General features: G+C 36.2%; 5 protein-coding genes, 1 long non-coding RNA gene and 4 pseudogenes across 10 annotated transcripts; 3 read left to right on the forward strand and 7 right to left on the reverse strand.

The window, feature by feature from the left end:
- The first annotated feature begins 10,035 nt into the window (after positions 1 to 10,035).
- Positions 10,036 to 11,689, forward strand: LOC148689972 (uncharacterized). The gene is made up of 3 exons (XR_015957428.1): positions 10,036 to 10,309; positions 10,424 to 10,514; positions 11,030 to 11,689. It is a non-coding gene; the product is annotated as an uncharacterized LOC148689972 (long non-coding RNA).
- Positions 11,690 to 14,789: 3,100 nt separating this feature from the next.
- On the forward strand, positions 14,790 to 16,108 carry LOC148689973 (uncharacterized). Its single transcript, XM_088687151.1, has 2 exons — positions 14,790 to 14,808; positions 15,474 to 16,108. The coding sequence occupies exons 1-2, from the start codon at positions 14,790 to 14,792 to the stop codon at positions 16,106 to 16,108; spliced, it is 654 nt and encodes a 217-aa protein (XP_088543277.1).
- A 25,452-nt stretch (positions 16,109 to 41,560) lies between these two features.
- Positions 41,561 to 43,468, reverse strand: LOC137730605 (transcription factor MUTE-like). Its single transcript, XM_088688076.1, has 3 exons — positions 43,146 to 43,468; positions 42,589 to 43,032; positions 41,561 to 42,007 (listed from the first exon to the last, which is right to left on the reverse strand). Exons 1-3 carry the CDS (start codon positions 43,239 to 43,241, stop codon positions 41,930 to 41,932), a joined length of 618 nt encoding a protein of 205 aa, XP_088544202.1. The 5' UTR covers positions 43,242 to 43,468; the 3' UTR covers positions 41,561 to 41,929.
- A 2,645-nt stretch (positions 43,469 to 46,113) lies between these two features.
- LOC137732170 (dual specificity protein phosphatase 1) lies at positions 46,114 to 51,144 on the reverse strand. Of its 4 annotated transcripts, none has more exons than XM_088688346.1 (6): positions 51,005 to 51,144; positions 50,208 to 50,359; positions 49,976 to 50,111; positions 49,431 to 49,551; positions 46,798 to 46,932; positions 46,114 to 46,351 (listed from the first exon to the last, which is right to left on the reverse strand). In XM_088688346.1, the coding sequence occupies exons 2-6, from the start codon at positions 50,313 to 50,315 to the stop codon at positions 46,348 to 46,350; spliced, it is 504 nt and encodes a 167-aa protein (XP_088544472.1). In that variant the 5' UTR covers positions 50,316 to 50,359; positions 51,005 to 51,144; the 3' UTR covers positions 46,114 to 46,347. The 4 variants fall into 4 exon arrangements, with proteins under 4 accessions (XP_088544472.1, XP_068327570.1, XP_088544471.1 ...); XM_068471469.2 differs by having other exon boundaries at positions 46,787 to 46,932; XM_088688345.1 differs by having other exon boundaries at positions 50,763 to 51,023.
- A 1,623-nt stretch (positions 51,145 to 52,767) lies between these two features.
- Positions 52,768 to 54,104, reverse strand: LOC137732687 (putative aspartic proteinase GIP2 pseudogene; annotated as a pseudogene).
- Positions 54,105 to 76,487: 22,383 nt separating this feature from the next.
- On the reverse strand, positions 76,488 to 77,904 carry LOC148689974 (Eukaryotic aspartyl protease family protein). The gene has a single exon (XM_088687291.1). The coding sequence runs from the start codon at positions 77,777 to 77,779 to the stop codon at positions 76,556 to 76,558; it is 1,224 nt and encodes a 407-aa protein (XP_088543417.1). The 5' UTR covers positions 77,780 to 77,904; the 3' UTR covers positions 76,488 to 76,555.
- A 7,376-nt stretch (positions 77,905 to 85,280) lies between these two features.
- Positions 85,281 to 92,415, reverse strand: LOC148689975 (uncharacterized; annotated as a pseudogene).
- Positions 92,416 to 92,444: 29 nt separating this feature from the next.
- On the reverse strand, positions 92,445 to 93,693 carry LOC137717069 (uncharacterized; annotated as a pseudogene).
- A 4,133-nt stretch (positions 93,694 to 97,826) lies between these two features.
- On the reverse strand, positions 97,827 to 98,858 carry LOC148689976 (putative aspartic proteinase GIP2 pseudogene; annotated as a pseudogene).
- A 6,080-nt stretch (positions 98,859 to 104,938) lies between these two features.
- Positions 104,939 to 107,100, forward strand: NIP7;1 (NOD26-like intrinsic protein 7;1). Of its 2 annotated transcripts, XM_088687330.1 has the most exons (6): positions 105,056 to 105,318; positions 105,467 to 105,545; positions 105,615 to 105,691; positions 105,849 to 106,043; positions 106,404 to 106,465; positions 106,573 to 107,100. In XM_088687330.1, the coding sequence occupies exons 1-6, from the start codon at positions 105,130 to 105,132 to the stop codon at positions 106,802 to 106,804; spliced, it is 834 nt and encodes a 277-aa protein (XP_088543456.1). In that variant the 5' UTR covers positions 105,056 to 105,129; the 3' UTR covers positions 106,805 to 107,100. The 2 variants fall into 2 exon arrangements, with proteins under 2 accessions (XP_068328084.2, XP_088543456.1); XM_068471983.2 differs by having other exon boundaries at positions 104,939 to 105,318; positions 105,467 to 105,691.
- The last annotated feature ends 11,575 nt before the right edge of the window (positions 107,101 to 118,675 follow it).

The raw sequence follows: 118,675 nt of genomic DNA on the forward strand, positions 1-118,675 counted from the left end.
ATTTTAGAAAATCTAAAGGCGTTGACACATTGGACAGAAATTCAGGTCTGATGAGTGAGTGAGTGACACACTGAAAGAAAGAAGGAAAGAAAGAGCATTAAAAAAATTTACAGCGGAGAAGTAGATGAAGGAGAGTGGACCCCACAACACAAACTTGATTTGGATTCGCCGCATGATGATGATAATGGAGGAGCTGCTGCTGCTGCTGCAGCATTGCTGGTATACTGTTCCGTCGAGTTCCATCGGTCCACTGTCTAATCAGACAGCGATTGATAGGAAGCTCCGTTGAACCTTCCCAAAAGTACTTCTCTGTTCCCCTCTGCTTACCATCCCACTCTGTATAATTTAATAAAACTTTGATTAACGAGAAGCACAAGTTTAATTACTAACTAATTGGGTCAAGCTTTGGGTTACTAATTTACTAATTTAGCAGCATAATCAGTAGGCTAAAGTGTCTAGTACTCGGATTTTTTTAAAATTTAATTGGCTGCAAGCAATGACTTTTGTTTGATAATTTGTTTTAATGGCTTATGAAGGTAAGGGATTTTAATTGAGATTCTACCAAATATGGACTTAAAAAATAAACATGTAAGACTATTATTTTATATGTCAGGAATTGTTTATGTATTTAACTTTGGAATCAAATTATTAACCTAATTGGTAAGTGGTAGATTCCTTTAGTAGATAAAGCATTCATTTTAACTAACTCGTTTCAAGTTTAAACTTTTTATTTAGTGTAGATTAGAAGTATAATATTGCTTGTTCCAACCGTAGTTTGTCTTTTGAGTTACATGAGAATGTATGATAGATTGATAGTAGACTGTCAATCAAAATTGTACATTACCAAATTACATCAATAATATATATATATATATATAATTAACTAATACTGTTTACACGTATTAGACTATTCATGACACATCCCTATTCAAAAATTGAAGCGTGCTAGCCGTTACGTGTCACATCCCAGCCTAGGCCCTCATCATATCCCGGACCAGGATGTGACAATTCATATCGTTGATACTCTCTAATAGAAGTATAAATTACAAATTGCATGAGAAACTCATAATTGTATGTTTAAATAGCATTACTCTATTAAAAAACAATATGATGCGATATATTATTAAACTGCCAATCGAGACTGTACATTCACGTATAATTGCTCAATCAAGAGATAACCCTTTTTGTTTGACACTAGATGATTTATTTCTTTGGGTGGTAAATATTTTATGGGCATGCTAAGAACATCCTCACGCAGATTTTCTTATTTATTTTTTTCAATCTTCTTTTTTATTCTGCAGTGTGTCTTAATGACCTACCTAATCTAATTTTTAGTTCACACTTTAAGATTAACTCTGTAAAAAAAAAAAGATTCAACCAAAATAGAAATTATTTAACTGTTCTATTAATGTAGTCAAAATTTCAATGTTAAATGAGAAACACAGTTCTTCTCTTTATTGAATAACTGTTAGATGGCTAAACAATTCCAAACTTAGTTAATTTTTTGTCGAGATAATTATTAAAGGGTGTCCTAAAAAAAAGTTCGTATCTTCATATGAAATTGCAAAATAAAATATAGAGAATGCTTGTCTACTCCATAACCTTTAGGCTTATTAATTGATTTGCTCCCTAAAACTATCATTTAGTCTTATATTTTACTTCTTGAAATTGGTTTTGTCTCACTTTGCCCCTTGAAAACTACCATTTTCGTCTCCTTAGTTTCGGTTCACCTATTTTTGTCTATTTGTCAAATAGAAATTAAGTTAAAGGGTAGTAAGGATATTTTACTTTTGACATGGCAGTTCGTCGTAAACTTAGAATAAATTTCTACATATGTCAATTATAGGGTTTGAATTAGAATTGTAAAAAATGGAACTAGATTGCTTTAGCAGACAGCTTGGAGGCAAAGAATTGTGTTAAAAATATAATGTTCATACTTTTCTTCAATTTAACATTTACTTGATTGGACAAAAACAAAGTGACCAATGAGACAAAAATGATAATTTCAAAAAACAAAGTGAGACAAAATCGGTTTTGAAAAGTGTAAGTGAAACTGAATGATAATTTCAAAAGGCAAACCAATTAGCTATTTGGAACTTTGACATCTCCAAAGTCGTAAGTGTTTGCTTGCAAGATCAGCCAACCATTTGTGTATCAGGCTCTTCGGTTGCACGGGTAACGAGAGACCTAAGCCAAAAATTGAATGCTCGTAGCTCCAGATCCAATATTTCTCAGTCTGATTGGTTAACAAGACTCATATATCCTCCTCTTGGTTTGGACCAATCCAATCCTCAACATGAATGGTCGGGACCCTCTCTCGAAACATCAGAACTAGGGTTCCCAATTGTCAATCATGCAAACTGACACGTGGCAGGAGAATGAGGACGTCTTTGACCGGTAGCTGGGTAATCATGCATATACACTCAAATTTCACATGGGATGTTGTATGGCTGCATGCCTGTATGGCAGTATGGGGATGAGGGTTTGGTTTCAGTTTTAGTCGGTTTTCTTTGGATTTATTTGCAAAATTATGCAATATGCATGTAATGCCATGCCAAACGGCACACTCACTCACACAAACCTAACAGCTCACTGCAACAATTTCACTTCTCTGTTTTTGCTTCATCAAAATCGTGTTTCTTGTTTCGGCTTATTATATTTTCTACTTTTGCAGACTACTATCGTTTCTTTCTTAGATATTTCACATTATACATCTGTATATATTATGTTATCAAACTGTTCGGATGTAATCACAAGAAAGAAAGCATCTTTGTATACATCACGTTACACATGCATAAAAAGCATATATGTTTTGTTTGTGTGAGTAACAAGAGTTAAACCCTTAGCGATATACTATTTGAAGGAAAGGGATCCTTCCCTTCCTCTTAATTCACCAAGTTCGGGGATCCGAGTCATTGAAATTTGATCAAACTGCTAAAATTATTATAACTTTTAAAGTGGGCCCCTGTTTGTAGACGTTAGCTCAAATTTCAATGGTCTGGGTCCCCGAACTTGGTGGATTAGGAGGAACGGATTCAGAGAGAATCCCTTTCCCTATTTGAAAAGCTATAATGAAACGATAAAAAATCTGTAACGCAATTGATTGAAGATAAAGACATCTAATAGAACAATCCACGACTTACAAACTCTTAATAATGCTAATTAAAATTAAGATTGAGAGGATGGATTGACAAACCAAGGTTAACAGTAGGGTTGAGAAGGAGAGGCTAACCATGAAGATGATCCACAAAGAAAAGAAAGCGGTAATCGTGATTGAAGAAGACAGAAGCTGGATCCTTTTTCTATTATTTTGTTCACTTTTCTTCTTTTTTTGGGGCCCTTAATTTTGACTGAGGAATTGAATTGATAATGATACATGAACTTTCACATGGGTCCTGAATCCTCATCTTATTTTATATATTAATTGGAACTATATATTCTTCTTCAAATCCTAAAACCATGTAACATTCGATGTCCATTAAATAAGGTAGGATACAAGACTCTGAAAACCGTGACAAACTTGCCCATTAGGGAAGCAAAAAAAATTGGTTCTTTCTGTCAGCATATTGCTCATATTCTTTACTTCTGTCTTCTGCTAATTATTCATGGATGAACACTAACTTTCAAGGATGGATTTAATCAGTCTCATGATCCCGCAAACTTTCAATCCAAATCAACCAAAGTTTATTATTTATTTTTTCAATGGAAATTTTTATAATTTATACGGTCAGATGTCTAGATAATGATTTATCTAAATTATTATACAATTATTTGGAATTTTCTCATTATTACCCTAAATAACAAGTATTTTTTTGGTACTAAATGAGAACTATTAAACAATGTCACCTAACAGTGAAAATGTTCATGAAAATTGCATCTATGATAAGATAAGTGAAAAAAAAAAAAACAAATGAATGGACATAACAACACTCGTAATCAAACAAGACCAAACCAGCCCGAAGAGACGACAAGAGAGAAGCAACATAGTGTTTGATAGACTGACTACATAATGTAATTAGAACTCCCTTCCAAATTTACTGCTATGTAACCAAACAGGGATTAGTCAATGTACATATATAACTTGTATTTTTGTCTACTTCAAAACGTTTACATTTTCTAGGGACTAGGTAGATAAGAAAATAAAGGAGCACCATTCCATGTCTATCCCCCAATGAATAAAAATCAACCATTTACTCGAGAGCATCGTTTGATGAAATAGTGAAATTTCGACGAGATATAGAGTTAAAAGGTCAAAGAGTGTTAGAAAACCCTAAACCTAGAAGCGCATCGACAACAAATGTGTCTTTGCTGGAAACCATTACCGCCGGTCAGGGTGGTGAGGATTTTTTTTTTTTTCCTTCTATTTTGAAAGTATTGCAACACAAAGAAATGAACAAAACATTTAATTAAAAATAGTAAAGTAAAATGATATTTAATTAAGAGACTCTTTATCAACTCTCGATTAGTTATTTAAACGCCTAAAAACAATAAATAGTTGCTTCAAGAGACGGCTTCGACATGGAGCTGGGGGATTCCTCTAGCTAAATTTATTAAAAACTAGAGAAAATATGGTTAGAATGTTAAACATTTAATAACATTACATGTCACTCACTTTTTTCACTCTGTTGTGTTGAAAACAAGATATTTAGAATAAGTTAAGGTAATTAGTATTGTTGGAAATGATATGTCAAACTGACTAATGAAAATAATTTTTAAGGCAATCACTAGCTACTAAATTAACAAAATCTGACTGATGATGTTGTAATTGAGTTTGAACAGAAATCATCATGAATAATCTTAAAAACATCAGGGTGTTTAAGTAATTAACAAATTAAGGATCTGCCCAATGCATCCAAATAGTGATGGATGGATGTCAGGGATGGGGTTAGGCCACTTTGTTTCTTTGTTTCTTTGTTTCGTCAAATCGCCCTAAAGTGCATCACAGACCGGGCCCCGTAAATTGTCTCCAAAATCAACAAATACCTCTCCTTTTAAATTACGAAAGCACAACTTAAGGGAGACAACAAACGCCGTTACATACTTCAATTATTGCGTGCTTGACTCATGCAAACAATTCGTACGCACCCGTGCATAAAAAAACCACGTACTTCAATTTTTATTAGACTACGTCCATGAGGTTTGTTATTCAAGTAATTCAAGATATTTGTTAACAGTGACAATTTGACATTAAACTGAGTGAAAATTATTTTTCTTTATGTCATATTGCATCGACATACGCTTTCAGTATGGTTGTCGTGGAGCAAAGCCTTCCATAATATGCCTCTAGATTCTAGAGAGAATCTCTTACGTATTCAATGTACAAGTTCAAAATTATATTTTTATATTAAAAAATTAATTTTGATACTATTTATTTTATTCTTTATTTTATTTTTATCATTAAAACTTAAAATTTCCAAACATTTTTCATTAGTTTCTTAGTTTCTTTGCTTGTAAACGGTAGAAACTAAGAGAAGATAGAGAAAAAGGATCAAGAAGATTATAACACTCCATTGTGATTGGCTGGTGGCACTGTCATCTGGTGTCATGTTTTTGAGAGATTCTTTCCTCTGGGAGGACCACGGCAGGATCATGCATGCTTTAAAATGTTGTGCAAGATTGGGAGCTAACTTGAACTAGCTATCAGAAATTAGAAGTTTTGGTAATTTATTATTTGAAACATCTATTTACAAAATTATGATAAAACATAGAATTATACGATATTAAATCATCAGAGTAAAACAATATAGGCTGCAAAGTTAACTCTCAAACCCAATGGCGAATGGTCATACACTTTTTAGGAGCCCGATGAATGTCCCTGCATTTCAAATTTTATTGAAACATAAAAAAAAATATAAAAGTTACACCTAATTAAGAGAAAACAAAAACTTCATTCTAACATTTAATTTAACAAAATCTATCGTTTGACCAAACAAAAAAAAAAAAAAAAAAAAAGAGAGAGAACAAAAACTTGATTCTATTCATAAACGATCTTTTATATCTAAGCAAATAAAACAATTCCGAATAATTTCAATGTCTAAATTTATTTTCTTGGCATATATGGGATCATTTAAAAGGCAAATTGAAGCAAGTTTTATGGAAAATTAAATATTTATTTAGGGTCAAATGCTATTGATCGAGGCGGCGTTGAAATTCAATATGCCTAACCTGTAAAAGTGTGCTAGTCTTCATTGTTGTAAGTAGGCCTGGTGGGGGGTTGTGGTGGTGCCACCATATCCTTCCACTTCCTATGGTGTGAGAAGGTTCATTTGGAGTGGTCCACTTTATATCCCTGTCCAATTTCCTCTCTCATCCCACGGGTACAACACCATCAACTACCACCAAGCACGCTCATACGTATCAAACATTAAATCGAAGATTCAGTTGTCATATCTTGGTTCGAGCCCTTACCACATCCTGAGTTCGACTCCATCATAGCATGATATTGTCCGTTTTGGGCCCCGACCACGCCCTCACGATTTTGTTTCTGATAACTCACAAGCAACTTCTTAGTGGGTCACCCATCCTAGGATTGCTCCAACCCAATCTCATTTAACTTCGGAGTTTCAATGAAATTCGAAGCCAGTAAGCTCCCAAAAGGCCTCGTGCTAGGTAGAGATGGGAATATACATATAAGGCTTACAAGACGTGTGAAATGGGGTCGTTCCCGCTCACTGCACACTCTCATGTTTAGGCACTTTTGGTTTAAATTTATTCACATATTCCACACCACCATATTTTATGGCTTCGTCACCTTCTAGGTGTCGGCCAACACATCTCATTTCGGAGTCCTAGTGGACAATCCAGGTCGGGATGTGGAATATGTGAATAAATTTAAACCTAAAAGTGCCTAAACACGAGAGTGCGTTGTGAACGGGAATGACCCCATTTCACACGTGACGTCAAAGCATAAGTAAAGTATAGTAGAGTGGATTGAAAATCATACCGTCGAAGGTAATCTTCAATACGAAAACTTGCCACGAATCCTCGTCGATACAAAAACTCTGTTACTAGAACCTGGAGGGATAAAAACAAGAGTGAGTGCACCTAAATATAAAGCTTTAATAAATACCTTTTAAACAATATAACCCCTCGCTGTAATACTTGTATAGGTTCCAGGAAATTATACTACATATAAGTATGAAATCAAATGTAAATCAATAGTAAATCCAAGAACATTCCCAATCACTACATATCGGCAACAACAATATAAATCAAGTGCTCATTAATCTATGGTAATTGGAGTTGCCTAATGTAACATGTACGACTCATAAATCAATCAATGATAACACCTGAGTCGGAGTTACCTAATGCAACTTATACGACTCATAAATCAATCCATGATAACACCTAAGTCGTAGTTGCCTAATGCAACCTGTACAACTCATAAGCAACCTGTAAGACGGTGTCGGCCAGCACATCTCAATTCGGAGTCCTAGTGGACAATCTGGGTCATGTAACCCAGATGGAATAAATTAATGTAAAATGATATGTCAACCGGAGTCACCTAATGTGACCTGTACGGTTGACCCTCATCCATCAATAGTATTGTGTTAGCCGGAGTCACCTAACGTGACCTGTACAACTGACCCTCATCCATCAATTGTACCATGTTAGCCGGAGTCACTTAACGTGACCTGTACGGTTGACCCTCATCACAACTATACTCACTGCAATTTCTATCATCAATAAGTACTCACCTGAAGCTTACCTAGGTGTCTGCAGTATCATGCAACATTATGCATATCTATACTAATGCATATACTAAAATGTAATGTAATTGACTTGGCATATACTTGGATTTCCACCGCTTTGAACATGATTCTTATATACATAGATACTACTATTTTTTGGGAAATTATACGGGTTTTACGGTGAGGGGTTATTATATTTGGAAAGTGAAATGTGTTTTCAAAACTTTGTTTTTGCCCACTCACGTTTTCTGTTTTGCGCCTCTCCAGGTTGTAATGGCTGAACGATCGTATCGACGAGGATTCTTGGCAAATCTCAATATAAGTGACTACCTCTGAGGGTATGATCCTTACCCACACTACTATACTTTACTTATGCTTTGACGACGCGTGTGAAGTGGGTGCATACTCGCTCACCAGCGTGCTCTGATATTTAGGCACTCTTAAGTTTAAATGTATTCACATTTTCCACATCATTACACTTTTAAAACTGTCACATCCCCGCCCCCACCCCTACCACATCCTTGGCTCGAGTTCGCCATAGCACGATATTGTCCGCTTTGGGCCTCGACCACGCCCTCACGGTTTTGTTTATGGGAACTCACTAGCAACTTCCCAATGGGTCACCCATCTTGGGATTGCTCCAGCCCAATCTTGCTTAACTTCGGAGTTCCAATAGAACCCGAAGCCAATGAGCACCCAAAAAGCCTCGTGCTAGGTAGAGATGGGAATATACATATAAGGCTTACAAGATCCACTCCCCTGGGCAATGTGGGATGTTACAATTCAGCACATTCCCGGCCAGGGATTGGCTCTGATACCAAATTGTTACATCCCGACCTGGGCCCCCGCCACATCCCAAGCTCGACTCCACCATAGCACAATATTGTCTGTTTTGGGCCTCGACCACGTCCTCACGGTTTTATTTCTGGGAACTCACGAGCAACTTCCCAGTGGGTCACCCATTCTGGAATTGCTCCAGCCCAATCTCGCTTAACTTCGGAGTTCCAATGGAACCCGAAACTAGTGAGCTTCCAAAAAGCGTTTGCTAGGTAGAGATGGGAATATATATATATATATATATATATATACACACACACACACACACACACACACACATATAAGGCTTACAAGATTCACTCCTCTAGACGATGTGAGATGTTACACAGTAGTATCCAAAATTGGTCATATAAACTCACAAGCATTTGTCTGGCAGTTCATCACATCAATATTATTTGATGTACTATGCATACAATAAGTTTTAATATTATTGTTCTCTAAGCAACTGCTCAATTTATTGTCTTCAAAGTTCCAAGTCAGAGTGTGTGCATGACATGATATGCCAAGAATTCATAGATTCTTCGTAAAAATACAGACACTACACTTCCTACTAGAACATCAACAATACACAGATTCTTAAAAGGAAATGCGTATAAAATATGTATAAAATACGTATTTATACATCAGTATATACTTTTACCAACATAGCTAACAATTCGGCGAAATATTTATTATGCCCATTTTATATCATACGCGCATTTACAATTCGTGCATAAATTTGAGCGTGGCCAGTTTGTTCATTTTTTTTACAAGAGGTATTGTGTAAAGGTGAAATTGAACACTTTAGATGTTGGAATAAATACTCTATTAACTATTTTATGACACATTTACATGATAGTAATCAAAATCAAAATACGGATGTGAATTCCAATTACAAGATACTAAATAATTATCAAATATGAGAGAATAAAAAAGATGATGGGACTCACATGAATTTTGGAATCGAACTACAAAATTTGAAGGTATTTGATTCCTTAGATGTAGGTGGGAATTGAATTCCAGATTGTTCGGGAATCGGAATGAATTTTTTCTCCCCATTCTATCCTAACTTATTTCTAAAATTTCAAGATTGCCTTCGCATTAACTGAACTCCACCCACCACTGCCCAGTTTAATATGAAATTTACCATAATATTAGCAATAATTAAAATAAAATAAAATAATTAAATTTCAGTGTGTTTACTATTTGGTGAATAGAGACATTTTAATATTTTTATTCTATTAATTAGTATATAAAATTTAACAAAAAATAGTATATAAAGTAATTTTTTTTCAACTAATCACATTTTAATAAGAGAAATTAAATTCTCATCCTTGATTTTACTACTCCATTGACTAAAACCTTATTCCTTTTTAATTTTGTATCAAGGTCCTTAGGTATTAATAATATCATTAATTATTTCAATAATAAAATATTTTTTTATTTCTAAATATATTCATTAAAAATGTTACAATTAGTATATTTATATTTATTGTGACATCCCGTCCCGGAATTATCAAAAACGTACGTATGAAATTACGATTTTGCCCCTAGTATGTTTTTCGTCACGTTGTGGGGTTATTTTGTGTGTGGTGGCAAGTGGAGGGCCACACACACACACTGACTCACTCTCCCTCTCCCTCTATCCCTGTCCCGTGTCTCTCTCTCTCCCTTCTTTCTTCTTCTTCCTTCTGTGAGTGTACGGACACACACCAAGGACCTTCAAACCATCACAGATCGAAGGAACCAACTACACCATTCGACTCGTGAGGTCGAGGCGAGCTCAGCCATACCATTTTCAGGTGAGGAATCCTTGGTTTTCACGTCGATTCATCAATGGCCGATTTGGGTACTGTTCATGCAAAGTTTGTACATTAAGTTTTTGGGTTTTCTGAGCTCGTGGTTGTGTTTGTGAGGTTCCCAGGAGCGTCGGAGTAGCTCGTTGGACGATTTTGGACGTCGGGAAGGCCTGGTTCGAGGTTGGCCGAGCTTGGAGTTTTTGGACAGGTATAATCTCTTAGTTTTAGCCCTTAAAACTTGTGTAACGTGATTCTACTAGTTTAGGGCTTTCTTTTGGTCCAAGAATCATAGAAAATGGTTAAGAAACGAAGGAGAATAGTGAGTTTAAAGTTTTCCCCAGTTTCCGGCGACCGGAGTCCGGCGAGGGTAGGCCGGAGAAGAAAGGGGAATATTCCGTTAGGTTTAACGGAATATTCCTAACGGCAGTGACGGCATCCGGTTAGATTTGACGGAATATTCCGTCAGTTTAACGGAATATTCCTGACGGCGTCTGTTGACACCGTCAGTGTGCCTGGCACGTGGCCGCGCGTGGGGGGCGCGTAGGTCCGTGCCTGTGCTGGCGCGTGGGGGCGCGTGCGGGGTCCAAAAATTATTTTAAAAATATGGTTGTGATCCTGAGGTTGTGTAGAGCACGTTGGTATATTCATTTGTCCATTTTGAGCAATGTATGAGAAGTTATTACGAGAAACGGGTTATGTGCTTTAAAGTTAACGTTTTTATAGTTGTTTCGCATCTAGGTGACACGTACCCAGAGGACGAGCGTGCACACGCGAGACAGGGGGGCTACGACCCTTCTACATACCAGTGAGTGGGCTTTTGTTTTCCGTATATACCTATATACATTTATATTCCCAGAAATTGATTAAAAAGGGTTATTTACATTATGCCATGCACTTTATTATTATCGTTTATGCATCATTGCATGCATTATTAGTGGCATACATATACATATGCATATGTCATATATATTTATATGTGGGTGCTGTGGAGGCATAGGTAAGTGCCAGGTAAGCGTTAATTAACGATTGCATTAAATAGTGGTTAGAGATGCTTAGAGAGCTCATAACCTGCACCCCCGGTGTTAGTGCTTCCGCCCAGAGTAGGGCACAGTCCTTCACGTGTTGTTCACCTCCCGCACCATACGCTCAGCTTGGATCCAAGCTAGGTGCATAGGCCTGTCGTACAGACCACAGTAGGTGGTTCCGACTCGTAGGTGACCCGCGATTATTCGCACAGCCTTCACGTGATCGTAGCACTAGAGCGTATATACTTGTTACACCCAGGCCTGTCGTACAGACCCCTTTAGGTGGTTCCGACTCGTGGGCAGGTTTAGATATTGAGTTGAGATTTGAGCTCTATATGCAGCCGTACAGGTCACGTTAGGTGACTCCGGCTGCCAGAGGATTATGTGATTGATATGACTCATACCTGAGCACTTGCATATCATTATGAGATTTCGACATGGCATATCTTGAGCATGATTGACATATCTTGAGCATGATTGGCATATCCTTGAGCATGTTGTGCATGTTTATACATACGTACATATGTTTATTTTCTGGGAAGTATACAGGTTTTACGGCGAGGGGTTAGATTGTATTTTGCTAAATGGTTTTCAAAGAGCTTTGTTTTTACCCACTCACGCTTTTGTTTTGCGCCCCTCCAGGTTCTAGTTGCTTAGCTGTTGCGGTGGTTTCCCTTGAGAGCTTTTCGGCGTTCTGACAGACACTCCACATTGTAGGGTCGCCTTCGGGCGTACTACTGTTGTCGTTTTATTTGGACTGCTATAGACCTGCTCTGAATTTGTATCGCACTAACTAGCACTTATTCTAGTACTTGTATGCTAGTTTTTAATTATTCGTACTTTTATATTACTACTTACTAGCTTCCGCACGTGCACATGGCTACGTCACCTTTGTGTGACGGCCAGCACGCTCCGATCTCGGTCGGGGTGTGTCATTTATGGCTAAATTTTTTTATCATATATTTTTATTTTTAGTTTGTACCCCATTTTTAATTTGCAACCCTTTTTTAATTTGTACAAAATTTTTTTTCAGTTTTAATTTGTACCCATATATTAATTTCTTTGTGTGCCCATATTTTTTTATTTATTTGTACCCATTTTTAATTTTACTAAATGTACCCATGCTAATTATAATTATTTATTTTATGTTTTAAAATATATCAGTAGTTATTTTTTAAAATATGTTAATAATTATATGGATACATTATTTTCTTGCTATAATTTTTTGAAGAACAATATTACTCTAATATTTATTTTTAAGTATTTATTATATTTTAAATTTTTTATTTGAATTTGTTTAAATTTCTTAATTTGTGGGACATTAAATGCATGAGTTAAATCTTTTAAATGATGTTAAGGACCTTGATCAAAATATTTAAACAAACAAGAGTCTAACAATTAGGTTGATTAAAGACCGGAACCAAAATGAATTATATTGATTTCCTTTCCAATTCAGGTAAATTAGTAAACAGTTTATATGGAATCTATACCAATTTATTTTGATTCTAGAATATTTTATAAATAATTTCAACAAAAATCCAATTCTAACTCTTCTTCATTCCAACTTCTTATCAATTCAATTCCTCATATTTTTTTTACAAATTAATACACGAGACATAGAGTTACAAACCTGCAATCTTAATACAGTTTAATCATCACCATCTAACAGACTATACATTTAATAGTTACCATCTAACAAATTACCCGGTTAATAGTCACCATCTCTAAGTTGGGTGGGGTGACATCACTCGAGTGAAGTGAGAGTTCTATGATTAATAATTAAGTTGAATTGGTTTCCACTGTTGTTTGGAGGAGGATTTTCCTTTTTTTCTTTTTTTTTTCCTCTTATTTTCTTTTTTCTTATTTGAACTATCATGTTAAATCATTTTAACATATTATATTATTATTTTTTTAGAAAGAGAAAAATAAAATAAAAAATGTGAAATAAAAAAATAGAAAATGAAAAAAAAAGGAGAGAGAATCATAATTATGTTGTTTTCGTATGGTAAACAAAAATTGAAATGAATCATCATACACCACATCCTCTACAGATGGACCACCATGTGATGTTCCATCACTTTTTTAGATTTTACTGTAGGATTGATTTGATAGCTTCACTGCGATGTGATAATATTGTGGCCAAGGATTAGTATATGCAGTCCACACAGTTGTTTTTATACGCACATCGCACCACATTGAATAGTCCCGCAGATGGCGGAACCTCATGTATTTCGGATTACTGTTAATCTGATGTGATCTATTTTGGCCAAGACAAAAAAATTACATCACTTTAACGTCTGCGTGAATGTTTTTTAAGGTTGTTTAAACAAATATTCTCTTGCATTCAATGTAAAGATGCAAGCACAGAAATTGTGTTTAGATTCTTAACACATTTTGTGTGGTGTTTGAAGACTTTTATGTTGTCCGCCAATCATTTGATAATTAAGATGTGAGAGTTCATCTTAAAAATTGTTTATGATTAGATCATAGCATAATTTATGTGTCTAGTTTCATAGTTCATATCGTTTCACAAATGAAAAGATGTGAACTTTCACATAACTTGTAATAAAAAGTCATTCACATATGCATGATCGAGTAGATCATCGCATAGGTCTTGTGTTTAGTTTCATGGCAACACATGTATCCTAGTGGGAGGAAAACTGAAATTGAAATATGTTCAAGTGATTCCATTTTTAAAGTAAAAGGAACTTTAATAAGGGTGTAATATTCACACATCTCATTTTATTTCTCACACATATTTTTAATTTTCAGCCGTCGAATCAGATGAATTGAAGAAGATCAACCGACATAAATTATCAAAGGATGTGTAAGAAGTAAAATAAGTTGTGTGGATAATACACTCCTTTAATAAATAGAAAGGACAAGGATTGTCTGCCCTCCCGTGCTCTCCTGTTTGTATGGTCACGGTTAAGTCACGTCAACATTTTATATAAAAAAAACAATATAAAATATTGACGTGGCTTAACCGTGACCACATAAAACAGGAGAGCACGGGAGGACACCAAAAGTAGAAGAACAGACAATCCTTGTCCAAATAGAAAAGCCTCGAAAACACTTAAGACCTCTAGAGTCATACAACATATCATTTCTAGGTATAATTATGATGCACATAACATGTCATGGGTTTATTGTTTTAAAATTATCAAAAAATGACAGAATTACTAGTATATGTGTGCAAGTGGAGTTGGAGAAACCACGAGACCACTTTCTAAATTATGCTGCATAAAGTCATCAGGATCAATGATAGATATTTAGGTATATTTTAACTCAAGACTTTGGCATGTACCGGATGTCTTCTTTTTATTCCCTTTTAATTTTTATTTTTGTAATGCCTTGATCGGAGTGGGTGTTGTCCCTAGTTTACTACATGTTCGAAAATTGAAGGATTTAGTGCAGCAAGCGCAACTGCAGCGTTTTAGTCAAGCACTCGTTATTCCATGGTACTGTTAGCTATTGGTGAATATGCATAATGCATAGCCCACTTTGGACATAGGGCATGGAATATACAGTTCCTAGGGAAAAAGGATTTTCTTGTTTCAATTTATATTTTAAACCTATATATCTTGTTGGGAAATGTGGCTTAGATTGTTGGATTTTGGATCGGTTTTTGTAAGGAGTTATGTGGAATTCTTCCTACAACCCTTTTGACAATTTGGGTGACTATAACTTGCATTTAGGGAGTAAAATCTTTTTTACACAATTATAGAATCACTCTTCGACTATAGTTGGTTCTAACTTAGTGCAAGTTTTTGAAAAACTAAAATTTGGTGCTAATTTTAAGAAGTTCATCTCATTCAGTGAAAATGAGCACAACTAATAAAAAATAGATTTGGATTCTCTATCTTCCTATTTCTCTCCCTTCTCATTATCTCCCTTTAATCTAGACCATTTAGGGTTGGTTTGGTATTGTTGTGCCTTGAAAAAAAAGTTGCTTCTACTGTGCTGTGAGAATAAGCAGCTGTAAAATAAAGTAGTAGAGTGTTTGGTAAACTTTTTTGTAAAAATGCTTTTGGAAAAAAAAAAAAAAAGTAGTATGATAGTGTTTGGCAAACTTTTATGTAAAACAGATATGATTGTGTGAAATGATCAAAAAGGTATAATACTAGATGTGCTATGACAAGCCACGACGTCGTTCGCTGGTAACCTCTTCACCTACGTCCTCCTCTCCCTCCTCATCTTCTCCTTCCGCACGGTCGTCGAAAATGGGACCCACCTCCTCACCTCCTTCATCGACCGCAACCCTTCTCTCAAATCCCTCATCTTCTGCCTTGACCTTGCTGGCGCTGGCAATACCAACCACTGCTCTCCCAGATCTGCAGCCAAGTCCCTTTCTCTGATCTCTCTTCGCCGTCGACACTGCCCATTTCTTCCCCTCACCCGTGTCGGAACCTTAGATGACGATTTCTTCTCCGGCGATGACGACGGCGCTCGCTCCCTTTTCGGCCCCAATCAGATCGCCCCAATCCTCATTTTCTCCTCCTCCTCTCACTCCACCTCCAAATTAAGGTTTAATGGAACTTACGGGACTAGGGTTTCTAAAATTGTGCTCTCCAGCCTCACATTCAAGGCTAAGAAATTTACCATTTCTGATGACAGAGCTAGAGGCAGAGATGGCAACGGAGAAAGCAATGAAGGGGAGGAGAAAGGTGGCGATGAAGAAATGGACGATCGAGCTGTCGATTTGCAATTCTTGATCAACGGATTGGAGCTGGATCGCCGGGACGTGGCGACGTTGTTCTTCCTCTTGAAAGTGTGAGGAATCAGGAGAAACTTTGAAAATAAGCCACTTTTTTAAGTTGCTTTTTGCAGCTTCCACTTTTTAGCTTTTTTTCATCTGAAACTTTGAAAAAAAGTTGGTTTGGGGTGTTTACCAAACACCAAAAACTCTCCCAGCTTTTTTTCATACCAGCTTTTTTTGAAATCACCTCAACCCCAAACCATACCTTAAAGTTGTGCCACATATTTAATGAGCTTCATTTTTTTATTGCTTTTGTTCAACATTATTTCATCTTCTATCCTCATGTCCACACCACCATTTACCCTCCTCCTTCTACATGTCAGCCATGATTGGCTTCTCAAGTTGATCGTGGCGCTGCAGTAGGAGTATTTTATATCGAAAAAAAAATTCCAACTATTTGTTTTGAAACCATTTCTGTCTATAAACCTTTACAATTTAAAATATTGTATAATCATTATTATTATAGAACTTGATAGCTATCTCAAAGGTCTCAATGCTGTTGAGAAAGTTGGAGGAATGCTTGGATTGTATTGTCATTCTCATCAATTTGTTCAACAACCCTCACATGCGTTACACAACAAGGAGGAGGGGATGAGAGAGAGTATAGAAATAGGAAGGGATAGAATCCTCCATATATATATAAAAGTGGTTAGCTCAATCCAACTATAGCTCCAAAGACAACGATAATTAATCACATAAACATAACAATCGAAAGATAAAGCATGGTTCAGTTCGTAAAAATATTTTTAATTTTTTCCGTCATTTCAGTTACATGCAAGTTCTTGTATACGCATCATAGTGATTTTGAACCATAAATGTAATGTTAGAATTGCATGTTATTCTTACTTAATCTAGAAGTGATTGTTCTAGCTAGAGAGATGAGTTGGCTTAAGAAACCATGGGTTTCATGACACAAATCCTTGTAATGTCGTATACATGGATTGGAGTTGTGCTACAGAAAGAGAATGATTACCATGAGTTGTCATGAAATATTGATTAAGATTAAGGGCTGGTTTGGTATTACTGTGCTTTGAAAAAAAACTGTTTTTGCTGTGCTGTGAGAATAAACAACTGTGAAATAAAGCAGCAAAGTATTTAGTAAACTTTTTTGTAAAAGAGCTTTTGAAAAGAAAAAAAAAAGCAGTATTATAGTGTTTGGTAAACTTTTATGTAAAATAGATGTGAAAAAAGTCGGTTTTTCAAAGCTGGCTTTTGCAGCTTCTTGTTTTTGGTTTTTTTCATCCAAAACTATGAAAAAAAGCTGAAGCTAAATGTTTACTAAATACAAAAACAGCTCCTAACTTTTTTTTATACCAATTTTTTTCAGAATCATCTTAGTACCAAATCAAGTCTAAAACTGATGATTATAAGCTGTTCATTTGGTGACTTTTTTCAGTCCCGTAGACTGTTTTATTCACGTGCCTTTGGATTTCGGGAGATACCATGTTACAAAAGATAAAGATCGACTCCGCCTAACTTTCATCAACAAATTTGGAATCGTATCATATTACAGCCAAGTACGACTATTTTATACTTGGACTCCTATTTCTTTCCCATATTTTTATTTTTTGAATTTCCTTCTGTGAAAAAAGAACAATGTCGCAATATTTGACAAAAGCTAAAAGCTGGGAAAGGATGGGTAGGGGGTCATAATTATTTTCCCGATTATCTCCTGTGCTTTTGTGCCGGCAGGTCAAATTCTTCCACTCTACCCCATCTACTGTCTCATAAAGTTAAGTTTTTGCTTTTCATAATAATTGCACTTTGAAATGTAGAGGGTTGGTGACCAAAAAGAAAAAGAAACTGCAAGAGCTCTTGACCCAAGTCAAGAAAGTCGGGCTGATTTTGCTGCATGCTCTTGAATTTATTTATTTATTATAAAAATAAATCTAAACTCCATATTAATAAAATATTTTTTATCAACTAAAAGAAAATAAAATACTATTTAATCTTTTATTACAATAAAATAATTAAGGGCAGTAACTTAATTTTACAAAATAAAATTTTGCTGTTTTTGTTTAAGCATCACTTATATGTAATCTTAACATCTTTAATTTTAAAAAATTGAAAAATAATAATAATTAAACATCTCTCACTCTCTCCCAACTCCTATGTTCTCTCACTCTCTTCCTCTCTCATTCAATTTAAAAATAAAAAATAAAAAGTTTCACACAATTTGTTAAGAGTGATGCTAGAAAAATTTCGTTTTACAAATCACATCTAAATCATCTATCTAATAAGAAAAAGGTTCATAATACAAGCAGGTATCAGTTTTTTTTTTGGAAAGATAATTACAATGTGATCAAAATGTAGTTTTTCTAATATTTTCTTATCTTATAGTTGAGTAATATTTCGGAATACTTAAAACATGGTCATGTGCTAATTAAAATATATTTATTTTATTAATATATCTTATATATGAGACATATCAAACTTATCGATTACTTTTATTATAACATAAGAAAATAAGTTTAGAAAAAACAAATTTGGCCACTTAGTATTCATTTCAATAGAGAGCTTTTGGCTTTTTTTCCTTTTTTTTTTTTTTTTTGTTTTGTTTTGTTTTGTGTGAACAAACTATATTATCTACACTAAGTGGGAAGGGAGTGGGCTAAGCCTTACAATTGGCTAAACAAAAATGTGATTCAAATTCGTTTTGACGAGAATCAAACCTAAGATATCTCATTTACATATAAGGAGAAATACTACTAGACCGAATGCAGTACTAAGTGGCTTTGTTTACTTCTTATTAGTTTTTTTTTTTTTTTTTTTTTTTTTTTTTTAAGAATGAGGATCCTGTTATCCTCAAATCGTGTCCGTTCATCATATATCGTGCGGTCAGTTTTCGTCAAATACTATTTATATTTAATTTTAAATAATAGTATTTAAAATGATTTCTGACCGCACGATGTACGATAAACGTGTGACATCCCACATCGCCCAAGGGAGTGATCCTTAAATGTATATTCTCATCTCTACCTAGCACGAGGCCTTTTGGGAGCTCACTGGCTACGGGTTCCGTAGGAACTCCGAAGTTAAGCGAGAAGGGGGCTTGAGCAATCCCATGATGGGTGACCTACTGGGAAGTTGCTCGTGAGTTCCCAAAAACAAAACCGTGAGGGAATGGTAAGCCCAAAGCGGACAATATCGTGCTACGGTGGTGGAGCGGGTCGGGGAAGTGATCTGCCCTGGGCAGGGATGTGACAAAACATATACGATTTGAGAATTCCGGAAATCCTCGCAAAGAGGATCCGGAGAGAATCGTCATTCCTTTTTTAATTCTGATGGACTGGCGCGCTAAAGCTCCCACTTTTTAATTCTAAGGGTCTATGGGGACTTGCACTCAATATTGATTATATATATAAGGGTAAATTACATTTTACTCCCTCAGGTTTAGAGTCGATTGCAACCTCATACAACATCGTTAAAACATTTCTATTTCATACATTTACTTATCATAATATTTCAATTTCATACATCCGTTAGAAAATCCGTTAAGTGATGATGTGGCTAATATGAGATCCACATTTGTTCTGACGTGGCTGCCAAATTTGTGCCATGTGGCAAAAAATAAATTTTCTATGCATTTAAAAAATAATAATTTAATCAGAATATTAAATACTAAAATAATTAATTAAAGAAAAGTTTAAAAAAAAACAAAAAAAAAAAAACCCTAAAATCCATGTCTTCCCCATCCCCAGCCGCATTCACCGAAATTCCGCTTTGCCACACGTTATACGATAAATGGATGTGATTGGAGAATTTTCAGGATCCTCACAAAAAGGATATGGCGAGGATCTTCTCTCCTCCCAGAGTAATTGCCTCCCCCCTTTTTGAGATGAGGGTCCATGGGTGCTTGCACACAACATTGATTATATATATATATTTATTTATTTATTTAGTTATTTATTTATTTATTTATTATTTAGGAGCTAATCTAGCCTAATCGTTTTATTTAAAGAAACTAAGGCTTTTCTGGTATTGTATTTAAAAAACTTCATAATTTTTTTTAAAACATTTCTTAAGAATATATTTTAAGAACAATTTTTTAAAGACGCTAAAACTTGTTTGGTATGACATTTAAAATTATTTTTTAATTTTAATAATTAAAAAACAAAACACCCTACAACAACTCCCTGTTGAGAATTACTACTAAATTCAATTGGACAAACAGAGAGACCCAAAGTGAGGGTCGGAGGAGAGGGAGATGAGAGAAAAAGAGTAGAGAGGGAGGAGAGAGAGATTTGGAGGGGAGGAAAGAAAAATAGAATTTCGATAAAGAGCTAGCAAAAAAAACCAGGACTAAAAGAATAGGAGAGAGAAAGTAATGTATTTCAATTCAAGTTTAAAAACTCATTTTTTGTATTATTTAAAAGTAGACTAAATTTTAATCATATATTCTAACGAACCAGTGCCAAAACAAATTGATATTGTAAGAGATTTACTCCAAAAAGAAGGAAATGGATCTTCTCCAGATCTCTTCCATCAAATCCACCAAATCAATTAATTCGGGCCCTTGAAATTTGATCTAACGACTACAAACAGGAGACCCATTTAAAAGTTATAATAACTTTAGCCGTTTGATCAAATTTCAAAGGTCCATATTAAGTGATTTGGTGGATTTGATTGAAGAGATCCGAAAATGATCATTTTCCCAAAAAGAATACGTTTATTTTCTAAATAATTCATAGCATCAGTGGCTGGCGGGAATGAGGGAAGTACTTACAATGCTTGATAATGATAGTCATTTCTTGGAACAACAAAGTGGCTTGAGTGCCTTAGAGCAACTCCAGCGTGTAAAACCTCCCCCAGGTAATACACTATGTTATCCACCTAGTGAACAGTAACTATCCTTAATGAACAGTAATCGCCTTTTGCATCTCCACCGTTGCACTTTAATAGTCTTGGCAATAGGCAATAAAATATTAGTATTTTATTTATTTATAAAATAATACAAAATAATTTTAATTGTAATTTCGGATAAGATTTTTAATCGTTCTCGTTGCGCCACGTGTCATTATCCGAAGTATTATTAAATAATACAAAATAATTTTATTTGTAATTTCGGATAAGATTTTTAATCGTTCTCGTTGCGTCACTTGTTGTGACATCCCGTCCCGAGAGTATTAACGTACGTGTGAAATTACGACTTTGCCCCTAGTTCGTTTTTGTCACGTTATTGGTTGTTTCGTGTGGTGTTGGTGAGCGTAGGGTCACACACACACACACACTGTCTCTCTCTCCCGTGTTTCCCTCTCCCTTTGTTTCTTCCCTGTCTCTCTCTCTCTCTCTCTCCCGTGCTCCCATTTCTTCTTCTTCCTTCTGTAAACGTACGGACAACACACCACTCACCCAAACCTTAGTGGATCGAGGAAACCAAGGGCATTTTTGAACTCGTGAAGCTCGTGCGAGTACAACCATACCATTTTCAGGTGAGAAATCCTTTGTTTTCACGTCGATTCGAGGTGGTCCGATTTGAGTACTATTCATGCAAACTTAATCTAGCATGTTTTTGGACTTTTGAAGCTCATAGGTGTCTTAGTGAGGTCCCAAGGAGCCTCGGAGTGCTTCGTTGGACAAATTTGGACGTCGGGATAGCTTGGTTCAAAGTTGGCCGGTTTTTGAAGTTGTGGACAGGTATGATCTAGTAGTTTTTAGGCTTTAAAAGTGGTCTATCGTGATTCTACTAGTCCTAAGCTTCATTTTGGTTCAAAAATCATGAAAATTGGTTGAGAAACGAGTGAGAAAACTAAGTTTGAAGTTTTTCCAGTTTTCCGGCGCCGGAGTCTCGCCGGAGAAGGAGACGGAATATTCCGTCAAATATGACGGAATATTCCTGACGCCGTTGACGGAATCTGTCAAAACTGACGGAATATTCCTAACGGCGTCAGTTGACGCCGTCCGTGTGCACCGCACGTGCCTGCGCGTGGCTGGCGCTTGTGGCCGTGCCTTGGCCGGCGCGTGGGGGCGCGTGCGGCGGAGGAAATTTTTTCTAAAAATATGGTTGTGATCTTGAGGTTGTGTAGAGCACGTGGGTATATTCATTTGTCCATTTTGAGCAATGTATGAGAAGTTATTACGAGAAGTTGGTTATGTGCTTTTAAATTAACGTTTTCGTAGTTATTTCGCATATAGGTGATTCGTATCCCGAGGACGAGCGTGCACACTCGAGGCAGGGGGGCTACGACCCTTCCACTTACCAGTGAGTAGGCTTTTGGTTTTCCGTATATACCTATATACATTTATATTCCCAGAAATTGATTTAAAAAGGGTTAATTATGTTATGCCATGCACCATTTATTTTCATTATGCATAATCACATGCATTAGTAGTGGCATACATATACATATGCATAATTGGTGCTATGGACGTACATGTAAGTGCCAGGTAAGTGTTATTCACGTTTATATTCAGTAGTAGCTTGAGATGCTTAGAGAGCTCATAACCTGCACCCCCGGTGTTAGTGCTCCCGTCCAGAGTAGGGCACAGTCCTTCACGTGATGTTCACTTCCCGCACCACACGCTCAACTTGGATCCAAGTTAGGTGCACGGTCCTGTCGTACAGACCACATTAGGTGGTTCCGACTCGTAGGTGACCCGCGATTATTCGCACAGCCTTCACGTGATCGTAGCACTAGAGCGTACATATACGTTACACCCAGGCTTGTCGTACAGACCACTTTAGGTGGTTCCAACTCGTGGGCAGGTTCAGTTGTTCAGTTATTGAGTTTGAGATTTGAGCTCTATATGCAGCCGTACAGGTCACGTTAGGTGACTCCGGCTGCCAGATGTTATGCTATTGATGTGATTTATACCTGAGCACTTGCATATCATTATGAGGCTTTGACATGGCACATTCTTGAGCATGATTGGTATACCCTTGAGCATGTTTGGCATATTTATACATACGTATATATGTTTATTTTCTGGGAAGTATACAGGTTTTACGGCGAGGGGTTAGAATGTATTTTGCTAAATGGTTTTCAAAGAGCTTTGTTTTTGCCCACTCACGCTTTTGTTTTGCGCCCCTCCAGGTTCTAGTGGTCTAGCAGGTTCGGTGGTTTTCCCAGAGGGCGTCCCGGCATTTCTGACAGATACTCACCATTGTAGGGTCACATTCGGGTATATTATTGTCGTATCATTTTCTTTGGACTGCTGTAGACTTTATGCTCTGAACTTAGCGTTTCACTTACGCTAGCACTTGTCTTAGTACTTTGTATGCTAGTTTTTAAATTATTCGTACTTTTACATTACTTTCTTTAGCTTCCGCACGTGCACATGGCTACGTCACCTCCGCGTGACGGCCAGCACGCCCTGATCTCGGTCGGGGTGTGTCACTTGTTTTAAAATCCGAAAAGACAATTATTAGGGATGAATTTATAGAAAAGTAAAAACAATTTTTTTAAAAAAAAATTCAGATTTTTTTTCGAATTTTTTACAATTTTTTTGAAATTTTTATTCAACTAATTAATCTCTGTCGTTGGATATAAAAAATTTTTGAATTCCAACACTCCAGATTGTGCCACGTGTCACAACGGTAACTTTTCTGAATTTTAAAACTATTTTTTCTTTTATTTTTTTATTTATAAAGCAGATTAATATCAATCGTTGATCTCAGATCGAATGGTTGATATTAAATCAGAATTTTTTTAATTATCGTTGCATATCGGACGGTCCATTTTAAAGAGCTGTTGAGATCGAACGCACCGTGGGAAGCCACGTGGCTTCCCAAAGGTAACTGAGGCCGACTGCTCCGCGGGCCCCTGGGGTCTGAAACTTGTCTGCTGACATGCCCCCACGCGCGGGTGAGGCACACGCGCCTGACAGAAAAAAATTTAAAATTGTGACTGATGCCAGGCTGACGTCAGCCCTGGGTCAGGTCCACCTCGGACTCGCGGGCTAGCGATTCCTCACCGGCCTCTTGCTCGGGCCAGTCCCTCGGGCTCCCAACGCTAGAGTGCTTTTGCCAGGCTATGGAGCCCTGTTTGGTCCACCTTCCCCCGAGTACCAGCTGCTCTTAAGAGCAACTCCAGCGTTAGAGCCCTTCCCCCAGGTTATGCACTATTCAATCCACCTAATGAACAGTAATAGTCATGGCAATAACATTTGCATCTCCACCGTTACACTTTAATAGCCCTGGCAATAGGTAATAAAATATTAGTATTTTTTTATTTATAAAATAATACAAAATAATTTTAATTGTAATACCGGATAAGATTTTTAATCGTTCTCGTTGCGCCACGTGTCATTATCCGAAGTATTATTAAATAATACAAAATAATTTTATTTGTAATTTCGGATAAGATTTTTAATCGTTGTCGTTGCGCCACTTGTCATAAAATCTGAAAAATAATAAATTATGTAGGTAACAAACAAATAATTATAATGTAAATTTGGGTATCAAATAAATAATATATTGTTACCTGATCCGAGTAATTTTCCCCACTTCGAATATTACTACTAGTTTGTGCCAAGACGTCTCTCCACGTACTAAACGATTGGCTAAGTAATTTCCAACGACTGGACATCGATTCTTTGGTTCTTTTCCCACCAATTTTCTCAAGATAATTGGTATGAATAAGACTCCACATTTCTCGCAACTGCATCTCATTACCTGTAAGCGAACTATGAGTAACTTCAACCCAGTTAGTACACAACGCAACATCTTCAAGAAGCGACCAATTCGTACCTGCACCAGTGGTCATTTTGTTGAAAAAAAAAGGATTGAAACTTTGAGACAAAGAAAGGAATGTGATTGAAAGTAGTTGAGAAAATATGAAATTGTTGTGTAAGGTAGATGATAATGAGAAGGTATTTATAGAAAAGTAAAAACAATTTTTTTTTAAAAATTTTCAGATTTTTTTTGAATTTTTTACAATTTTTTTAAATTTTTATTCAATTAATTAATCTCTGCCATTGGATATAAAAAAATTTGAATTCCAACACTCCAGATTGTGCCACGTGTCACAATGGTAACTTTTCTTAATTGTAAAACTATTTTTTCTTTTATTTTTTTTATTTATAAAGCATATTAATATCCACCGTTGATCTCAGATCGAACGGTGGCTATTAAATAAGAATTTTTTTTTTTTACCGTTGAGATCGAACGGACCGTGGGAAGCCACGTGGCTTCCCAACAGTAATTGAAAAAGTAAATTTTTTTTCTGATTTTGTGTCGGCGACGTGCCCCCACGCGCGAGTGGGGATGCACACGCCTGACACAAAAGAAAAAAATTAAATAATGCCTGACGCCAGGCTGACGTCAGCGTTGGCGTCACAAGGCCTCAGGCTCTTGGGTTGGCAATTCTCCACGAGCTCGGAGCTCGGGCCTCCACCTTCACTCGGACTTGCCCATGCTGGAGCCGGTCCACGGGGCCTCGAGCCCTTGTTCTCTCCCCCGTCCCCCGAGCAACTGCCCACGCTGGGTTTGCTCTAAGCACTAGTTGTTGGTGGGCAGCTCCAAATTCTTTTATATAAGAATTTATATAATCTCACTGTCAATTATATGTCTTTATATTATTTAATTCTGTTATAATTAAAAACGTTGAAACATATATAGAATGGATGTATGGTAAGACTGTCAGCTTCTCTCTCTACAACGTGAAAAATTAGATAATATAAAGTAGAGGGACACAAACCTACTTACAGCAGTGTATTCTCGGAAGTACTTTTCTGCTTCTAAATATAGAAGTGAAAGGGTAAATGAAGATGATATATACTTTTATATCCCACGTAACATTGAAATTCAACAATTCAAATCGTTATTTTTCAACTTGTATCTACTAGATCATTCTTGTAAAATAGACATTTAATTGAGTTCACATAAATTGACAAAAAGTATATTATAAGAAACATTGAAATTTCGTGGTGACAATTAAATAAGAAAATAGTTTCAAATTGAATTGAAATTTTTACAATGATGATCTATGAATCATAACTTATAAAATAGACGGTTTGAAATGTTGAAATTTGATCTAGAATGAATCTCATAACTAATCCTCATTAAAAAAAATGAAAATCTCTTTCCTTAAAAGCAAGCAGGTCAGTTAATAATTCAATCCAGTAGTGGTGCGGGAAAGATGGGTTGTTAGGGTTTTCAAGTGCTCAATTATTCAATCCAACTGGCTATGGAAGCAATTCAGTGCGCCTGCTGTTTCTGGATGTAGATTGCTAACTTTGGACGGGTTGCATGAGTTCAATTATTAATTATTTTGCATAGAATGTGAGGGTCTTGTCTCCTGTACCTTTGTTTTTCTTTTTTTCTAGAAAGAAAAAACAATAAATTACATTTTATTCTTTTAAGTTTGTTTCAGATTTAGGATCGATTTTAATTTCTTACATCTTTAAAACATTTCACTTTCATATCTTAAGTACTATTTTTATTTCGATATAATATATTCGTTACATTTTTAATTCATTAATCTGTTAAGAGTTGATGTGGTTATCAAATTTATACCACGTGATAAATTTTTTTTATGCATTTAAAATATTATAATATTTATCCTATTTATAAAAAATAAAAATAAAAAATCCAGAAACCATTCCTACCCCTACCCCGACCCACTCCCTATCCTCCGCCCCACCCTCATCTCCCCCGCAACCCCCCATCCCACCTTCTCCCTCTCCTCCACTCTGTTCTTCAGCGAGGATGCCAGGTTTAGTCTCCGTTCACCGTGCACCATCCAGGCTCGCCTCACTTCGTCGTCCAAGCTCATGGCTAGGTCCAGGCTCGGCTCGCCGTCCATCGCGCACCGCTCGAACGACTTGGACACCCGAACTGCCTACTCCAACGCCTTGTTCGAACCCTCGACGAAGGCGATTGTGTCCCGGGCCAGCTTGAGTAGAAACGGGCCGAGATCCAGGTTGTCTAGGGAGGCATCGACGAGAATAGGATCCGAGGAAGCGGGTTGGGGCTTTTTGGATCGGGAGGGCGTGGGTTTGGATCGGGACAGGGACCAGGACGACGGTTTTTTGGTTGGGGGGGGGGGGGGGAAGGGGTTCTGGAAACCGGGGCGGGTTCGGATTGCTAGGGCTGGGGATTCGGGATCGCGATTCTGGGCAGGGCGGAGTCAGGCGGAGGTGGGGGTTGCGGGGAAGGATTTATGGGGTTTTTTTTAATTATTTTTTTATAGGGTAAATAGGATAAATATTATAATAATTTAAATGTATAAAAAATTATTTCTTTGCCACGTGGCACAAATGTGGTAGTCACATCAGCTCTTAATTGATCAATGGGTTGATCAATGGATGGAAAATGTAACAAATGTATTATATTGAAATAAAATAGTACTTGATATATAAAAGTGAAATGTTTTAAAGATGTTGTAAGAGGTTGTAATAGATCTCAAATCTGAAGTAGTAAAATGCAATTTACCCAAGAAAAAAGGATATCACATAGCTTTTTTGACCTTTTCTTTTGGTTAGTTACACGACCTAATTAAGTCTTGAATGAAAGAAACAAACCCATTTAGCATCACACTACACTAATGTATCTGCTAAGAGCTAACCGTACCAAGACCTTAAATCGATTACCCTTTTTATCAAATTAAACTTTATTAAGAATAATTAAGAACGTACCATATGACAATTAATAAAACACTAAAGGAGTTGCTTTAATTACATCCACAAAGGCTCTTTTCAGACAAAGCAAGAGAGTTGTCATAATCACGAAAACTCCTTTTTGTGATGGTGAAAAAGTGATCAAAATCCGAAAATGAAGATGGTTAACAAATTAGGGAGAAACTTGAAGAAAAATAAAGAGAATTGACCGTAAGCTGTATTACTGTTGAACTTAAAGCTAAAGACAAAAGAGTGCTTCAAATATATTTTTCTTTGTTTTTCTCTCTAAGAGGTTAGGTTTTTAAGTTCTACCCCAAGACCCGAAGTCTTGAACAATCATGATCTATTTAAAAGGTTTTAAATTCTTGAGAAAGATTGACGTAAAACTTGCTGTCAGCTATCCAATGCAAACAAGCATTTTAAACTTTTTGGGCTGCGATTCAATCTCATTAAAAACCAAAGGAAAATTTCAACTTGGATCATGTTTTTTCTTGGAATGACTACCATTTTTGTCATCAAAACATTGTTTACATCTCTTCCCAATTTTCCTCTTTTTTTTTTTCTCTCTTCTTTTGCTATTACGTAGCACATAATATATGAAAAATATTCTTTTATTTAGATTGTAAATTAAACTATTAGTTAAAATCTATTTAAATATAGTTCAGATTCTTAATATTGGACCACAAAATCACTGCCAGAGAGATTACCTACATATTATACCTAACACAATATAAAGTAAGATTTATTATATTTTACCCAGAAAGCCAGAAGCCTCTTCCTAAATACTGTGTAAACGTGGCAGAATGTAAGAATGAAGTCACCTGCGTGGCTAACTGGGATCTTGAACTTGGCGCAAATTTTGTGCAGAGGAGTTAGCTGCAGCGGAAAGGAATCATCTCTACGTCCATTTCTTCTAATCTACAAAATCAGAGGATTTGTACTATTAAAATTTGATCAAACAACTATAAATATAGGTTAACTTTAAAAGTTATAATAACTTCAACCGTTGAATTAAATTTCAATGACATGAATTTCCTAATTTAATGTATTAGAAGAAAGAAATCCGAAGAGCATCTATTTCCCGCTGCAGCAGCCAAATTTTCCGACTCATGCAGGCTTAGGCGCTTGGCTAGTTCATACGATTATTATATCTAATCAGAAAGCTTAAAACGTTTTCCCACAAACAAAGAATCAAACTTAATTAGCTATAATAACAATATAGAATGGCACAAGTCAAAGCAAGGAATTCAAGGTTCAAAGAACAAGGAATTAGAGCAGTAAAATCACATGGCACTGGCCAGGCAGCTCGCACCACTCTTTTTGGGTTTCGGAAGCCGGTTTGGCGTGGACGTGGAGGCCTTATGCTCCATATTCCTATGTATTATTTTAGGGTTTAGGACCATGCTTTCTCTATTTTGCTTGCGTGATTTCCCAAGAAGTAGTAAACTAGGCTCTCTTCTACATTTGTGCCACTGTCTCTTTCTAATTTCTGTAGGCTAAGAATTTTAGGCCAATGAGGAAGAATTTCATGTGGGAAAACAATTCATACTTCATGGGCTTGCTTGCCCTTGTCTCCATGTTATGACTCATGATAGTGTCTTTTTCACATGTTGAGATGCTCAATTACAATTAAATTATATCTTAAAAAATATATTGTTATCAGCACTCAATGTTAAAATTCAAAACAACTCACTATTAATCACACTGATCATATTAATATTATCATCTACTCAAGGGGTTTCAGTATAGTGAGAAGTATAAACATTTAATACAAGTTGCAATTTATTTTGAAAGATACCGATATGCGACTTTGCACATTATTCAACATTTAAGACATTTTCACTTACAACGAATGTAGTGCAAGAAATAAGTATAATATCTATTCATTTGTTTACTAACAACCAAAGTAACATAAAATTAAGTGAGTCCGATAGAATTTTGAAAGTAACTAAACGAGATAGTTTATCATGTACACATTCATTTTCATCTTTATACTTTTAAAAACTGGTCATCATGCGCTCATCTTTTTTATGTATGATTTGAATAACTATTTCAAAATGTAATATCAACTTGATGTCACAGTATATACTTTGAATTAAGCTCGCTTGACAAAGTTTGTACCCTTTCTTTTGGTTTACGTTGTGGGGCTTTTGCTACTCAAAGAAGGACAAAATTGGGCGAGAAGTCCACCACACTCACATGCCAAATATAGATTGCACACATTGCATATTCCATTTTAGCAGTGACATTTATGCAAGGTATGTACCATCACTTTCTTTTGAGATGAGCCTCATATATAGAACAAAGGTTAGGACTGCTTGTCCACTAGTATTAAATTTATCCCGCACCATTGTTTGTTTTGATGATTGCTTTTTTTTAATTCATTCGATCGGACAGTAAAAAATTATGAGGAATATACAAGAAGTAAAAATAAATATGTGTACAACAATACCCTAATTTTATAAAGTCACAATGGAACCACCAGTACTAACTACTAACTTATATAATTAGCAACTAGCTGATGAGCACACACTCTGTGTGTGAACAATTTCATTTTATTTTTTGTTTATTTTTAATTAAAGAGTGTGATTAGTTTTTAAAATTTTAAAAAGAGTATGAAATAATGATGGTGGGATAATTTCTTTGAATAAGTACATATTTTATCTTAATATTATATAATTATTGTTTTGTCATTATTACGTAAATATTGTACATCAAAAGTGAGAGTAAAATAGAAAAAAAATAGGGGATATGATTGTCATTTTCTCAAAAGATACAAAATTACCGTTTTTCCCTCCTCATGTAAGTATTGTGTATCAAAAGTGAAGGCAAACTAGAAAAAAATGGGGCAAAAAATTGATAAAGAGAGTTCTCTTAAGAATAGTATTAGCATATGGGCACACATAAAGTGTGTGAGAAATTTTTTTATTTTTGTTTTTGTAATAGAAGGAGAGAGGAAGAGAGTGATAGAGAATGTGAGAGTAAGAAATTTTTTTTTATAAATTTTAATTAGAAATATGTTAGGATTACATGTAGGTGAGACTTTTAATTAGAGATATGTTAGGATTACATGTTGTGTGAAATTACATTTTTGCTCTATATTTCTTATTTTAATTAAATAGTTAAACTTGTAACTTCATAGAATTTTGGTTGATAATAAATGTTTTATTAATTAGTAAAAATAATAGTATAATAGGATTGATTAGCACACAACTGTCGTATCTTATCGGTTCCAACTCCAAACCCTACTGAAAGAGCTTTTGACTAAGAACACTCCCTAAATCCCTAGGTTTGTAGTGTTATTTTATTCAACAGAGTTTACCGAATCAATAATTATGGAACTATAGTCCTAAATTTTGTAGTCTATTCATTAGCAAACCGTTCCATCACTGAATACTAAACCTAAAGTGGACGGAACCATATATGTTGATAATTTAAACAGACTTGTGTTATGAGATTTAGCCCTAGTTTGGTATTGAGAAGATTTTGAAAAAAGTGACTATAGCTTTTTTATGTTTGGTAAATATTCAGCTTCAACTTTTTTTCACAGTTTTGGGTGAAAAAAAATAAAAAACACAAAGCTACAAAACCCATATTTGAAAAACCAGCTTTTTTTTTGCACATCTGTTTACATAAAAGTTTATCAAACACTATAATATTGACTTTTTTTTTTTTCAAAAGCACTTTTACAAAAAAATTTACTAAATATTCTGCTATTTTATTTCATAACTGTTTATTTTCACAACACAACAGAAGTAGTTTTTTTTTTCAAGGTACAACAATACCAAACCAACCATTGATCACGTTTAGTGTTACTTTTAATCCTTTAATTTCTTAAGGAAATTTATTATTCTTATATATCTGATTATTGTCCTTGGTGTGGAAGGAGTCTGGACTGGATTCAATTGCACCTACTTGCCCTGAGTCTTGCTTTTGGTCTCGACGCCATGAGATGACTGGAGAGAAAGAGAGAAAGGCGTGCCATTGTTAGAGGCTTCTAAAAAACAGTTCTGGTGTTCGATTGAGTGTGAAAGTTGCTCATAAATCTGACTTTTTAACTAAATGATTGTGCGTCGGATGTGAAACTGCTTCAATTAAGTTCTTTTATGCCTCGAGCGAATGAGGAATTAAAATTTAATGTAATTTCATGTATGCTTGCATAAAAAGTGAATGAAAGCGAAACAGAAATTAAAGCGAGAAACAGAATATAATCTTTTTATGATTGAATTAGGATTACAAACGTTTGTAGAAAGTAAAATCTAAGCCGATGGGTTGAGCTACATGATTTGAAATGTAAAATGACTGAAAATGTAAGAAAGCAATAAAATTGTGGCAAAATTGGCCTGAAAGTAGTAAAACCGAATTAGAGCTTAGGATAAAACTGTAGCAAGAAAGCAGTAAAACAGTAGCAAAATTAGCAGTTCCTATATTATTTTTTCGGGGAAAATAATATCCTAAACTCATTAGATACTGCCAATTTCATCCGTACAGTTAGATTTCAAGTTTTTCTATCTAATTCTCTGTTAACTTAAATATGTAACTTCCATACGACAAAAATAAAGAGTGTAAAAATAAATGTAAGGACTCAAGTTTTGCCCGAGTAATACTGAGGGACTTAATCTGTAGTTCATCCATTCAAATAATAACACACTGACAAACATGTCTCATGAAGTTTACAATAGAATTCATAAATTTAAGATTACCAACTATAACGTTATTCTAAACGAATAACATTAGTTTTCCCAATGCGTTAACGTTTTGCAGAAACCAAGCTGAAAACCTGGATAACTTCTCTGCCCGTCAAGTTGAAATCCAAAGAAAAGGACTGAAGAAGCAGCTGGACAAATCTAACATCTAGATTCTAAATCTCATTAAAACAAGAGAATCTAAGCATCTTTGCTTAAACTTGTTTGCTGCTGTACTGCCTCTATCGCTGCACTGCACTCATCAAGGACTGATGCCCTACATCCAGCTAGCCCTAACCCTAGCTCTTCATCAACACCAACGCCATTGTAATTCTAAATCCAGTACATTTCACAGCTAGGGTTCTTAACCCTGCACCCAGCAATGAGCATGGCATTTCCAAGTGGGCCCAACAGATTTTTGAAACTTGCAACCCAATACAAATATTTCGTAAGCTTGTACTGGACTGGCTCGCGATGTCTGGTCTGTTCTGGTCACATAGCTATTAGCAACTGCTTATTCACGGGAATGGCCCTGGAAAGGACAAGGAAGATGGGTGCAGAGTAGGGGTGAACGGGTCGTTTTGCAACTTTGGCATTGCAATTTACAGAGATTTGTTCAGGTAAAATATCTTAGGAAAGATATTCCCGCGTAACACGATGTGTACTGACCCACGTTCTGAATCTGCGACACACCGCGCACTAACGTCGGCACTCTCTCACACAAAATACAATCTTCTTGTCTTTTGATCCACTGCCTCGTGATGGGACAAGAGAGAATAGTATAAGAGTACACCTATAGATTACAAATTAAAAATATAATATAAATAAACGAACTTTAATAAAAAGTTTATGATAATGTTCATTCTAATGAAAAATCACATTTTTACATTAAAAAGTCAATTATGATACTATTCACTTTACATTTTATTTTGTCCTTATTATTAAAACTCAAAGTTTTCAAACTCTTTCTATTAGTTTGCTTTATAAATAAATAAATGTAGTAAGTAAGAAGCAATTAATTGATTTTCAACTATTTTGAGTGGTTTTTACTTACCAAATAAATAGAAATTAGGTTTTATCTCTCTTTTTTTTATTTTATTGATTAAATTTTTATTGTTTTGGTAATTTTCTTATCAAGGTTCTTAAGTTTTAATGACCATCATTATGTCAATTATAATATTTACAATTACATCTTATTTTAAAAATATTTAATTGATGTTAGAAACGTTACATTTAATATTTATATTTATGAGAAAACTTTATATTATATATTTCTACTTTTAGTTTGTACCCAGTTTTGATTTGCATCCCTTTTTTTTATTCGTACTAGATTTTTATTTTTAGTTTAATTTGTACTTATATATTAATTTCTTATTGTGCTCATATTTTCTAAAATATTTGTACTTATAATTGTTTTAATATTTTATTTGTACCATTTTGTTATATGCAAAGTGTACTAATTTTTTAACACTATAGATAGATTCTTTTGCCATTTGTTGTTTCATATTGTTACATTGTTTCTATCCATTTATTCAATCAAAATGTTTGAATTTTCTTTATTGTGGCCGTTTCTAGGGATTTTATATTTGAGATTTATATAACATCTATATATATTAACACAATTGAGGATTATAAATCTCATAAAATGTCAAATATATAGATATATAGATATTAGTAGTAATGTAATGAGGTGTACAAAGTCAAGAGACTTTGATCAAAATTTGAATATGATTAAGGTTTTAGTAATAAAGTATTAGTGACTAGGGACCGAATTCAAAGTTTCCCATAAATAAATAACTAGATTTCTTGAACATTTTGTACCACTATCTAGTTACCGGCAACATTCTTCTTTGATGGCAAAAGGAATGTGGGTAAATTTTACGTAAGTGTAAAATCACTTGAGTATTCTTGCAACCAAAGGAGGAGTAGGATATGTTAGGCGTTGTAACATTGGTGCGGTGTGTTCAAAGGGCTCTCTGATGCCTAAATTAAAGTTGGAGAATGAATGAGGACTCAAAAGCTTGAGTTTCTTGGTAAATGACTAGTTACTTTCATGATTGAAGGTCATATGCATGTCCTCGTATATCGGTATGGTTAAGCTTGAAGACTATTCATTAAGGTACCGTTTGGTACGCAGACGGGACAAAATGGGACGAAACGAAACGGAACAGAGATTCCATGCTACGTTTGGTGTACGCTCAGTCCGGAATGAAACAAAAGATTAAATGACAATCGTACCCTTCACAGATTACCCATTACCGGTTTCCACCTCTTCCTCTTCTTCCTCCACCCCCTCTCATAACTCTCATCCTTTCACCAGCTTTCCCCAGTGCCCTTATGTTCTTCCTATTTGTTTCCACAGAAAATTTCCTCTCCTTGGCTTTCTCAAGAACCCTTTATTCGATCTGGGTTTTCTTTGTTTTGCCGTTTTTCTTCTTTGAATATATAAAAAAAGGCAAAGAAAATTGCTTTTTGTTGGGTTTTTGTCACTCAGTTTCCCGGAAAATTTGAAGTGTGATCAGAGAAGCTTGATATCCCGGAAAAACAAGAGAGCTCAGTTTTTGAGTTTATATGTTGAGTTAAATTTCGATTTTTAATGAATATTTTATGCTAATTGTGCATAAATTGAGAGATCTTTCGAATTTTGATTAATTTTCGAAGTGAAATTAATGAAAAAAAGTAGGGGTATTGTTGTCCAAAAAGTTATAATTTTGTGTTCCATGGGTTGGAATGTAATACCCTGAAAAATTTAAAATATATGATTATGTGGAAATTTGTATCAGAAAGTGAAATGACAAAAATGTCCCTCTTTGACTAAACGTAATTTTATGAGGACGTATTTTGTCCTTATATGCTTTGTCGTATTTCTTGGCATATTTGGATAGAGCTCGATCTCACGAACGTGTAGGCGCAAACTATTTGTGAAACGGAGTTATAACAAATGAGATATGAACGAGCGAAGTTAGGGGTGAAATGGTCATTTGACCATAATCTAGATTTCTCCAGATAATTGTGAGGTGCCACGTGTGTGGCATTGGCTGGGAAAGAGAAAGCACTGCCCAATCAGGAAACAAGGAATGAGGGAAAGGAGAGAAAAGGGGAAAATGAGGAAAATGAGGGAAGGGAGAAGGAGAGAACGGGTCAACCAGGTTTCTCCACCCGACCCGCCATCGTGATCCGCTCATATCTCCTCCATACGAACTCCGTTTTGGGTGATCTTGGTGTCCATGGAAAGCCCTTGACGAGCCCTACATCTTTGTAATGTTAGATTTCCCAATTTCTTTCCTATTTCTCCAGTTAGAAGCCACAAAGCCCATGACTTTTTCAGTGGCTTTAATCTTTTTCCGGTGGCTCCGGCGAGCTTCATCGTCGATGACCACCACCAAAAGACTCCTCTCAACCCTAGGAGCAAGACCCAAGCCTTTGATGCGGTGGCGAAGTTCGTTTTGGTGACGAATCGACAACTACCCAAATCAAGGGTTTCCGGCAGGTTCAAGTCAATTTGGAGCTTTTTCCGGCCAAATTGGACTTGGCCATAGGTATAAAGTTTGCTCTACTCTTTGAGATCTTCATTTCTATAAAATTTGAGAATTTTTGGAAATAGTTGAAATTTTCCGGCGAGTCAGGGCGGCGGGTGACCAGAGGGCTGTCAATGCTATTTTTAGGCTAAATTAGATGCCTTGATTTCATTTTTGATATTCGTATGACGTAGGTTGATCGTTTGAACCTAAATTCACTACGATACCTTACTTGATCAAATTGTGAATCGACGATCCGATCGTTGGATCGTTACCAAACTTTGAGACCTTATCGTACGTAATATTTGAGGACTTTAGGAACTTACATATCGGGGATCCGACCTACAGATCTTCCTGAATTAGATTTGCAAGTTTGTAAAATAAAACGTTGACCGCCATTTGATTTCGTGATTGGTGGAGATCCGACCGTTGGATCAGAATGAAATTTTAATATGGTGTTCTAAAAGCACAAGGTGAACTACGAATAGCTTGATCCCTTCATTTAGGGTATGTCTATAGTCTAACCAGGATGTTAGCTGCAGCCATAAATTAAACAAAATGATTTTTTTTTTTGTTTTAGTGTGGTTAGTTAGAATTATAATTAACCATTATTTTATTGTGGCCTACCTATGTATTTGGCTTCCGAATTAGAAATTTCGGGTCGTTACATGGAACAAGACGTTCCAAGGGGGAGGGTGGCATAAAAAATTGACTAAAACATGTTCCACGGATAGCGCGTCCCAGGAAAATTGGCGCACTAAACGTGAGACGAGTGTGTCCCGTCCCACTGTGTTCCGTCCAATCCCATGTACCAAATGACACCTGAGATACATGCGGCGTATTGTGATTGGTTGTTTGAAATTCATTATCTATCTCATCAAGTCAACTAGTCATTTGAGTCTTTTAACTGTGGACTGGAGACATAATTGTAAATATATGTATCCTATCACGGAACCTTCAAGTTCATCTTGTATCTAGAATTGGATTTGCTCCGGACCTTAGTGTTTGGAGCTTAGGGTTCAAATCATCTAGTCCGCTAATTGGTGTGTAAAAGAAATCAGAGCCATTGATTTTGTGTGGTGAGCCAGAAAAATGATTTAATGGGGACCGTTGGATTGTATTTGTGAGACCCAGATGAATTGATCCTAAGGCGTTGAAGACTAAGGTCCGGAGCGAATCCCATTCCCTCGTATCCAATTCCCTTTCCGTGCTAGGTCTGAAGTGTAATTTGAGCTTTGTAAGCCCTTATGATAATATGTGGATAATGGCTAGAAAAATAAGACAAAAGAGTGGGAATCCTAATTTTAAGTGATTTTTTGTAAACTTTTTAACTTTTTTTCACCACTTTTATTGTATTTGTTCATTGATTTTCAAATCTCAAGTAAGGAGAAAAATGAATATAGTGAAAAAAACTGGTGTGTAAAAATTATTATTTTTTATTAAGAAATGATTTTTTTGAGGTCATTACTAAGAAATTAATGTTAAATAAGAATTAAGAAAAAGAAAAGGGGGTAAAAGGTAAAATAAGAAAAACAAAATGAGACAAAAGTGAAAAGGGAAGAAAAGAAGCGGACCCTCGTTTGGAAGTATTTTTAAATAATTAAAATCACATTTAGAGAAAATATTTTTGAAACAAATCTTTAATTAAAATACAAGTTAATTTTGGAAAGGGTGCCTTTAAATAACTTAACGTTTTTTACATAACAAATGTTTCTTCAAGAATGCATTTCAAATGTGTTTAGTGCTAAAAAATATTTTATCTAAAAATGTTTTCATTCATTTAAAAACACTTGTCGAAATAATTAGTATACTAGCAGGCTTGGCGAGAGTTGGAAGCCGAGCCAATAAGTGGAGCCGATCGAACAGGAGGAGAAGAAAACTAGAAAATAAATTAAAGAAAGAAAGGAGGCAACTTAAAGAGAGGAAGATGACGGAAGCCAATTAACGGCAAAAATTGTCTGTTAGCCTGCAAAACGCGAAGGCAGGTTTGTTTCTGTGGCCCGTCGTGCCCTCACTTCACTAGAGAAAGAGAGAGTGGGGAGTTCTTGAGCCCCCTCCATCCGGAATCTCTATACAGTCCGGTTAAAGCAACCCCTCACTCGCGCGGGTCCCACCCCCAGAAACACCACACAGTACACACCACGCCCTCATCATTATTACACACACACACACGCACACTCTTTCCCCTCTCGTGTCACAGACTCGGTAGTAGCAGTTGTTTCTTTCTTCCTTTCTCTCTCCTCGCCGCGTCCGACTCACTCTAACATTAACATCTGCAGCTGCATACGGATAGATGGTGGCTGGTTGGTTGTTATTATGACCGATGACGGCAGAGAAGATTATTGATTTTGTTTCTGGCCGTACACGTGGCTCTGTGTACTTGAACTGTGGTACCGTTTTCTGTCAGAGTAAATTTACAGGGATTAGGGTTTTAGGGTTGGTTGTTGGTTGCGGATTAGGATGTTCTCCTAACCAAATGGTGAGGATCCTCCTGATCAGGTCTATTAGATTGTTCAAATTTTATCTAACGATTATAATTATTATAACTTTTAGAGGGATCTCTTATTTGTAGTCGTTGGATAAAATTTGAATGGTCTAATCGACCTGGTCAATAGGATCCTCACCATTTGTTTAGGAGAGGATCCTCACTATTTGCTTAGGAGAGGATCCTGATCCGTTGGTTGCATCATTTGCATGAATTCATTAAGTCAGAGGTTCCTCCTTATCAAACCCCTTTGACTTTACTAAACTCCCTTTCAAAGCTTTGATTAGAGGTTAACTAATCCAAATTTATCCTTGAGGTTTGATTTATTTATTTTTGTTTTTATTGTCGAAACAAAGATGTCGAGTGTATGAGTAAATATTATCAGAAAATATTCTAAAATATATTTCAGTTACAAGTTTCTTGTTATTTAAGTTGAATCGGACAAATATATGTCTTCACATTCTATGAGTTCTTAAACCCAAAACCCTAAATCCTACAACTTAATATTAAGAACATCAGTTGGATTTTAGGGTTTATAGCTTCATTGGGTGAGGAATATAATATAACCCTGAAGTGTAAAGTTACATGGAGTAAGCTTAAATTAATTAGGTTAGAACAGTAAATTTGACCAGATTGAGACAATGGAGTACCAAATACAACTGGTGTATGCATATGGGTTCAACAAATTTTGGCTGCTATCGCAATAATTTGAGTGCAAATTTCAGAGCAGTTGGACCACTCTGTCCTGGGTCCGTTCACGGTTCATATGCTTGTTTTTTTCCATTAAAATGTTAGGCCTAGAATTAGGGGTTATTTAGCAACTAGAGATTTTTGGCCTTTTACCAGTCATTATCTTTTGGCTCGCAGGTGAAACTGTGAAAACTGAAATAAAAAGTAAATTCAATCAAAATGCAGTTGAGTTTTAAAAGCACTTGATATCTGATATGACAGAAAAAATGCTGCCTCCTGCAAGCAATTGCATCAAATCATTAAAATTACAGTTGAAGCTTTTCCATGTGGGAATCATCAACAATCCTTAATTAATGGGAATGTTTCTGGACAATTTATAATTAATAATGAACACTGTTGGCAGTTTTCCTTAATTGCTTGAAAAACAATATTGTCTTTAGAAAGATATTTACAAAACTGGTTACCCCACTCGTGACAAAATTACATCATTACAATCCGGTTGATTCGAACTAGATATCGAGCTTATGTCAATATGCATGTCATTGCCTTCATTTGAACCAAATATAAAGCCATTTTTCAACCTGAAAAGAATTTGAGCCGAATATAAAGCCATTTTTCAACCTGAAAGGAAAAGACAACTTTATCCAACTAGTGAAAACAACTACGACTAAATCCAAGATTAGTTGGTCTCTAAGTCTATATATATTTATCCAATGAGAATTTGAATGGACAAAGCAGATCATAAACCTAGATTTGCTTTATTTTGAAACTCTGCTTGAAATTAATTTGTTCTTTCACATGGAATCATACTCGATTACTGAGAGAGAGTGGGTTCTTGAGAGCTAATTGTTTGTTCCAATGATTGTGCAACAAAATAAACAGGCAATACACAACACAAGGCAGCAGTTCACAGGTCACACAGTAAACTAAACAGCAGTTACTTGTGAATTAGCAATCATGAAGTTGAATGATGAAGATCTTGATGCAATGCATTTCCACTTTCTTTCAAAATCAATGGACCCAATTAAGCAGAAGCCAGAGTCTTAAGATATCAAATTAATAATTGGGATTTGTGGGATGAGGGTCCAGGACTCCTGGTGATTGGAAGAAATTAAGAAAGACATAGGCAGGTAGTTAATCACGGATTTGTGGCTTTCGTGTTGCTTTCTGCTGCTAGTCGAAGACTTTCTCTGCAGTTTAAGCTTAATTGATTTTAATTTAATCATTCACACAAGTAACAGTGCAAGTTGTAACATCAATAGCAATCATAGTATGCGCCAAAAGGCTACAGGTTACTTTCACTTATCGTTCATCAAAAGTATTTGGATGAACATTGACAGATTGACTAATAAATTTGTCAAATGGTCAAAAGAGTTAAGCACATGAGGAGTGAAGTCATGTTTGATTTGGTTTGGGTCTGATTCTTGTTGAGGATTGGGCTGACCCACTGGAGCATGTCTAATATTTAACCCATTCTTATCAGTTTTTTTTGAGAATTTCCATCTAAATAGTGTTCATAAGGAAGGCAATCACATTAGGAAAGATATCATATTTAGAAAGGAAAACTTGGTCAATACTCGTTCAAATTGGTGTAAAGATGTCACGCGTAAACGAGTTAAAACACTTCATTCGAGATCACCTTAGTAAGTATATTATGCTCAATGACTTAAAATATAACCATGTCTTGACTCTTTGTAAGTTCTCAAAGAGGCTTATGGTAATACGCTGATTCTGGGATAGAATAGGTTCCCCTCCTAAACTTTTTGAAACCTAAAATATCAATGTAAACTCATGGCTTTCTTTGATTTAAAACTAATATCTTTCACTAAACTTTTCAACCAAAGTAACCCTCACACTGTCACACACCATGGGACTTAACTCAATACGGAGCTTCAACAATAGATTTCGCAACTACCTTCTCTTTTAACTAGCGATCATATATCTGTTTAACAACAATTATTGGCATATAAAAAAAATCACGATTTGCCTAACAAATTACGTTTTGCAATGGTTTTGACGAAAAAACAAATATGTTTTTCATTTTAAGAACCATACACTTTTTTTTCTTTCTTTTTTTTTTTTTCACAATTTTATAAATACCCAACTATTCGTTCATCAGTTTCCCACCCAAATTTTAAATTTTGCAGAGAAATATTTAAGATTTTTATGTGCCAAAATGAGTTTGTGTTAGAAGAAAGATGAAGAAGGTAGTATATTGAGGAAATTGTACCCCAAAAGCTGAGTATATACAAGGGAGTATGATTCTCTTCCTTCCATTCTCCCATATGCTTACTCATTCATGTGTATTAAAATCATTCCAACTTCTTGACATTTACTAATACATATGAAACAAAACAAAATGCGACTCTCATAGTAAACACGTCATGTACTTCTCTCACATATTTTGTTTGATTCATGATTTCTTCTATTTTAATTAAGTAAACATGTGATTAACTCCGCGTCCTAATCATGAGTTAGGTCCTTACTAGTTAATTCATGGGTTAAGAATGATGATCCAACCAAACCCTGTCCAAGTTACAAAATTAAGAGCACTGGTCAATCATAATAACAATTATACATCTAGAAACATGCTAGTATGCTACGCCTAAAACTTTGTTTAATAGAATTAGTTTACTCTATTATTGAGTGTAACTCTCCCATGAATGACATACCTATGTGGCGTATCATGTAATAGAGTAAAATAATATATCAAACTACTAAGTTTTAGGTATCAAGCACTACTTATTATATATATGATTTGACATCTCCGGTATACATTTCAAGTGAAACAAACGTTTATATCCTTTCTCATATGCCTAATATATATGACAAAAACACGAACTTAACTTGAGCACTTGATCGACACTCAAGAACATTATTGAATTTGTACGTCGATGCCTGCTTAATTTGCATCTGAACGCAAACTTTGTTGAACTTCAAGTACTAGTTCTTCTACGCTCAACTGACATTCCTGTCCTATCTGTGTAACAAAGAAATTCATCATCAAATAATCGATAGGAGCAATAATTTAGTCAGCACTCTTTTTCTCATTTTATACATCTCTCTTTATTTGAATAAATTAAATAGAAACAAAGAACGTAATTAAACATAATCGTACTGGAAGAGAAAAGAGTGTAGTTAACATTTTCCTTACCAATTTTGCAAAACAATATCCATTCATGAGAGTATGCCTTCAATTTACAAAATTAACTAATGACGTGCCACTCCTGGAAGCTAGTCCATATTTTATACGCATGTGATCACATATATTTCTTCAGTTCTTTCTTCTGGTTCTAGATAAACAAGTTTTAAACATCAGTAATGTTAATTTATAGCTAGCTACTATTAGATAAATTTAGTGATTTGATTATAATTAGAAACTTATTTGCCCTAAGCAGCTCTCGTTGTCATGATCTGTAGTGAGCGCTTGAGGGTAACTAAAACCCTAACTTCCCAACAAAGTTTTGGTCGTAAGTTTCAACTGAGCACAATTAGGGGTGTTCGAAGATTGGGTTTCAATAACTACATAATTAAAGAGGTTTCATGATACAACGTACGTACCTTGATTACAAAAGAGTATAAAACAGTGTCTTCCATGCTGCTGATGTTGAGGTGAAGAACATCAAATGAAAGCCTCTCGAACATACCAATGATCTTGGCAATTTGGCCAGGTATTCGCCAAGATATTATCTTCACCACCACGTTGGATCCCGAGATCTTTGCTTCGACGTCAGCCACCGGAGAGTTGCAACTTGCTCCAATAGCTAGTTCCTTATTGATCATATGGTGACGGTTTTCAGTCCCCAAATTAAAATTAAAGTCAGGGTTTTGATGAGGTTGTGTAGCGGTTGGATATTTCTGAGGCAGTGCGACTACTGGTCTTGGGCTTGGATTAGGGCTAGGGCTTATGCTTTTTCTTCTTTTGTTAGATTCCAGACTCTGTAAAACTCGATGCAATTCCTTGATGAATTCAATCACACCTCCGATGATTGATGCTTGGTCTCCCTAGTACATGTTAAACAACTAGTTAATGAGAAAATAATTAACACCGACTTAAGCTAATCATATATAGTATACAAACATGAGAGAGATGTGCATCGAGTAATATATACAGGTACCCTTTTGATGTAGAAACAAGGGGTCAAAGAGCGTAAGACTTTGAGATGCTCATTCATCTGTTTCCTCCTGTTTCTCTCCACAGCTATGTGAGACATGGTTTTGATCTTGAAGCTTATCTTCTGTGCACTGTTTCCTTTCTTTCAACCGCTTTCTTTTTCTTCCACATTTATTCAACTCAAAAGCTATGATATTTATATGATATACATTGAAAGAAACCCAGCATATCCAAAACACCTGTTGGGTTGATATTAAATGCTATAGGTCGCATTCTCGTGAAGTTGTAATTTCTACTCTCTCTCTCTCTCTCCCCGTGCGAGTTAAAGAAGGAAGAGTTAGAGTTAAGCTTTATTTTCCCATGCACACATGTATCTACTATACTCTTTAACTCCCTTCATGCGCATGACATGCTTACCCCGTTCAGAAGCTTTCTTAGGACTTAAAGATTCACCTTTGTAGTTCTTTGTTGGAAATTGCATACTTTAATTATTCGAAGAAGTATCCCAACTCCCAACTGAGTATTGTTGGTTTGTTTGTCACATAAGCTTTTATTTGAGTATATCATGTTGCAAATTCCTCTTATATGCATTTGAAATAATTCTTGGGTGCACTTCTGATCCTCTTTATCTAACATCTTGTAGTTTATTCGTTAATAACTTGGTCTTAATCCCTTGAGACTTGAACATTGCTATTCTTGCAAGGGTTTCAATTATACGTCGATTCACAATTAATTAAGGAACATATTTGAGTATAACAATAACTAAAAATAATTGACTTTAAAACAAAGTTAAGATTAAGTTGCGCATATTACCGCTATTTTCTCTTTTTTTCTGTTGCATTTTTCGTTTTCTTTTGCTCTCTCCCTAGTACGTATGCCCCGATACAAGTGCTTAATATTAAGATGTGATTAGTGGCAGAGGGCGCAAAAAGCTTATTAGTATCTACTCATTTCGCCATATAATGAAGAAAACAGCGGGAAATCCTTTTATGGTTAAGCTAATGTTTCTTAAGTACCTACATGCACTAAGTATAGACACATATTTGACCATTATATTTGATTTAATTGTTATCGATCACTCAATTTTAAGCATTGAATTAAACTTACAAGTCAATATATCAGAATAATGAGGGCTAAATGAGCATATATAAAGATTCAATAGGTATTATGTATTTATCAAATTCTTCCTGCTGGTCATCTGCTGAACTCCATTCTTTGTTTTGGTGGGGAAATACGTAGCTAGGCTAGCTATATCTTCTATATGTGTGTGTGTGTATAATAATAATAATAATAATAATGACGCCCAGGATGATACTGACTCTTGCGTTGGAGACTTTACAAGACAGAGAATGAATGTCCCATCATCGTCGCTGAACTACTACGTACATTCTCATCCCATTATATCAATTACTACTACGTGAATGGGCTCATACCTAAAACCATTCAAAATTTAAGAGAGAGAGAGAGAGAGTCTAGAGCTATGTTATCTCTGTCTCTTTAGCTTTTTGAGAGTCTCAGAAAGTTGCAAGGAGACTGGATTTGTAGCGTAATTGATGTGTTGTAGCTAAGGAAGAAAAACAGGCGTTTTTATATCTTGATTGGAAAAGCCCTATGACAAATTATATATTTGCATTTCGATCCCGCCAAGGCTTCAAGCACTACACACCTACAGCAAAATCTACGACCTGTAATCGATAGAGGCCATACAATATTTCAGTCTCAGTTATTAATTCAAAACAGACTGTTCTTGCAAGCGGTGAAAAATAACTGGCACCAAAGAAAAGAAGAAAGAACTTTTATGGCAACTATATATAAAAACACGTAAGAGAATCCATGACGAATTAATTGGCATTGGCATGAACTTTGCTACTAGCTAGCTTTTCATCTCCCGCCAATATCATTGATACCAGTTCAGTGGTTAAATTTGGACACAAAACTTTTCCGGTGTTTGATAGTATTTATTGGATAGTAACGACTAGTGGGTTATGGCTAAGAAAGATGAAAGATTATTTCAAGATATGTACGTAGGTTACTACGCTATTAGGCTTAACAAATTGGTCTTCCAAACTTGTGTGTAATCTTGTGGATATAATGCATCACTGACCTTGTGCCTTTTGTTTGTCAAGTTTTGTACTCCTAAGATAAACTTGAAACACACTAAAGATAACAATAACACTCAAGTTCTAAGCCAAAACCATAAACTGCATAATTTTGTTCTTAGTGCTTTGGGTTTCAATTAAAAAAAGGCAGAGAGGGATATATAAAATTTTCTTATAGCACTTGTCTGTGACTCGTCAATAGAGGTTTAATACATACAACGGTTCAACAATCATTCATAAACCATATGACACTTAGGTTGCACCATTTCAATAAGGGGGCACAATATCATGTGAAATGTCTCTTCATTTGAAAACCTCTAGCTTGTGGAACATGTTTTTGATACTATATACGGAGTATCAAAGTTCAGAGTTTAAAACTGACTAAACACGTCCTTACATTCGAAGAGACACGAAAAATTTGAATTTCACGACAACATTGACCGGTCCTTCAACAGGCTCCGACTGATCACCTTACGAGGTTTTATTAGTCCGACTGGTCGTTGGACATCAGTACATCTAGTCACTCCTGTTGCTTCTTTCAAATTTCATAATCCTGCTTCAATCCGACTGATCACTGTAATAATTCCGACCCGTCACCTTTTCATATCTTTTGTTTTGAAAATTTCCAACGCTATTAGGTATTGGTCACAAAAGAAGTCGTGTTCTTATATTCTCCTTCCCTTCAATTCCCCTCCAGTCACTCTCATCCTTCCCTTTGATTTATACATACATTTTGCCAACACAGCATTGTTTAGGGTTTAGATTTGTTAATGGGTATTTATATACAAATTAGCATCCCTTCTAACATCACAACGAGACTACCAATCTGCTGATCTATATATACCGCGACGAGTTATACACACTTTGGGCAAGTTTATGGGAACCTCTAGATGTATTAAAAGCTTTATGCAATAAAAGCTATATTGCACTTCTTACAACCTAATCGTTCATAGTCAACTTTAAATCCAGAGCACATCATTTTCTTTTGTAACAACTGAAAGTTCTATCTGTACCACCAAATTTCATCTAACTTGGGTAACGTATATATTAAAGCGAGGTTCTTCAACGCAGGAGTCTGCCCACCTACATTATGTTGTCTTGTTCTCTTCATCTGCTTGAGCATATAAAGGAAAATCCAAAGCAAATCACAAACAAACCAACATCAGTACAAAATATATAAACATGGAACATAGATTATGTACATACGAATACTTCCTTAAAGCGAAAAACCTACATCTTGATATCACATAGCTCAGCTGACAACTACGGATTTTGAAGGGCAAAACTTTTGCACAATAGTTTTATACCAAGAATACGTGAAGATAGTGAGAACTAGCCCCCTAAAATCACCAACAAGGTTAATATTAATGCCAACACCTATATGCTTAAAATTCATGAGTTCGGGTCAGCAGGAAAATGTTATGTTATGCTTTGGCTAAGGAGGAGCTCTGTCAGTAAAATCAAGACTATGCTACACAGGTTCGGCTACTTCAGGCGGTAATTCATAAACTTTAGTTGGATTAAAAGTGTAACGATAATGACCCACCACTAAGAGACCTTTCAAAGCTCTGCAGTTGTGAAATGAAACCAGCATTAGGAGATGCCTGAGGTCGTCTGCTCTTCACATGTTCAAGTGCTTGAGATACGCTCATGCCATGCTTTTTCATCAGATATGCAACAATAATAGTCACACTGCAAGGAAAACAATTAAAAACTCCCAATTCAAATAATATTAGGAAGCAAAGTGTTTCCGTCAAGGGTATATTTTCTTCTATGCTGTACAAGTGTCCTGACTTCGTTTGAATATGGCTTACTAGAATTGATGAACATTCGACAGAGCCTGAATCTGATCTAGATTCAAACAAACTAGGCAAAACTACATAACTCTTGATTTTTATCTAGTTAAAAGTTAAGGTTCTAAAAGACGCTAGGCACTAGTCGGGCGGCAGGCCGGGGCCTAGTGCCTTGGCGCTAGATGAATTAGACGGATTTAATTAAATTTATTATATAACATATAAATAAGTGCCTAATACACTCTAAAAATTAAAAAGGGTAAATTACATAAAACTACTTCAACTATTAGGTTAGTTACAGTTTCATACCCCATCTTTAAAAAATGTCAATATCATACCTCATCTTACGAATTTGTTACAATTTCTTACCTTTCGTCAGTTTGTCTGTCAATTATTCCATTAAATAATGACATGGCTTACAAAATTAATAAAATATTTAAAAAATGATTAAAAACTAAAAAAATAAAAATCATTTATTTATTTATTTGTTTTTTTTGCATGGGGACCCACCCCTCATCCCCCTCACCCTTTCTTCCCCCTCCCGCCTTCCCCAAACCCAAAGCCAGATCCACACCTTTCTCCATCATCACCACTGCCGTCACCTCAACCACCACGAATTGCCGCCGTGTTGTCATCAAGTGATCCACAAGCTCCGAAATCGACATGGTGCAAAACAAGCAGGGCATATACATGCCGAAGCAGAAGAAAGTCGTGATCTTGTGGGACTTGGACAATAAACCCCCTCGCAGGCCGCCGTACCAGGCGACGATGACGCTGAAACAGCTAGCCTAACGCTTCGGCGAGGTTTTGAGTTTTGGGTTTGGGGAAGACGAGAGGGGGAAGAAAGGGTGAGGGTGGATCTGGTTTTAGGGAATGGCGTCGGTTTTGAATAAAAAGGTAAATCAATGGCGGTGGAAGCAGAAGACGAAGAAGGCTGAGAATGAGGGCTTCGTGGCGAAGAAGAGGAGGGAGACCTAGTTCGAAGTAAGAGAGTACGCATTGGGGAGAAGATCGTGCGATACGAATCCCGATTCGGGTCAGATGTCACTGGACGAGCCTCCGGCTTCTTGGGACGGGTATTTGGGTCCGAGAGCCCCTTACCCGAGGCTGACCCCGATGGTTTTGGTTATGGAAGAGAGCTGGGAGAGGAGTCCAGGCGGCTCAGCTCAGACCAAAGACTATACAATTCGCAACGGCAGCGAAGCTTCGAACAACCAAGTTTCGATCGATCCGCAATGGTGGAGGTTAATGAGCTGAAGTTGGGATCAAATGCTAGATTCTCCCCTGCCACTTCAGAGTTGTTCTATGGGGCCTAGCTGCTGATTACAGAGAATGAATTGATGAGTTCGATGGGTTCGAATTCGAAGTTGAAGTCTGTTGAAGATGATGAGCGTGCGGAGGAGGGCAGCGGCGTTGAGATTGGCTCTGAACCTATTTGCAAAAATGCGGCTTTGGAATCAACCAATGGGGTTGATGTTGATCATCAAAAGTCGAATAAGAGGCATACGAAGTAGAGCTTTTGGGGTTTGATGCAGGGGGTGGATCTGGTTTTTGGGAAGACGGGAGGGGGAAGAAAGGGTGAGGGGGATAAGGGGTGGGTCCCCATGCAAAAAAAAAAAAAGATTTTATTTTTTTAATTTTTTTAATATTTAATTAATTTTTTTAAGCCACGTCACTATTTAACGGAATAATTGACAAACAAACTGATGGAAGGTATGAAATTGTAACAAATTCGTAAGATGAGATATGACATTGACATTGACATTTTTTAAAGATGAGGTATGAAACTGTGACTGACCCAATAGTTAAGGCATTTTTTTGTAATTTACCCAAATAAAAAATATACTTGTAGTGAGAATTTGGTAAAGTTAAAACTTAAAACTTAAGTCATCATAGCATTGTCATCATCACAGACTAATGCAATAAAAATAAGAAAAACCCAAAATCCAAAAGCAAATTTGAAAATTCACTAATTCATAAACTAGGTTCTATTTTAGTAGCTTACCCAGAAAACCCTTTCAAGTTAATTAAAAAAACATTTAAAAACAATAGAACCGCCTAGCCCGCCTAGCCCCTACCCGATGTTTCTGCGGGTTTTCGCTTAAATTGCATCGGTCCTCCACCGCCTAGCGCCTAGGTGGCTGCCTTGGCCAATTTTTAAAACCAGCAATTGAAAACCAAAATTTTTTCTATTCTAATATTTAATAACAGAGAAGCAAATTCTAAAGTACATTTATCCTAAAACATTAGTTCGTTATCCATGATGTATCAAAGAGATCAACATAACCATATTTCAAGGATTCACTTCACATGGGAATGATTAACAGTATGACTTAAAATAGGATAGCGAAGAAGACAACCTGAAAGCAATAACCTATACTGGGAGAGAAAAATCACCTTCTGGATCTTCCCACAAAGCAATGAACCAACACACCACCACCCGATCTTTTAGCTTCATCAATATAATCGATGCACTCATCGAAGTGCTGTTTTAAATCTGTGCAGACTCTGTCCGCAACTATCTCAATTTTAAAAGAGCACCAAAAGATAAATACGAATTCAGTTCTACAATCTCACACCTTGCCTTGAAACAACAAATATGATCACGATTATGTTAAACACTTGTAGACCAAGGCATTAGAATCATGATTGCATACTGCAGTGGAATGTTATCTAGAAGAATGGAGACCACCAACGATGCACAGATTTACTTATGCATTTCATATATATGCTAAATCGTTTGAAAACCACTTATGATCGACTAAACAATCATCTCAACTACACAAAACAAAGGGTTAAATGCAAGTTGAAGACTGTAAGAAACAATCAACTCTGAGACAATAAATTAAAGTACAATTATCCCTAAAAAGTAGAGGGTAGTTTTAAAACCAAAATGACATGAGAAAACGAATTGCACCGGATCAGAGGAACAACATTCATACCATTTATAACCTTATACACAAAATCATTTGGATATGCAGGTGCCAAAGAATTAGCCACGGTCAAAATGTGTGTGATGTTCAAGTTTTTCAGTTCCTCCTTGTTATTTGCAGCTCCAATAGAACCCAAGAACAGACCCTGGAAAATGAAAATAATAAACTGCAGAAAGCAGGGCGGTAGAAACAATGAACAGTGAATGGCAAAAAACAGATCGTGATATAAAAATCTAGTGACCTCTTCAATTTGGCACGGAACATTGTCCTCTTTAGAGCATCTTGTCACATGTATAACTCTCAACAATGCTGCAATTTGTTTCTTAAGGGATTCATCAATCTGATCCATTGCTAATAACAGGAACTTTTTTTCACTCTTGTAGACTAAATCCCCTGCAAGGAACACATCCGAATGATAAGCCGAGCAAATTCATCAATCGGGTCCATTGCATCATATACTCAAGCGAAAAGAAAACCCCGGGAGCAACAACTAACTGACAGAAGAATCGATATAAAATAGTACGTACAGCAAATACGAGATTCAGACCAGAGCCCACAAAATGCATAACACAGAATCTAGATCTCAAAACATGAACTTTGACTAATTTCTGAAATACCATCTTAACAAAAAGCAAATCAAGTGGCAAAATTCAGATCAAGTTTTCTTGAGAAAATAGACATAGACACATCAATCGAGTTTTTCAACATTGGATTGTAAACCCGGATGTGACCCTTTGGAGATTAGAGAATAACCAATTAAACAAGCCCGTGGGAGCAAATCAAACTAGTAAATTACCATAAACAATTTTACCCATATGAATTCAGCTCCTTCTAAGAAAATAAATAAAAGTATGAATTTAGCTTTCCCCGATCATTGGTTTGTTCAACAACCCCAGAAGTGCTAAATTCAGATCAAATTGGACGAACAAACATCTAGAGATCAGGTGCGCGTGAGAATAAAAATAAAATTAATTGACAAAGATTGAAGAATTGGAAAGAAAGGAGAGAGTGAAAAGGGGAATAGAAGAAAAGACTCACTGAAGAAGCTGCGAGTATCAGGAGTGCGTCTGTTTGTCGCGCGTATTTGATCGTTCGGTTTCTCTTCGCTCTCCGATATATAAAAAAGTTGGGTTAATTACACTAACACTTAACCCTCAAGTTCCACTTTTCACATAATTTCTTCGCGTTTGAGATGTTACATTATCATCCCTTATATTTTAATTCACTTTCACATGTTCCTTCAAGTCAAGATCCTACTAATAAGTTAACAACTTTACCATTATAACTAATTAATTAAATAACAAAGAAATATATTAGGAAAAAGAAAATATAAAAAATAAATTAATTAAAAACTTAAAAATAATTAAATCAATGCAAACCTTTATCAAGGTACTGTAAGTAAAATTGTCAGATTGGCATTGCGGGAGGGTCTTTAGTTAAAAACCAAAAATGCCTCGTCAAGCAGATTGTTTCGACAATAAGCCGCGAGCAAGGCTGTGTAAGTTTCAAGAGTTGTTTCACAGCACTTTTCAACCATTGTAAATTTCAAGAGTTGGTTCACTGTCTGCGAGCAAAGCAATGGAGTTTTTTTAGGAGAGAAAGAGGATGCGGGAGGAGAGAGAGGAAGAGAAGGAGATTAAAGAAGCCATGGATAGCATTGGCCTGCAAAATTGTTAAAGCAGTGACGGGGTAATGAGTAGTAAGGATGGGGCGGGGGAAGGTGGCAATGGTGCAATTGGGGAAAGGCTTAGAGTTTTCTCTCTTTTTTCCTTTTTCCTTTTTTAAGTTTTTAATTTATTTTTTAATGTTTAATTTATTTATTTATAATATTTTTTTCCTAATATATTTCTTTATCATTTAATTAATTAGTTAGACGGATAAAGTTGTCAATTTATTAGTAGAATGTTGACTAAATGTGTTATGTGAAAGTGAATTAAAGTGTGAGGAGGTGTTAGTGTAATGTCTTAAATGTGAGGGAGTTTTATGAAAACTCAATAAACCTTAGGGAGTGTTGATGTAATTAACCCTATAAAAGTTTTCATCCTTTCATTTTTTTCTTTTTCGGAGAATTTGTCTTCCAAGTTTTTTATTTTTGGAAAGTCATTCCCACCTCTACAATCTTGCTCTTTTAAGTTTCTGTTTCTGAAATGATTAATTTTTTAATATGTCGTCTATATGATTGTTGTTTTGTCGCATGACTTATTTTTTTGGGTGCCTTGACTACGTTACATACATTTACGAAATATATTCACCATTTAATAGTCATATATGATATTCACCATATTTTTTTTTGTCAAATAAGATATTCACCATATCATCGTTAGTATTATCTTTTAAGTCTCTTAAATTTGATTCGTTTAGCAATTAAAATTTGATTTCTGAACATTTGGGTTCAACTATTGACACTCCAAACTCCTCATAAGACTATTTTTCCTTCTAAAATAAAAAGTTAGGAGTATAAGATGAAATTTTAAGAGTGTTAATAATAATTTTTTTAAGAATGCTAATAACAATCAATTTTACTAAATTTTTTTCTTCTTTACTTTGGTTGGTTGGGGTGACTAATTGTACGGATCGGGTAGGCCTCAAAATGATAGTGCCACAGTTTGGCAAAGTAAGTTGGTATAAATAGTTGGTAAGTGAATTGTTTGGCCATGAGATATAATTTTAACAATTCTTCAAGATAATTGCAATTACATAAGCATGGAAATATCCAAAAATAAAATGCTAACAAGATTATGTTTTAGAAGAAATTTTATTATCAATCACCATATCATGTGATCTACAAAATATTAATTACGTAGACCATCTATCTAACATCACCCTTCCAAAAAATCATATACAAAATTTGAAGTTTTCATATATCTCTTCATTCTGAAAAACTCTTTGAAGTTTATTGATAGACTATCATAATACCAGGAAGACTACCTCCAATCACAATAGAAGTCCTTGGCCTCTCACCTCCATCCGCAAACCCTAAACACAAGACATCATTGCTCACATACACCATTGAATTTGCTCCGAACATTGTCCAATATACACTCTCGCTCTGCAACACGAGATCAATTGAAGGCACAGAATGCCCAACCCTTGTAACACCGATGTTCTTCGAACTGAAGCATGTTCTGAAAGGCGCTACTGCTTTCACTCTTGGGATTTTATAGGCAACTTCTTTCACAAATGCATTCACAACTGCGTTGTAGATTGAGGTCTCCAAAACCGTGTACGGATTCACCGTACTAATGTTCGTGCCGCCATACCCTTCATTGTCAATGGCCAGCAATGAAGTATTCAAAGCAACAACCTTTCCATTGACCTTAATCGACTTCACATTGATGAAGTACCCCACCGAAGGCTCGCCTTGAAAATAAGCACCGGCTGTGCTGACAGGGTTGATGATCAATGGAGTGAAAGTAAGTGACTTGGACACCTCAATATTGGGAAAGAGAGTATAAGGCCTGTCCCCGAAGATCACAACGCCACTAGACTTCGATGAAGAGCTCAAACAAATTGCAAACTTTCGGGGGAGGCTAAAGGCGGAAGCAAATTGAGAGGGAAGCCCGATTTTATCCCTGCCGAGGCCAGCCATTCCCTTGACACCACTCGCTAGGCCTTCCAACAGAAATGTGGGACCGCAAGTGAAGAGTAGGTTGGGGACAGAGACCAGCCTACCTGGATTAGACCCATCTGTGGATTGTAGGGACACAGTGTCTTGACCAAGGTCGCCGCTTGTGGAGGTGCGGGTGATGGTGTTACCGGGGGAGAGAGCACATGTGTTGTTGCAGCCTGGCTTAGGGGAAGAGTAGCACTCTGTAGTACAAGACTTGGGAGTTTGAGAGTGAGCATTGGGCGGAGTTGCAGCGAGCCGGCTTGTAGGTGGAGGAAATGTAGTCCTTTTCACAGTCCACCCCAAAGGTACCGACCACCAAGATCAACTGTGAGTTTTATGGCTACAAAAGGGGTTCTTTGGCTGAAGGTGGTGAGGTATTGGAAGGTAGAGGAGTCTTTTGCCACCGGAAGAACAAGGGCTTTTGGTCTGAAAGAGGCAGTTTTGGCAAGTGAAGGGACAACGAAGAAGTGGAAGAGTGATGAGCAAAAGAGAAGGCAATGAAATGAGGAGGAAGCCATTGTTAGCAGTTGATGGATTTGAATGGTTGAAGTGGGATGGCATTGCCGCCAATTTATAGGACTTGGAGGTCAATGAATATCATTGACCAAAAATCAGGAGTGAATTATATTGACCCAAAATTAGAACCCTGGTCTGTCAAGGATGGCGACTCTGGACAATTCCTTGCCAGCTAAACCCGCGTTCATCTATGTTATTTAAGTGTCTTTCTAAACCTTTGTTAGTTATTTTTCTTCACTACAAATGAATGTTTTAATAATTTTGGATTTATCTTATTTCTTTGTAAATGTGATTTATAACTGATGAATTGAAATATAGACGGTTCAGATCCTTGAAAACAATTACAAAATAGAAACCACAATAAATTATTTCAAAATAAGCTATTTGAGGGATCTCTCACCTAAAGATAGCTATGTACATATACACACATTTTAAATCTATAACTATGCAATTTTTCCTTTTTTTTTTTTTTTTTTTTTGTTTTGGCAAAAAGCTTGTAGCTCAAGTTAGTTTAACACATTTATCTTTACGCACATCTTAAGTTCGATCCCCCTCCATAACGTCCCTTTCATATAAGAGAAGAAAACTATTAGTCTTCTTTTGGGTGCAATGAAGCTCTATATGCTAAACATGCATTTCTTCCTATCATTTCTCAGACACGATAAATTCTTGTGTGTGTGTGTGTGTATTCAGAAATATGACCTTGCTGTTCTCCATGTGGAGGCAAATGAGATGTGTAAATGTACAAAAATGTACTACTTTTTGGCACTTCCCGGCCAAGCAACCGTTGGAACTCCAAGATTGACACTTTCTGGCAGAGGAAATGTGTTCGTTTTAGAGTTTCCGGATCCAAAACTCGTGTCGCTGACTTGTTTTTGCCCCGGTTTAGGTTATTTAGCTCTTCTAACACTGATATTATCATATCATTCAACTGTACGAATTACATTGGCTTTTACGTTGGCTTTTGCAATCTGGATTTTTGGCAATGTCGCAATGTCGCAGTTTATTTTTCTTTGCTTTTGAATCACATGGGATTAGTAAATGGTACGTTGCTACTCAATTTTTGAGATTACAGAGTAAAATTTGCGCAAACTTTAAAAGATTTAATTCAGTATGACTAGCAATTTATCTCTCTTGTCTCCGGTGTGAGAGTTTAAAGTTGCTTCCTCGGTTTTTTCACTATAGCAACCTGATCCCATCTTAACGACTGATAGTAAAGTTCTTGTTCTCCTTTTATTTCTGATCGTAATCTAAATTTATCACGTTGCTTGTTCTTCTTTTGTCTTATCGCCTTAAGCTCTGTCCAGTTTCTTTTTGTATTGTCCCATCAAATTTTGAGCATCCATTCCCCTTCTCCTCCTCGAGGATAATACTGGACCTGCTGGTGGGATGTAATGAGTCAAAATGACTTACAACCACCGTGGTTTCTCGGGGGATTTAATAACCCCAATAACTCGCTGGACAAAAGTAGATGGTCCTTTAACTCAGTCACCGTGCATTTGCACCAAACACAACCAAAAATCAAACTGATGGAAGTGAACAAAAACCGTCATCAGGAATCCTCCACTATAGCCAAGTCTACTACTCTGCGATTTTAGATGAACCAGACTCCTGGTCAAAAGTTTATATCAGTCATATGGCGCAAGAGGTGGAAGATCTGGTACGTGGTTCATTTGGAGGAATCTATGGAGCTGGCTTCTTTGGAACATGGAATCAGGCTTATTAGAGTTGCCTTTGTGGATAAAACATTGGATAAGTGGCTGTATTTTTTTAAAAGTGTGTAGGTGCAGCCAATTGTTGAAAATCCTTCAAAAGCAGTCTGTTGGTGCAGTATAGGTGCAGCGAGTTGGTAGGTTCAGACGCACCCCGAGAATTGCTGCAGATTAAAACCCTGATGGGTACCAAATTCCTGCACTGGGAATTCAACCTCAACAAGCACAATAATGGATGGAGATGGAGGAAGAAGAAGCACTGAGAGCGTGTTTGTATTTTTTTTTTTTTTCAATATATTTTTTTTTATCAAAATACCGTTACAAAGGAAAAGAGACTATTGCTCCATTTAAAGGTGTTGAACCCCAAGGATAGCCACTCAACAATCCACTAACAGAAAGGACAAAATAAGCAAAATTAGCTAAATAACTAAACCTTTAGTGATTAAGAAAAACCACTTATTTTAAGTTCCTAACATTACCCTCCCCTTACAAAAACCTTGTCCTCAAGGTTCAAATTGAAATTCGGGATACTCAGACTTGAATTCATCATAATCTTCCTAGGTTGCATCCTTAGATTCTTGGCCAGCCCAATGGATGAGTAATTGAACTCCAACCGTTTGCCCTTTCTTGTACATCCTCCTAGCTATCACAGGTTGTGGAACTTTGGGTAGTATTTCCCCATTTTAAACATCTGGTAACTCAGTAATTGGTTGCACCAATTCCCCAATTTGTTTCTTCAAACAACTGACATGGAAGACTAGGTGGGTGGATCTTTGTGCCTTTAGGAAGCTTAAGCTTGTATGCCACTGGTCCAATTCTTTCCAATATTTCATAAGGCCTATAGAACTTAGGAAGTAGCTTGTGGTGCAAGTGAGCATTCAGTGCCTGCAGTGGGTATGGTACCAACCTGAGATAGACCATTTCACCCATTGAGAATTTCCTTTCAGTCATTTTCTTGTTAGCCTGCATTCTCATTCTGTGCTGAGCCATATCTAGGTTAGTCTTGAGTATGGCAAGTACTTTATCTCTGTCTCTCAAGTTATTTTCCACAACCACCAGCTTGGCAGTACTAATTTCATGAGAAATCACCAATGGATGAGGATGGCCGTAAACCATTTCAAAGGGTGTGAATTTGGTGGATGAGTGATAAGCTGTATTATAATTTCACTCTGCCCAAGCTAACCAGTCTACCCATTTTTTTGGCTGAGTACCTACAAAACACCTTAAGTAAGTCTTAAGGCATTTGTTGACTACCTCAGTTTGTCCATCACTTTGAGGGTGGTATCCCGAACTCATGCAGAGTTTAAAGCTGTTGAGCTTGAAAAATTCTTTCCAAAATGCATTGAAAAAGATTGCATCTCAGTCGCTCACAATGGGTGCTGGCATTCCATGCAGTTTAAACACGTTGTCCACAAAGACGTGTGCTGCAGTTGCAGCCGTGAATGGGTGTGCTAATGCCATGAAATGAGCATACTTACTGAGTCTGTCTACTACCACAAATATGACAATCTTCCCCTTGCATGAAGGCAGTCCAAGAATGAAATCCATACTGATATCTTGCCAAATTTTCTTAGGAATAGAGAGAGGTTGAAGCAGCTTTGAAGGAAATTAGGTTTCATACTTAAACTGCTGGCAAGGTTGGCACCCAACAACATATTTCTTGATATATTTCCTTAAACCAGACCAATAGAAAACCTTTTTGATTCTTTGATAAGTTTTGAGAACCCTCATGTGGCCTGAGGTAGGAGTATTATGATGCTCATACATGATCTTGCTTCTCCAAGGTGAAAGAAGACTAAGAACAATCCGAGACTTATACTTCAAAAATCCATTTTCAAACTTATACTTGGATTGATTAGCATTGTCACTAGAATTATTACTTTTTGCTCCCAACTCTTTGATTTTAGCTTGAATCTATTCATCACTTTCATTATGAACTCTCAGGTCATCTAGCCATCCAAAATAGGGATATGAGATGGCCAAACAACTAGGGGAATTGATGGTAACTTCTAACAATTTTGGATCTGATGGGGTTGAATTTGGTAGTCTTGAGTGCATTAGCTACAATGTTCTCAGTACCATTCCTATACTGTATCTCATAGTCAAAGCCTAATAATTTTGAGACCCACTTCTGTTGGAAAAGAGTATTAGCTCTTTAATTCAGAAAATACTTCAAGCTGCTGTGATCTGTCAATGCTAGCCTTGTAGGTAGTTTTGCCATTTCTTGATGGCATACACAGTGGCAATGAGCCCTCTTTCATAGGTAGAGAGTGCTTGGTTTTTTGGACCAAGAGCTTGACTGGCAAAAGCAATGGGTTTGCCTTGCTGTTGCAGAATTACTCCAATGCCTTTATTTGAAGCATCACACTCAATGGTGAATGACAAGAAAAAAAATCTGGTAGTGTTAGTACCTGTGGAGAAAGCATTGTATCCTTAAGTGTTTGAAATGCTAGAGCGGCCTCAGTGTTCCAACTGAAGCTGTCCTTTTTGGTTAACTGGTATAGAGGTTGACAAATTTTCCCATAGCCAAGGACAAATTTCCTATAGTAACCAGTGAGGCCTAAGAAACCTCGGAGTTGTTTCACATTTGAAGGAGTAGGCCAAGATAGGATATATTTTATTTTGGAAGGATCAGCTTCTACCCTTTCTCTGGAGACAATATGCACCAAGTACTTAATCCTATTTTGGCCAAAAACACATTTTTGCTTTTTTACAAAGAGTTGGTGCTACTGTAAAAGTAAACTGCAAATGACTCAAATGATCAGCCCATGATTTGCTATAAACCAAAATATATTTAAAGAGTACTAAAATGAATTTCCTCAGGTGGGGTTTGAAGATGTCATTCATGAGGCTTTGGAAAGTGGCTGGGGCATTAGTAAGTTTAAAAGGCATTACTAGGAATTCATAATGCCCTTCATGGGTCCTAAAGGCTGCCTTTTCAATATTTGAAGGATGTATGAGGATTTGGTGATTGCTCTAATCGAAGATCAAGTTTAGAGAAATACATAGCACCACAGAGTTCATCAAGAAGGTCATAAATGAGAGGTATAGGGTATTTGTCTTTTATGGTTATAGAGTTGAGTTCTTTATAGTCTATACAAATTTGTTATGTGCCCACTTTTTTCTTGACAAGGAACACAGGACAAGAGAAAGGGTTGTGACTGGCTCGGATAAACCCTGCATCCATTAGTTCATTCACTGCATTTTCGATTTCAGTCTTTTGAAGTGGCCCATAATGGTAAGGCCTAATGTTAGGGGGTTTTGCTCTTGGTACTAAAGGAATGTGATGATCATGTACTTTAGGTGGAGGAAGATGAGTAGGCAGGGCAAAGATTGTCTCAAAGTTTCCTAAGAGAGTTTGCAGTTCATTGAGCTGCTCATAATGTAAATCACAAGCCTCAATTTTTTGAATCTCCAATGAGTATAGGAAAAGCCCAAGATTAGAGCTAGAAATTTCCTTATCCAATTGTTGGAAAGACTTCTTGGATAGAAGGCAAAGTAGTCTAACAATGAGTGAGTTTGTAATAAGAGTTGCCTTTTGAGAATTCCAATGTCATGAGTTGGAAATCCCATAAGACATGACTTATTGAAGAAAGCCATTATATCCCCAAAACGATATCACAACCCCCTAAGGGAAGTGCAAAGAGATTCACTGCACAATTATAATTTCCTATAGTTAAGGGAGCATTAGCATAACAACCATAACTTCTAATTGTACCCCCACTTGCAATCATCACTTCAAAAGGTTTGGTAGCTTGAAATTGCCATCCAAAACGCTTGAGAAGTCTTGAATCCACAAAATTATGGGTGTTACCAGAATCCAACAAGACAATGACATGCTGACCATTCAAAATCCCATGAACTTTCATTGTGCGCACAATTTGCCTAGCAGTGGGTGCCACAAAAGGCACACTCACTGAGCTCCATGTTTTGAAGAGTAGGCTGAGACTCTTCCTCAAGTTCCAAGGTAACTTCCTCCTTAGGTATAGCCATATTAAGCATAAGTAACTGTTTGTTTGCACACTTGTGACCATGAGACCATTTTTCATCACAAAAACAACAATCGTCGCGCTCGCGCTTTCGGTGGATCTCCTCAGGTGTCAACCTCTTAACATGGAAATTAGAGGTCCGAACAGGCTGAATGGTAGCATGGAAAGTATTTATAGGAGATCTAAATGTAGGGGTAGGTTTTGTATAACCAATTTTTAGATCAGTAAACTTAGCATCCAACTGAGCAGCAAGAGAAATTGCTTCATGAACAGTATTAGGACACAACAATTTAACATCATACTTAAATTCTCGTTTAAGACCCCCTAGGAAACAACTCTTAAGAAGTATTGGACTCAAATCAGTAGTATGATTAGCCAACCTTCGAAATTCAAGCACATAATCCTTAAGTGTACCTGTTTGGCGTAACTTGAAGAGAGATTCAGCACTATCCTTAAATTCACTAGGACCAAATTCTCTGCAAAAGGCATGAGTGAAATCCTCCAATCGAGGCGTCGTTTGTAAACAATCCATCCACCAGAACCATTAAAGAGCTTCGCCATCGAGGTGAAATGAGATTGTGACGACTTTCTGGTGTTCAGGAGTTGAGTAGTAGTTAAAGAACTGCTCAGATTTGTAAATCCAAGTAAGAGGATCCTCGCCAATCATTAATCGAGGGAAATTGATGTGATGATACCACTGAACAATCTGGTTACCTCCCCCATTGATTTAATCACGCCGAGGAATGTGATTGAGTTCGTGCTCTTAAGGATCAGGAGGATCGACAATGATCGGAGGTGGATTTGGATCAGTGGACGATGAAGAGCCATTTCCCCCAGCTTGACAAGCTTGTTCGCATTGGAGTTGCTCGAAATAGGCGGCGAACCGTTCATCCATGGAATTTATGAAGACAGCGAAGGAAGCTTCCAAAGTAAAAACATGGGCGTCCATAGCGGTGAGGCGTGTGTTATGGTTGCTGCGGGTCATGCAAGGAGGGAAAAATCTAGGATCGGAAGAATGATACCAATGATGGGTACCAAATTCCTACACTGGAAATTCAACCTCAACAAGCACAATAATGGATGAAGATGGAGGAAGAAAAAGCACTGAGAGCGTGCTTGTATTTTTTTTTTCAATATATTTTTTTATCAAAATACCATTACAAAGGAAAAGAGACTATTGCTCAATTTAAAGGTGCTGGACCCCAAGGGTAGCAACTCAGCAATCCACTAACAAAAATGACAAAATAAACAAAATTAGCTAAATAACTAAACCTTCAGTGATTAAGAAAAACTATTTATTTTAGGTTCCTAACAAACCCCAATTGCGAGTTGTTGCAATTCGCAAGCAACAACCAATCTTCAACACCGAACAGTAACCAACGCAGTGAAGTAGCAAACCAAGACCAATGAACGGCGACGTGGAAGACCCAATAACGAAGTTGGGACAACGCCACCTGTGACAACGCTGACAAAAATACCATCAAACCCTAGGAATGCGAGCCCGTGCGGCCAGTTCTTTTTTCTTGTCTTAAGCGCGTTTTTTTTTTTTTTAAGTATGTTCTATTCTCAGGGTTTTGACACTTGGATCATTTCTTCTTTGGGGATCTGACCTATCCCTCACAAGGCACCTACTATCCTTCTTGTCTTTTGGTCTCCTCCTTGGTTTCCTTGGGTTAAGCTTAATACAGATGGTTTGTCCAAAGGAAATCCTGGTCCTGCTGCTTGTGGATGAGTTTTCAGGAATTGCCATGGTCGTTTTCTTGGAGGTTTCTATTAATGTATTGGTCATCGTAACTCTTTTTTTGCAGAGTTATTATCAATTATTATTGGTATTAAGTTTGCATATCAGCGGGGTTGGCATTGTCTTTGGTTGGAAAGTGATAGTTCTAGTGTTATTTCTTTTCTTCAATCGTCTGATTTTTATCCTCCTTGGCCTCTTCATACACAATGGTGTATTTGTTTGGATCACATTCGGAAAATGACTTTCTACGCATCTTACTTATATCGCGAAAGAAATCTTGTTGTGGACAATTTTGCTAACATAAGCTTGTCTTCTCCATCTTTAACATGGCATGATTCTCATCCGATAACAGTTCGTGCTGATTTGTTTTCAAACTATGTTGGCTTACTTGGCTACTGCTTCTTAAATTAATATGCATGTCAACATCTAGGTTTGTCTCACTTTTTTTTTTCTCCTAACTTTTTGGTGTTGTTTGACTTGTTTTGCAGGTTTAGACCTTTAGCTTTGGTTTTAGAGGGGTTAGGTTTCATGTCCCCCCCTTTTTTCTTTGTATCATTCTTAGTTTTGTTTCTAGAAGGGTGAGGTTTATGTCCTCCCTTCTTTTTTGTGTATTCTTTTGTGTTGTCTTTGTTTTTTTAGGGGTAAGGTTTATGTCTCCCTTTGAGGTGTAACTTGTTTTTTCATTATCAATAAAATTACTCTCGTACCGTCGAGGTTTCCCAAAAACAAAAAAAAAAGGATAAGTGGGTGTAGAATTAAATTCTTTGATTTCATTGATTCACAAGATTAAAAATATATACTAGTTAAGTAACTTGGAATACAAACTTAGGTCTATAGAGATTTACAAAACTAGCTTAGTAGAATCCTATACAGAAACTTCTACACTAATAGCCCTCCGCAAACTTGGAGGTCTCGAAGTGACAAATTTGGACCATGAAAATTCAAAGCGAGGTTTGGAAAGGCTTTTGGTGAGAACGTCCACTTGTTGATCAACTGAAGGAATAAACTGGACTTTATGGGTTCCCAACTTCACCCATTCATGAACAAAATGATAATCAAGCTCAATATGCTTTATCCGAGTATGGAAAACCGGGTTGGCAGCCATGTATGTAGTACTCAAATTATCACAATATAAAAAAGGGGGGGGGGGGTGAAGTAACCCAAAACTGGAGGTCACGAAGAATATAAGAAAGCCAAATAGATTTTGCAAAGCATGAGCTAAAGCTCAGTATTCAGATTCCTAACTAGACCAAGAAAAAGTCGGTTTTTTGGTGGAGCTTCAGGAAATTAAATTAGGCCCATGAAAAATGAGAAACCCCGAAGCAGAGCGACGAGTACTTGGACATCCAACCTAATTTGCATCTGAATAACCACAAAGTAATGGATAACCAAATCCTATGAGCAATAGTGCCTTTGACATACCTGAGAATGCGTTTAGTAGCACTAAAGTGAGTCTAAATAAGGCAAGACATGAGCTCAAATAATAAACTGCGAAAACCAAGGCGGTAGAAACAATGCATAGTGAATGTGGGATAATTCATTCGGATCGACGTGAGAGTCCAACTACATTGCATTGCCAGAATCCATGTTGTATATTTGAAAGAGGTTGACCCCCTTGCTTCTCTCATGTTACAATCCTCTTCCCGCTGAGCCCCCCTTTCTCCTCAGTCCACAGAGACAAAATGTAGGACTGGTGCCAACCTAAAAACTATTTAGCCTAAGTGGTGTGCAGGTCGAATAGCTAATGAGCTAACTATATCCTTCGGTTGAATGCGAGGGGTCCAACTCTTCGACCGAGCTCGGTCAGTGAGTAAATGAACGTGGTGACGGTGTTGAACTTGCTGCTGACTTCTGTATCTGGATAATTGTGGCCGAGGAAGGAACTCGTCTCGGCTTATGGGTTATAAAGCCTGAAGACAAGGTTGCTAGTTACTTCGAAGTTCAAATGAGGTTCGGCTTTCAATGTGCCGAACACCAACTGGAACACCCCACTTCGCCAAGAATGCTAAACCCTAGACTTAGATAGGTTGTCAACCAAGCTCGAAGTAGTGTTGTTTCTACAAACTGGAAGGTACTCCTCGATTGCTTGATTCTATGACTCTAGTGTTGTTTATACAAACTGTAAGATGTTGGCAGTTGTTAATCACAACGTTGCTTATATAAATTGGAAGATGTGCCCGACAAAGTTAGGAAGGCTAGTGTTTTTCTCAAAGATGAGAGGATTTCGTGCAAAGCGAGAAATCGCACATGGCAGATTTATGTGTTGTGTTGAAGGTCCTCTAAATATTGCATAACCTCTTCTATTTATAGGAGTGGTTTTTGTGCTAATCACTTTATGCCGAAGTAGAGTCTTATCTGGATTGTACCCCTTGGGCATCCCTTGATCTAATATCAACTCATCTTGATTTCTGGACCGAGCTCGGTCACTCCTACCAAACTTTGAACTCTGAATCTAGTCTACTTCTTATTATCCCTTTCATTCTTGGTCTTGATTAGTTATGAACATTGATTCTTGGAATATTACGAATCATATCAACGTTCATTCTAATCCTTAAACAATTTCAACCATGTTAGGACTCAAACGAATCCAACCTGAATCCCAAGAGTCCTGCACTGATTAGGGTTTGGCTATCCCACCTTGGGCTGGACTTAGTCCCAGAAACCAATCTAGGCCGAAAAAAAGTCACACTTGGCCCAAGTCCAATATTTTGGGTCCAAACACAATGAAAAAAAACTGATTGTAAAATAAAAATCTAATGACCTCATCAATTTGGCATGAACATTGTACTCTTTAGAGCATCTTGTCTCATGTATAACTCCCAACAACGCTGCAATTTATTTCTTAAGGTATTCATCAATCGGATTGCAAGTCACAGGAAATGTTCACTCTTGTACACTAAATCCCCTGCAAGGTATTAACCAAATAAAGTGAGTTAGTTAAAAACTGAATCAGGTAGAATCAAGTGAGAGTTATCTTCAATACAGTTAGAGTTTGTTGGAATTAGTTGAAAGGGTAAAAATGTAAAATTGTACATCTTAGTCTCTATATGAGAAAGGTCTTAGAGACTCAGACAATCATGATGTAATATTTCCTCTTAAGAAATACAACACAAAAGTTTCTCTTTCTTATTTTCTTCTTCATGTTCTTTAGCTTCTTCTTCCTTAAGATTTTTGTAAATCAATAGTGTTAATATGGTATCATCGCCGGCATTGGCTCACTGCCGTTGTCGATCCTAGGTCTTCCGCTGCTATACACGATTGAGGAGTTCGAGAGAAGGTCATCGCGTTGGTTCTGGTGATTGCGATTTTGTTCTTGGAGTGTTCATTCCGGCTTTGGATCAGGTGATATTGTCAATTTTTCTGTTCGGTTAATTGGGTTTCAGTCCTGATTAGAAGGTTAATTGGGTTTCAGTCCTGATTAGAGAGTTCATTGGGTTTCAGTCCTGCTTAGAAGGTTTGGGTTTTCAGATTTCGGTGTGTGATGTGTGTTTGATTTTGTTTGTATTTCAAGATTTTCTTTTCAAGAAACGTTTCAGTCGTTCTTGATTACAACGGGAGTTTCAGTCTCTCTGGATTTTGTTTCTGGATAGCAAAGATTGGATATTTGTTTGGTTTTTGATAGTGCGTGTATTTTTTTGTCAAGAAAGCATGGCTACTTCTCCTGTTAAGGTTGAAAATTTGTTGGGAATGATAACGATTAAGTTGAAGGATGATAATTTTGCGAAATGGGCATTTCAGTTTAAGTCTGTGTTGAAGGGTAATAAATTGTTTGGGCATTTTGATGGCACTATTGCTTGTCCGTCAAAGTTTGTCGTTCGTTCTGAAGGAGGAGTTACTTCTGATCTTAGTGATGCATACCTTGAATGGGAATCCACAGATATGGCGTTGATGAGTCTCTTATTAGCTACTCTGTCAGATGAGGCTATTGAATATGTTCTTGGATGTGTAACTGCGTACGAGGCTTGGTCTAATCTTGTAGATCGGTTTGCTTCTGTATCTAAGTCTAGAGTAAATCACTTAAAGACAGAGTTGCATACAATTCAGAAAGGAGGAGATTCGATTGATAGGTATCTGTTACGATTGAAGAATATAAGGGAACAATTAACTGCTGCTGGAGAGTTCATTTCTGATAATGATGTCATTATTGCGGGTTTAGCTGGTTTACCAAAAGAATATGCTATAATTCGAATAGTGATATTAGCCAGAGAATCTTCTATTTCTGTTAAAGAATTTCGAGCTTTGTTGCTTGGGGCTGAAAAAGAAATTGAAGGTGAATCAAGCGGTCTTTCTGCATTATGTGTTCAAGCTTCTCAAATGACTTCGGGAGTGTCTTCTGCTTCAGGGTCGAATCCTGCAGGTCATAGTCATATACCTGGAACCACTGGGGGTGTTCTAACTTCTCAGACATATCCTTATTCTGTTGAGTCTTATTCTCAGCCATACACACAACCATATCCTTCATCATTTACTTCACCACAGCCTTCTATGCCTCAACAGCCATATTCCCAACCTTTTATGCCTCCACAACCATATTCTCATCCTAATATGTCTCCACAACCATATTCTCATCCTCTTATGCCTACACAATTTCTTGGTCCTGCTTATCCTCAAAATCCTTATGGTGTTGGCTTTATGGGTAGCCTTGCAAATTCTGGTTCGAGATCTCAGTTTATACCAATGCCAAATTATAAGGGACACAACAGTTTCAAGCAAAATGCTGGGTTTAAAGGCAAGGGGTACAATACAGGCTCTTCTGGTGGTTTTTCATCTACTAATACAAGGCAGTTTGGTACAAATATGTGGAATGAGAATACAGAAAATCGGTCTCCAACTGTGATTGAGTGTCAAATCTGCAATAAGAGAGGACATACTGCTGCTAATTGTTTTCACAGGAACACCAATCCACCAAGTAATGGTTTTCACATGTTGTGTCAGATTTGTGGGAGGCATGGTCATTCAGCTCTTGACTGCTATCACAGAGGAAACTATGTGTTTCAGGGTCAACAACCACCTGCACAGTTCACAGCTATGACAGCCGAGCAAACAGACCCACAAATTCCTCAGGATGCTTGGATTGTTGATACTGGTGCATCTCACCATATCATTGCTGATATCAATGCATTGAATTCGGTTACACCATTCCAAGGTTCTGAAACAATTTTAGTTGGAAATGGGACATGTTTATCTATTGCAAATACTGGCGCTACTACTATTAAAAATAATTCTCATAGTTTGGTCCTTAAGAATGTTTTACATGTTCCAAAAATTGCTCGAAGTCTGCTATCTGTACAACAATTGTGTGCTGATAATCGTAGTTGGTTTGTGTGTGATGAGAATGAGTTTTTTGTGCAGGACAAGAAGACAAGGGACATACTGTACAGAGGAAAGAGTAAAGCAAGACAGTTGTTTCAAATCCCTGTTATCAAGCAATCAAGAGGAGTTCAGAGTGTGATTCAGCAGCCTTATGGATTTCTTAGTCAGGTGGTGAAGTCAACTTTGTGGCATCAACGGTTTGGTCATCCATCTAATGAGATCATGTCAATCATGTTGAAACAGTCCAATATACCATTAGAATTAGATATGAATCATAGTATGTGTACTTACTGTCTTCAAGGAAAGATGTGTAGGCTTCCTTTTTCTTCTAGTAGTGATAGATACTTCTCACCATTTGAAAAGGTGCATTCTGATGTATGGGGCCCTTCTCCAGTTAAAACAATAGAGGGGTATCGATACTATGTTACCTTTGTTGATCAATATACAAAGTATGTTTGGATTTTTCCACTTTATAATAAATCAGATGTGTATGCAACTTTTGTGAGGTTTTACAACTGGGTTTTTACACAGTTTGGTGTTGCCATTAAATGTATGCAATCTGATGGTGGGGGTGAATACACAAGTCATTCTTTTAAAGCTTTTCTTGCTGCAAAGGGTGTTGAACAAATGATTTCTTGTCCATACACTCCACAACAGAATGGGGTAGTTGAAAGAAAACATAGGCATATAGTAGAGACTGCCATTACTCTTCTTGCTCAAGCTACTTTGCCACTTGATTTTTGGTATTATGCCTGTGCTCATGCTGTGTTTTTGATCAATCGAATGCCCTGCAAAGTGTTGTCAATGGTGTCTCCTTATAAGAAATTGTATGGTACTGATCCTGAGTTGCAGAATTTGAAAGTCTTTGGATCAGCAGTATATCCCTGGTTAAGACCATATTCTGCACATAAGTTACTCCCTAGGTCTGATCAATGTGTGTTTTTGGGCTATTCTAGGGGATATAAGGGTGTAGTTTGTTATAATGTTCAAAGTAAGAAATGTATTGTGTCAAGACATGTTGTGTTTAATGAGAATGTGTTTCCTTATGCATTGTTAAACTCCAAAGCTCAAGGACAGAGAGTTTCTTTCAGTCAAATTCCGTGCAGCACTGTGGTTATACCAATGCCAGTACAACAAAGATCTTCAGCTCCTGCGAATTCCATGCATCAAGATGATATTATGGGTTCTGTTTCTGGTACTGGAACATCATCTACAATGCACACTTCGGCTTCAGAATCTACTTCACCAATCAATAGTTATTCAGACCAATCAGCCACTGGCACAAAGGGATTTGAAACACAAGACTCCACAGACACTCTTTCCTCTCCTCAACATACAGTTCCCTTGCTTCCTGTCCTTGATTCATCTCAGCTTCAGGTAATTCTTCCTCTGACCTGTTCAAATGCACAAACTCAATCTCCATCACATAACACTATTCAAACTAGACTCAAGACAGGTGCTATTATGCGACGAGATTACACATCTTCTCTGGCTGCTTTACCTGAATTAGCATCTCTTCAGTTTAAGGATGTTGATACTGGGAACGTCAATGGTCATATACCATGTGGTGTTTCTTTTTTGGCTGACATTCATGAGGACGAGGAACCAAAGAATTTCAGGGCTGCATCACTTATCTCTCACTGGCAGATTGCTATGCAGGAAGAATATGATGCTTTAAAGTCACAAGGTACATGGATCTTAGTACCCCCTCCACATGATAGAGCTGTGATTGGTAGTAAATGGGTATATAAAGTGAAAAGACATCCGGATGGGACTGTGTCAAGATACAAAGCCCGATTGGTAGCACAAGGTTTTAGTCAAGAGCAAGGGCTTGACTATTCTGAAACTTTTAGTCCTGTGGTTAGACATTCAACTGTGAGGCTTATTTTAGCATTGGCGGCTCAATACAACTGGAATTTAAGACAATTAGATGTTAAGAATGCATTCTTACATGGGGAGCTTGAAGAAGAGGTGTTTATGAAGCAACCTCAAGGTTTTGTGGATCAGCAGTACCCAAATCATGTGTGCAGATTAGTCAAATCCTTATATGGATTGAAACAAGCTCCAAGAGCTTGGAACTCAAAATTTACAAGTTTTCTGCCAGCTCTTGGTTTTCAAACTTCCATGTCTGATACAAGCCTGTTTGTGAAGGTGGATGACAGTGATGTTATTTTGCTCCTTTTATACGTTGATGACATCATTTTAACTGGTTCTAATAGTGAGAAAATTCAGACTGTTATTGATGATCTAGCAGCTGTGTTTGAGCTAAAAGATATGGGCAAGTTGACATATTTTTTGGGTCTTCAGATTCATTATCAGGCAGATGGATCTTTGTTTGTGAATCAATCCACATATTCAAAGGAGTTGTTGAAAAAGGCTGGAATTGAGCACTGTAAATCAACCTCCACACCTTCAAAACCTCACTCACAATTACTTACAACTGAAGGAACCCCTTTATCTGATCCTACTCACTATAGAAGCCTGGTTGGAGCTCTACAATATCTGACTTTTACCAGGCCAGATATTGCACACGCAGTGAATGTAGTGTGTCAATATATGACTCATCCATCTGACTCTCATATGCATCTGGTGAAAAGAATCATGAGATATCTTTAGGGTACATCCGACTATGGGTTAACATACACTCAGTCTTCTGATTTTCAAATTACTGCTTATTCTGATTCGGATTGGGCAGCAGATATCAATACCAGGAGGTCCATTACTGGTTATGTTGTTTACTTGGGGTCCAATCCAATATCCTGGCAGTCAAAGAAACAAGCTACCGTGTCTCGAAGTTCTACGGAAGCTGAGTACAAAGCCTTGGCACATTGTGCTGCTGATGTTTTTTGGATTCGATCCCTGCTTAAGGATGTTCATCAGGTTCTTACACAACCTCCTACATTGCACTGTGATAACATTTCTGCTCTAGCATTGTGTTCCAATCTCGTGTTTCATTCGAAGATTAAACATCTGGACACCGATTATCATTTTGTCCGGGAAAAAGTTCAAAGGGGGGATCTTCGTGTTCAATACATCTCAACACATGAGCAGGTTGCAGATGTGTTAACGAAAGGCTTACATAGTCCCGTATTCATTCAACACTGTCATAGTTTGCACATCGGAGTCTCTGGTGTTGGATCCGTGCCAGATACAGAACCTGTTAGTCACAACAGTTCTTCATTACAGATGCAAACATGACTTGGGACTTCCCAGTTCTGTTTGAGGGGGGAGTATTAACCAAATAAAGTGAGTTAGTTAAAAACTGAATCAGGTAGAATCAAGTGGGAGTTATCTTCAATACAGTTAGAGTTTATTGGAATTAGTTGAAAGGGTAAAAGTGTAAAACTGTACATCTTAGTCTCTATATGAGAAAGGTCTTAGAGACTCAGACAATCATGATGTAATATTTCCTCTTAAGAAATACAACACAAAAGTTTCTCTTTCTTATTTTCTTCTTCGTGTTCTTTAGCTTCTTCTTCCTTAAGATTTCTGTAAATCAATAGTCTTAATACAAGGAACATATCCAAATGATAAGCCGAGCAAATTCAATTGTGAACAAAATTATAGATTCCCAGTTTAGACCTTATATTGCATCATACTCAAACGAAAAGAAACCCCAGGAGCAACAACTAAATGAAAGAACAGATAAAAATTCGCATAGCAAATACAAGATTCAGACCAGAGCCGATCACAGTGACATAACACAGAATGTAGATCCCAAAACATGAACTTTGACTAATTCCTGAAATATCATCTTAACAAAAGGCAAATCAAGTGCCAAAATTTAGATCAAGTTTTCTTGAGAAAATAGACATAGAGACATCAATCAAGTTTTTCAACATTGGCTTGTAAACCCGGAGGTGAACCTTTGGAGATTAGAGAATTGATGGGTGCATATTCTCATATATTTTAGATTTTGTATATATGAACGGGTTAAATGCGCTAATTTATATTGTTTTAATTTATAGGCATTCAATACTGAAGTTATGCATAAATGAAGTGAAAAATGAGCTTTTTGGGTGTGTAGAGTAATTCTAGTGAAGTACGAGGCTAACTAGCTGTGCGAAAACATGTGCATTACAACAAGAAGATGAAACCGATCGGTTTTGGAATCAAATAGACATGGGAATGCTATTCAATGGACTTTAGGAGAGAACTTAGTTTTTAGTTTTTATTATTTCTTTTTATTTTTATTTTTCTTTTATAAGGACTTAAAGTCCATTAGTGATAGGATTTTAGTGGGGTTTTAATTGTTATTTTTCTTTCTTGAACACCGTCTTGCCGTGTGTTTTATATAAGGAGGTTACTTCTCCTTATTAAGTTAGAGAGCCACCAAAAACAGAACCAAAAATCATATTTTAGATAGGGGGTTGCGGCAAGGAAGGGAAGAGGGAAGAGCTTTTCTAGTTTCTTTTATTTTCTAGGGATATGATGTAGCCTGATCATGAATACTTAATTACTTTGTGGCATTGTTTTATCAAGTTTTTTATCTTTATTGAGTATCTGTTTCTATTCGTAATGCGCTTGATTTTTATTTAGATGCTTGATCACCATCTAGGTTTAAATTAGGTTGATTTGATGCAAGTTAGAGTAGCTGTCATACTTAACTTGGGTTTAGCTTCTTGCAATTGATACCATAAACACCTATTTGTAGATGCCATACAATTAGGGTTTGTGGTGATTTTCCAATGTTCCATAGAGCTTAGTGGGTTCTTACTTGTTTAAATTCACCTAGATGTCATTGAAGGTTAACAGATAAATATATTTTTGATGCAACCAGATGCTATGGCCATTGAATAATTTAGGGAAAATTGATCATCAATATTGGGGAACTATTTGAGCATAACATATTAAGGGAATTAAGTAGAATTGGTTACAGTGAATTCGGATGCCCTAGGTATTATTTTTCTTATGTTTTTAATTTTATTATTTCATGCATTTTATTTTTAAGCTTTGTTTAATTTTCATTTTAAGTCAAAATATCATATCTTTTCCGTCAAAGCTTCTCCATTATAATTTGTTTCAATTTAGTTAGTAAGATTTTTAGAATCAATTTGATCTCTGTGGGACGATATCCGTGTTTCAAAGCCATACTATCATCTGATTCGTATACTTATGAGCATTAACATTCGAGATTACTCGTGCACCAAAATTAACATCCAAAATGACACTAAATCTGTCCTCAGTAATCATTATGGACAGTTTTTAACTGACCTTGAAAGGATTAAAAATGGTTAAAAAAAAAAAAAATACATACTAGCTTAAATATAGAGGACAGTTTATTGTCCAATATAATTTTTTTTTTCATTCCAATTCTTCACAAATAACTATAAGTAGTGCGTAAACCAACCAAAAAAATAAAAAAATAAAAAAAATAAAAAAAAGTTATCGTAAACAACTTCGAAGGTAAATTATAGATAAAATCCATGAAGACGATCATACAAACATTATATTCATGACTTATTAGTTGAAATGCACCTGAAACTATTATTTTTTTATTTTAACAAACGATATTATCTACATTAAAAAAGACGGGCTGTGCTAAGCCTCACAATAGGCTAGCAATGATATGGTTCAAATTCATCTTTGGCAAGAATTGAACCTAAAACTCCTCACTTACAAATGAAGCGTAGTACTAAGTGGCTCCTGAAACTACCATTCAGTCTCAGCCTATCCCTTGAAATTAGTTTTGTCTCACTTCACCCTGAAACTGATATTTTCAACTCTGTTAGTCCTATTTCACCCCATTCCGTTAAAGAACTGTTAAATTCAAAGATATTTTAGACATTTTATTTTTTACACATCTATTTACCTATGGCATACACACTAAACCAATCTCATTTTTTTTTGACAACTCTAATTCAAACCCTATGAGTTACTGGCTTTTAAAAATAAATTATTCAATCATTAGAAAAATTACAAGTAACAATGTGAAACTTTTGGTTGCAAACTGTGCACATTTGCTTCAGAAGATTTTATTTATTTATTTGAGAAGTATTTTAGATGATAGCTTAATGGTTTTTTTTTTTTTAGATTATATTTTGTGCAATTGACCTGAAATCATTTTTTTATGGGTACAACTTGTGGTTATGCACCAATTTTGATTAGAAAAATATCTTGAAATAGGCTGATCATGTTTCCTTTATGTTGTATTGAGTATTTTTCAAGTGCAAAGTTTCTAGCCAATACGTGGATGCCTTGCAAGTGAAATGATTCTAAGAACAAAAATGTAACCCTTATTTTCGTTGATATAATGATTTTGTTGCTCAAAAATTTTCTATTTATTGAATAATTTATTTTTAAAAACGCTGTAACTGATGGGGTTTGAATTAATGCTGTCAAAAATGGAATTGAGATTAGTTTAGTGTGTATGCTAAAGGTAAATAGATCTATAAAAAGTAAATGTCTAAAGTACCCTTGGATTTTTAACAATTATTTAACGGAATGAAATGAAGTAAGACCAAAAGAGTTGAAAATGAAGGCAAAATGAGATAAAAACAGTTTTAGAGGATATATTAAGACTAAATGACAGTTTCATGGGGCATTTCAATTAATAAGCCTATATTCATTCAAAACTATTATCTTATTATCTTATAAATAAACTACGACAAACTATTATATGCAATCGTGAATAAATGCATCACCATCCCAGCTATTGTTCGTATCACCAATTTCTCTCTTGGGTGTAGTTTACTTTCCTTGTAACTGCCGTAAATAGAAGAGTAAATAAGAGAATGCTGTAGGTGAAAGACAAAAATTCTATAGAAAATCTCACTTTGTTATGGTCTAAAAACGTTAGAGATGAGGTAACTTATGTTTTGCAACTCTGCAAACCACATCCTCGGTATATAAAAGAGATGCAGCATATATAGGGTCGCGACCAGTCAACTTATCACCGAATAGAAAAAAAAGGGGCTAAGTAGTTATATAGTAGCCAATATTAGGGCCAAGCATGTAATTAAAGCAATTTCAAGAAGCACAAGAAAAGAGTACTCTAAATAAAGCAAAGGAGAATCATAATGTAGCACACAGAATTCAACAAGATGACATGAACTAATATCTCAAATGCAAAAGGAATGCTTTCCACTCTGGTAAAAATTCATTAGAGCATTATGTGATTCAAAGAAAAAGAGTACCACACAAATCATCCTCAAATTTAACACATCACCCTATCCCAAACTTGAATAAGAAAATGTAACTCCACACAAAACGAACTACAAGCAGAATCTAAATCTTTATCACCCTAATTTCTTTGTTGGAGTATGCTCGAAAAGCAATTCATGTGGCAACACATAATTGGTTATTTGTGGCAACCTAGTGTCGAGTCATTTAAGATGAGAGCAAGTGCAAATATCCGTCAATTGAGCATGTGACGTAATAGCGGATTCAGAAAGTTTGTTAGTGATTACAGATGAGATTGCAAAGAAGTTCCAATACTAAGATACTTACTCTACGGATCTTAAGTCCTAAATCATGTTCCTAACCATAGGATGATCGAGTGGACTAGCGAACATCCGCAAATGCCGTTTTATGTCTATTCAGTAGTAAGTCTCAAACTAAGCATGTAGTGACATAAAATAGACATAAACATATTCATCTATGAGATTGAGTTCACTGAACATTGACCAACCATAGAAGTGTATGAATGGAAAATTACATACTTGTCAATTGTACCACACTTCTGAGTTATGGATGCAACTAGTTCTTTGACCCATGGCATCACTTGTTATCTCATGTAAATGAATATGATCTAAATTTGGTCTCACCTCAAAGCTATCAAATGAAAGCAAAGCTTTATAGTGTGAGGTTCGAGTTCATGAAGATACGTGAAGGCACAACTAGGAATCTGTCACCTTATAGGTACTCATGAAGTAGATATTCTTGGAGCCCCTTGACGATCTATCTTAAGAAGTCTTTGGCCAAAGTAACATATATGAGATACATTATGGGTATATTTAGAGTTTGACAATAGTTTCGTGCTGTAAAATATATGATCAAAATATAGTAGACAGAAGAACTGAATTGCATTTTAACCTTAGTTAAGGTTCACTATATGTGTTTTTATGAATTCAAACATATTCTAACTAATCTGGGTAGCTGAAAGCCATTGCTAAATGTTACTATTCGGTTTATGCATATTCATATAAGGTTAGATTAGAATGGTCTCTAATAATGTAAAATTAGATTAATTCAACTAATCAAATTATCCCCTGCCAATTTTAGTTGTAACCTATAAGGTCACACCCAATAGAATGCTATCGAAGGATAAAATGGGCGAAGACTCAATTTAATATAAAATTGCTTATATTAAATGTTTTATTTTATATTTGATTATTTTTTATTTTGAGCAAATATATTTGATTAATTAGTTTGAGACTTTTATTTATTGTTAATTATTTGAACTAAGATAAAGTAATAAAGTTCAATCTAAAGAAAAAACTAATTAATTAAATAAATAAAATATGAGCGACTTGGGCTAAAAGCCCAGTGGCAATATGGAGGTGCGGCAAGCCCAAGGAAAGGTTCTCTAGGACTTGCAGCATATATGCAGTGGTTGAAGAATAATTTGTAAACGTACTGGTTTATGAAATTGTTCTCTATATAAGCCTAAGGGGTCTTTAGACCTAATATACGATTTCATAAGTTGCGAAATAGAAATTAAAGAAAATGGTATTAGGTTTTCCAATTTAGAGAAATTGAAAAAGAAAATACCACACCCACTCCGCTTTGCCGCCACACCACTTGGAGGAGAAAATACTAGCAAATCATTGTCGGCGTGCCAACACTTGGAAACGTCAACAACATTGAATTTGTCTGCATATGAAACCAAAAGGTTGGAATTCTAAACTTAATCTAAGTTTATGCATGTGTTAAAACAAAATCTAACGTTCCGCTAACCACGCATATTAATTGGATTATTTATGCTTACATCACTAGCCATACTTACACACACGTGTACTAAAATAATCCACAACCCAACAATCCCTTCATTCACCACCTCGCCCGTGCTCATGTGAGATTCTAGCATAATGCTCAAAGTTGATCTCAACAATAGATACTAGTATTTGTCTACACACTTTGTGTGTATGAACACAGTTTTTTTAGAAAATGATAAGGAGAGAGGGAGAGAGAGAGAGAGAACGTGGGGGGAGTGGGAGGTTTTTGTTTTTGATTTTTTTTTTTTAAATATTGAAAGTATTTTAACATCACCTGTAGGTGAGTTCAATAACTTATTGTTATTAACTCTTTTTTTTTTTTGTTGAAAAAATAGAAGTGTATGTTGTTAATTTTGGAGAGTAAACTGGCACAATTCGCAACCTAGGACAACATTAAGGACTTATGGGCCAGAAAATGACGGTATTACCCTTCAAAATGTGTTAAGTGTAAATCATGGACTTAAATTGATAGAAAATTAGATAGAATAGCTTCAAATGGAATGAAACTAAAAGTTTTTAATGAGTTTGAGGACTTAATTTTACCAAAACTTAATTTCACACAAATAATTCAGTTATTAAATCGACAATTTATTCTATTTAATAAAATGTGACGCTTGTTTTCCCGTTTGCATCGTGCTTCAGGCTTGCACAAAAAAAGTTCATCTGGATAGTCAAAATCTAGTACAATAAGCACAGTTTGTAGGTACAGAAAGTCAAGTATAGGACCATTGCGTGTAGTTGTTACCAAAATTGAACAACATTTGTTAACATGTTACAGTGTATGTTTAAACTCAGAGTCTAATCTCAACTCAAAACAACTTTGTTGAGTAAATCCTAGGCTAGAAGCACCTACATCAAAATGTAGAAGGGTATCCTCCAATTGATAACCCCCTATTACCATCGAAGTCTTCAAGTTCAAACCTCCATCCAAAAACCCCAGGCACATAACTTCATCGCTTACTTGAACCATCGAGTTTCTGCCGTGAATTCTCCACTCCACCATCTCACTCTGCAGCACCAGATCGATAACTGGCACCTTTGGACTGACCAACGTGCCATCTTTTTTTCGTGAACTAAAACATTGCCCAAATGGTGCCACAGGGGAAACCCTAGTCATGTTCATAGACATTGCAACCTGCTCATAAACTTTAGTAAATGTAGCATAAATTGAGCTCTCCACAGTAGTGTAGGGAACAATTGTGCTTAGCTTAATCTTCCCTTCTACAATATCCGGAGACATTTTCTTCCCACGAATTTTAATGGACTTCAAATTGATGATGTACTCATGTGGTGACTCAACTTGGTTAACAAGGGGTGTGTATGTCATTGAGTCCGGAATTTTGGAGCGAAAATTCGAACTGTGGTGGCCGTTTTCGTGTAAGACGACACCGTTTGATGAAGAAAGGCAGATGATGAATTGGAATTTGGAGCTGAGTTGGGCAGAAATTTGTGAGGCCATTGACATTTGCGTCCTTCCGAGGCCTAACATTCCCTTTGCGCCACTTGGGATGCCGTTTAACAAGAATATGGGTGCACAAGAAAAAAGGATGTTGTAACCAACTGCGGTGATTGATTTTGATCCTGTCTTTGACCCATCTGTGACTTGATCAACGGCCATGATGTCTTCTAGTAAATCCCCTTGTGTCGCCACTTGGGTGATCCTATTTTCCGTGAAAATATCACACTTCTTGTTGCTACCCTGAACATGGGTTTTTGGCTTTGCTGCAAGGCACTGGATTGAGGGCTGAGAAATCAGACGGCTAGAAGACGATGATGCACAGTTGAGCCAGAGAAATGGACCGCCGAGATCAACTACAAGCTTTGTGGGTACAAGTGGAGTGCCATGGTGAATTTCGGTCACGTACTGGAGAGTAGACACATCTTTTTTCACATGAAAAATGAGACCATTTAGTTGGTTGTAGGGTTTGGCTTGAGATATGCTGAAAGTGTAGAGAAATGAAGAGACAAGAAGAAGAAAATGCAGAGAAGAAGCCATGGAAGAAAACCAGAGGGAGAGATGGATATTATGGGAAACTTCAATCTGGCAAAAGCAAGAATGGTGAGGATAAAATAAATAAATGGTTGCAAAGTTGGTGCATTTGCGGTTTGCCGCGATACTGACCAGAAAATGATTTAAGTATTGGAAGTGGATAAGGAATTGGGATATTCTGAATTTGTGCTGAGTAGACAACTAACATGTGGTGGGAATTGGTCAGTGTTTATCTTCTTGAGTGGGGATGTGTGTTGTGATTTGATGTGACAACTTTTTTACGTTGTGGATATGATATATATTGGAGCAGCTTCTGGGAAGAAAAGCATCTATTAAGCATCTAGCATCTTTACACTCACCTAATACCTCTATTTTTTTTTTCCCTCTCTTTGCTTCAGGGAAAATTTGTCAAATCGAACTTATATTGTACAATCTGTTGGCTATATGGTATTAGGAACACTTGAAGGCACTCTCCCAATTTCATATTTCCATGAACTCCCTGCAAAGTTTGACAACAAAAAACCAACAATATCGTTGAAAATCTCAATTACAAGACCGGTCCTAAGAATTTGGAGGCCTTAGACGACCTTTCAAAGTGGGGTCTTAAAATTCTCTGATCTCTGGTTCTTTGTATATTAATTTGTATAAAAAAGAATTCGCTAAATACATAAAATATTCTATTTTCACATTAAATATCATTACAAATTAATATCAAAAGAAGATAAATATACAAACATTACTTAAACATTACACGCCTCATGTTTTTAGATGCAAATGTACTAAATGTTTGCAGTCAAGAGTGTAAGATTGAGAGTCTAGAAAATAAAACTTGATGATCAAGAGAGTAAAGGACAATAAAACTTGATTGACGAGTATAATAAATTCAACAACGCCAATTTTTTTGTGTTTTTTTTTCTTTTATAAAAATCAACATCACACTAACGAATTGAATATTAAAATAATCCATTGAATAAAAAGTTATTGAAAAGCAAAATATAAATTCAAAGTTTTAATTACCTTAAAGTACAATCTTCAAGACCATGTGATGATTTAAACATTCAATAGAAATGGAGAGAATGGGGCGTCGAAAGAAAAAAAGATTGCAATGGGACTTGAGTTTTATAACTTTATATACATTTAAACAGATGGATTGACATTAAATTGAACTCAACACCCCAAAAGAAAAATGAGACCGAACATTTCCACTGCACTAATAAATGAATTATGATATTTTTTTACTTTTTTGTATTTATATATTAATTACAGGATATAAAATGGGGGCCCTAGGCAGATGCCTACTCAGGCTACCCTCAAGGCCGACCCTACTCAATTATAATAACTTACAGTAGATCGAAACGAGACAAAAAAGGGATAAACGACATACCTTACCTTCATTTGAAATAGTAACCTTTCATCATAACCAATAATACACCGGTTAGACGTTAACTTCAATCCTTTCCCTTTAAATGAATGGAAGAAAAATAAATGAAAGAAGAACCCAACACCATATTAGAATAGCACCAAAAGAAACAAAATTAAAGAGACCTTGCGTGGTTGCGCATAGAATGCTATTAGAGTAAAGCCAAGCTAAATCGATAGAACATCAAACAAAAATATGATTACACGTAATTTCGTGAAGGACAATCAATATTAGATGAAGAAGTTCTCCACCAATTAAACATTCAAATCTTTTCGTATGAGTATGAAAGAAGAAGCATGGAGAAGTTCTTCGCTGGAACTGAGAATAAGATGGAAGAAACGAACATACCAACGAATAATAGAAAGAAACGCAAAGTTAGAAAAGCAATCAGAAAATACAATGTAATAGGACCTTTTGCTGCCTTTCAAATTCTTCCTTGGCTGCGCATATGAAGGGTGTTGGAGTGAGATTTGTAAACCGTAAGTAACTGATAGTGGTAAACTGCCAAAGTAGAGCGTGGAGAAAGGAAAACTTGTTTGGTTAAGCTAGCAAACGTAATGGGTGAAAAAACATACTCTCTCTTTCCAACAGTTTCTCTTTTTTCAATTTTAACAAGTTTTTATTTTTACTATTTTAGCCTTGGATAAAAGTTTGTTGGGCAAATGGGTCTAGGACCCGTGAGGCAGGTACGAGGCGGGTCCGGATTTTGTAAATTCAAAACTGGGTGGGGCGGTGCAGGTCTAAATCTCTGAAAAAATGGTCCTAACTTAGATTGTTTTCATCGTCAATCATATGGAGATTAAATTCCACTATCATTTTTTATACATATCTTCTCTTCTCCTCTCTCGAATTCCCAACGCAAGCATCAACCTCGAGGTCTCTCTTCCCTGACTCCAACCACCACCATCTTCTCTCTTCAACTCTGATAGACTATCTCCTCTCTCAAATTCCCAACTTGAGAACTTGCAGCTGCGTCACCCTCGAGCTCTCGCTGAAGTTGCTGGACTGTCAGATTTTGTAGTATGTTAATGTTGACCACCCAATCTGATCCAACTGGACCAACTCCGCGACGTTTCTTGACTCGATCGATGACATCATTGCCACCATCCGGGACTGGAAGGAGCTTGCTTTCACGCTTTAGGTGGCATCTGTGACATATGAGTTTTGAAAGTTCAAGCTTTTGGTTTCACTGGCACGTCAATAAACCTAGATTACGTGGATTAATTTAATAAGTTTAGATATGATCCAAAGTTCTACTAACCATGCAGGTAAATTGAATTACATATGATTACGTCACCTCGCCACACTTTTGCACATTGATACCATGTAGCCCACAAGAAAGTACCCTCGCCTAGCCCCAAAGCCTACATTAAAAGTCAATACACACAAACTGATAGAAAAAAAAAGGAAAACTAATGAAAAATGCTTGAAAACTTTGAGTTTTAATCAAAATGACAAAAAAAGTGTTGTAAGTGAATAGTACCAAGAGTGACTTTTTAGAGTAAAAATTTATTTATTTTCGTTAAAGTAAATAATATAGGAAATGTTTCATTAAAACTCTAAAATAAAAAATAAAAAATAAATAAAATACTGGAAGGGTTAAAAGTCAATGCAAACGGTTAGATAAGAAAAAGACAAATTGTAATTAGCATGATAAATTAGAGATACTGTATTTTTTTTGGGAAAGTATTAGTATTTTATGATTATTTACTTATTTGGGTTTTAGGCCCAGCTTGTTAGAATTAGGTTTTCGTATTTTTATTTTTTTGGTCAAAGAATTAGGTTTTTATTTAGCTATTAGGGTTTAGTTTACTATAAATATGATGTTTGTTATTCACTTCTAAATAACTGAGTTACCATGTAGTCCATAGTTCGTAGTCGTGTTGGCTCTTGTTTATTTGATTTCAATTAATATAATAATATCATAATTTTTTATTTATTATTCGTTCCGCACTTTGATAATCAATCCTATTGGCATTTCCTTTCATATGCTATTGTTTTTCTATTGAAAAGGAGAAATTGTGTTAGTAAAAGAAAGGATTACAACTAAGAGGGAGAAATTATACAATAAGAATTAGGCAAGTTAGCCTACACATCAAGACCTAGACTTCGACTGCTAATTAAAACAACCTCCTTGAGCCCCTAATCTCTTATGGGTAAAATTGTCAAGTAAAATCATTTAAAAGAAAAATGGAGGTTCCTCAACCTAACGTCCTTCTGTGTCGAGAGAAATCCCGAACTAAACCAAACTAACGTTTGAGATACTAATAATTCTCTCAACATAATCTCCAACAGGGAAGTTGAAAAGAATTATGAAGATAAGCTGTAGTAACACAACAAGGATAACTTTATAATTAACTAAGCAGTCTGCTGATAACAGAGCATGAAAATTGTAGAAAAATGATAATTGCAGAAAAAGACATCAAGGAAGAAGAGAGAGAATCAGAGAGATGAATACAATCTCTTGCCATTGATCAACTTGAATGAATAACAATCTATCTCATTTCTGAGTTATATAGGGCTAAAGAGACTTAGCTTTTACGCTAACCACTACAACTAACATACCAAACTCTCTAACAACTTTCTAACTAATCTTTGATGACTCAGCAATATTACACTTCAATAATGGCATGGCAGATGACATGGCAATTAACTATATTCAATATCCCCCCTCAATCGCAACTGAGATTTCCCAATTTGAGATTGTAACAATGTCGAATAAAAGAAAGACTGTGTAATCCCTTTGTCAGTATATCTGTAGTTTGATCTTCAGTTGGAATGTACAACACCTCAAAGTCTCCTTGTTGAACTCTTTCTCTCACAAAATGATAGTCTGTGTCAAGGTGTTTATCCTTGAATGGAAAACTGGATTTGCATTTAGTGCAATGGCTGACATATTATCACAATGAATACTTGGTGGATTTGTTAAAAAACACACCTAAGTCCTTTAAAATATTCCTCACCCAAGCAATATCAACAGCTGTGTGTGTTAGAGCCTTGTACTCAGCCTCAGTGAAGCTTCGAGACACTGAGCTTTGTTTCTTAGATTGCCATGAAATAGGATTGTTTCCTAGAAACACCACATATCTAGTTACAGATCTTCTGGGGTTCAAGTCAGATGTCCAGTCAGAATCTGAAAATGCATTTAACTAAGGCAATGTATCTGCAGAATATAGGATACCATTGTCCATTGATCCTTGAAGGTACTTAAGGATTCTTTTGATTGCTCCAAAGTGATACTCAGTAAGGGAAGACATGAATTAGCAAATTGTATTCACTGCATAGGCTATGATAGGCCTAGTGAAAGTCAAATACTACAAGGACCCTACAATACTTCTATACAAAGTAGGATCAGGCAACAAAGTACCCTTAGAGTGAAGCATTTGCTGGTGAGGTTTGCACGGAGTGTTGGCAGGTTCATAGGATTCTAAACCAGCTTTATGTATTAGATCCTTGATATATTTGGATTGATTGACAAATATATCTCCATTCTCCTTGTACTTGATCTGTAATCCTAGAAAATAAGTGAGTTATCTCATGTCTTTCAAGTCAAACACCTCATAAAGCTCTTGAATAACCTATTGTATCTTCACAGTACTTGAATCGGTTAAAATTATGTCATCGACATATAACAAAAGTATGATCATATCTGGTCCATCTTTCTTCACAAACAAACTAGTATAAGAGGTTGAAGCACAGAAACCCAATGCTCTTAAATAGCTTGTAAATTTGGAATTCCAAGCTCTCGGAGCTTGTTTTAAATCATATAATGATATCACTAGCTTGTACACATGTGTAGGATGAGAGGCATCTACAAATCTCTAAGGTTGCTTCATATAGACCTCTTATTGTAGATCATCGTGAAGAAAAGCATTTTTGACATCGAGTTGTCTCAAACCCCAATTATTTATAGATGCTAAGGCTAGAACAATTCTAACTATAGTGTGCCTTACAACTGGACTAAACGTATCCAAGTAATCAATTCCAAGTTCTTGGGAAAACCCCTGAGCTACAAGCCTTGCTTTATACCTCGAAACACTCCCATCTGGGTTTTTCTTCACTTTATATACCTATTTGCTTCCAACTATCGCCTTATCCTTGGGAGATGGAACTAAAACCCAAGCTCCTTGAGCTCTAAGAGAATTATACTCCTCTTGCATAGCTTCCTGCCAATGTTTTATAGTGGATGGCTTTCTAAAAGATGAGGGTTCTAGTGTATCCGCAATTTCAGACACAAAGGAATAGCCTTCAGTAAAAGGATCTTCATCAGTGATTTGTAATGAACTAAGCTCTGGAAATGAAGCAACTAGTGCAGTGTAGTTCTTCCTTGCAATAATGCTACTTTTTAATCTACTGACCATGGGGTGCTTAGATATACCATCATGACGACTCATCTCAGAATTAGATAAAGGAGGAAGAATTACCTTAAGCTGATTGGGTGAATGGACATGCAACATGGATGATGTACAGAGTGATGATGTATTAAAGAGTGATGATCTGATGAGTTTGTTGCAGTTCTGTCATTGACGGTGTCATACATTTGACCACTAGGACCTTCTAAGTCAACCAAACTTGTATTTCTATCACCACAGCTCATACTTATATTTCTATCACCATAGCTCATACTTGTGTCACTGGAACTTGAAGACTGTATGCTCTTAGATATGGAATTAGGACTAACTTGTGGTTTGCGTATCTTGAATAACCTGAGATCTTTCACTGGGATATTTAACTGCACTATTATTGAAGAATTAGTAACCCTTTGTGTTGCTCTACAATTTCTGTTATCAACTTATTGCTTGAAAGGATACACTTCTTCATCATGAATCACATTCCTGGATATAACAAATTTCCTTGTTTGGATGTTATAACAAATCACACCTTTGTAACCACTAGCATAACCTAAAAATACACATTCAACTAATCTTGGCTGAAGCTTTTGTCATTGAATGGTCTAAGTAAAGGATAGACTGCTGTCCCAAAAACTTTGAGGGACTGAATATCAGGATTATGATGAAATAAAACCTGGTAAGGAGATTTCATGTCTAAATTTTTGCAAGGCATCCTATTTATCAAAAATGTAGCATGAGAGCAACTATGGTACCAAAATTGAGTAGGCAGTTTTGTATCTGACATTAGACTAATTGCTGTTTCCATCACATGTGTATGCTTTCTCTCAGCTAGGCCATTCTATTGTGGGGTATAAGGGCAAGATGTATGGTGTATGATACCTTTACTATCTAAAAACTAATTAAAAACCTTGCTCATATACTTTCCTCCACCATCGGACTGAAAATACTTAATAGAAGCATTGAACTGTGTAACAACAAAGGCATAGAACTTGCAAAAGATAGAGAAAACATCTTATTTATTCATCATTGCGAATATCTATACAAACCTAGAGCAATCATCAACAAAGCTTATGTAATACCTAAAACCTTTTATTGACTTCTGTGGTGCAGGTCCCCACACATCTGAATGTATATTTTCAAAAACTGCACTTAATCTATTTTGTTTTACATGAAAAGGTAACCTACTCAATTTGCCCTGAATATAAGCTGAACATACAGACTGAAATGTATCCGTAGTAGTTTGCAACTCAACATTATTCAACATTTTACTAAGCATGTCTTCAGAGGGGTGACCCAACCTTTTATGCCAAACTAAGCTTCTTATCTTCTTTCCAACAAAAGCATCACTTTTTTCCAACTTTGCAGCAAATGATCTTGAAAACACATTGACTAGAATTCGAAACAGCTCTCCATCATCACTCTTTCCTTGGTACAACACTACTCGAGTTGCCTTATCTTGTATAAAGAAAACCAGATCATCACAAATGAACTAACATCCATTATTTTTGCACAATTTCTTCATAGATAATAGATTCATTGCAATTTGTGGTACATGTAACACATTATGTAAAATTAATGCATGCTGTGGAGTTTTGATGATTGAAGAACCAATATTTGAAATTGGCAAACCTTCTCCATTACTAACAGTTATTTTGGCATCACCTTATAAGCTGTAAGATTGTTTAAAACATCTATATTCGCTATCATATGATGAGTTGCACCTATGTCAACCACCTCAAGTGTCAGCAGATGCAAATTCATGAACATTCTGGCCATCATTTGTTGAATTTGATCCTTGAGCAATCATTCCAGTGATTGATGTAAAAGGTGGAGCACCCTGGTATGAAAAATTGTTCCTATAATAGCACTCTAATGCTATATGACCTTTCTTTCCACAAATTTGGCATGCCACAAAACCTGTTGATGATTGACCATTGTTAGTTCTGAAAAAGTAGTTGGGTGATGTATGTCCCATTCTTGAGCATATCTAACACTCAGGAGAAATTAAAGATTTGTAGTTGGTATTCTCATTCCAAGACTGCACTTGTTTACTTCCATTCCAAGAACCAATGGACTGAGACCCGTTTCTATTATCAGTAAAGAAATTTGATCCAGACCTGTTTCCAGAGAACCTTGAGTTATTATTTCCTCCAGAGAACCTTCGATTATTAAAATTTGTTGTTGCCATTAAAACCCCCATTAGCACCATTATTGCCATAGCCAGAACCACCATTAAAACCATTACCACCATAGCTAGATCCACCATTAAACCCCTCATTTCTAGCATTATTTCCATTTCCATCATTGCTTCCATAACCAGCATTAAATCCTTGGGCTCAATATGAATTTAAGCTCTCCCCTTGTTCATAACCTTGAAACTACCCTTGTGAATGTGATGAACTGCCTTCAACTGACATTGCGGATATTGACTGAGATAGACTGGTCATTATTAACTCAATACTAGCTTCAACACCAAGAAGTTGTGCCCTGAAATCTTTTAGAGAAATTGGTGTTTCCCTAGCAGGAATTACTGTCTTTATCATCTCAAACTCAGTAGGTAACCTAAATAATGCAGCAATTACAAGATCATTCTCAGTAATCTTTTCTCCTGCAGTAATCAATTGATCTTTAATACCCTTCAATAGTAACAGATATTTATCCACTGAATCAATACCCTTTTGCACAATGTGAAATTCAATCTTAAGATGATTAATTTGAACAACTGAAATAGATGCATATCTCTCTTATATACATTTCCATGCATCATAAGAATTCTTATAGCCAATCACCTAATCCATAGCATCATCCGAAAGAGTTGCAATTAATAGACTCAACAAAGAAACATATGTCTTAATCCATTCCTTGTATGCAATGGTTATTTCCTTAGTCATACCAGTATCAAAATCGATAACAAACTTCAGTGGACACTGTGATTCTCCATTAAAGAAATAAAAAAGATCACACCGTTGTAAAAATGACTGAAACTGATAGTTCCACTTCACAAAATTATCTTCATGTAGTTTTACAGTAATCATACCCAAAAGACTCAATTTTAACATTGCTTATCGCCATATCTTCACCAATGAACACAATTTCAACAAATGAACAAATTTTGCAGAATCTTTAACTAGAACGCTCCTAGCAATTGGCCTTCTAGAGTGAAAGAACCCCAACAATCAATCAAAGAATCAATCTTTCAACAATGACAACTAGCCTTCTTGAATGTAAAACCACCAAACAATCAATCAAAGAATCAATCTTTCAGCAATGGCAATAGGCTTTCATTTGCTGTTCAATCAAATAATGGCAATCAGTCTTTATATTTGACTAATCAGTTTTTCACTTAGAAGAAATGGCAATCGACCTTCATATTATTCGACATCAATAAATGGCAATCGGCCTTAATACACGAATTAACACATAATTTTTCACTGAGACAATCAAACAAATAGTTGGAGTGCAAAAGGAAAGATGAAACCTGAATCCTCAGTTCTTGAGCAAGAGAACCAAGAAACCACACCGGAGATCATAATCTACACCAGAGATCAGCAATTGATCAAGATAGCACAGCGGAATGAGCAGCACCAAGGACCGAGGCCGTCGGCAATGATACCATGATAACAGAGCATAAGAATTGCAAAAAAAGACTTCAAGGAAGAAGAGAGAGAATAACAGAGCAACATCTGCCACATGAATGATTACCTTCAGATTATAGATGAAACACCCACACTTGCATAAAATCACACGACAATTGTGTCATTGAACACGAATAGGCCAATGCACCTCATTAAATGGAGTTGAACGAAATATGAACAACTTGTTTGGGTTAATATTTGTATCAAATATTAACCCAAACACAACCAATTAAAGAGAAATTACATTCAACCCATAAAAATGTCAACCCTTATCCCAAGCGAATGAGATATATGAACAACCAATTAAAGAGAAATTATATTCAAACCTTATAATGTCAATCTAAAGACGACGTCAACCATAGGGATCCAGCAAAACCACTAAGTGCCAATTCATTGTGATTTTTTTTTTTTTTTTTTTTTTTTTTTTTTGGGAAACCTCGACGGTACGAGGGAAATTTTATTGATAACGAAAAAAGAAGTTACACCTGGTCAGGGGAGGACATGAATTTTACCCCTCATAAAACAGAGATAAATAAAAACAATATATGAAAAAGAAGGGGATACATAAACCGTTCCCTTCCAGAAACGAAAACAAGAGAGATACAAAGAAAAGAAGGGGGACATGAAACCTAACCCCTCTGAAACCAAACCTAAAGGTCTAAACCTACAAAACAAGTTGGGCAACACCACAAAGTTAAGGAAAAAACAAAAAATAAGATAAACTTGGATGCCAAGATGCACAATAATTTGAGAAGCGGTAACCAAGCAAGCCGACATAGTTTGAAAATAATGCAACATGAGTCGCTAGCGGAGGAGAATCATGCCAAGTTAAAGTTGGAGAAGACAAGCCCATTTTAGCAAAATTGTCCGCAACAAAATTTCCCTCCCGATATATGTGAGTTAAGTAGAAAGTCATTTTCTAAATACAGTCCAAACAAATAGACCATTGCATACGAAGACGCCATGGAGGATCAAAATCAAACAATTGAAGAGCAGAAATAACACTAGAGCTGTCACTTTCCAACCAAAGACAATGCCAACCCAATTGATATGCAAGCTCTACACCAATAATAATTGCAGATAATTCTGCAAAAAAAAGAGTTGTGATAACCAATCTATTGGCAGAAACCACCAAGAAAATGACCATGGCAATTCTCGAAAACTCATCCACAAGCAGCAGGATCGGGATTTCCTTTAGATAAACCATCTGTATTAAGTTTAATCCAAGGAAACCAAGGAGGAGACCAAAGGACAGGAAGAATAGTAAGTACCTTGCGAGAGTTAGGTCATATCCCCATTGAAAAGATGATTTGAGTGTCAAAACCCTGAGAGTTACCATGAATAAACTTTCCACCATGAACAATCACAAAATTGATAGACATGCAGAGACAGAGTGGCCAGCCATAAAAAATAAACTTATTTCGAGCCTTCCAAATAGCCGCAATAGTAGAAAGACCCACAAAAATCCAGAGATTGTGCAACTGTTGGGAAAAGGGCTTACGCATATAGATATCCCACAAAACATCCAAAGAATCTTAAAGAGGCAAAGAGGTACCAAAATGGCATGCTAACCACCTCCAAAGTTGCCTAGATATCTAACAGCTAAAGAAAAGATGAACAATAGATTCTTCAGAATTATGACATAAACAACAAATAGATGCTAAAGAAATACCACGTCGTTGAAACGCACCCTCGGTAGGAGGTTTATCATGAAAAAACCACCAAGCCAAAATAGATAGCCGTGGCAGAATAAAATGTCGCCAAATAACCTTAGCCCAAGCATAGTCATTACGTTTCCTTTGAATAAGCTGATAAGCAGAAGAAAGGGAAAACTTCCTAGTAGGTGAGGGCCCCCAATTCAATTTATCATCCTTCACATTTAAGGGCAAAGGTAGACGTAGAATTTGTTGCACCACAGAAGGGAATACATTTATAAAATAATCTGGGAAATACCAACTGTGCGCTCCAATAACATCTGAAACTGGAGAAAGAACCTTGGGTGAAATGACCGAAGATAAACAAAGGCTAATAATAGGTTCATCCAACCATTTGTCAAACCAAAGGGAAATGGACCTCCCATCACGTATAATCCAATGACTATTATTATTCAGAATAGGCAAAGCACGCTTCAGACCATGCCACACAGAAGACCGTAAATAGATATTTTGTTTTTTGGAAGGCGAAAGGGGAAAACGCTGACGAGCAAAAGAATCCCACCGAGAAGAGGATTGTAAAGAATCCCATCCAAAACTAAGCAAAGCCGTCAAGTTTAAGGAAGCTAAATTAGGAAGACCAAGCCCACCTTCATTTTTAGGTCCACACACCATGCTCCAATGAACAGTTACCAACTTCCGAGAAGCTAAATACCCTGACCAAATAAAATTCCTTGCGTAAGCAGAAAGATGTTTTAAAAGGCAAGATGGCAATTGATAAACTAAGAAACAATGAAGGAACAAGCTTTGATAAACAGACTGCACTAATTGAAGTCGTCCGGCCATTGAGAAAAGTTTTCCTTTCCAACCTGAGATGCGGGCTTTGGTCTTGTCAACCAAAGCTTGAAAGTGAATTCTCCTTAGCTTACCACAAAAAATGGGTACCCCAAGATAAGTGAAAAGAGCAACACCCAAACGAAAGCTAAGGTGTCTCGATACATGCACTCTACAATGAACAGAGGAGGAGCCGAGATAAAAAGTACTCTTAGTTGCATTAACAAGTTGCCTTGATGTGGAACCATACTTATCCAAGAAATTTCGAAGAGAATGAAGAGATCGAACATTCCCACGACAAAAAAATGAAAAGATCATCAGCATATAACACATGAGTAGAAGGGCAACAACCTCGTGAGGCTGAAATAATAGTAATTCGTCCAGTAGAAAAAATCAAAGATAAACCTCTACTTAAAGCTTCCTCCACTAGACAAAAAAGAAGTGGAGAAAGAGGATCATCCTAACGTACCCCCTGGGAGCAATAGAAAAACACATGTGGTGTGCCATTTACCAAAATTGAAAAGCAAGCTAATTGAAATAAAATATGTACCCAGTCCACAAAAATGTGTGAAAAACCAAAGCTAGAAAGCACATGAAGAATAAACTTCCAGTTCAAAGTATCAAAAGCTTTAGCGATGTCGACTTTTATGCCTATGTTACCACCAAAAGCCTTTTTGTCTATAAAATTGAACCTTTATGAAACTAACCCGATACAATCAGAAATACATCTACCTTTTAAAAATGATGTTTGCTGAGGAGAAATAATGCTAATGGCAATTGGGCTGAGGCGATCAGCAAGAATATTTGGAATAATTTTGAATAGAAAATTAGTAAGAGCAATGGGCCTATACTGAGCAATAGTGGCAGCCCATTCAACTTTAGGGATAAGCACCACAAAGTTGCAATTAGCATTCGGATAAAGTTAATCACTCTTAAAAAAATCTTGTACAAAAGCAATAACATTCAAACCAACAATATCCCAGTAAGACTAATAAAAGGAACCAGGAAAACCATCAGGTCCCGGAGCACTGGAAGGATCCATAGAAAAAACAGCACTTCTAATTTATTCAGCTGAAGGTAAACAAGAAAGAGAAAAATTTTCCTCTTCACTAACCATAGGTGTAACTACACCACAAACATCCTCAATTCCAGTTGGTGCAAACGGAGAATTGTATAAATACCGACAAAAGTTTACCACATGATCAACAATAGCAGTACGAAAAGAAAGTACATTATCACCATCCAAAAGAGTAACAATCCTGGAAGAAAAATGCCTACCTCGAGCATAAGCATGGGAAAAAGTAGTATTACGGTCACCCTCAGTAAGCCATTTAACTCGGCCACGATCACACCAGAAAGCTTCTTGCATACGAAAAGCATCGAGGACAGCTGTTTTAGTCACAACTTCCTCATTAAACCACTCTTCAGAATTCACATTAGAAGAAATAATATTTTGGATATTATGAAGTTCTCCCTTAGCAATAGTGACATTTATGTGGACATTGCCAAAAAATTAAAGTTCCAATCTCGAAGGCAACGCTTAAGGGCTTTAAGCTTTTCCAACATAACAAACATGGGACACCCATATGCAACAATTGACTACCAACACTTAGCAACCAAACCAGAGAATCCTGAATGTAATGTCCACATAGGCTGAAACCGGAAAGGTCGTGGTCCTCCAAGACAAATAGCAAAAGCTGAGAAAACTAGACAATTATGATAAAAAAAACAACCCTAGGCAAAGCTGAACAACTCGTATGAGGCCAAGATTGTAACCAGCGTGTGTCACAAAGAGAGCGGTCAAGACGCCTTTCCATGTAACCACAAACACTTCAACCAATGGTCTAAGTGTAAAAAGCACCAGTAGTATCCATATGAGTAAAGTCACAAAGCTTAATAACACTGCGAAAGTCCTCGCACGAAGTTCGAGTAGGTAAGTGACCACCCATTTGCTCATGCGCTCCAAGAATAGCATTAAAGTCACAAATTGCCATCCACGATACCATAGTATTAGAACGAATATTTAAGAGATTGCACCATAAAACATGATGAAGAGTCAAAGTAGTAGTCGCATAGACAATAGTAAATTGAGAAAGAACACCATCAAAAGAAGCCTGAAAAGCAACTTGTTGCCCTGAATAAGAAATCACAGTAGGAGAACAATAACTCGTAGAGTGCAAAACCTAAATATTAGGCATTAAATCACCCTTGTTATTAACAGCAAGCAAAGATAGACCTAATGAATTCCAATAAGCAGAAGGAATAGAATAAAAAAATAACCATAGGTTCAGATATGTAAACCAAGTCAGGATGATGGGAATGACAAACATTAGAAAGCTTTGTACGCGTATCAAAATTCCCAACACTGCGAATATTCCAATAACTAACTTCATTTGGAGGCAGAGATAACTTGTCTTCCTGCCCTCGTAACATAGGGTTCTTCTTGCCTACATACATCAACTTTTTGGTTTTTTTTTTTTTTTTTTTTTTGTTTCTTATGCTGAGGTTTACTGAGAACTAGAGTAAAGTCATTGGAAACTTTCCCTACATCCACAATATTGATCTCATTCATCAGACCAAAACCAGGTGGAACATCTCCATAAATATAAGGATCAATATGGGCAATATTATTGTCTTCAGTAGGCACATCTTCGGTCTCCCTTGAAAGAGTGTCATTCAAGTTACAAGAAGGGGTATCATCAATATTATTGGTTGGTTGTAACTCTAGAAGTAGTCTATAACTGACCATGAAGATCTATCGACGAATCGATAACCTTGTCAACCAACACACTTAACTCGGTATTCATAACACTCATTTAATATTTGATTTGCAAAATTGTTAACTTGTTCAACATGACATTGCTCAAGAGAGCTACAAGGTGGAACCTCTATATCATGATTAAGTCCAGGAGAAAGCTCATTATGAATAATTTCAACTGAAGGAGAACATTCCTTGTGTATAGTATCACCTGAAGGAGAAACAATCTTAATAGATGGTTTTGGACGATAAACCTGACGGGTTGGTGATCGTCCGAGATAACGAGCCTCAATATCTGGTTGCATCGCATCTGAATGATTGGCCTTTAAATGACTACATTTGTTTGTATAATGGCCAATTACACCACAATTTCCACAAGTTGGAGGCAAATTCTCATAAATAATATCAACAAAGAAACCATGTTCCCGCTCAACCATAATAGATGAAGGTAAATCAGCAGAAAGATCCACATCCACCAAAATTCTAGGATAATAACCATATAACTTTTCACGTGTAGCGTGATCCAACTGAAGTGGGGTACCCACCTCACGAGCAATTTCCATAAGTATGCGAGGATGCCAATACTCTTGACTTAACCTATATATTTTGATCCATACTTGTGCATGAGTTTGGGGAAGGACGTCACCAGGCTTGAAGTCTGGTTGCCATTGGGACAACCTAAAACGTCCAAATTGAAGTGTGCAGGTTCCACCACCCCATACTCTTCTCATATCTTCTTCGGTGGAAAAATGAAGATCAAAATATCATTTGCCTAGAGGCACTAGTTTCCAAGAATTATGAAGCTTCCATAAAGAAGCTAAGGCACTCTTGAGAGACTCAGTCTTCATCGACATCATTCTTTTTTTTAACAAAAGGCTACCAATGAGGTTTGTTCTGCATGAGCGTAATTGTTCTTGATAAAGGTTCTCACTAATCTTGACATAAGTCACATCGCCTCGAACAGTAGGAGTAGGAAGTTGACTTAAATTAACTGAAGTTTCTGCACCATTTGTGACAATGAAAGGAAAGGTCCGTGCTTTTGGGGATTGTCCGGATAATGAACCAATGGCAATATTCAATTTGGAGGAAGTGGCAAAGTCAAGAAAGCCCCATGGGCATAGGACTGACTTATCCATGACCAATCAACCTAAAACAAAATGCATTCCAAAAGAATATTAAAAAAATTAATTATATGATTAGAAATTAACCTGTTGAAAAGTCTGTAGATGTAGGCAACAGAGGAAGTCTTCTCTAAAGGAGAGCCCAAGACTCTGGTGCAGCAAGTTGCAGGTGCAGACAACCCCTCAAAATTGCAGAGCTTAAAACCCCAATTTCAACAAGAAGTTACTGCTACGACAGCAAAAGTTGAGCTTCTGGGGTATGTCGATGCAGAACGCAAAGACCTAATACCCACTTCGGCGCAGAAATGAAAGACCCAATACGCAGATTGGTGCTGGGACGCTGGGATGACACCGGCCGGGACACTAACAAACCCTAGAAACGCGAACCCGTCGGGCGCGTTCTTTTCCCCTTTTCGCAAGCGCGTGACTTGATTGAAACTCTCATTGTGATCTTGAAAAGTAATTAAAACCGAAACAAAACCCCATAGCAGCGCCATTCGTGTATACCTTAACCCAAAAAAAGAAAAGAAAGAAAAGACGATAACATATCAAGAACACGAGGAGTCCTTGTAGGACAACCGCGCACATCAGTCGCCCTAAGATTACAAAACCTCGCGTAGGTAATAATACACACTTTTCGATGCCAATTTCCCCCGTCTTCGGTTTTGATGGAAATGCACTTGCAAAACAATCAACACCTTTAATCAGAGACCTAAGCCTCACGCGCCCATGAGACGGAAATGTACCTGCAAAACAATCAACACCTTTAATCAGAGACCTAAGCCTCATGCGCCCATGAGGTGGGGGGTTAGGTCAACGGATCTCCGATGCCTAAGTTAGTTTATCTGAGAGAGTAAAGTGTTTTGGGCTTTTTTAAGGTTGCAAAAGCTCTCAAAATTTGGTAGAATATGAAGTATTTATAGGGATAGAGCAGGCCATAGTGTTTAATGGAGAGATATTCTCTAAATATTTCTAAGATATTAAATAGGAGATAATATCTTGAGATAATGGTTTACTTTCCTTAATTTATTTAAATTAGAATTACTTACTTGATTGGAGTCAATCTTCATATGAGAATGTATTAAAGATAGGATTTGGGTAATTAATTCTTATCTTTAATTCCTTGCCAATGGCAGGTGAGTTGTGAACAATCGTATTCAGCTACTGAGACCTTCAGGAATGTGAGCTACGTGTGGGAGCATCTGAGAAGCCTGCCCATTTATTCAGGACAATCTTGTCTTTCTTGAATAAAAGTTCATGTGTCTCCTCTAAAATTTTTGGGATTATTTTAGGCTCCACAACACTCTTTAACTACTTCAACTATAAGCTTTTCGCAGATGTATATAAGTTTGACTGGTAATCTTTTATTCATAGTGTTGTTCCTTAAGCTCTCCAAGTAATGTTTCAGAAGCTAAGCTTCGTTCTTGTTTTGTTATTTTGTCATCAATAAACTGAAAATATCAGCGAGTCAATTTTATTAGCGAGGGGTAAAATATTAACTGATAACAATTAAACAGAGGACAAATACCATGAAGTTCAAAGCTATCTAAAGTAACAAAGTCACCGCAGGAAGGACGAGAACCATGGATTTATTTGGCATAAGGATATAGATATTATAGAATATCCCCAAGTCGCCATCTTTTGCAAAACGTCGGTTCCTCACAAGCTCGCCAAGTATACGAAGACTTAAGTTTTTTTTGGTTAAAAATGTAAAATGACTTCAAAAGCCTATAAATTGGTGGCAATGCCCTCCCAATTCTTCAACCATTCAATTCCATCAATCTATTAACAATGGCTTCTTCCTCATTTCATTGCCTTCTCCTTGATAGAGTTAATATTATGTTTATTTTTAATTATAAACAATATTGCTCTAAACTAAATTAAAAAAATGAGAGAAGACTTGAACTCAAAATGCAGCAAATTGAAGAATAAACTAAATTCACGAAAATAATTCACAAGTTGCATATCTTTTAATTTCTGAAGTTCTGATTTAATTTAATTTAACTGTATATCCACTCATATATGTGGTCCACTAAACTAAGCTCCAATAAAATATAATACTTCCTAACAGAATTTAATCTGAAACTGAAGTAGAGATTATGCTCAAATATAATAATATACGTAACAAAAATACTAAAATTGATTCAATTCAGAAGTGCTAGATCCGGATCTTGTAAAGCATAATTGGATAGGATTATCACTCTGGCTTGACTCGATTTTCTGAACAAATTGCAATGGTAATGCCATCCACAAAATAGGAAAATATGTAAGTAGCTGCTGCTGTAATCCTCTGTCAGTGCAAATTTTTTTTTTTAATCTTTATTCTCTTTCTTTCAATGACTTGCATGGGTAGGATAAGTGGTCTCATAAAATAATCGGATCAAAAAAATTATCAAACATTAGATATCGTATTGAAATGACATCCATAATTTGTCATAGGATATGCAGAGTTACGAAAAATTTATGTTTTTTAATTTTAAAATTTGTATTCATTATAGAGATTTCAAAGTTTAAATTTATTTAACATTAATAAATAAGGTGATGAACAAAAATCTTCTGCTAAAAAGAGGGTTTACTCATCTGCTCTCCAAAAAAATAATAATAATACTCACAGCATGCCCAGCCATCCCACTCGACACCAGCAAGTATATGAAAATGTAACTCTTTTGTCTCTAAATAAAAGAGTCCTTTCTGATAACGCTTGCATTTTTCTCTTATAATAGTGTGAGTTAAAGCTTAAAAATTTAACTCTTAAGCCATTCTAGAAACAACTTCTCTTTTCTAATTTTTATGGCTTAAAATTTAAGTCCTAAATTATTAAGGATGATTTTAGTTTAGTATTTTTTTGTAACTTTTTTAAAAATAAAATTTATGTAGATTATCTTCTTTTTTTTTTATGAATACTAGCATTTGCTTACACACTTTGTGTGTATGAACACATTTTTTTTTTTAGAAAATGAGAAGGAGAGATGGAGAGAGAGATAACGTGGGGGGAGTGAGAGGTTTTTGTTTTTGTTTTTTCTGTTTTTTTTTTTTTTTTTTTTTTTTTTTTTAATATTGGAGGTATTTTAACATCACCTATTGGTAAGGCTTCAATAAAAAATAGTAAAATTTGAACTTGTGAAATTACATTATTGCCCGTCATTTTTTTTATGTGATAAAAGACTAATTTGTCTTTTCACCCTCTTTTGATCGACAATGAAGGTTTTATTAATTAGTAAAGATTAAAATTTAACTTCAAATAAATAATAAAAATAAAAAACATGAAAATTAGGTCCAACTATCAAATTAGTTCTATCTACCACCACCATCTTCCTCTATATAATAAGAGGTTGAAACTCAAACCTACACACTGTTCAACCATCCATCTTTCTTATTAGTTTTTTTTTTTTTTTTTTCATCAAAAGCATCCATATCTCAACAATAGGTGAAAGAACACTACAAAAAATTGTCGTTTCCGACCAACTTTTTCTAAGGGCCAAAGAATACCCTCAGAAAACCACTATTTCCGACCAAAAGCTATGCTTTGTTGAAAATATTTCGACAAGAGGCTTATTATCTGCACTCAAATTAATGCCCTTGGAAAATGGTTCCATCACCATTGAAAGTATCTTTTTTTCTACACTCAAAATCATCCATCTCTCATCAATAGGTGAAAGAAGAAGGTGAAGCTTGTCAACGAAGATGGAACAATACGAATCTTAAATTTTAAGCTTTAACCCAATCATTATTGCATTTAGTTGTAGGGGAGCTCATTCCCCCACTTACTTATAAAGCATCTTCACTGTATAACTTTCATAATTAGAACCGTTCACTCTTCTAATCTTCACTTGAAGATCATTCCTACAAAAAATCATTCAAATCGGATATCATTTAGTGATCTAAATATATGAAATAGAACAACGGTTTATCATGAATATGCTACTTAGTACATACATTATTAATTTACTTAATACATTTGGATGACAAAACGATATCCGACTAGAATGATTTTTTGTAGAGATGTCTTCAAATGAAGGTTAAGAGATTGAACAATTCCGATTATGAAATATCTACCGTGAAGATATGTTACTTACAAGTGGGGATGAGCTCATTCCTAAGTGGAAATGCAAGTATTGTCTTTTCTTTTTCTATACAACGTTATTCAGATTCGTTTCCCCATAATTTATTCGGATCTTACAAAACACAATTGAACAAAGTTGCAATGATAATGTAAAATAGCAGACATTATAAATAACAATTCAAGTACAGCGTGCGTGGCCGGCTCACGACTGTTTGTCTCTAGTAAGCTGTGGAAGTGAAGTTGAAGTTTGAACAACTGGTCTTTTGGGACAAGAGAGAGGAGCTGAACCCAAGCCTCTTATTAGCCAAATCAAACTGGAGAAGATTGTCCTCCAACTGGTGCCCTTCGATCACAATAGAAGTCCTAGGTTTACTTGGACTTTGCCCAGCATCCACAAATGTCAAACACATCACGTCTTTTTTTCACTTGCACCATTGAGTTTGCTCTAGACAACCTTCAGTACACACTCTCACTCTGCAACATAAAATCAATAATAGGCACATCGTTCTCTCCGATGTGGGATGAGTTGAAGCATTTTCCGAATGGCACTATGGATCCCAATCTAGGAATAGGAGCAGGGAGTACTTTAAGCAATGCCCAATTGAGAGTGCTGAAGATTGAGCTCTCCAACACTGTGTAGGGATTGACGGTGCTAATTTTTTTGCCTCTATAACCATATTTGTCAAAGGCTAGTAACGAAGCATTTAACGGTAAAGTAAGGCCTTTCATTTTTATAGGTGTTACGTTCATGAAATATTTAGCCGAAGGCTTGCCTTCCACGTAAGAGGGGGCTGTGATGGAAGGTTGAGGAGCAATGGGGTGTAGATAAGTGACTTAGACACATCGATACCCGGGTGCAAAACATAAGGCCCAGCACCGAAGAAAACAGCGCCATTTGATCTTGTGGAAGACGGCAAGCAAAGAGAGAACATTTTGCTGAATCCAAAAGTGGAAGCCAATTGGGATGGAATTCCAATTTTATCCTTGCCAAGACCAGCGAAACCCTCGACGCCAGTGGGAAGGTTTTCGAAGAGATACGTCTGACTGCAAATGAAGAGAAAATTGGGGACTGAAACGAGTTTACCAGGGTGGGTGCTCTTCGGGCGAAGATTTTTCCGGAGAGGGCTCCTCGGCTCTCTGCACAACTCCCTAATGGATTGGCACTTTGGATGTATAGTCGGGTTCTTGCTTGCTGATGTGCTACAAGAAGAAGACATAATTAGTTCTGAAAGGTGCCTTTGTGGGGCCATAGGTGTAGGCATTGAGGCTTGCAATCAAAACTAACTAAGTGCTAGGCGTGCCACTGCTATCTCAGTATAGCAGATGTAGAACAAGATTTTTTTTAGTTGATTACGTGTGCCCCAAGTTACTCGGACTTCTTGTTATCAAAGGATTGTCGTGGATGGGTTAAGTCCACATTAAGTTTTTTTTCTTGCCTTGTGACCAAGGACTTTCAGTTCATAATTTTGTATATTCAAATGAGGGGAGTCCATATCCCTTAAGTCATTTGTTTGGTTCTTGATTGGTTTTAAATGAAAGCATATCCGTTAAGCTAACCAAATCCAGATACAAATAAGACTTTTAAAGTAGGAAACAGGCAGAAATGACTTCAGTACATACTGGAGAATACATTAAGCAGTAGATCTATTATATTAGAAAACACACAAATAACTTTAAGCAAGATTTCACCTTGTCGAGCAAGGTTGAACTTCTTGCAATCACTTCCCTTTGATTCTACAGAGGTTTTTATGCTAAAAATGGATGGATGGTAAATTAGTTTGCACAAGAGAATCGATAATACGCCACTAGAGGTGATAGCATAGCTTCTAAACAAGACAAAAGATAACTTTTGTAAGGGAGATATCCTGAAAATGATTGAGAGACAAAAGATAACTTTTGTAAGGATGATATCCTGAAAATGATTGAGATCTGGGCTGATTACAGCTTTTAGATGCAAATCTAGCTTGAGATCAGAGTTTGTATGTTTGTTTGTTTGATTCGTTGAGTGTCACCATCTCTAGGGCCTTTTCTTCCTTTTATAGCAAATTAGCCCGACTGCTGTAGTTTTGCTCTTGCCCGAAAACAATTAGAAGGTAGTGACTCATCATCTTTTTACTTGTATTGCCACTAAAAGGTACTTTTTGGCTGATGGTGAGTTAGTCCCCATCACTTGACATTTAAATCATAGGCACATACCCTATGCATTAATGGGAAGGCGCCAATTTGTCTCTGGGCTTGATGCTGGGCTTCGAGCAAGTCTTCTTTTAATTGGCATCGGCATCTTTGGGCTTCCATATACTTGCAGCCCAAGGTTCAAATATTAACCCAAATAGTGCCCCCTTTAATCATTGTTAAGGCTGCAATCCCAGACACTTATAATGATTAAATAGATGTTGCATATTAATAACCGTTACACGCCTTCACTTGGGACTCGTACCATTTAAAGCAATCGTTGGTTAACAAGACCTTTGCACTAACCCATGAATTCCACCGTTAAATAACCACTTATTATATAATCCTTACTTAACCTCTTCAGCAAAGCACAATTAACCATTTCGAGCCTTTGAATTTTCAAAACTCCCCAGAATTTCCAGAACTCACACCTTCAGAAACTCTTATTATTTTTCAACTCTTGCCTCTTGACTCCGATTTTCTTCTCATCTTTTCCTCAAGATCATCCAATGGCACCTAAAGTTGCCTGAATTCAATCTCCCTCCAAGACTGGTGACGGGATTTCCATCATATGCCTTCTTCTCAACGGCCTTCACCGCCCTCGGGCAAGCCTGAACACTAAACTCTTCTTCAAGGAGGGATGAGTGCACTTTTTATGACCTATATGGATTTCTCAGGTCCCAATTACTGTTGAAAACAACATGCCCAAGGAGAAATGGTTCATCCCCAACCCATTTCAGGCTAAGTTGGGCATTTCTTCCTTCAAATGGTTAAACCATCGTCGTGGCTTCCCTCTTATGAAGGATGAGGCATGGACGAAATGGATAAAAGAACTCGAGCATATCTTTAAGCAGAATTGGATGAACAACGAAATTTATAAGTTGATAATGCTTTCTAAAATCACCATGATCGTTAAGCCCGAGCTTCTCACAACAACTATTCTCTTTTGGAACTCAGGGAACCATTACCTTTAACTTCAGGATGGGTCCAATATCCCTAACTACCCTAGATATGGCATAGGTCTTCGGGTTAAGCCCTTTGGGCATAATTGTAGACGTTACCCACAACTGGGCTCTTCATTTTCGTCTGACTGTTAAGAGTTCAAGTTGTCCTCCCTCATTTCTTCATTTGGAGCATAACTCTGTGACTTTTAAGAGTTATGGGACTTCTTTCACGAATTTTATCCCGTTTTCCAAGAAGGAATTTGGCCCTTCTTCCTCTAAAGCCAACAAAGATCAGGAGCATATGTATTTCCTCCTCTACTGGCTTAACAATGTATTCCCTAATAAGTCCAAGGGAGTGAAGGTGGAATGGATTCCCCTAGTAGAAGCTCTTCACAAATTTGACGACGTAGCCACGAGCCCCTTTCTTCTTGCTCATCTCTATCATCTCTTGTACGAAATTACAAAAGGTGAACCATTTGAAACCAACCTTCATGGTCCAACTTGGATGATCCAGCTTTGGCTTCAATGGCATTTTCTTGAGCTTCGGGCTCCCAACCTAAAATTCCCAGAAGGAGTAGCCTCTGCCTGAATTTTAGCTGAAGCTTCTCTAACCAATCACTCTACCTTCGCTTGTCTTTATTTCTTCAGAGTCTACAGGACTCGGCCAGATCTGGAATGGGGTGCTTTAGTCATTAGGAGATACCCATGGTTCAGTGACCAAGCTTTCCAAAACGTTTTTGGAGAAGATGCTAGTCCCTTTTGTAGAAAGAGATTTATCAATTGCATCCAGTCAAGGGATCTGGCTTAGGGTGTGAGGAATGACCACTATGAGCGCAGGCTAGAAGTCTATCACCAAACTACCGTAGCATGCAATTAGGCTTTAGACAAGCTATCCCGGTGCCCTTCTTGACTTCGTTCATTGTGGCACCTCCTACCGTCTTCACTTTCCCCCAAAGTTACTTTTCAAGCGGCCCGACGCAGTCTTGAGGTCATAAGCAAGGTCGCCTGAAAGCCCATGGCTTTTAATTTCGAATGTACTTCAAGCTTTGCTTCTTGGTGGGAGACAAAATGGACTAAAAAGTATGCAGAAGATCTGCACGAAGCCCATGATCGCCTCTTCAAGCATCTTTCTATCAAGTCTTATCCTAGTTCAAATGAGCTTGAGAACTGGAAGGAAATGGTTCATCAAAAAAACCAACTTCTTTTGATAGGTATTCCTTACTTTTTAACTTGAAATTCTTATGAATCTGCCCACTCTAATCCTTTTCCTGATTTCTTTGTACTTGCAGCTCAAGGCAACCCTACAGAGATGGTCCTCGGGCAAGATGAAGATGTCGCAGACACCTTCATCCTCTAAGAAGCCGCAACTGAGGTAAAAAGGCAAGGTGCTGGAGAGGGCAGAGATGTCTCCGAGTTGCTTGGAGACTCAAAGGGCGAGATAGGGATTGTAATGGAGCCTTGGGTAACTATAGTGGAAACTTCAGAGTCTGAGCCTAAAGAGTGGTCGGTTCCAACAAAGAAAAGGACGAGGGCACATACATCCAAAGCCTCTAAGTCTTCTACTTCAATAGTTGAGGTGGGCATAGGCAAGAAGAAACAGAAAGCCTCCAGTAAGTAAACCTTGCTTCATTCCTTCATTCTTATTCGCAACTTCGTGATGAGAGTTGACAACTCTATTTTCTTTGACTCTTAGCGCCCCAAGCGACCAAAAAGCCTACTATCACTTCAAGGGAGGAGCCACTACGGTCTGAGATGTATCAACAAGCCAAAAATCTACAAGATTCCACCCTGGAAGCACTAGAGGTATAACTCTCACCTTAAGTTTTACTTCTTTGAGTTCTTCACTTTCTCTTGTCTACTATTTTTTTTACTCTCTGCCTGATTTCAATTTTAAATAAAAAAAATTTACAATGATTTTTTACTTCATGATGTACGATGAACATATGTGATTGGAGGATTTCCAGAATTCTCACAAAGAGAATCCGGTGAGGATCCTCTTGGTAAATTTGGAAGCAAAATTTACAAATTAAATGATGTGTTACTAATAAGAATGAGAATGTTTATCAACGCTTAAGTAATAAACCATGAGAACGTTTATCAACACTTAAGTAATAAAATCAATCATCAACTTTTATGTCTTTTAGTTTCCAAAACTTTATCTATAAATTTAATTTCTCTAACATTACCATTTTATTAAGTTTCTCCTTTGGAATTGTCTTGCTTTTCCCTCTTATTCCTAATTAATTAAGTTGATGGGATACTTTTTATTTTCCTTTTTCTTTGTGTTTTTATTTTTTTCTCTAAATTAATTGCCCGACAAAATAGTGATTGCAAATGTTATTATAATTCATCTTATCCAACTGCACTTTGCAAGATCAAGATTTGGCACTTTGATTTATAAGACCTCGATGCCCTACTAATCTACCATAAATTATTATTATTATTATTATATATTTTTTTTTTTTGGTAAACTGGACATTACATATTCCATGGCAAAAGCCATCAAAGTACAAGGAAAACCCAAATAAGGGACTAACAGAGAAAACTCAAACTTCAAAAAAGAGAAAGAGTGCTGGAAAGATAGGAAGGACATGGCACTACTAAGCAAAAAGTAATGTCTCCTTCGAGCACCCCACTACAATACATTCAAGGTGGACAAGGGAGACCATCCTGTTCAAAATATGGACCAATGAAGATGGGGTCAATCAACCCTCGCACATCCTCATATTTTTGAAGGATGCAATCAGCAGCCCTATTTGTTGATCTGGGGATCCATGACCAGCAACAGAACTGGAAAGCTTGCCCTAGTTGAAGAACTTTTTGAAGGATAGGGTATGCTTCCCATCTGCCAGAGATAAGAGAGTTGTTGAGACATATGATTGTTTCCTTTGAATCAGACTCTACTACAATCCTCGCAAGACCAATCTGTGATGCAAGGCAACATCCTTCCATTACTGCTAATGCTTCAGCTACCTCAACCCTAGAAGCTGAGAGAATCTGCATGGTGAGTTTCAAATTAGATTTTTATCAAAATTTTCCTAAAGAATATTGGGACCAGAACCAACTAAATCTTTTTGGAGCCGATAGTTGGACCACATATACAAGTGGACACCTCTTTTGATGTTCAAATTCAATTTCAAGAAAAAGAAGAAAATATATTGGAGAAGAGAGACTGAGAGATTAACAAGATAATTTTATCTTTCCAAAGCGTTTTTACTAGAAAGTTAGAAACGCATTTGATCTTTTACTAAAAAAAAATAAGCGTTTTATGTACTTCTTCAGAAAATGTTTTAGTTGCTTTTCAAGAGCTTTTTTACGACCCGAAAATATTTCTAGCTAAAGGAATAAACCGAATAAGGCCAAGCCCAAGAATGACCATTTTACGGTTACGTTTCAACAAACTTCTTGTCTACTTTAAGAGTGACCAAGCACCAAGGTGTTTCCTATTCAACAAAATATGGATTGTGGAAAGGTGGATTTTAAGATTTTCTTTTGTGAAAATTTTCATAGTTATAGTGGAAAAGATAGTAGAGAGGGCAACCAAAGTTGTAGATTCTGAGTACAAAATGGTTCACCTTCTAGAGGTGAGATTGGTAAGAAGCACAAACTATCCTCCTTTTAAGAGCAACACAAGACTTGCGTGGGAGACCCAAATTTCTCTAACCAAACCATCATTCAAAGCCCTTTTTATTTTTTGAAATTTTAACGAAAAGTTATCGGTTTAACGAAAAACCACATTTTTACACTAAAAAATCAATCATGATACTATTCATTTTACCATTTATTTTGTCCTTATCATTAAAACTCAAAGTTTTCAAGCCATTTTTATTAGTTTTCCTTTTTCTTTTTTTTCTTTTTTTTTGGTAATATTAAGGTGACTAAATTTGCAAACAAAATTTACAAGAGTAATGCTAGAGAGACTAAATTTGTAGACTAAATTTTGTAAACTAAATGACATGAAAGTTAGTGATTAGATTATTAATTAAGCGTTGATAAACGTGCTAATTTTCTATTGGTGATACCTCATTCAGTTTGCAAATTTTGTCTATAAATTTAGTCTTCCTAGTATTACTCAATTTACAAACTAATGTGTCATCAATAGGAATGAGCACGTTTATCAATATTTAAGTAATAAACCAATCAACAACTTTCATGTCCTTTAGTTTTGAAAATTTTGTCTACAAATCTAGTCTCCCTAACATTATCTTTTTCTTGAAGAGCCAAAACTGTGTGAGCAACAAACCAACCTAACTCGACTTGTTTGGCCAATTGACTCCAAGTCGCATGCAAGAAATACAGCTTTTCTATAGTACATGTTCTTTGCACCTCCAGCTTTACAAGGCTGATAAAGACTCAGTTTGAAACATTTTCATCTGCAAATAACTTTGTGCATGAAAACTTGATCATGAAAGGCTTTTCTACAAATGAAATTTGTGTTTCCTCTTCTCAAACTTCAAACTGCACATCAACCAGTGGCCATTCCAAAGATGACCAAGAAATGGGGTCTAATGCAATGTCAAATGGGGGAAATGTCTTGAGAAATTCAACGTTCTTGTGTTTTCCACTCCAGATGAATCCAAATCTTGTACGCGCGGTAAGAAAAGGTCGAGCCTTTCGAAATTCTCTAAAGAGTTAAACATGAACTTTGTGATGTAATTTCAGGACAATGGTTGCATGCTTATTTTTAGACCCCTTACTATTGAGTGTAATTTCATTGGTCTACAATATGTTAAAGCAAGCAGGTTTTGGCTGAGATGGTGGGGACTTTTATCTTGATGTTCTGTGTATGTGGGATCATAGCAAGCACACAGCTGATGAAAGGTGAAGTAGGTCTTTTGGAGTATGCAGCCACAGCAGGTTTAACAGTAGTAGTTGTTATTTTCTCCATAGGGTCTATCTCCGGTGCTCATGTCAACCCTGCTGTCACATTGGCCTTTGCCACCTTTGGTCATTTTCCATGGTCCAGGGTACGTACTTAACCATTCCAACCTAATCAACCCTTCACTCAATCATTTTTTTGGTCCAGGGTACGTACTTAACCATTCCAACCTACTCAACCCTTAACTCAATCATTTTTTAGGGTTTTTAAGCACTAAATTAATGTTGTTTTCATGTAATTTCAAGGTTCCTGTTTACACATTAGCACAAACACTGGGTTCTGCTCTGGCAACATATATTGGAAGGCATATCTATGGCATAAAACCAGATCTCATGACCACCAGACCACTGCAAAGCTGTGCTTCTGCCTTCTGGGTTGAGCTCATTGCAACTTTCATGATTATGTTCCTAGCTGCCTCATTGACACATCAAGCTCAAGCTGTAAGGAAAAAAAATTCCGTCCTTTTTCTTCCATAGCTTATAGCCGGAATTGTTAGCTTGGTATACATTGTTTCCCTCATTCTCTAATAGATTAAATTTTTGGGATCATTGACAAAAGAGAGAAACAAGAAGAAGTTGCGGAGGTTTAAATCTTTATCTAATTAACATGGTACCGAAGGTATGAGGATTGGAAGGTTAAAGTAGGGTTTCGAACTCAGGACTATGATACCATGTTAGAGTCCTGAGTTCGAAACATTCAATCCTCATTCTCAAATTATTTTCATATTTATAATGTTGTGCCTACTTACAAGAATCTTTAACAAGTGATTCTTGCGTTCACTACTCGAAACTTTTCTTCAGGTTGGCCATTTGTCCGGATTTGTGGTTGGCATTGCCATCGGATTAGCTGTACTAATCACAGGGTAGGTCTATACAATTACAAAAGCTATAAATGCTGCAATTGCATAAAGTCATTTAATTTTTTGATTTAATCTCAAATAAATCTTGTTGTGGTATGTATGCATTGCAGGCCTATTTCAGGAGGGTCAATGAACCCAGCAAGGTCACTGGGACCTGCAATTATTTCATGGAATTTCAAAGACATATGGATATATATTTGTGGACCAACTGTTGGAGCTGTTTCAGGTGCTCTCCTATATCAAATTCTTCATCTTCGATGCCCGCCACCCTGCGGTCCCAGCAACACTTCCTCTCCAAATATACATCTGCTCGGGCCACCCTTGGCCTATGGAGCAACCTAAATAGTGCACAAATGATATTGAATGGGAAAAATTGTTGACTCAGTTGCAACAATAATCAAATTATATGAAGCTGATCATGTAGTTATGGGACATTATTCCAGATAACACATCAGCTGTAACTGCATTACAGAAGCACTAGTAATACGAGAAAAATAAAATAAAAAACTCATCTTATGCTAGAATAATTGGTGCCAATTTCTTACCAACTTTCTTTGAATTGGTAAAAGGAGCAGGTGTCACTTGCTGGTCCAGCAATAAAACTGAAATTTGGTATCAATGTAACCAGTTTTTGAGCTCCCTACATGTTTTTTTTGTGGGCACTGAGCTTGAACCAACTCCAGTTTACTTATAAACTAATGGTATTTCATTGATGCAGTGGTCCAATTGAAAAGGAAATTTGTAACATGTGAAGTGAACCGAGATTAAAACAAATCATTCGACAAGTTTTTCATTCAAGAATGCAAAGGAGTTAGATTAGGTAAATTGTGAACACACAAAGGCTGCCTTCTTAAGATCGTCAAAATCTCATTAAATTTTAAAGCATAACAAGCAATTTGTCAAAGTTTTAAAACTCTTGGGGTTTCTTGGCTTTCAACTTCAAGCGGTTTACTCATATATTTAACATGAAAGAGCTACAATTGATGAAAAATGTAAAAAGTCTCGTATGAAAAATTAACAAAACAAAAGCAAGAGAACGTTTTTTTATAAAACCAATACTTAAAAAAGATGTTACTACAAATAATACGAACATTTTTTGTGATGAGTAAGGGATACTACCGGAAGCAACCAAACTCCACTCCAGAGATGATCATTTGGGCTAAACTATCTTTGGGCCAGTAAAAATGCCCAACTCACCGGGTGACATTCTAAATCTAACCCATGAACAAAGCATCTTCACCACCATTTCTCTCCCACAACTTCTGCAAAAGAATCCACCTTTCGCCAACCATCTTGCTCCTAAATTTTTTTATCTCCTTAAATTTATCCGACTCTACCAAAACTAGTCACTTATACTCATTTATTTGTAACACATCCATTATTAAGGTAAAAGCCTTAAGCTTGTTAAGAAATTTATCATTACACCTTAGCTTTCAATTGTATAATATGCTCACAAAGTGCCTTGATTCCCAAATTATTTACAACTCATTTTTATACATCACAATTCTCACTTGATCACCACCTCTCTGAAGAACAACATCTACATGAATATTCTTACAAATTCAATATTCTTATGATGGGTTCTATCTGATTCTTAATTGAGAAGATTAAGGAAATAATATAGACCCTTAATCTTGCATACAATTATTTGAGTTGCCCTGTTAGTGGAATTCCTACCATTCTCTTCTAGAAATTATATATTTTGGTCAATGACTCTTATTTCTATTATTTTATTAGTATATATATTATCAATGTTATGGAAGTATTGACATAACATTATCTTAATAAAATGAGCCAAACGTATTATCAATACATTTCTATATCAAGGCATGTAAGTCACATCATGCACGTATGTTTTCTCTATTTCTAAACCTCCAAAATTTAATAATTGAACTCTCAATACATATATAATTGGGTTGCTTTGAGCTCAGCTTGATCTAGCTAGAGCCGAGCTTGATTCTTAAACACTTCGGTTCGGTCACCTTTCTGCCAAACTTTAAATAATGCAAAGCTTGACGTGGAGAAAACCATAAACTTCGCATCAGTCAAAATCTCTCTCAACCACACTTCCTCATACTTTATTAATCATAATTAATAAAACTGATCTTCCACTATGTAGTTTAAACTTGAGTTCATAGAATTCCTCATCAAACAAACGGCATAACATCCAGACGCCCATTAAGCTCCAATTGCCAAAGATAAACACTTTCATGTTCCTTACACCTTGGAATGAATATTTAAACCCTTGTTTCCTCTGTCCTAGTCAGATATTTAACCTTTTATCACTTGTTTTTATTGCCTTTTGCTACCAATACGAATAAAACAACCGAAGTCGTGATGCACTGCCATTAATTGTTAATTAATTATTACTGTGATTATTCGTTTGATTAAGAACGGTTTTCCGTCGATGTCTGTATCCTGTCTTGTTCTTTTATTTTTTATGGAGAAATGGGGTGGTTTACTGTTTAAAGCAGCTTCTTTTCATCTTTATGGTAGAGTTGAATTGTCATGCTAATTATCCATGCGAATGGACAAAATATCATAAGAACTTGTAGGTAGAAGTTGCCTTGTAAAGAAAAATTTCCATGCGACACCACACTCACAAATAAAGTTGAGTGAGTTGCTGCATGGGACACACCTAGCTTACCCAAAGTTTTCTTCAATAAAACCGGCCTTAATTCACCTAATTGTATTCATTAACTTTATATTATGTTTAATAATTGATAGGAAGGAGCCCATAGAATTTTTTCCCCAGGACTCTTGAACTGTAAGGAGGAAATAAATTTTCTAGTTTAATTAACAAAAAAAAAAAAACAACGGAATTTGAATACGGTATTTTTTAGTTTTAAACTCTCACTTACATTATGTTTGGATGAGGGAAATAAACTTGGAATTTGAATAAAAGTTAGAATTTGTAAATTGACATGCACCAATTTCATTGTTTGGATTCATAAACATAGGAATTTAAAATTTCTGCATAGAAAAAAAAACTTGGAATTTGGGACCTCCAATTCCAAAGTTTAAATTCCATGTAAGTAGATGTCATTTCTCAATTTCTATGATTTAGAGCTTAAAAATAACAAATTTCATATTCAATTTCATTGTTCTTTTAGGTTAACCAAACAAGAAAATTCACAAATTCTAGAAAATAAAATATCGTCAATTCAATTTCCATCATTTTATAATTTCGTCGTAATCTTAAATTTCTTCATCCACACGTGGTGTAACATAGAAATTTGGAAATGACACATATTTACATAGAATTTTAACTTGAGACTTAGAGGTTCCAAATTTCAAGTTTTCTTTCTACGTTGAAATTCTAAATTTTCATGTTTATGAATCCAAACAAGGGAATTGGTGCATGTCAATTTATAAATTATGTCTCTTATCAAAATTCCAAATTTATTTTTCTCATTCAAACATAATGTAAGGGAGTAAAGAGCTCATGTTTTAATTTCCCAATGTGATATTAGCATCATTCAAATAGATGCATTATATATGAGAATGGATAAAATTAGATGTTGCCATAACATTGGTTGTCTCAAAATAATTTTTTGGTGATTAAAATTTTAGAGGGAGAGGAAGCTACTTCTTTCCAGGGTCAGGACATACCACAAGTCTCTTTAAGGATTTATAGAGGGAGTTTTAGCCCTTTTTTTGTTTTTACAAATAGCCCATCAAGAGGAATTGCCGGCAGCGAGGCTCGAACATAGACCTTGATCTTACGAAGCAAACGATTCTTATCAATTCAACAAATCCTCGTTGGTACTCTCTCAAACAATTTGATCATATACTCCATATGAATATGTGGTACATTGACGCTTCAAGTTGGTCCCCCAAGCACTAGTTCGACCCATAGTCCATAACCACAGGCCAACAAGGCTGGAGGTATCTTGCACACAACCAAAGTCTGTCAGGAATTTGGAAGGTACCACAAGGTCAATGGAGGAGGAAAATAAGGTTTATGATATTATAAAGAATAAAAAAAAAATATATATATATATATATATATATATATATATATATATATATGTACATGCCCTTTATGAAAAGAGATTCTCATTTTTTTTCAAAAAAATGGGGATTACATGTAGAGCCCACATCACGTCAAACTTCAACGACGATCTGAATCGTCTATTTTATAAGTCTCGATTCATAGATCATCTTTGCAAAAATTTAATTCAATCCGAAATCATTTGCCTATTTAATTATTAAGATAAAATTCATTGTTTATTATATAACAAAGTATTCGTTAATTTTTTTGAACTCAATTAGATGTCTTAAATATTTCTGATTTGACTAATTTTGCAAGAATGATATATAAGGTGCAACTTGAAAAATAGACGGTTCGCATCATTAAAGTTTAATGTGGTATAAAACCCATAACTAATCCTTATTTTTATAAAAATAATAATAATAATAATAATCTCTTCCCTTAAAGACTTCCTACGTATACACACATACATACATACGAGGATAGAAAAGAAAATAAGGTTTATGCGCAAGTCCTAATCAACGGTAGTAGTGGTTGAGCAAAAGCTCGGTCTTTTATCTTTGGTGTAAAAGGATCTTCGTTCTCATCAAGTCGTATATCATGGAAAGTTATGGCCTTATGTACATTCCACTAGGGACTAGACTAGTCCCACCAACAGCAATAATTGCACTCACATTCTTTCACTTTATCATGGAGAATTAGAAAATCAAATTTTGGTGTTTCTTCGATTTCTTGGTTCAGAAAAATGATATTACAATTTGGGACGTTTAATTAAAAGTTCGATTGGTTCAATCAAGAATAACCTATAATTTTGGTAGTGAGGATGTGTTAGAGTTTTTCAGTAACACCATTAGTCGCATTTTTTTTCAAAATATCATTATTATTAAGGAGAGGAGTACGGTTCGAAACTGTGACAATTACATAAGGACGGGAGAGTTTCAAATCCAGGACACATGGACGGAAACCTAATACTCTATCTACTAGAATATTGAAACATATGCATTATTTTCTCAACAAACAATATTATCTAAACTAAGACCATCTCCAACCATTGGTCTAAAACCTAAAATTTTTAGCCAAGAAAATTTAGGTTTTAACCCAGAAACAGCTTTTCTGCTCCAACCCTTCTTGTAACATCCCACCTCGCCCAGGGAAGTGGATCTTATAAGTCTTATATGTATATTCTCATCTCTCCCTAGTAAGAGGCCTTTTGGAAGCTCACTGGCTTCGGGTCCTATCAGAACTCCGAAGTTAAGCGAGTTGGAGGCGAGAGCATTCCCAGGATGGGTGACCCACTGGGAAGTTCTCGTGTGAGTTCCCAGAAACAAAGCCGTGAGGGCATGGTCGGTCGGGGCCCAAAGTGGACAATATCGTGCTACGGTGGAGTCGAGTCCGGGATGTGGTGGGGGCCCGGGCTGGGATGTGACACTTCTGGTATAAAATTTTAACCCTAGAATATTAAAGAATGAATTTAGGCTTTTTTTTTAAATTAACTTTTAAAAGATAAATTATGTAGACTATCCTAAATTAATTTTATGAACATTTTAATCTAAAAATATTTAAATTCCGATAAATATTGAAAATCACTAAATCGATATATGAATTTCATGAAACACTATAGAAGAATATGAAAATCATGATAGAGATGTATAAACACAAAATACATGAAACACACAAGACATACAAAACACATATGAAGCACATACAAAAGACATGATAGAGATGTATAACACACCAAACATGTGAAACACATGACACACATGAAACACATACCAAATCCATACAAAACACATGAAACGCAAACCTTCAATCATCATCTATATAAGCATAGGTTGAATATCTAACCATCACACAACATATTCACCAATCTTCCAACTTTCAAAGTGTTTCTCAAAATCATCAATATCTCATCAATGGGGTGATAGAAGAATGCGTAGTTTGACAATGCAGATGGCACAATACCAAGCAAGCATTGCAACTGCGGATGCAGAGTGGATGCAGAAATGAACAACGAAGAAGCCAAATTTGCAAACTCGCTTATGCAATATGAGCACCATGCCGAATCTAGCTATTGTAGTTTTGTCATAGGGTGTTCATTTGTGCAGCGTGATAGAGAAGAGTGTCATGACCGGATGATGAAAGATAATCTTAAGTGTACTAATGTGTTCTTATGTTAAATTTAAGTGTGCTATGTTGTTATTTTATGTAATAATTTTAAGTGTACTATGTTGGTATTTTCTAATAATAAATTGAAGTGTCTTCTTGTGACAAGTCTTTTGGTACATTATCAAAATTATTGAAGGCATCTATTGTGCATCAAAGTGTGCAACAAAAAGTACAATAATTATTGAAGGCATCTATACAAATGACAATTTTAATTAATAAGTCATACAATAATTATAATTAATAAACCACATAAACTTAATACAATTGATAATTCATAAACTACAAAAACTTAATAATGATATCCACCATCTTGAGTTGGTGGTGGACTTGTGATATAGCCTTGAGATGAATCATCATCTTGAAATTTACTCATTATGGCATACCTTCACAAAATTTCCGTTTACTTATCACATAAGAACTTCTTCCTCTTTAGAGTGTATTTGCTAAGGTCCTCCATCATGAAATTACATTCGAACCTTTCTTGTTCCCTATCCCTTTCGTGCATAATGGCGAAACGCATTCGTGCCGCTTCTTCCTCCCGAGAGCTATGGCTTTTGGTCAATCTTGCAAATCCGGTAGCAATTTGTGCACTAATCGGATCTTGGGACTTCCCTTTTCTCTTTGCTTCCTTTTGCTTATCTCTTCCCGGAGGGCCTTGCAAAAGAACAAGCTGGGGTCATTTCATCGACATCTTCATTGACATCATTTATCTGTGCGGCTTCACTACGAAACAATCTTCCCCATTGTTGGTCCGCATCAGTTTCTCACCTCGGACAATCCTTAAGGACGTACCAAGCATGATGCAACTTAAAAGCTTGGTTTTTAGGTGTAGTTCTTGTCTTGTAAGTTGCCATTACTTTGTCACCCTATGCAAGAAATACATAAAAACAATTAGTTGCATAATAATATTATGTACGTGACAAATAAAATATCAACAAAGAAACTCACAATTTCTGCCTTCCACTAGCCATGTCAACCACGGCTCTCTCCAAGCTTTCCTTCCATAAAGTGCATGTTTTGTTGATAACCTTCCATCGATCATAAACACCACCACCTTCCCTTCGGCCGGCTTTGGAGTTTCATGGAACTTATCAACGATTTTATATCACAAAATCTTTTTATTTTGATTTGTGTCAACGGCACCATCTTCGCTAATAGAAACTCATGTCAAGCATAAAGTAATATCTTCCTCAAAGGTCCAATTACAATCTCAAATATGCTCTTTTACCATCTTGAAAAATTTGGAAATGGGAAGAAATGGTAGAAAGAAAAATTGGAAGAATTGTAGGAAAAAAAGTGAGTTTTGTGTGGATGTTTGAACAAATACATAGGTATTTATAGAGTTTTTGGGTGAATTTTGAGTTAAATAAAAATTTTTAATTATTTTAACCGTTGAATTTAAATTTGGGCCGTTAGATTTTTTTTTATCGTTAGATTTGATTATATTCAATCTCAGTCGTTTGATTCAATAAATATATGAATATAAAACAAAAAAAAAAAAATTTGAAAGTAGGCCATTGGATCAACCAACAGCCTGTTGATTGCAGCTATTAGCTCGGCTGGCGAATGTGGCCGACATGCCCACATGGGTGGGGCCATGCTGGTCTGAAGCCGTCTGAAGCTTCGCATGTCACTCGTGTGGGTTGTGGGCATCTGGCGCTCAAGCGCCCGATTTCAGTCACACTGGTGGGGCCCACACCAATTTTTGGGCTAAACTTGGGCCAGTATTTGACTTTGTTTTAGGTCCAATTTTTCACTTGGGTTGGAATGGATTTGGGGGGGGGGGGAATAGAAGGGGAAAACTAAGTTTTAGCACTTGGGTTGGAGTTGGCCTAAGAGGTAGGAGATTGGGTTAAGCCTCACAATATATTAGAAATAATGGGGTTCAAATTTACTTTTGACGAGAATCAAACATAAAACTTCTCACTTACAAATGAAGAGGAATATCAGTAAACCGTAGTACTAAGTGACATAATATCATCTTTATCAAAACATAAATAAATAAAAAAATGGAGTTTTAACGAAAAGCCCACGATACTGTTCACTTTAACGAAAAACCACATTTTTATACTAAAAAGTCAATCCTAGTACTATTCACTTTACCCTTTATTTTGTCCTTGTCATTAAAACTTAAAGTTTTCAAACCCTTTTTATTAGTTTTCCTATAAAAATAACAAGAGGCTCATTGATATCTGTTGTAGTGTAGCAAAGTAATTAGAATTGGATGAGTGGGGAATAAAGGTATCAGATATGTAGTTGAGAAAATTACAATGAGGAAGGTGGCCACTGTTTTTTTCCCCCCGAAATAGGAACCGCCTATATTAATATCCAAAGATTTATGATTGAAATTAACACAAAACTGGTCCTACTACTGGCAAAGGTTCCCACAGCTTATCCCCCAACTCCAATTCTGATTGGATGTGATAATATTGTAGGCTTATCTTTGGGTGGAAAAGTAATAAGGCCTACATGCATGCTGTTCTTGTCATTGCGACGAACAAAAGGTTCAATTTTATCTGCAGACAATTTTCAATGCATGGATATTTACACTGCTGACTGTCACGTCACCGTTCAAATTTGGTCCACCGTTGCAATCACGTAAACGAAATAAACAACAATTTTATGTTTCAGAAAGGAAAATAAAATGAAGAGAAAGAGGAAGGTGAAGGTGAAAGATAACAGATAGTCTTTTAACTGTCGTTGCTGTGCTTTAATTGGATTCACGGTAACCCTATCCAAGGAAATTTACAAAGTAATAGAGTGATTTGGATGTCTTCTGTTGTGTCAACACAACCCTATCTACAAGGAAGCTCATTTGGTATAGTTTAGAGAAAATGAAGATATTAGATTGTTAAAGAGAAGTCAAGTTAGCTAGAGCAATGCGCTCCTTTATTTACGTTCGAGTTTTAATCTTTTTTCATGTAGTTTAGATTTAGGGCATGTTTACTTAACAGTTAACAGTAATGATAGAATGAGGGAAAATAAGAACTCAAAAATAGAGGAAGAATTAAAGAAAAGGACTCTGGATCGAACAGCCCCCATAGTTGTTTTGAATTTTTATTTTCTGGGTTTTTTATTACAGATTTCGAAATGAAATTATTCTCATACTTATAATTTAGAAAACGCATGGACTAAAAAATTAAAATAATTTCAAAATCTATTTCATGTAAGTAAACATACCCTTGGTGTAGAATACCACTTGTATATGAATAAATATACAATTTTGCATGATCATACATCGAACCTTATGCACAAGCGTTCCATGTACGTACGTAAGAGAAAACATTTCAAAAAAAAAAAAAAAAAAAAAAAAGAGCACTTCCTTTTTTTTTTTTTTTTTTTTTTTTTTTTTTAAGGAAAACTAATGAAAATGATTAGAAAACTTTGAGTTTTAACGATAAAGACAAAATAAAGGACAAAGTGAATAGTACCATTGTGACATCCCACATCGCCCAGGGGAGTGATCCTTAAATGTATATTCACATCCCTACCTAGCACGAGGCCTTTTGGGAGCTCACTAGCTTCGAGTTCCGTAGGAACTCCGAAGTTAAGCGAGAAGGGGGCTAGAGCAATCCCATGATGGGTGACCCACTGGGAAGTTGCTCGTGAGTTCCCAAAAACAAAATCGTGAGGGAATGGTAAGCCCAAAGCGGACAATATCGTGCTACGGTGGTGGAGCGGGCCCGGGCCGGGATGTGACAATTTGGCATCAGAGCCAATCCCTGGCCGGAAATGTGCCGACGAGGTCGTCGGGCCCCTAAGGGGGGTGGATTGTGACATCCCACATCGTCCAGGGGAGTGATCCTTAAATGTATATTCCCATCCCTACCTAGCACGAGGCCTTTTGGGAGCTCACTAGCTTCGAGTTCCGTAGGAACTCCGAAGTTAAGCGAGAAGGGGGCTAGAGCAATCCCATGATAGGTGACCCACTGGGAAGTTGCTCGTGAGTTCCCAAAAACAAAACCGTGAGGGAATGGTAAGCCCAAAGCGGACAATATCGTGCTACGGTGGTGGAGCGGGCCCGGGCCGGGATATGACAGTACCATGATTGACTATTTAGTGTAAAAATGTGGTTTTTCGTTAAAGTGAACAGTATCAGGAGTTTTTCGTTAAAGTTCCCTGTTTTTAAACCTTTCCGAGAACTTAAAGAAACAACTCCTTACTCTTTTTAAGCATGAGCCGATGAAGACATGTTGAAAACTGAATATTTATCAATAATAACCAAAATTTGACACCTTATTTCATAAATGTCACATTTTATAAAAAAAAATTCAAATATAGCAAAAAACTCATGTGGATAGACCTAAATACCCTCAAAATCCCAAAGCTCATTTACACAGAAAAGCCAAAGCACTTAAATAGATCTCTTCTACATCGCTGTTCAAAGTGCAAAACCGCGAGGACAGTTGGTAAACGTTGTGGAGCAATTGCAGGTATTGTCCAATTGTCGACTAATTGAATACCAACTTGAAAATTTATTGCTCATGTCTAAAACTCAATCGTTACGGTTGATACAATATCGTCACGACAAAATATTATTTGTACAATCATTTTAGCAGACATGGTATTAGTTGAGGATTCTAACTCATTTAAACCAAATTTCAATCCGACTGTGCTTATGAATTTTGCTTAAATTTGTTGGATGACAGTGATTTAAAACCATAACAGTTTTCACAAAAGGATCATTCCAATTAAATTGGTGCTTCTCTTCCCCGCAAATCTAATTAATCTATAACCCCTATTAGCAAGTTCAAAATGGTACCGGATCTCACAAACCAATCAAAACTAAACACTGGACTGAGGGTGTGCGAAAATGCTGCTCTCAACAATGGGACTAAAAATATTAATCCATGTGCAAAAAGTTTTAAATTTTTAAACATGAAAATGAGTGGGAAGTTCAGCAATGCTCGTATATATAGTTGTGGGGTGAGAGTTTTGCCACTAATTTTTATTTGGTTTTAATTTTGAAGGTATTTAGGTCTATTTAAGTAAGTTTTATGTCATATCTGAAAAATTTTATAAAATATGACATTTTATGAAATTAGGTGTTAAATTTTGGCTATTATTGATAAAAATTCTTGAAAACTATATTAGTTTAATTTATTGTTTCGTTAAATTAGTCTTGTCACATTCCTATCAAACTTATATAGATCAAAAGACTGCAGAGCCGACCCCGAGAGTGTGCGAGGTGTGCAACTGCACAGGCCGAGTCGCATTTTTAATAACCTTTTGTGGAAGAAGTACATCTCGATGAAGCGTGGGAATATTGAACAAAGTTGCGTTTAGCAGAGTTATCAAGCGTTGTTTTTTTCTTTCATTTTTGAGTGGGTTCGAATTCCCCACGCCTTCATCTTTGTTAATTTTGTTTTTGTTTTCCAGTTGTGTTATTAAGGGTCTCGTCTCTCATATTTGGCATGCGTGGGGGTTCAAATTATCCTGGTGCCTTTTAGGGGATGAATAATGAGGTAGATTTTTTTGTTCTTCTTTTTAATTATATATTGTTTAATTTCTTATAATATACTTTTGTTGGTGCATGTTGTTGACATGATGATATGTTAATAGCAAATTGGACGGAATTTAATAGCATGGGGTAAATTTAGATTTTTAATTTATTATTAAGGAGTTTTAACGAAAAGCCCGCAGTACTGTTCATTTTAACGAAAAATCATATTTTTATACTAAAAAGTTAATCCTACTATTCATTTTACCTTTTATTTTGTCTTTATTGTTAAAACTTAAAATTTTTAAATTATTTTCATTAGTTTTCTTTTATTATAAAGATAACTCAAAATTAATTCAAACTGAATTGTTAGTTCAGAAATAAAACAATAATTTACTTTACTCTTAATTACTCTAATTTAACGAATCGCGATTCACTAAAAAAAAACGGACACATTGCCCTAAAAAGTTGGACCCATTCAAATCTTGCACAGGCTCCTAAAATATTGGACCGGCCCTGATGGACTGCGCTGAAGTAATATCACATGAAGTCTCTTTGGCAAATGAATAATCACATGAAAATTCTATGAAAAAAAACTGACATTTTAGCTTCT

The sequence above is a fragment of the Pyrus communis genome, chromosome 16, assembly GCF_041283825.1.
Source record: "Pyrus communis isolate YQ-2024b chromosome 16, ASM4128382v1, whole genome shotgun sequence".
Lineage (NCBI taxonomy): Eukaryota > Viridiplantae > Streptophyta > Magnoliopsida > Rosales > Rosaceae > Pyrus > Pyrus communis.

Excerpts from the sequence above, each read along its gene's own strand:
- LOC137730605 (XM_088688076.1), bottom strand. The coding sequence starts at position 43,241 with ATGTCTCACATAGCTGTGGAGAGAAACAGGAGGAAACAGATGAATGAG. Across the intron at positions 43,033-43,145 it reads CTTGTTTCTACATCAAAAGG|GGAGACCAAGCATCAATCAT; the intron begins GTACCTGTATAT and ends AACATGTACTAG. Across the intron at positions 42,008-42,588 it reads TATACTCTTTTGTAATCAAG|ATAGGACAGGAATGTCAGTT; the intron begins GTACGTACGTTG and ends TTTGTTACACAG.
- LOC137732170 (XM_068471470.2), bottom strand. Across the intron at positions 49,552-49,975 it reads TGTGTATAAGGTTATAAATG|TTGCGGACAGAGTCTGCACA; the intron begins GTATGAATGTTG and ends AAATTGAGATAG. Across the intron at positions 46,352-46,786 it reads CTTTGAAAGGTCTCTTAGTG|ATGAAGAGAACAAGACAACA; the intron begins GTGGGTCATTAT and ends ATGCTCAAGCAG.
- LOC148689974 (XM_088687291.1), bottom strand. The coding sequence starts at position 77,779 with ATGGCTTCTTCTCTGCATTTTCTTCTTCTTGTCTCTTCATTTCTCTAC.